Source organism: Gopherus flavomarginatus, chromosome 1, assembly GCF_025201925.1.
Source record: "Gopherus flavomarginatus isolate rGopFla2 chromosome 1, rGopFla2.mat.asm, whole genome shotgun sequence".
Lineage (NCBI taxonomy): Eukaryota > Metazoa > Chordata > Testudines > Testudinidae > Gopherus > Gopherus flavomarginatus.
In genome coordinates, this window is record NC_066617.1 from 291,013,477 (window position 1) to 291,157,655 (window position 144,179).

At 43.5% G+C, this 144,179-nt stretch overlaps 1 non-coding gene across 1 annotated transcript; it reads right to left on the minus strand.

Moving 5' to 3' along the window:
- Positions 1-87,011: 87,011 nt before the first annotated feature.
- TRNAN-AUU (transfer RNA asparagine (anticodon AUU)) lies at positions 87,012-87,099 on the minus strand. The gene has a single exon. It is a non-coding gene; the product is annotated as a tRNA-Asn (tRNA).
- Positions 87,100-144,179: the final 57,080 nt, after the last annotated feature.

The following is a 144,179-nucleotide window of genomic DNA, read 5'->3' on the forward strand; positions in this document are numbered from 1 at the left end:
GAAAATGTACTTCTTGAATTTCCTTGCAAGAGGAGTAATACTGAAATACAGGCCAAGCGTACATTATATTTCTTATTGGTACTGAATACGCAGGAGCAAATCCTTCTCTTGAAGCTAAGAGAATTCATTTGGATTTCTATCTGCTAGACCCCCTGTTCAGTTCATTTCTAATATTTCCTTTAAGATGATGTTTCATTTACTTCCAAATTTTTACTCTTGTATTGTCTTAAATTTTTATTAACTTTGATTTGGTAAAATTTCTGTTGAGACTTTTAAATTGGATTACCCCTTGCTGCAGCATCTGTTATTCTTTGTATTTTGCCAAATTAGCTGGAGCATAGAGCAATAGCATTACAAAAGTCAGAGCCATTTTATTGTTTGTTCTCATTTCAGTTGATTGCAAGCCTCGTAAAATCTTCTAAGGCATTTTTAGGGCCACATTTTCCAACACTGCCATAACAAATCCATATATTATAGCTATGCCATACAAGAGACAGTTGGACCAAGCACTTTTATCTTCAGCTCTAAATAAACAGGATTCTACCACAAGCCAATGAAGAACTCTTTTAGCTTATATTAATAGTAGGTCTAATGTATTCTCTGTGAGCTGGCCACAAATGCCAAAGTCACACTCACTCCCACGTCTACAGAAAGCCAACATGTTACAACGTCTGAAAGATCATGACACCCTGTTTGATCAGGACCTTCTATAACAGCACAATAACATTGGAACAACAGAACTGTCAACCCTCAATAATGAAATTCATACATGCAGGAGATTTCTGGGCGTCTATCCCACAAATCTGGAAATCCTAGAAGTTCTCTGAACGAACTTCCAAGGAAAAATGCAAAAAATATCTGTGTACCCTTCACAACTTTGGGTGGCTTTCAAATACCACAGTGACAAATGCCAAGATAGTGCATTTGTGTATTCAAAAATGGATTTGTGAACACAAAATTCCTTGAGAATCCAGAATTTACAAGGATAATACTAGAGACTGGTCCTGAAGCAAGCTGAAAACTTGGTTATTAATACAAATGACACACTTACACCAAAAGTTAGAGCATCTTTGACTTCCTTTATTCAGTCCACAGCCATATCAGTGCTTCTCTAATATGGTTTCTGAAAAGGATCAGGAGATCCTAATTTTCCAAAGATAAGAAGAATGTTTTTTTCATTTTCCTTCAACTCAAATGAAGCATCTGGTTTTCAGCAAAGTTCCAATGTTTACCTGACTTTCCACAAGCCACTGTGAGCATGTGCCTGCTTCATCTGTGGCCAGAACCCCAGATCTTCTTGGCTCCCAATTCTTTGCTGTAACCATTTCTAGATAAAGCCTTAATCGATAAAAGTTGTACGATTCCTGTTTTCACTACAGCCTTTGTCATATGAATAGATAAATGCTGTATCATTTTCTATTATTTTCATATTAATTGCAAGGTCAACTTGAGTAGGTTAGCAAGTGAAGGCCCAGAGTAACACTTCCTTTATTGGGATGCAGCCACTATAGACTTTTCTTCTCCATCTCCCCTCTTATTATAGCTTCCCTGCATTTGATGACCTGCAGTCACAGGGTGAAATTCACCCTGTGCAGAGGCTCAGCACAAGGCTTGTGCACTACGTAAGTCTCCACCAGAGAATTTAAATGATGAAAATGCGTTGTGGCATGTCTCTGCACAGGCAGCAAATTTCACCTTCAATACATAGCATACAGGCAAAGAATAGGTGTTTAACATATAAATTATTAAGATTTCACTGCATGACAAACACAGTAACAAGACAGCATAGTGCCTATTATGGCTTGTGGAAAATAAAAAAACCTTTAGAACTGTAAAAAAACCCAACCTATACTTCTGCATTTTCACTGTCTTGCCATTGTGTTTTATGGTAATATGTAATGATTCAGGCCTCAGTCCAGCAGTGTACTTAAGCACATGTCTATCATAGAATCATGGGACTGGAAGGGACCTCAAGAGGTCATCTCATCCAGTCTCCTGCACTCATGGCAGGACTAAGTATTATCTAGACCATCCCGAACAGGTGTTTATCTAATATGCTCTTAAAAATATTGAGTGGTTGAGAGTCTGCAATGCTCAGTGGTTTGAACATTGGCCTACTAAACCCAGGGTTATAAGTTCAATCCTTGAGGGGGCCACTTAGACAGCTGGGGCAAAAATCAGTACTTGGTCCTGCCTAGTGAAGGCAAGGGGCTGGACTTGATGACCTTTTGAGGTCCCTTCCAGGTCTAGGAGATAGGTATATCTCCAATTTATTTTTATTTATTTTTTTAACCTTCCTAGGCAATTTATTCCATTGCTTAACTACCCTGATAGTTAGGAAGTTTTTCCTAATGTCCAACTTAAACCTCCCTTGCTGCAATTTAAGCCCATTGCTTCTTGTCCTATCCTCAGAGGTTAAGAACAATTTTTCTCCCTCTTTCTTGTAACAACCTTTTGAGTACTTGAAAACTGTTATCATGTCCCCTCTCAGTTTTCTCTTCTCCAGACTACACAAACCCTCATAGGTCATGTTTTCTAGATCTTCAAATCATTTTTGTTGCTCTTCTCTGGACTTTCTCCATTTTTCCATGTCTTTCCTGAAATGTGGCATTCAGAACTGAACATAATACTCCAGCTGAGGCCTAATAAGCATGGAGTAGAACAGAAACATTACTTCTTGTGTCTTGCTTACAACACTCCTGCTAATACATCCCAGAATGATGTTTGCTTTTTTTGCAGTTACATGTTGACTCATATTTAGCTTCTGATGCACTATGACCCCCAGATGTCTTTCTGAAGTACTTCTTCTTAGACATTCATTTCCCATTTTGTATGTGTGCAGCTGAATGTTCCTTCCTAAGTGATGTACTTTACATTTGTCCTTATTTAATTTAATCTTATTTACTTTAGACCATTTCTCCAGTTTTTCCAGATCATTATGAATTTTAATACTATCCTCCAAAGGACTTGCAACCCCTCCCAGCTTGGTATTGTCTGCAAACTTTATAAGTGTACTCTCCATACCATTATCTAAATCATTGATGAAGATATTGAACAGAACCGAACCCAGAACTGATCCCAGTGGGATCCCATTTGATATGCCCTTCCAGCTGGACTGTGAACCACTAATAATACTTTCTGGGAACAGTTTTCCAAACAATTATACACCCATCTTATAGTAACTCCATCTAGGTTGTATTTCCCTAGTTTGTTCATGAGAAAATCATACAAGACAGTATTAAAAAAACCTTCAAAATATACCACATCTACTGCTTCCTCCCATCCACAAGGCTTATTACCCTCTCAAAGAAAGCTATTAAGTTGATTTGACACAATCTGCTCTTGACAAACCCATACTGGCTGTTACTTATTACCTTATTATCCTCTAAGTGTTTGCAAATTGATTGCTTAATTATTTACTTCATTATCTTTCCAGGTATTGAAATTAAACTGACTGGTCTGTAATTCCCCAGGTTGTCCTTCTTTGCTTTTTTTATAGATGGGCACTATATTTGCCTTTTTCAGTACTGTGGAATCTCTCCATGACTTTTTGAAGATAATCGCTAGTGGCTCAGATACCTTCTCAGTCAGCTCCCTGAGTATTGTAGGATGTATTTCATCAGGCCTGGGTGATTTGAAGACATCTAACTTGTTTTAAGTAATTTTTAACTTGTTCTTTGTTAAGTGTATGAGTAGTCCCACTGAAAATAATGGGATGACTCATGTGCTTACAGTAAGACACATGCCTAAGTGCTGTTCTGAATGAGGGACATAGACAGGGCACAGTACTGAATCAAATTACAAACTTCTAAAAGGCATTTATTATTACTGTAACATCACTCAATGAGAGTTTTGTCTGAGTAAGACTTCAGGATTTGCCCCATAATAGATAACAGTTTGATTAGAAATTGCTTAACTGACAGAGGGCCCACCACACTGTAACTCAGCAGTCCTGACACACTCATTACCCCCCAACACACTGTTTTCCCCATATATATATAAAAAGTCATGTAAGATATCATATGTAAACTGGTGACAATGATCCAGAAAAGCATTGCATGATGTATGTATGAGTTGTGTACAAAGAGCTATAGATGTGTGCTAGAATTATGTTCTTAAAATGTATTTGGGAGTCAATGTATAAACCAAGTCTGCCTGTGACAGAATCTACTTGCTTCCTGTGAGTGCCCCTGCTGGCCGGATGCGTGCCTGCACTCTCTGCTTTGTGCTGCTTAGGGTGACCCCTGTTGGCATTTAACTTTTCTCAAGCAGGTTTTCAATGACTCAGTTCTCTGGCCAAATCTCACACAATCTGTGTGTGGAAAACAAAACAGACCCCTTCCGGATACAAGTCCAACAAGGCCTATCTCAGAGTCCTCAGTACAGTCTCTTTTTCTGTAGCCCCATCCCTGTGCTCAATCCTCAATCTGTCCAACAGAGGATATCACAGTACCCTCGTTGGCAGTGTTTTCACTCGCAACCCTCCATCGGCTCAGGTTCTCAATCAGTCCCACAGGATTTATCACAGTACCCTGGTTCAAATGGACTCTATGCACCTTCTGGTCTCTCTCTCTCTCTGTCAAGTGGTCCCTACTCTGGAATGGAGCAGGGCTTCCTCCTTTTCCTTTTCCTGGTAGAAAATCCCACTGGCTGCAGCTCTCCAACTGGGCCATGAGTTCAGTTCAGTTCCCTTCCAGGAGTATTACAAAGTCTAAAAATGCTGATCTCATTGAAGTCCACAGCCCACTCCCTGATTAATCTCCCCTTCTTCAGGGCTTTTGGCCCCTGCACCTGGTGAGGGAGGAACCAGGCCCACCCACTACTCCACATCCCAGCCCAGGGACTCTATAAATAACAGATACATGCTGCATCCCTTTCAACTTTCTGCTACTGTTCCCTGGGCCACTTCCGTGGAGCCCCTTCACCTTTATCTCAGGGCTGAAGTCTTTCTTGCATTCCCTTAGCCAGCCAGAAGCACCTTCTTTGTTCCCCCAGTCCCTGCCAGAAATTATTCTGCCTAGGTACTGCAACCAGCCACAAGCATTACCCTCACTCCCCTGGCTCCATCCAGCAACTGATTCCGCTCTGTCCAGCAGCACCTTTTATGAGAGCCTGCTGGATTCTGATTGATTGCTTTCTGCAGCCTCTCTCTAACTGGCCGCTTCCCCCATAGCCACTCTAGGGAGGCTGAAGGACTCAGTTCCATTGTTCCTTTTCAGGGCCAGGGTGGGGTAGGATCATGAGGCCTCCAGCAGGAGGCCTTTGAACCTACTACTTCCCATCACAGTGTCCTAAACAAAAGAATGTGGATTTTCCAGTTTGACCAGCTTGATTACAGACAAAAGACAATGAAAGTAATTTATATATAAGGTAAATAAAGCAATCAAGTAAACAAGCAACAGAGGAAACAACTAAGTGAGCTTGAGAGTCCGAGTCAGCAGCCAGGAAGTCTTCTTGACTCTTGTGAAGAACACAATGGACTTTGGAAATGTAAGGGAGAGCAAAAAAGACAGTCTAGTTATCCATAGCAACAACATACTCTGAGCTTTTGACAGTTGGATCCTCTTGTCCTGAACGGCAGGAGCTGCTGATAACTTGCTGTAATTGAGAAACTGTTTTAAGCAAAGAAATAACTTGCAAGAATAAAGTTTTAGTCAGTAGAAAGTATGTTTTCTTTTCTTTTGGTTGTAACCATACCTGTCTCTTTTTCTCTTGCTTAGTATCACTTAAATCTCTGTTCTTTATTAATAAATGTTTTCCTATAAATCATCTCAGTGTTATTGTATTGAACTAAAGTGTGAGGCTTCAGCTAACTTAAAAGTCTGGTATGTATACTGTCTCTTTGGCGGTAGTGTACGTCAATCATTTTTGTGAGAGTTCAGTGAGAGGGACTGGACACTACAGAAAGAAATCTCTGGGGAACATCAAGAACTGAGGTTCACTGATTGTTAGCTGCAAGGCAAAGTAAAGACTGATGCAGCCTCAAGGGATTTGATGGTGAGATAGACAGAGTGGTGTGACAGGGAACTGACACAATTTAATCTCCAGTAAAGGTCATTCTTGCTAAGGCAGAGGGATAACAGAGAGGGTTACAATTCTAGGTGTTCCTAGCAGAATGTCACATCATCTCTCTCTGAATCTTGGTCTGAAAAATGAATTAAATCTTTTCTGTATAGTTTGCTTAAAATTTTCTCTCATTCTTTTTCATTTCTCTATAATCTGGATAGGTATTCAAGTGCCAAAATATATTGTTCTTACAGCATTTCTGGCTCATTGTTGCAGATCTAAGAAGTCTGGATAAGAATTATATAAGTATCGAAATGTTAAGATGTTTATCCAAATAAAAACACATCTCAGAACCTCCTGGGGTTCATCCATCTCCAGTTTGGATATTATGTTCCTTTGTGACAAAAGCCCTAACAAGAAACTAGTCTAAAGGAATCAGTTTTGGAAAGAATGATTTTATAATGAGAACAGAAAATGGTGAGTAAAGTAGTTAACCCATCCTTAATATAGAGACAAATTATGATTGTCTCCACAAAGGTGTTATGGGTGAAAGGGGAGGGCACAGGCACTCCATTGCACTCTGGTGCAGGAGGCAACCGTAACTTCTCAGCCATTGCTCCAAACACAGTAGAAGTCTCCTTACATTCAGTTCCTTGAGCTCTTCAGTCCAGTTCACTTCACTAATTCCCTCAGTTTCTTAAAGTTTGCCTTTTTTTAAATTAAGGACCCTAGTTGCAGACTTATTTTTGTTTATCCTTCCATTTAGTTTAAACTTATTACACTCATGATCAAACAAACCAAGTCTGCCTCTACAACCAGTTGTTCTATGAAGTTCTTGTTTTCATCAATACTAAATCTAAAATGGCATGATCTTTGTTGGCTCAGTGACTATTTGGTGTCACATCTAGGAATATGTGGGCCTTACCATTATTAGTAGCACTTGTCCTTCAATCTATATCTGGAAAATTAAAGTCTCCCATAATGACATATTAAATATTAATCAGGTCTCTATCCATATCCAGATTGGATCTGGGGAGTTTGTAGCAGTCCCAGGTTCTCAATCAGGGATCTGAGGCCCCCTGGGTGGGCTGTGAGCAGGTTTCAGGAGAGCCACCAAACAGGCCAGCATTAGACTCACTGAGGCTCGGGAGAAAGCCGAAGCCACATGGGGTTGAAGCCCGGGCCCTGAGCCCTAACACCCAAGGCTGAAGCCGGAGCCGGAGCAATGTAGCTTTGCAGGATAGGGTTACCAGGTAGCAACTGTGAAAAAACGGGACAGTGGGTGAGTGTACTAGGCACCCATATAAGAAAAAGTCCCCAAAAACGGGACTGTCCCTTTAAAAATGGGACATCTGGTCACACTATTGCGGGGGCTCCTGTAGCATGAGGCCCCAGGCAATTGCCCTGCTTGCTACCCCCTAATGCCAGCGCTGGCTTTTTATATGCAGAAAACCCATTATTATGACACAGTTAGCCTGTGGAGTTTTTACAGCATGTTGTGGGGGGAGGCGCCTCAGAAAGAAAAAGGTTGAGAACCCCTGTCCTAGTGAATCCTCTGTTACTTTTCTTCCCCAAAGTGATTTTGACCCAAACAGATTGTAAAGAAATTAGAAGTGATGGAATGGATAAAACAGTCTGCCTCAGCATTAATATACAATGCTATTTCACGACCTTTGCCTTTATTTCTGTCTTTCCTGAACAGCACATATGCTTCAATACCTGTACTCCAGTCGTGACTACTATTCCACATGTTTCTGGCATACCTATAATATCTGGTTTAATTTCCCACACTAGTATTTCTAGTTCCTCAATTTTGTTACCCAGGCACCTTGGATTTTTGTTCAGACACCTTAGCTGTTTCTGCTTGACTTCACCCAGATTCCTCACCTGATTAGGTACAATCATTGTATTGCCTGTATCACCTACCTGATTGTTATTGTCAGTAGTACTAGCACTATCTTTCTTGTTGTTGCCCATTCTCCTACTCTCTGTTGATCCTTTCTCCAATTCTGTATCCTCTTTTACTTGATTTTCCTCCAACTCGGTATTAGAATCAGGCATAGTGATTTCATAAGCATCTCCTGTCTCCAAATTCCTAGCTTAAAGCTCTTGTAAACAGTTGTGCCTACCTCTATCCCAGAAGTTTATTTTCCTCCCTACTTAGGAGTCCATCCCATGAGAACAGTCCTCTGTCAATGAATGCCTCCCAGTGGTCATACATCCCCAAACCCTCCTTATAGCACCAGTGTCTGAGCCATTTGTTGATCATCACAATCTGTCTCACCTTTGCTCTCCGCCTCTTCGGACAGGTAGAATCCCACTGAAGATCACCTGAGCCTCCATTTCTTTAAGCATCTTCCCCAGCCTGATGTAATCTTCCTTGACGCATCCCAGCAAGAATCTAGCAATATCATTTGTTCCCATATGAAGGACGATCAGTGCATTCTTTCTCACTCCCATTAGGATCCTCTTCAGCATCAGGTCCACATTCTGAATCTTAGCTCCCAGCAAATAGAACATCCTTCTGGTCTCCGGATCAGTTCTGGTGACAGGCCTGTCTATTCTTCTTAGCAGAGAGACCCCAATCACGTAGACTTGTATCTTGCTGGTGTTGGTGCAATTCTCCAGCTTTCCAACTTCTGTTCTTTCTGGCTGCAAATCTTTTTGTCTTCTGTTCTCATTTGCAATCTTCTGTGAGTCATCCTCTGTCCTCTTTTGGCTCTGAACTCTGGCTATCTGCATTATCTCGTCCCCTCTTCTTGTAAGACTAGCCACTCTTCTCTTCTTTCTTGGTCTCCCATTGTCTATTACTGCCTGCCTCTTCCCTTCATTTTCCAACTCAGTGAACCTGTTCTTCAACTCTATTTCTCCTTCACTAACCAGTCTTTTCCTCTGCCTTGTTCTCATAGTCACATGCTTCCACTAGCTACTTGCGTCATCCAGAAGTTTGCCCTCACAGTTCTCTGGTCCAGCATGCATCTGCAAGTCTTAAGATTTTCCTTTAGTCTCCTTTTTACTTCTCTCCATATCCACTCAAATCCCCTTCGGAACTCAACCATAGTTTCTAGTTGCATCTCCAAACTTGGACCATCTCTTCCATCAGATCTATCAGGCAGCGCTTACACAAATGAAATATCTTTCAGGTATCCTCTCCATAATATTGTACATCAAACAGTTTCCACATCCAGTCAATTGCATTGTCTTTTCCACTCCTTGGGTTACTGCTACCTCTGTAGATGTCCTAGCCTTCCCTCCTAAGCTCTTCTCAGGAAGGAAAAAAAAACACCACACACACACCGCAAAATACACAAACAATCCCCTCCCCCCAAAAAAACCCACCACACACTCTCCTGCAAACTCTCCTTATAAATTCCAACCCAAACATCCCTGTTTTCAGCTCTGTTTGCTGGCTCCTATGCTGCTGCTCCTGTGTAGCTGTAATCCTATGGTCCTCTTCATTTTCTTTGCTTTGAGGGATAAAACTGATTAAAAAAATCAATTTGTACTAGTCTAGGGCCATCATGCAATATAAGCATTAAAATGATTAACTTCAAGGGAAACAAAAAGTCATACTGTAGGCCCTGCTTTTCAGAAATGATGAGTACCTACAGCTCACATTGACGCCAAGCAATCAGCATTTATAAAAACACAGGCTCACTGTGTTCTGAACGTGTTCCAGTGGTATCTCGAAATTACAGCATTTCTTAGTACAGCAAATGGCTGTATGATTGTGCTAGTCAGCCTTAAAATGAGCAATTCAACAATGAAAAATGACTAAAATAGCATAATGGTGCTCCATGTTTATAACAGAGACAAGGTTGGTGAGATCATATTTTTTATTGGACCAACTTCTGTTGTTGAGAAAGACAAACTTTTGAACTTACACAGCAAAGAGTCCTGTGGTACCTTATAGACTAACAGACATTTTGGAGCATGAGCTTTCGTGGGTGAATACCCACTTCATCGGATGCTGCATCTGACAAAGTGGGTATTCACCCACGAAAGCTCATGCTCCAAAACGTCTTGTTAGTCTATAAGGTGCCACAGGACTCTTTGCTGCTTTTACAGATCCAGACTAACACAGCTCCCCCTCTGATATTGAACTTACACAGAGCTCTTCTTCAGGTCTGGGAAATGTACTTAGGCCTTGGCTACACCGGAGATTACAGCGCTGCAACTTTGTCGCTCAGGGGTGTGAAAAAACACACCCCTGAGCACAGCAAGTTACAGCACTGTAAAGCGCTAGTGTAAACAGTGCTATAACTTGTTTAGTGTAAGCTAATCCCCATGGGGAGGTGGAGTACCTGCAGCACTGGAACAGCTCTCTCCCAGCGTTGGCACTGTGACCACACTCGCACTTCAAAGCGCTGCCGCGGGAGCACTCCCATGGCAGCGCTTTGAAGTTGCAAGTGTAGCCACACCATCAGAGTTTCACAGCTGAATACAAGATGAAACAGATTGTTTAGCATAAGTACTTAACACATATTTCAAGGGATCATTCAAAGTGAAATGGCCTGTTAACACCTCTCCAGTAACTGGGGGTAAAGGCAGCTGTGGGGGGTTGTTGTTGTAATAAGCCAGAAATCCAGTCTCTCTATTCAGTCCATGATTTTTAGTGTCTAGCAAAGTTATGAATTTAAGATTATTTTTTGAAAATGTTGTGTAGGTTTCTTTTGAGAATGAGGATTGATAAGTCAGATACAGAGTGATTGCATTGTGAAACCTATTCACTGTCATAAACAGATAGCTAAGGGTTAACGTCTCTTTCACCTGGAAATAAATATCTGAAGCACCTGACCAGAGGACCAATCAGGAAACAGGATTTTTTTCAACTCTGGGTGGAGGGAAGTTTGTGTGAGGGTCCTTTGTTCTTGGTCTTCTGCCTGTCCCTCTCAGCTATGAGAAGGATTTTTCTATTTCCTGCTTTCTAATCTTCTGTTTCCAAGTTGTGAGTACAAAGTTGGTTTGTTGTTTTGTATTTACATGTCTATAGTTGCTGGAGTGCTTTGAATTGTATTTTTTTGAATAAGGCTGTTTATTCAATATTCTTTTAAGCAAATGACCCTGTATTTGTCACCTTGATACAGAGAGACCATTTTTATGTATTTTTCTTTCTTTTAAAGACCTGTTGGAGTTTTTCTTTAGTGGGGAACTCCAGGGAATTGAGTCTGCAGTTCACCAGGGAATTGGTGTGAGGAAGAAGTCAGGGGGAAATCTGTGTGTGTTAGATTTACTAGCCTGACTTTGCATTCCCTCTGGGTGAAGAGGGAAGTGCTTGTGTTTCCAGGCTGGAAACGGGGGAGGGTGGAATCCCTCTGATTAGATTCACAGAAGTTGCTTCTGTGTATCTCTCCAGGAACACCTGGAGGGGGGAAGGGAAAAGGTTTATTTCCCTTTGTTGTGAGACTCAAGGGATTTGGGTCTTGGGGTCCCCAGGGAAGGTTTTTGTGGGGACCAGAGTGCCCCAAAACACTCTAATTTTTTGGGTGGTGGCAGCTTTACCAGGTCCAAGCTGGTAACTAAGCTTGGAGGTTTTCATGCTAACCCCCATATTTTGGATGCTAAGGTCCAAATCTGGGACTAAGTTATGACATTCACACACTGATGATCTAGTGTTTTTGTCTTTTATCATTTTCCTGTGTGAGTTCATTTAAGAGCACAGTGACTGTCTGGTTTCACCCACATAGTTGCTAGTTGCTGTTGGGGCATTTAGTGCACAGGATGAACTACACACATGTCATGACAGGTATAAGTAGGATCCTATGGATCTTAAAAGGCATGTTGTGGGGGATGTTGATCATTGTAGCAGTGGAGATATGTCTGTAGGTTTTGCATCTGTTGTTCTGGCAGGGTCCGGTACTGCTTAGAGTTGGTGTGTCCTGGTCTGTGCGGAGCTTGCTTCTGATGATGAGCTTGGAGAGGTTGGAGGGTTATTTGAAGGCCAGAAGAGGGGTTCGGGAAATATTTCTTTCAGGATGGGGTCCTCACTGAATATGGATTGTAGTTGTTTGATGATACCCCTTGTGGGTTCCGTGTTTATTATTTATCAGTGACTCCATATCAAATATGCTTTCTTTATAAACAAAGTCATGCTTTTTCTTACTGCCAGGCATGCAAACTCAATTTATGAAGACACTCTTATTGTAGCTTGGGATACCACTGGTTTCAGTGGGCTTTAGATCAGGCCTTTTCATACGAAGTTGGATGTGTGTTTCAAGAGGGAGATTATGCATGCTAAATATTGCTAGCAGCACACAGTGAGCCCTCTGGCTTGAATATATTTTAAAAAAATTGTTTATGTGCAGCATACTATGCATGACAGATAGATGTAGATGAAGAATGGTCCAATGGTTAGACTACAGTCCTGAGACTCAGGAGACCCATATTCAAAGCTCTGCTCCACTTTGGGCTAGTCACTTTGTTACCCAGGGTTTTCAGAACCACAGCAGTGATAACTTAACTATTTCACTCCAGGCGGTGTCAGGAATAAATCAGTGGAAACACAGCAATTCCGAATGATAAAAGATTAATGCACGTAAGTATGTTCTCTCTAAAACTGCAGTTTAACATAAGAACATAAGAACGGCCATAATGGGTCAGACCAAAGGTCCATCAAGCTCAGTATCCTGTTCTCTGGCAGTGGCCAATGGCAGGTGCCCCAAAGGGAATGAACAGGCAGGTTATCATCAAGTGATCCATGCCCTGTCACCCAGTCCCAGCTTCTGGTAAACAGAAGCTATGGACACCATTCCTGCCCATCCTGGCTAATAGCCATTGTTGGACCTATCTTACATGAATTTATATAGTGCCCTTTTGAACTCCATTATAGTATTGGCCTTCACAACACACTTTGGCAAGGAGTTCCAGAGTTTGACAGTGTGTTGCGTGAAAAAATACTTCCTTGTGTTTGTTTTAAACCTGCTACCTATTAATTTCATTTGGTGGACTCTTATTCTTGTATTATGAGGAGTAAATAACACTTCCTTAATTACTTCTCTATACCACTCGTGATTTTATAGACCTCTATCATATCCCTCCTTAGTCGCCTCTTTTCCAAACTGAAAAGTCCCAGTCTTATTAATCTCTCCTCATACAGAAGCCGTACTATACCCCTAATAATTTTTGTTGCCCTTTTCTGAACCTTTTCAAATTCCAAAATGTCTTTTTTGAGATGGGGAAACCACATCTGCACACGGTATTCAAGATGTGGGCATACCATGGATTTATATAGAGGCAATATGATATTTTCTGTCTTATTATCTATCCCTTTCTTGATGATTCCCAACTTTGTATTCACTTTTTTGACTGCTGCTGCACATTCAGTGGATGATTTCAGAGAACTATCCACAATGACTCCAAGATCTCTTTCTTGAGTGGTAACAGGTAAATTAGACCCCATCATTGTATATGTATAGTTAGGATTATGTTTCCCAATGTGCATTACTTTGAATTTATCAACATTAAATTTCATCTGCCATTTTGTTGCCCAGTCACTCAGTTTTGTGAGATCCTTTTGTAGCTCTTCGCAGTCTGCATGGGACTTAACTATCTTGAGTAGTTTTGTATCATCTGCAAATTTTGCCACCTCACTGTTTACCCTCTTTTTCAGATCGTTTATAAATATGTTAAATAGGACTGGGCCCAGTGCAGATCTCTGGGGGACATCATTATTTACCTCTCTCCATTCTGAAAACGGACCATTTATTCTGACCCTTTGTTTCCTATCTTTTAACCAGTATCAGTCCATGAGAGAACCTTCCTTCTTATCCCATGGCTGCTTATTTTGCTTAAGAGCTTTTGGTGAGGGACCTTGTCAAAGGCATTCTGAAAATCTAAATATATTATATCTACTGGATCTCCTTTGTCCGCATGCTTGTTGAACCCCTCCAGGGCCAATTCTAGGTTTTTTGCCGCCCCAAGCAAAAAAAATTTTGGCTGCTCCGTCCCATGTCAGTAACCTAGTCCCAGATTTGGACCTTAGCATCCAAAATATGGGGGTTAGCATGAAAAACCTCCAAGCTTAGTTACCAGCTTGGACCTGGTACTGCTGCCACCACCCAAAAAATTAGAGTGTTTTGGGGCACTCTGGTCCCCACAAAAACCTTCCCTGGGGACCCCAAGACCCAAATCCCTTGAGTCTCACAACAAAGGGAAATACCTCTTTTCCCTTCCCCCATCCAGGTGCTCCTGGAGAGATACACAGAAGCAACCTCTGTGAATCTAAGCAGAGGGAGTCCACCCTCTCTAATTCCAGTCCTGGAAACAAAAGCACTTCCTCTTCACCCAGAGGGAATGCAAAGTCAGGCTAGTAAATCTAACACACACAGATATCCCTCTGACTTCTTCCTCCCACCAATTCCCTGGTGAGTACAGACTCAATTTTCCTGAAGTTCCTCACTAAAGAAAAACTCCAACAGGTCTTAAAAGAAAGCTTTATATAAAAAGAAAGAAAAATACATACAAATGGTCTCTCTGTATTAAGGTGACAAATACAGGGTCAATTGCTTAAAAGAAATATTGAATAAACAGCCTTATTCAAAAAGAATACAATTCAAAGCACTCCAGCAACTACAGACATGTAAATACAAAACAACAAACCATTTTGTACTCACAACTTGGAAACAGAAGATTAGAAAGCAGGAAATAGAAAAATCCTTCTCTAGCTGAGAGAGATTCAGGCAGAAGACAAAGAACTCAGACACAAACTTCCCTCCACCCAGAGTTGAAAAAAATCCTGTTTCCTGATTGGTCCTCTGGTCAGGTGCTTCAGGTTACTTTTTTTTTCAGGTGAAAGAGACATTAACCCTTAGCTATCTGTTTATGACACGCATGCTTGTTGAAGCCCTCCAGGGCCAATTCTAGTTTTTTTGCCACCCCAAAGAAAAAAAATTTTGGCTGCCCCATCCCAGCCCTGGGCTCCTCGCCACACCCCCCTGCTGCCCCCAGCCCTGGGCTCTCCCCCCGCACCCACATCCCCTGCCACCCCTGCTCTGGACTCCTCCCTTGCCCCTCACCATTGCCCCCAACACACACCTCCTGCCACCCCAGCCCTGGGCTCTTCCCTGCCCCACCTGCACCCTCCTTCCACCGCAGCCTTGGGTCACTGGTAACTCACTCTCAGGGCAGGTCATTCAGCAGAAATTTTAGATGTGCACAGAACACAGACAGGATTGGTTCCCATATAGTTACAGAACTGCAGGGGAGCACAGTAGCATGTATGCAGCAGTGTGTCTGGTGCTGTGCGGAGCCAGACACACTGGTCTGAGTGGCACGGTAAGGAGGCTGGGGGCTTGGAGAATGAGTAGAGGGTTCCAGGGAGGGCAGTCAAGGGGCAGGGAGAAGGGGAGTTTAGATGGGTCAGAGGTTCGGGGGGGCAGTCGGGGGACAGGCAGCAGTTGGATGGGCATGGGAGTCCCAGGGGTTTGTCAGGGGACACGTAGGGGGTGGGGTCCTAGGAGGGAAGTTGGGGGGGTCTCAGGAGGAGGCAGTTGGGGACAAGGAGAAGGGAGCATTAGATAGGGGGTGCGGTCCTGGGGGGCAGTTAGGGGCAGGGGTCCCGGGAGGGGGTGATCAGGGGACAGGGAGTGGGCAGGTTGGATGGGTTGGGGTTTCTGTGGGGGGCAGTCGGAGGGAATGGATGGAGGCAGGGTGGGGCTACCCTCCCTCCTTGTGGAGTGTCCTGTTTTTTGAATGTTAAAATATAGTATCCCTACCCTTCACAGTAGCCTGCAGCATGAGGTCTCAGCAACCTCACTCCATCCCCCTCTTTCCTGTTGGTAGTGGCCAAGGGAATTCTGGGAAATGTAGTTTTTTCCCTGCTCCAGGATTGGCTCTATAGGCAGGGAGCTAACCAAGGAAAAGACGGTTACTCACCTTTGTAACTGTTGTTCTTCGAGATGTGTTGCTCATATCCATTCCAGTTAGGCGTGTGTGTGCCGCGTGCACGTTCGTCGGAGATTTTTACCCTAGCAACACTCGGTGGGCCGGCAGGGTGCCCCCTGGAGTGGCGCCGCTATGGTGCCGGATATATACCCCTGCCAACCCCTCCGCTCCTCAGTTCCTTCTTGCCGGCTACTCCGACAGTGGGGAAGGAGGGCGGGTGTGGAATGGATATGAGTAACACATCTCGAAGAACAACAGTTACAAAGGTGAGTGACCGTGTTTTCTTCTTCGAGTGCTTGCTCATATCCATTCCAGTTAGGTGATTCCCAAGCCTTACCTAGGCGGTGGGGTCGGAGCGAGACGTTGCGGAATGTATGACCGCTGAGCCAAAGACGGCATCGTCTCTAGACTACTCAACCAGTGCATAGTGGGATGCAAAAGTGTGGACGGAAGACCAGGTAGCTGCGCAACATGTTTCCTGAATGGGAACGTGGGCCAGGAAAACGGCAGATGAGGCTTGAGCCCGAGCAGAGTGAGCGGTGAGATGGCCAGTCAGAATGCGGGCCAAGTTGTAGCATGTCCGGATACAGGACGTCACCCAGGATGAAAGCCTCTGGGAAGAGATAGGCATGCCTTTCATGCACTCCGCGACCGCTACAAATAGCTGAGGAGAGTGTCTGAAAGGTTTGGTCCTCTGGATGTAAAAGGCGAGGGCCCGGCAGACATCCAGAGTATGTAGCTGTTGTTCCCGGCGCGATGCATGCGGCTTCGGGAAGAAGACTGGTAGAAAAACGTCTTGATTAATGTGGAAGGCAGAGACCACCTTGGGAAGGAAAGCCGGGTGCGGTCGCAGCTGTACCTTGTCCTTGTGGAATATCGTATACGGGGGATCTACCATCAAAGCACGAAGCTCCGATACTCGTCTGGCCAAGGTGATAGCGATGAGGAAGGCTGTCTTCCAGGATAGGTACAGCAGCGAGCATGTGGCTAACGGCTCAAAGGGAGGGCCCGCGAGCCTAGCTAATACAAGGTTGAGATCCCAGGTAGGGGAAGGGTGCTTAACCTGAGGGTAGAGCCGCTCCAAGCCCTTAAGGAATCTGGAAACTATAGGGTGAGAGAAGGTCGAACTGCCAGATTCCCCAGGATGGAAGGTGGAAATCGCGGCCAGATGCATCCTTATCGAAGAGAGCGCCAGGCCGTGCTCCTTGAGGTACCATAAGTAGTCCAAGATAATGGGGACCGATACGCCTTCGGGAGTAAAGTTATGCTGGGCGCACCAATGGGAGAAGCGCTTCCACTTGGCGAGATATGTCGCCCGTGTGGAAGGCTTTCTGCTTCCCAGTAGGACCTGTTGCACCGGGACGGAACAGAGCAATTCGGATTGGTTTAACCAGACAGCAGCCATGCTGTCAGGTGGAGGGACTGCAGGTCTGGGTGGTGAAGTCTGCCGAAGTCCTGTGTTATGAGGTCCAAGCAGAGTGGCAGAGGTATCGGGTCCGCTAGAGATAGGTCGAGCAGCATGGTGTACCAGTGCTGCCACGGCCATGTCAGAGCGATCAGGATTAGCTGGGCCCTGTCCCTGCGGAGGTTGAGCAGGACTCTGTGGACTAGGGGAAAGGGTGGAAAGGCATAAAGTAGACGACCTTCCCAGGGAATTAGGAACGTGTTCGAGAGGGAGCCTGGGGAGCGACCCTGCAGGGAGCAGAACACCTGGCATTTCCTGTTCTCTCGGGAGGCAAAGAGGTCTATCTGGGGAAAGCCCCACTTCTGGAATACTGAAAGGAGGATGTCTGGATGGATGGACCACTCGTGGGACAAGAAGGACCTGCTCAGGTGATCCACGAGAGAGTTCCGGACTCCCGGGAGAAAGGAGGCTACCAGGTCTATCGAGTGGGCTATGCAGAAGTCCCACAGTCGCATCGCCTCTTGACAAAGGGGGGAAGATCACGTCCCTCCCTGCCTGTTTATATAATACATAGCCGTTGTGTTGTCTGTGAATACTGCAACACAACGGCCCTGTAGGTGATGGTGGAAGGTCTGGCACGCCAGTCGGACCGCTCTCAGTTCGCGGACATTGATGTGAAGTGCCAGCTCCTGAAAGGACCAAAGGCCTTGGGTGCGAAGGTGCCCTAAGTGAGCGCCCCAGCTGAGAGAGGAAGCGTCTGTGGTCAGGGACACAGAGGGCTGCGACGGATGGAATGGACGACCGGCACTCACCAGGGAGGGCATCAGCAACCAGTCAAGGGAGCCCAGAACACTTGGTGGAACCGTGATTATCATGTCTATGGCATCCCTGCGTGGACGATAGACTGAAGCGAGCCAAGTCTGAAGAGGATGCATGCGCAGTCTCGCGTGCTTCGTAACGAAGATGCACGCAGCCATGTGACCGAGGAGGCCAAGGCAGGTGCGAACAGAGGTTGTTGGGAAGCTTTGTAGTCATTGTATAAGGGAGACTATAGCCTGAAACCGCGGTGGGGGCAAGCTGGCCATTGCAAGATTGGAGTCCAGCATGGCCCCTATGAATTCTATCCTCTGCGTAGGTAGCAGAATGGATTTGTCCAGATTGATTATCAGGCCTAGACGGGTGAATAGGGCCTTGATGACGTTTACATGAGCGGTGATATGAGCCTCGGAGGTCCCTCGAATAAGCCAGTCGTCGAGGTATGGGAAGACATGTATTCGACGACAGTGGAGGAAGGCGGCAACTACCGCCATACACTTCGTGAATACCTGAGAGGCCGAGGAGAGGCCAAAGGGAAGGACCACAAATTGGTAATGTTGATGATTCACCACAAAGCGTAGGTACCGTCTGTGCGTAGGGTAAATCGCGATGTGGAAATATGCGTCCCTCATGTCGAGAGCAGCGTACCAATCTCCGGGATCCAGGGAAAGGATGATGGTTCCCAGGGATACCATGCGGAACTTGAACTTTCTCATGAATTTGTTCAGTCCTCGCAGGTCCAGGATAGGCCGGAGGCCCCCTCTTTTCTTGGGAATTAGGAAATATCTGGAATAGAACCGCTTGCCCCTTAATTCCTCTGGAACCTCCTCTATAGCTCCCATCGCAAGGAGCCTCAAAACCTCCTGCAGAAGGAGTTGCTCGTGAGAGGGGTCCCTGAAGAGGGACGAGGAGGGAGGGTGGGAAGGTGGGGTTGAAACAAACTGAAGACGGTAGCCACACTCCACCGTGCGGAGGACCAAACGGTCCGAAGTTATCTGGGACCATGCAGGGAGGAATGCAGCAAGGCGGTTGGCGCACTGAAACGGATCCTGGGAGGTCATTGGTACAGTGCTCTTGGGCGCACCCTCAAAAGTTTGGCTTCGGTCCCGCCAGTGGCTTGGTGGGACCGGAATTGTTACCCCCCTGAGGTCCAGACTGTCATCTGCGAGAGGTACGACCTCGCCTTCTGGTGAAGTCTTGCCTTGGCCGAGGCGGGGGGTAGGGGCACTGAGGTTGCGACCGGAAAGATCATCTTTGAGTCTGCAGCGTATGCATTCCCAGTGAACGCATAATTACGCGATTGTCCTTCAGACTCTGTAGCCGAGGGTCCGTCTTCTGGGAGAAGAGGCCCTGGCCATCAAAGGGTAGGTCCTGTATAGTGTACTGGAGTTCAGGTGGCAGGCCTGACACTTGCAGCCACGATATACGCCGCATGGCAATTCCAGAAGCGACGGTTCTAGCTGCCGAATCAGCGGCATCCAGCGAGGCCTGGAGGGAGGTCCGCGCAACTTTCTTCCCTTCCTCCAGGAGAGCTGTGAATTCCTGGCGGGAGTCCTGCGGGACGAGCTCTGCAAACTTCCCTACTGCCTCCCAGGTGTTGTAGCTGTACCTACTCAGGAGGGCTTGCTGGTTCGCCACCCTGAGTTGGAGGCCTCCCGCGTAATAGATCTTTCTCCCCAACAAATCCATTCGCCTGGCCTCCCTTCATTTAAGAGCAGGGGCTTGCTGGCCATGGCGCTCCCGTTCATTGAAGGACTGTACAACCAATGAACAAGGAGGTGGGTGTATATACAGGTACTCGTACCCTTTGGAGGGTACCATGTATTTACGTTCAACCCCTCTGGCTGTGGGCGGTACAGATGCCGGGGATTGCCAGATGGTATCCGCTCTAGCCTGGATCGAGCAGATGAAGAGGAGGGCCACCTTGGTTGGGGCCTCCGCCGACAGTATACTGACAACCACGTCATCCACCTCAGGAACTTCCTCTACGGGCAAGTTGATATTGAGGGCAATGCGGCGCAGAAGGTCCTGGTGTGACCTGAGGTTGATTGGGGGTGGTCCAGATGTAGACGTCCCCGCCACCGCTTCATCCGGGGAAGAAGAGGATGAAACCCCGGGGACAAGCGGGTCGTGGATCGACTCCTGGTCTTGGGGGATGTCCTGAGGCTGCGATTCTTGTGGGTCTGGTACGTGGACTGGAGATTCCTCTGTACCTGCCGGGGGAGGTCTGCTCACTGTGGTCTCTGGCACCCGATGTTCAGAAGGGCCGGAGCGCGATGGTATATGCGGATCACCTTGGGTTTGGTGGTAGGCCCAAGGTGTCCAAAAGGGCCACTGATGAGGTCCCTGGTGGTTATCCGAATCCCCATATGATGCAATGTCTGCATGGGAGGAGATCGATGGATGACGAGACGGCCACGGGGGGGCGGAGACCGTTTGATGTGGGTCGCTGCGTCCACTTGAACCGTCCCTACGCAGTGCCAGAGAACGGTACCGAGAGTCATGACGGTGCCGGGAGTGGGACCGGGACCTGCAACCAGCGTGGTTCCGGGAGGCCGGCCGGTGCCTGGAATTGCCGTGCCGAGATCGGCTGCGAGAGGTACGGTGCCGCGAGTGGTGCTGAGATCTGGAGCGGTGCTGATAGTATCTGGACGGCGACCAGGACCTCGAACGGTGCCGCGAGTACGACTGGTACCTCGATGGTGAACGGTACCGGGACTCCGAGCGGCCGCGGGACCGGGATTGATGACGGGACCGGGAGTGCCTGTGGGACCTGGATCGGGACTGGCGGCGTTCAGTGGTACCGGGCGAAGAAGGTCTCATGAGGTCCAGCTCGCCTATTGACTGAAGAACCTGCACCGGCGGCGCCAGGGGTTGAGGCAGCTCAGGCTCCATCAATGCAATCAAGTCCCGTGCCATGGAGAACGTCTCCGGAGTGGAGGGCACGATAAGCTCAACCACGGCGCGTGCCGGGGAGCTGGTAAGCACCGGACTCAACGGCTCTTGCGAGGCCGGAATCAACGGTGTGGAGGACGTCGGTGCCACGGCAGTTGACGGTGCCGGGTGGTCCAACTTGGCTAAGCGCTCAGACTGCAGTGTAGATATAGCAGCCACAGGAGGCTTGTGCTTCTTGCTCCGTGGTGAGAGTGAACGGTGCCAGGTAGGAGCTTGGGCTGGTGATGGTTGATGTCGAGGAGCCTTCACTGTTGGCGTGCGCTCCGGTGCCGAAGAGGCACTTGTTCCCGGTGCCGCTGGCGGTGCCAAACGACTGGGGAGTCAATGCTGCCTCCATCAGAAGTTGTTTTAGGCGAATGTCCCGCTCTTTTTTAGTCCGGGGCTTGAACGCCTTACAGATGCGGCACTTGTCCGTAAGATGGGATTCACCCAAGCACTTAAGACAGGAGTCATGAGGGTCTCCTGTGGGCATCGGCCTATGACAGGCCGAGCACGGTCTGAAGCCTGGTGAACTGGGCATCGGCCCCGGTACCGGGCGAGGGGAAGGAGCTAACCCCTGATCCCTCTTAACTAACAACAATAACTACTACAGAACTAATAACTAAACACTAACTATACTTGAAGAAATCGAACTATATACAAAATTACAATAGAAACGAGCGAATCACTGGGGAGGTGGAGATCAGCTAAGCTGCGCTCCACTGTTCCAACGACCGACACGGATGGTAAGAAGGAACTGAGGAGCGGAGGGGCCGGCAGGGGTATATATCTGGCACCATAGCGGCGCCACTCCAGAGGGCACCCTGCCTGCCCACCAAGTGTTGCTAGGGTAAAAATCCCCGACAAACGTGCACGCGGCACGCGCACACCTAACTGGAATGGATATGAGCAAGCACTCGAAGAAGAACTACAGCTCCCAGGGCCCCCTGTTGGTTCTCAGCTTCCATTCTGGATCCCTGCTGCCCCTGCAAATGGGCTGCCCCAAGCATGTGCTTGCTTTGCTGGTGCCTAGAGCTGCCCCTGACCCCCTCAATGACTATTTCCCAACAAATTATGTTCATCTATGTGTCTGACAATTTTGTTCTTTACGATAGTTTCAACCAATTTGCCCTGTACTGAAGTGAGGCTTACTGGCCTGTAGTTGCTAGGGTCCTCTCTGGAGCCCTTTTTAAAATTGGTGTCACATTAGCTATCCTCCAGTCATTTGGTACAGAAGCTGATTTAAATGATAGGCTACAGATGACAGTTAGTCCTTCAGAACTCTTGGGTGAATACCATCAGGTCCTGGAGACTTATTACTGTTTAGTTTATCAGTTTGTTCCAAAACCTCCTCTAATGACATCTCAATTTGGGACATTTCCTCAGGTCTGTCACCCAAAAAGAATGAGGCTCAGGTTTGGGAAGACTCAACAGTGAAGACTGATGAAAAGAATTCATTTAATTTCTCCACAATAGCCTTAGCGTCTTTTGAGTGCTCCTTCAGCATCTCAATCGTCCAGTGGTCTCACGGGTTGTTTAGCAGGTTTTCTGTTTCTGATGTATCTAAAAAAAATGTGCTATTACTTTTAGAGTCTTTGGCTAGCTGTCCTTCAAATTCTTTTTTGGTCTTTCTAATTATATCTTTACACTTCTTTGCCAGAGTTTCTGCTCTTTTCTATTTTCCTCATTAGGATTTATCTTCCACTTCTTAAAGGATGCCTTTTTGCCTCTCACTGCTTATTTTACTCTGTTGTTTAACCACGGTGGCTCTTTTTTGGTTCTCTTACTATGTTTTTTAAATTGGGGTATACATTTAAGTTGAGCCTCTCTTATGGTGTCTTTAAAAAGTTTCCATGCAGCATGCAGGGATTTTACTTTTGGTACATCTTTGCACACAAGAAAGAAAGAAAGTGTAAGACTAGGTTAACAGCATCACCTGATGACATCTGCCAAAACAATATTTTTATTCCACTGCAAAACACCATAATAATTCTGCTTTTTACTAATTCTTCATATTAGATTCCTGCCAGTACATTGAGATGGATGGGAATTTTGCATGAGTTAGGTCTGGGTGAATTCTGTTCATTATTTTAATGTTTCAAAACTACTACATTTGATTTGTCATACTCATATTCATAGTTCATTAATTTGTTTTTCACTCCACTAAAGTGAAACCATATCATTTTTAAAATAAATATTTCCACTAAAACGTCTGATTAGGGTTTTATATAGTGCATTACATATCAGTGTTAACTTTTTAGATTAGGAAAAAAGAAAACAAAATTACTTAGAGTTAATATGTAAATATTTTCAGTAATATTGAATACATAAATGAAAACATTCATCTGGAGAAATCATGTAAAGTAAATAGGTTAGTGTCACAATCTTTTGTTTAGATTGATATAGGTTTAAACATATGCACAATACAATCTCTATTATTGTTCTTTGCTATGTATATATATAAAAATGTAATTCAACATTATTTAAATTAATGCTACAAATGTTTCAACATTTCTACCTGTAATTCCATTTCGCCTTCCCTCTCTATCTCCTCTCTAACCTTTCAGTTAATTCTATCCATGACCCCCAAAAAGTTCCCTACAGAACTAGTGGCCAACATTTTCAGACTTTGTGGATAAAGTTATGTATAAACACATACTTAACTTTAAGCACCTAAATAATCCCATCCCTGTTTAACAAAACACTTATGTACATATTTATTTTAGACATGCATTCAAGTCCCTTTGACTTTGAACACATACCCACATGCTTTGCTGATTAGCGATAGAATTACTCATGTGCTTAAAGTTAAGCATTTGCTTAAAACTTCGCTGAATCGGGGGCTCAATAGAAATGGCATGATTTTCAAAGGTGCTGAATAATCACACCTCCTCTTTGCTTTACTATATAGAGGCACAGCAGCTGCGTACGCAACTTGCATGCATTACTGACCATTTAGATATGTATGGTAACCAGCCAATAACAATAAACCATAAGGAAAGATGGTCCAGTTTTTAGTATACTAGACTATGATTTGAGAGACCAGAATTCAACTCCCTGTTCTGCTATGGGTTCCTGTGTGACCTTGTGCTAGTCTCTTGGTGACTCAGCTCCATGTCAGAGATATAGGGATAACAAAGATTGAGAGGCATTCAGGTACCGTGGTGATTTCTGAGGGAAATACTTGCTCATGACCTTATTGTAACCCACTGAGAGAGTTTATGAGAAATCAAAATCTCTTGACTGGTGTGAAATTATCCCATACGAGCTACAGAAATAATGATCCTAACGTGGCAGAGACATTATTAGGCTTCTCTTTGTTGGCAAAGGAAACTGGCATTACAAGTGAGGAAAAGCTGTAGAGCACTGCAGTATAGAAAAGTGAAAGCAAAGCTGAGTGACATCATCGTCAGGGACCCATTATATGCTTCATACTATGAGTGTGATGGATGTGAAATACACGAAATACGTCAGAACCACACAAGTACTTGTAAAATATCAGGACAGGTGCAGTATTCACTACAGATGTTGGAGCATCTTGATATTTCCTTTAGCCATTAAGGGCTTGATTTTCAAAATTAGGCAGGTACAAATATACACATAATTTGTGTGTGCAGTTACCACCACTGTCTTGTTAAGTGTCATTGTCTTCTGTATTGTTCAATTCCATGTTCAATTTACCATCCATTTATATCAACCCCATTGCAATGGTACCTTTGCAGAGCATCTGAGCCACAATGGGGCTGTGATCTCCTTAGGAGTGAGCAGGTGAGGCTGCAGGAACCAGAGTTCATTGCTGCTGAACTGAAGATGTGTACAGAGTCCCTGGCCTGATGGAAATGCTGAGGGAATTCACAGGTAAGTTAATGCTAAATCAGCAGGGGTTCTCTGGGTTTTCTTATCTGCAACCTCAAAATCACCTCATGTTCTTCCCATTCTTAAATCCACATACCACATTCTTCCGGGCTCTGCCTGTTAACGGTACTAAAAATGCTATAATACCTAGATAACAATAGTTATTACCTAGTCCTGCCTTGAATGCAGGGGCCTAGAATAAATGACCTCTTGAGTCCCCTTCCATCCTACATGTCTGTGATTCTATCATATAATTTGTGGCCCCAGCTGAGGGCAATTATACACTTTCTGGTGGGGGATTGGAAGCACCAAGGTGACAATCATTGGTTAATGAGGTAATTTGAGGAAGAATATAAGGGGAGGAAACAGGAAGCAAAGGGAAGATCAAGAGAAGCTCATGGTGAGCCTGGGCTGAGGAAAGCCTACTGTATTATAAGCCTGTATTGTGCAAATATTACAGTAGTATATAAGAGGGGAATAAATGCACACCTTTGGTGAAAGATAAACAGGCTTGTGTGTGTGTGTTTGGGATTGGGAAACCATCTGAACTGGCTAGGCAGTGAGGTTCACCAAGTAGCAAGGGAGGCATCCTGTGACAAGTCCCCATTACCAATAACTTCTCTGGCATGTTAGGACTGTGATGCAGGGAGCCTTAAATTCTATTATTTCTGTAGTTACTCTGGGGTAATTTCACACCTGTCATGAGATTTTACTTGATTTCTCATGGGAGCTCTCAATGGGTTACAATAAGGTCATGAGCAATTATTTCCCTTAGAACAAGGAATTAAACTAATTCTTTTTTCCAGAGTACAGCTGGAGTTTGAAAATTGATTCAGCTGATGTTATAGTCTCAATTTAGCTCCATACTTATTTAAAATGTATAATTCTTCTAGTAAGAAAACTAAAATCACTTTACCTCTGCATCTTCTTTCTTTTAGGCAAACAGTAACATCCTCCCTAGATTTAGCAAATTGATTTTGGGGCCCTTATCATAAAATTCCTTCATGTCAGCACATTAGTCTTCCGTGACTCTATGCTATAAATACAAAACATTGGATTAAGAATCAAACCTATTTAACGAGTGGTTGCACTTTTCACTCCAGAAGGGACCTGTTTGGCAGAAGAGATCCAGGACATGGAAGCCAGAGAAGAAGGCAGAGGTTGGTTCTGCATACAAAAGAGATTTTTAAAGTGATTTAGTGCCCAGGAAATGTGTAGGATTAACTGCCCCAGAGAGGGAAGAGCTCTCTTTAGACACAGAGCAGACAATATGAGTGAAGACTTCCATGCATTGTCTCATTGCTCTTCCTCAACTTTGTTTCCCAGTGAGATGCTAGGATACTACTGCCACAGGCATCTTGTTAGTGCTACCTGTAACCAGTGCTTTCAATAAAAAACATTTGATTCACTAATTTGGGGATTTTTTCCCTTGATGTATGGGACTGTAGGGAGTACAGCCATTCATGTGAGGCCTAAGAGTGCAGGGTGGTAGCTATCTACTCCTCCAAGTAAAAGATCAAGATGCATCATAACAGTTCAGAGCATCCTTCATTGTGATATTGGATCATGTTTGGAAGTGCACCATCCACAACCAGTTTGGCCCACATTCTGCCCTCAGTTACATTGCTATAAATGCTGAGTAACTGCACAACAATCAATGGTGTTTACAGCCGTGTAATTATGAGCAGAATTCTGGGCTCTTAAAGCCAAAGTTAACACCAAGTGGAAGGCAGAGTCTGAAGAATGGTGCATCTGAGGCAACAGAGTTCTAGCAACTTCTCTCCTATGCAATATGGGTGCCCAGTTAGAGTAAATCTGCATTGCTGACTACTAAGAAGACTCTCCTAACCCCACTTCCAAAAAAAGAGTTAGAACTGGTAAAACCCAGGGCTTAAAGTTGCTGTCCTCATTCATGCTTCCCAAGTTTTACTGGCCTCCACAGAAACCCTAGAACTGACCTTGCCACACCTTGATGCCTTCTACCAAGGATTCTCCCGCACTGCTTCCTGCAACTCCCATTGGCTGGGAACGGGGAACTGCAGCCACTGGGAGCTGCGGGCAGCCGTGCCTGTGGATGGTGAATGTAAACAAACTGCCTCGCGGACACCAGCAGATTACCTTGACAGACCACATGCGGCCCACAGGCTGCAGGTTGCCCACCACTGCTCTAAAATATATGATCCAGTGCAACCACAAGCTGTGGGACTCAGCAGAGTTCACATGATAATAAAGAAGAATCATTTTGTTCACTGCAGCAATTTCTGGGTGATGGTCTATGGCTTGTGCCAGACAGGAAGTCAGACTCAAGAATAATTATGGTTCCTCTGTGTCTTAAAAAAATCTACGAAATCAGACAATCTGGCAGCACGATTATTTTTGGCAAATACACGTTACAGTCTGGTGTTCCTAATTATGCTCTTTTTCAAAGAAATTCAAATAATCTAAAGGTATCTTCAAAAATTTAACATAAAGTGTTCAATTTGAACTACACTGAAATGGCAGACCTTAATTGTGAGGGAGCTCTGTTCACAGATTACTGACGGAAAGCAATATCAGCACAAATGGCCTAAGAGCTAAGCACATGAATGATGTAATGATTGTGGGAAGGGGAGGCTAAAGCTCAAAGCAGACTTTCTTTTTACAAAATAAGTGTGTAATCTTATATGCAAGAATTCCTAAAGGCTGTTAAATCTTAGGGCTCTGTTTCTTGCTGTTGATTACCATACTGCATGAGATCAAAAGGGCCTTTTCTTTTTTCTAATGTACAACACATGGTGAAACGTCTAGAACATGTGTTGTGTTTGGAACAGTCAGTTAACTGCTTTGTAATAAATGGTCTTCCAAAAAAGCCAAACCAGATGCTTCTGCAGCTGCTAATGTTAAACATATATACTTACAGCCACAAACCTCTATGCATGGTCTAGAGCCAAAAATTCCCCCTTCAAATGCAGTAACAAGGAGGTTACAATACTATGCAGTGTGAAAGACTGAAAAATTAAGGGCTAGATTCTGCCATCCTTAATTGCATTGCATAATCTTCAAGAATCTCCTCTGGGCCTCCTTCCTGAGTCCTACTTGAAAATTATGCAGGAAAAAGCATAGCAGAATTTTCCAGTATTCGTGCCTTCATCTTCATCTTCTTTTATTCGTGCCTTCATCTTCATCTTGTTTTATTTCCAACCCTTTCTTCCTGCCATCATCAGTGTCTCTGTGATTCACTTTCATCAGTGGGACCAGCTGTCCTGAAGGGAATCAAAAACTCTTTTTCAAAAAATGTTCACAAGAGCCACTTTGGGGGTTGCTTGTCTCCAGATAGTTGAGGACACCATACTTAGTCTCTGTAAATGAAAAGTTATGTCTAATATGAGTTCCAGTCATGCAAGAAATGAATATGCTCAGAGAAGATGTGAAGACTTCTCATGAAAGGGAGAGAGGAATCCAACACTGGGTGCATTTCCTGACAAGTATTATTAGAGGAAAGACTCAAGGTAGTGCACTTGATGGTAGAACACCTGGAAATGTCTTTGACCAAGAAGAGTGAGCTGAATTTATCTGCCTCTCCGACATCTCCCTATTTCTTCCCCATGACTTGTTTAGAAGTTTCTTTATCATTTCTCATTATTGCTTAACGACCATGTATGGAAGCGAACTGTTATTTTTAATACATCTTACATTTTTGCCATATCATGAGTTTTCATATGGTATGAAGGCATTTCACTGCCCTTCTTCTGATGCAGGAAAGACAGTCATATTTTAAACTGTTTTATTAGGTTTTTTTTAAAAAGAAAGATGTTTGAAAAATCAGTGGTCTCACTGCATTAAAAGCCTTTGTGGAACAGCTATAAAACTTTAGGCAACTGAATTAAAGTCTTTTCATTGCAAACATTCAATGCTGTCTTAAATAACCTGTCAAAATTCTTCCTATGAGCTCAGATTACTTACAAACATTGAATGTTTTTTTAATAAAGTCACCCAAGAACACCATAAATACCTAGCTCTATTTCCTTCAGTCACCGAAAGGTTTAATGAATGTGCAAGGTGCAGGCAAGCTGTAGTACTGCCATTATGCAGCCTAGAAGAATGTCATAAACCATTCCATCTAGCAGATTCTCAGGCAGCAGTCTCAGAGTCACATTATTTTAAAGGTAGGTAGACTTCTGTGTTCTGTTATTCCAGACTGAAAGAACAACCACAACAGAATACTAAGAAATCAGCAGGTGCCATAATTTACTCCTAGATCCCCACTACAAACATAAGGGCTTCATCCCATTCCTATTTAAATCAACAGGGGCTTTTCCATCAGTTTCAGTGGGAGAGGATTGGGTTTGTCTAAATCTAGAGTGACACATTTCTAATTGAGGCTATTGAATAAACTATCATCCTATGCAACTAGGTGTTTCATCAGCTAGCCAAGAATTTGCCTCTAGAAAGAAAAAGCATTGAACAAATCAATCCCACACCTGCTATAGCTTTAATATAAAGCACTATATGACGGAGTAATTTGATGCATTTGAATTATTTTTGTTACCTCTCTGAATTATCACCTTATAGAAATGTTGATTAATTGCTAAGCACTACGCAAATAGCTGAATCTTCTCCCCCAGAGAGCTACCACCTGTTAGATGAAGTGACAGAAGACATGAAAATGCTTTTCCATGGGGAGCCAATTGTCCTCTTTTGCCACCTAGCAACACACTCTCCTGCCTGCAGCAATTCTAGGTCTCTCATTTCCTGGGTCTATAACACTAAGTAATGAATAGTCTGAGTCTCAGTGCACCCACTGCACAGTTCAATGGTTTCTCTCCCTCTTGCCTGGCAATACTCAGTACAGATATATATATTTTTCTCTTGAAACTGAACATAATGCTTATGAAAGGCAACAGCATGAAAGTCCTGGAGACATCTGATCCTTTATTTATACAGACGTGCCTCCTTCTAGTCCCTTTAAGAGCTTGAATACTTGAGGTTCCTTCGGACCTATAAACTTTTGCAAATAGAAGGCATAGAGAAGCAAAACCTTCTCTCTCCTTATGAGCACAGCTGATTTTTTGGGTAGTATTCATCTCAGCACTGAAAGAGGATCCTGACAGGTTAGGGCAGGATGTCTAGTTCTCAGTATCATGCTTCTTACAAAACAGATGCTAGTTCATCACTGTCCACCGAGCCTGAACTTGTGTAGGGATATTAAAAAAAGGTTTATATTAAACATGGTTTATGTGAGAAATGATGTATTGATTTATTGTTAATTAATACTTTATAACTTAAGGTTTATGTTAGAAGTAAATTTGGGATGATTTATTGTTAGAAATAGCTGTATCTGTGTGAAGCCTGCTCAAAAGAGATACTTTGTATAAAACTTGTTAAACGTCAATTGACTCTAAGCTCCTGTTCTCTAAGTGAAACTTTGTAGTCGCTACTTTAATTTGTAATGGCTGCTGTAAACTGCTAAATTGGTCAATTGACTCAGTGCGCGTGCTGTCAATTGACTCTGTAAGCTGCTAAATCAGTTAATTGACTCAGCGCGCAAGCCGTCAATTGACCCTATGCCTCAGGCAAAACTGTATAATTACTACAAATAGAGACCCCCCACCTCTGTGAATTCATTTTTATCTAAAGACAGGGAGTGTCACACCCCAAAAGATAAAGAGTGTATGTGAATGAGTGCCTAGTTTGAATGATGAATGAATGGTTAGGGAGTTACCAGCCTGAAAAATTCAGTGTCGGCCGAAGAAGGTGTCAAGTGGAATCAACCAGATGACCCCCGGAGGGCGAACTGGAATCCACCCCAAGCACCTAACAAACATCTGACAGAATGGAGTCAGCCACCTGCTGATTGATCTAGCAACAGCAGAATGAAACAACTCCCATGAACTAACATAGGGAAAAATCCCTATAAAACTGGACTCTGAAGACTGAGGACTTTGAGTCTATGGTTCTGCTGCCAGCCTCCAGGAGCATCAGGTGCACCTGACTGGGACTCGGCTCCACTCTTGTGTACAGGGTACCTGGCCAGTATTCTGTCACAAGCAACTTTAGGCTGGTAACTATAATATCTATACAGAACTTGTATGAATGATTGTGTGAATGGAGATTTATATATATATATATATAAAGTAATCATAGGAATAAGTAGCCAAACAACGTTGTTTGCTGTTATCTTTTATTTTATTATGGTATTGACAATAAATGTGACAAATGTCTTGTCCCCTTTAATAAGATCCTGCTGGTTTTTACTGGTCTAATATAATTGGTATAACACTTGCCTAGGCATCTTCATGTGATAAAATTGTTACGTTGCCCCCCCCCCCAAGTCTTTATGGAAATATGCTTATGAATATAAATATGACATAACTGGAATATGTTTTATGCTACATATGCCATGTAACATATCTCTGTAAAGGTTATGATCTACTGAATCTATTCATCCTATTTGTATACATGTATCATTTTTGTATTTGAAGTTATGAATATTGACTGTGTATTGATTTGATTTTAAGTAGCCTTAGTAAGGAATTTGGGGAGGTTCTTTAGAAAGGAATTTGCAAGTTAAGTGCCCAATCAAGAAACACTTAACGGACAATGGATCTTAGCAGGCTCCAATCCACATAAGAAGTCTACTAGAGGACATTCAAGGTAGCACGTGAACCATGGCTTCTACCTGTAAGTTCTGAGTCATGCCCATGTGACTCCAAAACTCCATCTTGTAGCTGGGATTCTACATGGGGGAGGGAGGGGTGTCCACCCACAAGAGAAAGTCTATTTAAACCCCTGGGAGACCCCTCCATTTTGTCTTCAACTGGCTCAAGAGATAGCTTCTCCACCTCCAAAGGATACCTGAAAGAAACTGGAACAAAGGACAGTAACCACAGGAGTTGTGAGTGATTGCTGGACCCAGACTAGAAGGATACTAGTCTGTAAAAGGAAGCTTACTGGAACACCGCTGAAGGTGAGGTTTTATCTGCATTCAGTTTTCTTACTGTATTAGGCATAGACTTGCATGTTTTATTTTGTTTGGTAATTTACTGTGTTCTGTCTGTTACTACTTGGAGCCACTTAAATCCTACTTTCTTTTTTTTTTAATAAAATTACTTTTTACTTATTATTTAACCCAGAGTATGTATTAATACCTGGGGGCTTTATACAGGGTAAAATGAATTTATTTGGAGTTTGGACCCATTGAGATTTGGGCATCTGAGTGTTAGAGACAGAAACACTTCTTCAGCTGCTTTCAGTTAAGCTTGCATTTTGTGGGATGTGGTTCAGACCTGGGTCTGTGTTTGTGGCCAGCGTGTCTGGCACAACGAGGCAGGGTTCTGGAGTCCCAAGCTGGCAGGGAAAGCAGGGGCAGAAGTAGTCTTGACACATCAGTTGGCAGCCCCAAGGAGGTTTCTGTGATCCAACTCATCACAAAAATCATTCTCATTCCATAACACTGAAGCCTTAACAGGACTAATTTAAAAGCTATTCAGTGGTCCCAAATATTTGGTTCTGATAGACTACATTATCTCTTTCTTAAGGTGCTCTATTAACTATCTCTTTATGATAAAGCCGGTCAGCCGCGTATGTACTAAACATTTTCTGTAAAGGCACTTGTTTGATGGCATCCCTTCAGGTTGTTTTGCACATTCACCCACTGAATGAATTTTTTTCCTATATTACTTTATGGGCTACACTTCACTAATGACCTTGTTCATCTTTATGAATCATTGTCTAGGTCAAGCGGATTGAATAGTTCTTATGCACATATTGTTGTTCTGCTGAATTAGGTGACAGCACATGCATGCATATTATCAGTTCCCTTTCCTCACTCTCAGCTACAGAGTATTTGGTTTGAATGAGGATAACTGCCCAGTTTGTCCCTGCATTTCTCTTACTAAACAGTTTTCAGACTTCCTGCCTCTTGGTTGTGCTATTGTGTACCCATATGCCAATGACATTTGAATAGTCAGTGGGCCAGAGATGGAGTGAGTGTGAGACTACTGCTCATTGTTCAGAGCACTCACCTGAGATGTAAAAGACCCAATGTCAACCCCATGCCCCAATCAATATTTAATTATTTATACATACAGCTCTACCAAATTCTCAGTCCATTTTGGTCAATTTTACAATCGTAGGATTTTAAAAGTCTTTAATATCACTGTTTCAGATATTTAATTCTGAAATTTCACAAAGTTGCAGCTGTGGGGGTCTCAACCCAAAAAGGGTGTCAAGGTTCCTTCCCCACTCTGAACTTTAGGGTACGGATGTGGGGACCTGCATGGACACGTCTAAGCTTAATTACCAGCTTAGATCTGGTATTGCTGCCACCACTCATAAGCACTTTTCTTCCCTGGGTAGTCTTGAGATACTTCACCAATTTCCTGGTGAACACAGATCCAAACCCCTTGGATCCTAAAACAAGGAGAAATTAACCATCCCCCTTCCTTTCTCCCCCCAACTCCTGGTGGATCCAGATCCAACCCCCTGGGATCTAAAAACAAGGAAAAAATCAATCAGGTATTAAGAAAAAAGTCTTTTAATTAAAGAAAAGAAAGGTAAAAGAAAACCCTCTGGGAGAGATTAGCATACCAGCTACGCTCACAGACAACAGATTCCAAACAGAGGATGTTCCCCTGGGCAAAAACTTAGTTACCTAAAAAATACTCAAATACCCAATTTTGATAATTCCCTTAATGGAACCAAGACAAGTTACAAAGGAAATAAACATAAACCTATTTATCCCTTTCTAAAACTTACTACTCTGGTAAGAGGCTGTTTCCTTGATCTTTTTCACTCCGGCTGAAACTGAGACTTTAAACAAAGGAAAACTTCCCTCCTTCCTTTGAAACATCTTGTTCCCCAATTGGTTCCTCTGGTCAGGTGTCAGCTAGGCTAGGTGAACTTCTTAAACCTTTACAGGTAAAAGAGGCATTAACCCTTAACTATCTGTTTATGACAAAGGGGTTGTGTGAGGTGTTTGCAAGGCTACTGGAGGAGGGATGTGGTATTGCCACCCTTTCTTCTGTACTGCTGGGGGTGGCGGTGCTGCCTTCAAAGCTGTGCTCCCAGCCAGCAGTGACAGAGCTTCCTGCAGTCAGGGGCAGTTCTCAGAAGAGGGTCTGACTTGGCCCTGGGAGTGGCCGATGCAAGGGAATAGAAAGTCCTATTCCTCCCCAGCTGGGAGTAGCAGCTGGAGCCTGGTGCAAGGTAGGCACACCTGGCTGGGGTGTCCCCATCCCTGCCTCTCCCTGACTCCAGGCCCAGCACTTGGAAGTTAAAGGAGCCTTGGGCTGGCTGTGTGTGTGCGGGGGGGGGGGGGGGGGAGGGTGTCCATTGTGCCCTCCCCCCACCACAGTGCCCTGGACAGTTGTCCATGTTACCCACTCATAAGGCCAGCCCTACCCCCTGGAAAAAGTGATCCCTCCTCCAATACAATACCACCGTCACTTCTGTGCTGCTGCTGGCGGTGGTGCTGCCTTCAGAGCTGGGCGCCCGGCCAGGAGCTGCTGCTTTGTACTCTCTAGTCACCCAACTCTGAAAGCAGCACAGAAATAAGGGTGGCACTACCATGACCCCGCCCCCCTCCTCCCACAATAGCTAGATTTCACGGGGGATAGTAGTTTTCACGGTCCGTGATACAGTTTTCATGGCCATGAATTTGGTAGGACCCCATTTTTACAAAGTGGGACAGCTTCAATGGGAGAGATTGAGAGACTCTTTCCCTTGAATGCTCCATAGTCCAGTTCCTGAGAGGTGGAAGAGCCAGTTTCAAATCCCTGCTCCCTCTCAGGCAGAAGGGAGAATTGAGCCCAGGTAAAAGTTATAAGGAGGTATCCCTACACACACACACACATTTCTGTGACTGTAGCCCCAAGAATTTTGTTTACAGCCAAAACTATTAGTGGAATTTGTGTCCAATTTACAAATAGTTTTGGATTGATCCAAACTGCATTTTTTGATGAATACATTATCCAAAAATTTTCACCTGGCTCTACCTGCATTGCTACGTTTTGAAAAGGTACAGTCTGTACTCCGCTTAATGTGGTGCCATGGTGATGGGCAATTTCTCCTCATCTCTTTTCAGAAGCCCACTGCTATTGGTAGCCTGAGCCTCACAGTCCTTGAGCTTAGGGGAATACCAGGATTGCAGATGTGTGGGGTCCCTGTGCAAGAGAATGGAAGGGAAAGAGAGAAGAAGGAATCCTTATGTCCCCTTTCTCCCTCCCCCACCTGCACTTGCACAAGGCCAGAGAGAGTCAGGCCTGAATCCTTTAACTACTGCAGTTGATGAAGTTATTTAGTTAATCTACCACTGAGAGCTCATTTACTAGATTGTTCATCTTGTGCTGTCACTACCTCAATGGACTACTGAATTTTGTTTACTCAGGCCAAGTCCCAGAACCGCATGAATTACCTAGAGCTTTACAGGAAACAAAACTGATGTCAAAATACCTTCAAACTGGAATTCCTTTCTGATTGCAGTAAGTGCTCTTGTTTGCTGCGCTACAGGGCTGAGATTAGGAAAAATCTGTATGTGACTGTTTCAATGCCCTTTCTTTTTCCTCAGCAGCCACTGTTATCAGCAGGCTCTCTGTGTCCTGTGTGCAAAAACACAGACCACATATTCAATGTAGGGCCCAAACCCATTCCTTTCCTGAGATTTGCCTTTCGTACAAAGGAATGAAGAATAAGATGAAGTGTTCTTTCTAGGCTTGGCTGCTCAATACAACTCTCGGGCCCTCTCTGCTTCACTTCCAAGATTCATCCATCAGGGGAGTACTGCACAGAAACCAGATTCTGTGTTCAGACACTGGTGGCACAGTGGGGTCCTGGGCCATGTCTGGGGCTCCAGAGCACAACAGTAATATAAATAATAATTCTTCCCTTCTCAGTCCACGCCCCAACAGGAGGTCTATTCCTGAAGGTTTGATATTGCTGGCAGGTGTCTCTAGACAGACCTTCACCTCCTTCCTTCTCTTAAGAGTCCAGTGTAGCTTTTATTCACCCCATCGTACAATTGTAGCAAGATTCCTGTGCCGGAAAGTTGTCATCAAGTGTGAATTTCATATTGTCCCTTATACTGGTGAGAATTCTGAGCAGCATTTTCCCCTAGCAGCGCTCCACGCAGCAGGAGCACGCAATGTGAAAAAAATCATGGCTACGATTTTTCTTTTTTCCCATCAGCTTCCATCACTAGCAGTCTGTGGTTCACTAAGACCACTGGCATATAATATAAGAATTACTCATATAACAGGAGACAATGAGGTAGCTCCTGTAGCATGGAGTCCTTCCTGGTTAGTCACAGCCCACCTGCTGAATCCCTTAAGCTCATTTTGGAGCAGACTATTAAGCTTCCAAAGGATAGCGGGTGTCCAGAATAGAAATATTCCCCATCCCATGTATGTCATTATGATTCAAGTCCTGATCCAAAACCCACTGGAGGCAAGAAGAGTCTTTTCATTGACTTCAATGTGCTTGCATTAAGCTCTCAGTGTGTAGCACTCATACTGCTGAGCCAGAAGGTCAAAGAGTAAAATCCTTCACTAGAACTTGGGTTTAATACATAATGATGGCATATTAGAGTGCAGTATTAGCCCATGAAAGCTCAGGGAATGAGAAACTATGGGCCAAATTTAGCCCTGGAATAAGATGGCAGAATGCCATTGTAGTCAGTGTACTTATGCTTGCTTACAACTGATCTGAATTGGGCCCTACAGCTAGAAATCAAACGCAGATCTACACAGCTGTATAGAGTACTATCAATGGGCTGGTCTCCACATCCAGTCTCATGGTACAACACTGACTCAAATCAATAGCTGAGACTCCTGCTAATCACACTGACATCATAAAACGAAACAACTTTAGAACTACAGTTGCAGGTTTAGTTTTAGAAGATTGACTGCTATAAACTTGTCCTTTGAAAATGTAGTTAAAGTCATACAAATGGTGTTCTTCATCATATTACCCAGGAAACCTGTATGTTAAATGCACTGTGAAACATCTGTAAATTGAAGGTGCCATACCAGCAGAAACTCCTTTATAAGGACAAGCTTTGTGTACTTCTGAGTTCAAACCATCCATCCCAAACCCACAGATCAATCTGATTCTTAGTATTCAAATTATATGATTTAGCACTCGCACCAGAGTTTCAAAAAAAAAAAAAAAATCTGGGGAGATAGGGCCTGATCCAAAGCTCATTAAAGTCAATGGAAAGAGTCCTGTTGACTTCAGTAGGGCTTGGATCAGATCCATGGTGCTCAAGTATCATGCAGATGCCTGATGGCAAGCAGTGAATGTGCAATAATAGCTTTATTCTTTCCTGCTGCTCATACCTTCTTTGCAAATTCAGCCATTTCTGTTCATTTAATTACAAGGTCATTCCTGGCAGATGACATTTTGACATGGCCACTGCTTTCCTTTTATCATTTGCAAATTGAACAAGTCATTTCTTTTCACTAATCCAGTGAAGGTTATTCCTACAGGTGAATGAACCAATCGTTGAAGCAAGACATCTTTTTTTCTTAGGGTGTGATTATTCCCTTTTTATTTGATACGAACAAAAGGGTAGTGAAATCACCCCTGAAACATTTCTTATATATACATGGTCCAACGGGGGCCTCTATGTACCTCAGTGAATACAGCGGACATGTATGCCAAATAATTAATTTGCAGGGAGAAGTGACAGAGGCAAGACTAGAACCTCTTCCCAACATTCTCAGTCAAGTGACCCTGCAGCTAAAGCAAAGAAACAGATTTGTTAAGTAAATCCATTTGAAACTATTCTATAACCCACTGATTTCATCAGAGTTATACTAGGTAAGAATTTGGTCCACAGAATCCATGTTTCAGAGACAACATGATGCTGAATTGCTTTTCCCAATGAGGCAGATGATCCCAGCAAAAACCTCACATAACAAGACAAGATATCTAAAAGAGCTGTAGTCAGTGTAATTGGACAGTACCGTCTAAATGCATTAATGTATAAATAATTGTAATATTCTGAAATATAATATTTGGCTGCCATTAGACAAACAACTACTATTTCTGGGGTACAGTTCTAAAATATATATTTCTATCAGTTGGAGTTTTATATTTTGTATATCAGCCAAAATTTTTGACCTATGATTAGGAACTCACTGTAGCTATTACACTGTATTAAATCATAGTTATATTTATTTTTAAATGTAGCCATAAGGCCAGAGAATCAACATGGTCTGAATCAGATGATGAAGATAACTCTGTGATCTTAGTTTGACTTTGAAAATGGTTTTAAGAGTGTATATTTTTTTTCTTAAAATCTATAAAGAAAAAAGAAGTATGTAAAACAATTGCTCCTACGTATGGGGTGGAAGGGGTATAGGCTGCACTACATTGTGCCTATATAAACAGTAAATTTCAAGATCATGGCCCCTGTGTACTCAGAGGTAGACACTGGGCTCAGTACTTAGTGCAGTTAGGATGGAGAGGCAGGTGGCTCTAAGCCAGGGGCCGGCAACCTCTGGCACGCGGCTCACCAGGGTAAGCACCCTGGCGGGCTGGGCCAGTTTGTTTACCTGTCGTGTTGGCAAGTTCGGCCGATCGCAGCTCCCACTGGCCGCAGTTCAGGCCAGAGGTTGCCGACTCCTGTCCTACACTATTATTTTCACTTCCCTGTGATAGTCTTACTAGCAGACACCTTAGCAAAATAGGTGACTGTACATATCAAATCTATTCTTACTGGAAAATGGTATATGTGCCATAGTAATGTTTGAGAATGGGCTGCAGTTTGGGCATGCATTTAAATAGTTTGCAGGGAGGTACAGATTTAAGCATGCAATTACCCCATTACCTTCAATCCAACTGACTGGTGAAAAACAATGTCAAAATACTAAGGCACTTACTGAAAAATAGAATGCAGAGCCTGACACTGATCCATATATAGCACTGTTAAATTTCACAACGGCGCCAGTGAAGCATGCATTCTCACCTGCTGACATTTCAGTTTCGTAAAACTGAAAACAAGCCTGCCTGCACTGTTAGAAACTGATGTCAGAGTCACTGGGGACTTGCAGACAAACAAAGAGACAGATAAGGCAAAACTGAAAAAACATGGTATGACCTGGGGGTCCGGGTAGCTGCCACCACTTTATAAAAATGTCACTGTATGTCTCTATGATGGGAAACAATGGTCACAAACAGCAATGGTGCCCCAAGAGGTTGCCCTGTGGTCATTTGAAGTTGTCGTTCCAGATGGACACAGAGAAAGAGGTGACACCTGCTCCAATTCCCTGAAGGGAGGAAGAGATGGGTGAGTTGGCTGGCTTGCCCAAGAAGGTCTCAGACAGGCAATAGTCACAGCAGGTTGAGCCAACTGAGCCCCAGGACATGGGACAACCAGAACAAGTGGAACTGCTGCTTCTGGACAACAGTAGAACAGCTGAAGATCCAGAGGAATCCCTCAGGTTCAAGAAATGGTGCAGGGCCCCTCACAGACTAACTCAGCAATCTTTGTAAGTTTAGTTATGGGGTTTGTTATAAGTATTTGTACTTGTGTGTTAAATTAATGGTGGTTTTAAGTGTTATTGTTGTTATGTTTTGATTGGAAGGGAAGATGTGGTCCTGGAGACTGTGTCTTCAAGAGCTGAGTTTACCAGACACAGAGTCTGGGTGGGACACTGGGAAGCTATAATTATGCACAGCCATTAGGAACTAGACGCAGACCAAACCAGAACCCTTGAAAACTCCTTAAGCACTCAGGGTGCAATCCACAAAGTTTCTTAGGTGTCCAAGTCCCATTTTTAACCCCCACTGCAATCCACAAAACTCATGCTTGGTTGTAGACACCTACTCTCATTTTGCGCCTGTGTTTTTGCATCTTGGCTTGTGGACTGCTGCCTCGCTCTAGGCACCCAAGTGCCAATCTTCCCACCTGAGCCCGTGCACTGCTGCCTTGATATGGGCATCTGGACTTCTTTTTCCACCGCAGTCTCAGAACAATTCACAAATTGGGCCACCTAAGTCATATGTGGGAGGCCCCATCCAGTAGGCATGCTCAGAGGCTGTCTACCAGCTAGGCCCTCTTAGGCGAGCTCACACAAAATGTCTGGTGGGGGGCAGAAGGAGGAGGGCTACACTTTAGCCAAGTGGATAGGATGTGGAAGATTGTCCCTCCCACCCCTGCCAGTTCAAGGCCCTTCTCCACCTGAGGAGAAGAAGGGATTTAATTGGGCTCTGCCACCTCTTAGGTGGGTGACCTAACCAGTAGGCTATAGAGCCATTCTTGTGCTCTCTGGCCCAATTAATATTTAATTATTCAGTTCTTTAATTAAAGTGGAACAAGTTCAGTAGGACAGATTGAAGAAGCGACACAAAAGAACAGTCATTAGCTGAGTGGTTAGGGCACTCACCTGTGAGGTAGCAGATCCCTGCTTAAATCCTTTTTCCCCCTCAGGAGAAGAGAGACTTGAACCAGGGGTCTCCTATGTCATTGGTAAGTACCCTAACTGCTGGGGTAAAGCTTATCAGGGAGAACGTCTCCCTTGCCATTTTGTTTTGGGCCCTGCATTTGACTTAGGTGACCAAATGCCTATCTTCCCCTGATCTGTGGATCACAAGCTGAGCTGGGTGCCTCCCTGCAACCTGGACTTAGGTGCCTATCTCTGTGAGGTGGGTGGGGCTTAGCACACATCCCTGTGGTCACCATCTCTCATTGGCTAGTGTAGTTGGCTCCCTGCATAGCATGCTGGCTTTGTGGACCACAGTTTAAGGCACCTCCCTTATTGTAGAAGAGCCACGATGCCTTAACTTAGGTTTTGTAGATCACAGTGTTGTTCCTGTGATTCTCTAGGCGCCTGAAAAGTTCGGCTCCATGACACTCAGCCTAAGTGATCAATGAACATCACACTTCCTCTTGCTGCTCCCTGGAAGATGCCCATTTTGCCTTTTTCCACACAGTCTTTAGGACACTGGTGCTGTCTTTTAAAAATTGTTATTGTTCATAATTTTAACCATTGCACACTCCTGGATTCTGCCATAATTGATGTTTGTGTGTCAGGGAAAAACATCCAGGAAAGGGCTAAGGGCTACTTGCCGGTCATGATTCAGTAGGGGAATCCAAGACACAGGTATGTTACCTTTCCTGGGGCTGAGAGAGGCCTGTGGAAAAGCCTCTGTAAACAGCAGCCTATGTTGGTCAGTGGAATTGCTATGTTTTTCTGATTGGCATGAGTTTTGTGTTCTAAACAATAAATTGTGCCCTGAGGCAGGGATTTGGATGTGGCACTGACTCCTGCCTGGGCTGGTGAGATAACCCATCAGATTACAGCCTGGCTACCCAGTGAGTCTCAAGATCATTCAGGTAACTAGGAATAACTGACCATACCCTAACCCAGGGACTACTGTGGCTCTACACTACCTGAGATTCAGGGGAGTACCTGAGTAGCCTGTTGTATTAGCTTTCCAGATGCTATGCACCATTGGAATAGCACAAAAGAATCACATTGTACCTGAGAATCAAATCCAGAACATCTGATTTTCTGCATCCACACACACACACAAACCTACATTTCTCACCCATGACTGGGTGGTACACAGACTGTTGACAGTATATTGTTTAATCAGCTTGCTTATACTGTGTGCTACAATTAAATGCTCTCTGAAACTATGAGGCAGTGAGCCAGTATCTGCTGGTCCATGTGAGTTCCATATGGATAACCAATCCTTAGCCCTGAAATATCCTTTTTAGATATACTCTGCCCTGTAAGAGGAAGGCAGGTTATCATTAACAAGAAAAAATAGCTAAGTACTTTTGTGCATAATGTCTCAAGCAAGCACACATTATCTTTCTTCATGCTCCCTTATGGGGGAAAATGCAATTACTAACTATGGAAGACAGGGAATATCAGTTCATAATTTTTCATAACCAAAACTAAAATGCTGGAGATAACAAAAGATCTGCTGTTTGCATCTGGTTCAGCCAGTGACACATGCACAAAAAATGTGGTGCAAAATCCCACTTCATCATACATCAGGAACTGGTAACAAGAAAGCAAATGATTATTTTTCTTCAGAGTGGAGCTTTGGATGTGATATTTTACACAGAAACCTTCTCTATCCAAACCTCTGGTTATTTTTAAACCAAATGTCAAAGTGTTGTACATTGCTATACAACCTGCTATATTTTTTTGGCCTCAAAACCATCTGCTTGTTGCAGAGATGTACTAAGAGCCCAGTCCAGAAATGACTACTGCTGGCATTAATATTTTTTAATTATGCAGCTAGCTCTGGGGTTTGCCTGCCTACAATTTAGGTAATCTGGTTATTTATATATCTCTACATAAACCCACCAAGCACTATTACATTTCTCTGGTATAAGTCACTCCTTAAGCCCCAGATGTTAGCTTTAACCTCAGCTGCTGTCTATTAAAAATACACTCTCTCCCATGTTTATTTAATGTGCAAAATATTAGGGTTAAAATATCAGATATATGAGAGAGGTCACATGCTTTCTATTTAATAAAAAAAAAATTATTCTTAACATTGAAAGGATCAGAATATACTCAGCTCCTGTGTGGAACTGCCAATTGGAAGAGGGCACTAGGGCACAGGTTCAATGGGAGTTTGGCATCTAAATACCTTTGAGGGTCTGATCCAAGGAGCCTCCCCTTCCTCCCATAAGCAATTCCACCAGGGGAACCACCACCTCTAGTCTCTATCCTCTGAGCCTCCTCAAACTTCTTAAGCTCTATTCCCCATCTTCCACCTGCCCCTGTTCAATCAGGCACCCAAACATCCCATCCCATCTGCCCAAGCCCATGAGACTGCAGGGTATGACTTTGGGGGAGTGGGAGTGGGATGGGAGAGAAAGGATGGGCAAGCCAGGCACTAGAGATGTTGAGTGAGTCAGTGCTGGGGTTTGTCTTTCCTGTGCTCTCCTCTGCATTTCAATGATGAGGTTCCCACTGTCCTAACACCCCCCTAACTTCTTCCACTCACCTCCCTCTCATCATTCCTGGAGTATGGGAATCCCTGGGTAGAATTCCCATTCTAGATCTTTTCCCACAGTGAAGGGATGGACTGCCTGGGCAGAGACATCCCCTCTCCTATATCTCTGTATCTGCACTGAAGGGATAAGCTGAGTTGCTTTCTGTCTTCCACTCTCTTGTATACCTGCTCACGAAGGTGAAATCTCTCCTGTTTGTGGGATGGGATTTGTGGGCTTCCTTCTCCTGAACTCAGGAATCAGCTTCCCCAGATGGGGGCCTTCCTCTTTCTCCCTATCTGGAAGATCAGACCCCTACAATCCCCCTCCCCCACAAAATTGTGTACTCTTATTTCCAATGTGGGATAATTCTGCAAGTGAGAGCAAAACAGAAATTATGTATTAGCCTAGCTTGCTAGAGTGTGTCAAAAGAGCCAATGCAAAGGCTGCAAGATAGCGAAGGGAGAATAACAAAACACTACTTTAATTCTGAGTTTACTATACAGCCAGGTTTGGTCAATCTGAATTGGTTTGCAAGCCCCATATTATTTAGAATAAAAAAGGCCTCTGGAGATTAATGGTTCACCAGTTTCACCTGTAAAGCTACCACTAAACCTCTATGATGAAGTTGCCATGTAAACAGATGAACCAAGCCTAGATTAACCAGACCTGACAGTAATGCTCTCATTAAAATAAAGGACTCAGTCATTACTTTTAAATTAACATTTCCCTCCTTCCGGCAAGATGATATTTTAAAAATTATTTACACAGTTTTTCTCAAAGGATCCACTATTATAGATGTACTCTGATTCAAGGTTTCTATGATCAATAAGAAAGTATAGTGAAAAACAGAGATTCTATCAAGGTCATGCTTTCTGCAGACAGGTTAAACCAGGGGTCAGCAACCTCTGGCATGCAGATTGCCAGGGTAAGCACCCTGGAGGGCTGGGCCAATTTGTTTATCTGCCGCATCGGCAGGTTTGGCCAACCGCAGCTCCCACTGGCCATGGTTCACCGTCCCAGGCCAATGCGGGAGGCGGGAAGCCGCGGCCAGCACATCCCTCGGCCCACGGCACTTCCCGCTGCCCCCATTGGCCTGGGACAGCAAACCACGGCCAGTGGAAGCGGTGGTCCGCCAAATCTGCCAACACGGCAGGTAAACAAACTGTCCCGGCCTGCCAGGGTACTTACGCTGACGAGCGGCGTGCCAGAGGTTGCCCACCTCTAGGTTAAACACTATCGCATAGCCATCAAACTAAATCATAATAGTGATGCAGCTTCATTTCTGATGTTGACTATAGAAAGCCTGCATCATTCATGTAGTCCCTGTGCTCCTCCTCCATGTTGAATGATGATGCCAATACAAGGTGTGAAAATCAAGTTTCATAGATTGTAAGGTCAGAAGGGACCTCCTGTATAACACAGGGCTTTTGAATTTCATCCAGTCACTCCTGTCTTGAGTCCAATAATGTGTATTTGACTAAAGTATATCAAGTTACAAGATCTGGCCTCAGAAAGATTTTTAGTAGTACTGTAAGTTCTCACTAGCAATAAAATGCTCGGTTTTTCCTAAGTCACCCACCCTGAATTGACAACGCCTGAATTTATTTGAAAAGTAGACAGGTTTAAGCATGGGGAGCAGAAACGGGGAGCAGAAATGGGGAGCAGGTAACACAGCACAGGAGACGTTAAGAAGCCACTCAAGGTCAAATAAAAGAAAGCAGGACTTATTTTAGGGAACATTTTTTTTAAAGCTATCAAGGATTTGAAAAATATAATATAAGCAAGATTATCTTTAAACAAGATTTCTGGCTCTTATCTTGATGTGTCTAAAAACCCTTTGGAAAAAAGAAAACTGCATAATAATGCAAGCAGTTTAGACCCCTGCTTTTGATTTGTTTGGGGGCTTTTTTAAAAACTTTGAGTAGAAATGAGGCAGAAACAATAAAAGTAGTTTCCGGGAGCAAATGTTAAAATGTCAATGAAGCCAGGTTATTTTTAGATGAAGGTATAAAAAAGTAATTACCTCAAACAATTCACTTGCAACCAGCTCAGTGAAGTAGGTGTAGAAGTAAACCCTGAAAGACCAACTGGCATAAAACTGGACATTATCCTTTTACACATTCATTTTTAGCCCCACAAGCTCAAGGAGACAGATAGTTGCCATAGCACCGAGATATGCATCACTGCATAAAAAGGGGCCTCTGCCTTTCCTGTACCTGCCAGTGTTTAGTGTTGCTATCATACCACCATATTTTGCCACTATGTGACAACTGCTGGGCCATTTATTGCAAAGGAAAACAGAGATGCTGCATATCTTGTTTGCGATGTAGCTCTAGCTTTGTTGGTCCCAGGATATTAGAGAAACAAGGTGGGTGAGGTGATATCTTTTATTGGACCAACTTCTGTTCAAATCTTGTATTTAGCAGTGACACTTTGAGTTAGTTTCCCAGACCTGAAGAAGAGCTCTGTGTAGCTTGAAAGCTTGTCTTCCTTCATCCACCTTGTCTCACTAATGCTGCATATCTGACATCCAACAACTTTCAAACAGATCGTAGAAGAGTAATTTCATAAAAGATCATATGAATCCATCAGCCTAACAAATACAGCCCATTTTTTACTGAGCAAAATAGTCTTAGGGCATGTCTACATTTTCCTGCAGTTCACACCAACAGGGAGCGAACAGCAGTATGCACAGAGATGCTGAACCAGGGTCAGCAACCTTTGACACACGGCCTATCAAGGTAATCCACTGGCGGGCCAAGAGACATTTTGTTTACATTGATCGTCCGCAGGCACAGCCCTCCGCAGCTCCCAGCGGCTGCAGTTCGCCGTTCTCGGCCAATCGGAGCTGCAAGAATCGGCAGCCAGCACATCCCTGTGGCCCATGCCGTTTCCCACAGCTCCCATCGTAACTGGGATATAACTGCCACTGATCAGATCAGAGGGCCTGATCCAAAGCCCACTGAAATGAATGGAAAAATCCTACTGTCTTCAGTATGATTTGGATCAGGCCTGAAATAATAAGAGTCTGGCTTCATATGAATCACACATCATTGATTCATAGATTCCAAGGCCAGAAGGATCATTGTGATCACCTAGTCTGACCTCCTGTATATGATGCTGGTTTGTGAGCTGCTATACTAGAACCCAAGCCCCTTACTCACATGAATAGTCCAAATGACTCTGCATAAGGTTTTGCAAAACTGATCCCTTTAATACCTAGTGTTTACAATACATTCAGCAGCCCTGTGATATATAGGCAAATATTAAGGATGAATGGCAAAGCATTTATAAGTATAAAAATTAAATATTAAATATAATTTGAAGTCATTAAGAGGATATGTGCAATCTTCAAATCTACATATATATTAAAACTAAATATTGGAAAGTCAGTCCTTCCTTGACTTGCCTGCCAAGACCTGCGTTTGGGGTTTTCCATTTCCACTGAAACAGCTGATAAAATACGCCCCCACCCCCTAAAAAGATAGGATATGGCTACCTCTGACCATGTTGGTCCCATAATTTAGAATCAGTATTCTGAACAGTTGTAGAAGCAACAGCACCCAAAACAAAGGTCTGGGCAGGGGCTAAGTAGACTACAAACTGATATGTAAATATTTAGGTTTGAAATGTATTTGCAATTTTCAAACCGAACAGGTTCCTATTTCATGCATCTGCCAAGATCTTTGTTCTGGGTCCTGAAACATCAACAAGAGATAACAACCATCATCTGAACTCTTACATTTATTTGTATAAAGCTTTGTAGTTTATCATTATATTTGAATCCCCCAAACGATAGCACTAGATAATCTGGAAAAAATAATTTCACATCTCTAGGTATTAAAAGATCCAGTCTCAATTTCCTACTCACAAGCAGCATTGTTTGGCCTAATCATGTGATTAAGGGATTTCAGGTTTGTAGATTATTTACATCAGCATTGTGCTGGGTTCATTCAACGAAACCACACTATACACAGTTTGTGGTGTCAACCACATTTATGATAGTAATTTTAGAGAATTTAAAACACTGTGTGACATCTGAGTTCAGGCATCAGAAGAAAGTTTATTTTAGATATAGATCTATATAGAGAGAGTATGGCCTGACCTATCTATATAGATTTAATTCATCAGCACTTCTTTAAAACTTAATATAATCATCTTTATGTATAACACAACAAGTAGAAAGTCATGCTCTCAATATAAATGTAATACTGAAGAGATTATTAACACTCAGCGCCAGAATGATTATTCTATCAGAGTCTCCTGTGGACTCTCATTTCATAAAGGAAACAATCCTAAGAATTATTGTCTTCTTTTCAGACTGGTACTTACTTGATTTATGAGAGCCCAGTGCATTAAAATAATTATTTCAGACAACCTAGTACTTTAGTTTCTGATTCCTGGGATTCAAATTTATTTCATGTACTAAAAAACCAAATCCATTACAGGTAAATGAATAGGCCATTTTAACAACTTAAACAATCTTGAAGAACATTCCCAAATCATGTGAACGTTTCATAGAATCATAGAAATGTAGGGCTGGAAGGTACCTTGAGAGTTTAGTTCACTCCACCCTCCACACTCATGCTGAGGCAGGACTAAATATACCTAGGGCTTCACACTGGGGTGTAAGCCTAACCTGCCACTGACTGTCTGCATGGATCCTGCTGATGTGCATTCACAGTTTGACATTAGCAGCATAGCAAGGCACTGGGAAAAGGAAGAGTCACCGGGAGTGAAACAAGCATGGGGGAGAGAAGATCTCATGCAAGAGGTGGAGCTGAGGAAGAGGAGTCTGTCCCCTGGGCATCTGCAAGCAGCCCAGAAACTATTGGGAAGTTACCTTGACATCTTTTCCACTGGGGATGACAACCTGTGGTACACAGGGTTGATACAGCCTCAGGTTAAGACTGGGATGCCAGACCTGTGACACTGTGGCTACAGAAGAACCCAATCCATCACCAAGGCAGTGAACAACTGCAACAGATGGTATAGACAGGTATCATCGATCCTCCATGAGCCCAGGGGCTGCACTTATAGTCTTGGAAAGGAAGAAAGGCCAAGTGACACGGACAGGTGTGGAATATAGATGACTGAATGATATTAAAATGAGAGATGTAGATTTCCTTCTTCAGACTAAACTTGCCTGCAAAGATCAGCTGGTTCTGTACCCTGGACCTGGCCTGTGGCTTCTGGCAAGTAGAGGTGAACCCTGATGACTGACAGAAGACAACATTCACCACCAAACAGGGTCTCTTTTGGGTTTAATGCGTTTGGACTCTGTAATGCTCCTGAAATGTTCCAAAGGTTGATGGATGTGATGTTGGCAGACCTGTAGGGTAGGTCCTGCCTGGTATATCTTCATGACATCATCCTTACTAAGCGGTCATTTGAGGAGCTCCTGTAGAAGTTGGGAGCTGTGCTTGAAAGGATCTGCCAAGCAAACAAAGGTGAAACCAGCAAAATGCAATTTTTTTTGTGCTGAAGTACATTACCATGCCATGTGCTCTAAAGGCATAGGGACAGACCCTGAAAAGGTGGAAACCGTCCAGTCTCAGCTGGTGCCATACACTGTCACTGAGTTGCACAGTTTCATTGGCTTGGAGAATCACTGGAAAATCACTGCTGATTTTGCCACAATTGCACAGTCACTGCACAAACTGGCAGAAATGGAGTGGACGTCTGAGTGGACTACCTCATGCCACAAGATGCCTTCTAGAAACAAAGCAGAAGTTCCTGTTCCCCACTAATATTGGCCAACCCCCAACTCCAGCTACCATTCATCCTAGACGGAAATGCCATTGTAGCTGTCTTTGGGGCTCTCTTGGTTCAACCATCTGGAGACAAGGAAAGAGTAGCTGCATGCACCAGCAGGACCCTGAACAAAGCTCACTGGAATTACTCCACTACTAAGGAGTGGTTGGCAGTGATGATTGTCATGCTGTCTAGAGTGGCTCACAAGTGAGAGAATACCAACCTCAGGTCAGACTGTTAAGAAGCAGGGCACAAACCCCAAACTGTGAGTTCTAGAGTTAAATTTCACCAACCAAGTAACAAGTGTAAACTCCCAGTAAAATATATGAACTCCTAAAGCACAGTAACAGTCTGACCATGGAGTCACAGTCCCCTTGGCATTCTGATCTGCCTTGCTACCCTGTAATGGGACATGACTCCCCTTCTGCCTTCTTCCTCGCAGAAGTTGTACAGACTCCAGTGGTTGTGCCTTCACAACCTTTATTTTCAGTTCCCTCCACCATTTCCACAACAATCCCTATGCAACAGTCTATTTATAGCACCACCATACTTTCTGGCCCTCACCCCAAGACCTGAGGGGAACAGACATCTCCCTCCATTGAGGCCTACATGTAATAGGGCTCAACTAGCCGTAGCCTCCCTCTCTCCACCTTGGAGCTTCCTTCCTGCCTCTTTATCAGCCTTGAGCTGGTGGGCTAATTGGTTCCTTATCCCATCCAGTGGGTCAGCCTGATTGTCTGATTATCCCAGTCAGCTTTCACAAGGGGAACTAATTAGCATGTGAGTGATCAGAGTCACTCTGAGTCTAAAAGCTCACCAATTCATGCCCTATACACTGTCACACACCCACGCAAGCTTGACTATGTGATGGATGGTCCCTTTACACTGAAAATCAAAACAATATTTAGGTTATTCCAAGTCCCAAAGGACCAGTCATTTACCCCAGGTTAATTGTACTGAAATCTCAAACCAAACACAATGCCTTAGCCAATCTTGTAATAAACTAACTAAAGATTTATTAACTAAGAAGAGAAAAAAGAGAGTTATTTAAAAGGTTAAAAAAGGAAATATACACACAAATGAATTACAGTCTTAGATTTAAAAAGGTAATACAAGTTTCTCTAACAAGCAGCTCTATACATCATTTAGGGCTGACCCAAGCCAAACAGATTGGGAATCTCTTGCTCATATGTAGGAATCTTTGCCCCTCAAAGTCCAGACAGCATAAAGAGAGCTAATTTCTCCTTGTCAGGGATTTTTTTCCCCCTCCTTCCTCAACCCAGAATCCAAGCTGATCCAGGGAGTTCATGCACAGGCCTCCTCCTCCTGGAGGGAGTGAGGAATGCAATCAACAAGGTTTCTGTCCTTTGATGCTACACCAGGGGTCAGCAACCTCTGGCATGCGGCTCGCCAGGATAAGAACCCTGGCGGGCCGGGCCAGTTTGTTTACCTGCCGCATAGGCAGGTTTGGCGGACTGCAGCTCCCACTGGCCACGGTTCACTGTCCCAGGTCAATGGGGGCGGCGGGAAGTGCCGTGGGCAAGGGATGTACTGGCCACAGTTTCCCTCCACCACCATTGGCCTGGGATGGCGAACCGCAGCCAGTGGGAGCCGTGATCGGCCGAACTTGCCGACGTGAGCAGGTAAACACACTGGCCCAGCCCGCCAGGGTGCTTACCCTGGTGAGCTATGTGCCAGAGGTTGCCGATCCCTGTGCTACACGATGCCTCCTTTGCCTTCAGCTGGCCATCTTGGGTTCAAGACAAGTGCTTTATCTTCATTAATACTTCTATTCCTGTTTGGTGAGTTAAACAATTACAGAAGTTTACAATGGAAACACTCAATATAACTTTATACCATGGGAAACAAATATTATAAGTAGGATTATATATGTAGCATCCTACAAGCATTCCATAAAGTCAAAACACTAACTGCATTTTTCTAACACTAGTGTGTATTTTAACACAAGCAAGCCAGACTGGTTTCCAACTACACATTTGTCAGTGTTCAGTGAGGCCCTGGATTCTGGCATCTAGTCTGCCAGTGGCACAGTGACCTTCACCAAACATTTTTGGTACTTCCTCCTGGGGGAAAAATTCCTGTTAAACATAGATCACAATTCACTCAGGTGGGTTCATAATTTCCATGAACATCAAGGACAATTGGCCTGGTGACTTGAACAACTGGGTCAGTTTCAATACCAGATAAGGAACTAGTACTAGCCAAGGAAACAGCAACTGCCTTATCTAGGAGACTGAACCAGCAAGGAAACCAGGATTGGGGAACAAAAAATTGCCAGCCTAACAGCAGCCCTGACCCCAGAAGCAAAGGTCACCAACAATAGTGCAGAGACTGTGATGAAAAATGAATAAGCCACAACTTTGAAGGGGACACAAGCCACAGACCCTAGTTTCCCAGCTGAGGCACTCAAAGGAAGAAAGAAGAGGCATAGGCAGACACAGGCATATGCCAATACAGAGAAGCCTGGCCTGATTTTACACCTAGAGCAAGGGCAACTGGTTAGGCACCCAAGGGCAGTGGAAAATACAGGCCATTACAGTGGAGAATAGAGGTCCCAAAGAGATCAGTCCCTGAGATTCTGAAGTCATTACATAGCGGCAAGACTGGGGGCACATTTAGGAATAGACAAGCTTACCCAGCGGGTTCAAAGTTGGTGTACTTCCCTGGATGGTGCAGGTCTGTTAAGAACTAGATAAAGTCTTTCTATACCTATGGGGCTCATAAAACAGCTCATACTACACCCAGAACACCTATGGCTACCAACCAGACAAGCTGTCCTCCGAAGACGGTGGTTATGGATATTTTGGGACCCCCTACCTGTCAGAGAGATAGTCGATACATCCTTATGAAAACATCTCCAAGTGAGCAGAAGCTCATACACTGCTTGATCAAGCAGCACAAACAGTTGCTAAGGTATTTACTGTGCACTTTGCCTGCCAGTACAGCACATCTTGCTCCTTGCATACTGACCAAGGGTGAAACTTTGAGTCACAGTTTTTCCAAAAGGCAGGGCTGGCTCTAGGTTTTTTGCCGCCCCAAGCAAAAAAATTTTCGGCTGCCCCCTGTCCCAGCCCTGGGCTCCTCGCCGTACCCCCTTACTGCCCCCAGCCCTGGGCTCTCCCCCGCACCCACATCCCTTGCCGCCTCGGCTCTGGACTCCTCCCTTTCCCCCCACCATTGCCCCCCCCCACACCTCCTGCCACCCCAGCTCTGGGCTCTTCCCTGCCCCACCTGCACCCACCTTCCGCCGCAGCCCTGGGTCACTGGTAACTCGCTCCCAGGGCGGGTCATTTAGCAGGAATTTTGGATGTGCACGGAACACAGACAGGATTGGTTCCCATATGGTTACAGAACTGCAGTAAAGTGGAACAATTTTCAACTTGTGTGATTGGAGGATATCTGGATACATGTTATAAGACTGTCCTCCATAAATGAGGAAAAGCTGAGGTGCCCTTATTATTCTTTTGTTCCACTCTTTCTTTCTATGGGGAATTTGACAATGCAGTATCACTGTCTTCCTTTTAAACAACCAACCAAAAAAAAAAGGGCAATGGCTGTTGAAAATAGCAATTCCAGTCCTAATAACCACTGGGAAGCATTTCTTGCTCAATTTTATCCTACTTTTTCTACAGCAAGTTACAGTGGATCAGTATATTTGATTTGGGAGAAATGAAGTAACAGCTGCCCAAACTGAGCTTGAGCACTCCTGAATTTTGAGGTGTTCAAATCAGGAAGGCAGATGCTGGAGGGGTGGGCTGTGACTCCGCAGGGGAGCACAGCAGCATGTATGCAGCAGTGTGTCTGGCGCTGTGCGGAGCCAGACACACTGGTCTCAGTGGCACGGTAAGGGGGCTGGGGAGTTGGAGAATGAGTACAGTGTTCCAGGGGGGGCAGTCAAGGGACAGGGAGCAGGGGGGTTGGATGGGGCAGAGTTTCGGGGGGCAGTCAGGGGACAGGCAGTGGTTGGATAGGCATGGGAGTCCCAGGGGTTTGTCAGGGGACAGGTAGGGGGTGGGGTGTGACGTTATTGATATAAACTGGGACCATATAGAACATGGTTTGCAACCAAGGTCCTATAGTGGCACCAAATCCTATGTAAAGGGGGTCATATAAGGTGTCTAAGACCAAGTTATGGGTTACTGGTTATGATTATGCTGACTGTATTATGTAGTTGAAGTTATAAGTATTGGCTGTATACTGTCTGTATTTCAAATAGGTGCTGCAGTTCTGGGAAACACCCCAGACAAGTTGGTGTTAGCTCTGCTTAGCCTGCTTGATGGTCCATTAAGGACCATCAGCTACACAACCGACCCATTGAGAGGAGGCAGATACGCCTTGTGACTCAGCAGGGTGTGCAGGGACTTGCCCATGTGACTCCAAACTCCATTTTGCTGTAATTTTCCACAGTAAGAACAAAGAAGTGTTCTTACACCTGGAAGTGCCTATATAAGGCTGATGCCTCATCTCCATTTTGTCTTCAATCCTGCTTCCTACCTCTGGAGGGACTTTGCTACAAGCTGAAGCTCTGCACAAGGGACTGATGACCCATCCCAGTGGGGGATGTTCTCCAGAGACTTGATTTGAACCTACAGTTTACTCCATCACTGCTACAAGCCTGAACTAAGAACTTTGCCATTACTGTATGTAATTGATTCCATTTAACCAGTTCTAGCTCTCATCTCTATCTTTTTCCTTTTATGAATAAATCTTTAGATTTTAGATTCTAAAGGATTGGCAACAGCGTGATTTGTGGGTAAGATCTGATGTGTATATTGACCTGGGTCTGGGGCTTGGTCCTTTGGGATCGAGAGAACCTTTTTCTTTTACTGGGGTGTTGGTTTTCATAACCATTCATCCCCAGGACAGGTGGCACTGGTGGTGATACTGGGAGACTGGTGTGTCTACGGAAATTGCTTGTGTGACTTGTGGTTAGCCAGTGGGGTGAAACCGAAGTCATTTTTGTCTGGCTGGTTTGGTTTGCCTTAGAGGTGGAAAAAACCCAACCTTGGGCTGTGACTGCCCTGTTTGAGCAATTGGTCCTGAATTGGCACTCTCAGTTGGGTCCTGCCAGAACCGCATCGTCACATGGGGTCCTAGGGGGGAAGTTGGGGGGGTCTCTGGAGGGGGCAGTTGGGGACAAGGAGAAGGGAGCATTAGATAGGGGGTGGGGTCCTGAGGGGCAGTTAGGGGCAGGGGTCCCGGGAGGGGGCTGTCAAGGTATTATTCCCACTTTGAACTTTAGGGTCCAAAAAGTGGGGACCTGCATGTACCCTTCTAAGCTTAATTCCTAGCTTAGATCTGATAGCGCTGCCACGAACCAAAAACATAGTGTTTTGGTACACTTCCTGTCCCCAAAGACCTTCCGTGGGGGACCCAAGAGCCAAACCCCTTGGGTCTTAAAACAAGGGAAAATAAACCATTCCCCCTCCTTTCCCCCTCCCAGACTTTACCTGAGAGATCACTGTGATCCAAACTCCTTGAATCTTAAAACAGAGAGGAATTAACCTTTCTCCCCCCTTTTTTCCTCCCACCACTCCCTGGTGAGTTCAGACCCAATCCCCCTGGGTCTTACACAAGGGGAAAAAAATCAGTCAGGTTCTTAAAAAGGAAAGCTTTTAATTAAAGAAAGAAAAAATAAAAAGTATCTCTGTAAAACTAGGATGGAAAATGCTTACAGGATCTAAGCTTATACATAGACTAGCAGGACTCCCTCCCCCTTAGCCTAAGATACAAGTTACAGCAAACAGAGGTAAAATACCCTCCCAGCAAAATACACATTTGCAAATTAAGAAAACAAACATAAAACTAATTCGTCTTTTCTAGCCAGTACTTACTATTCTGAACATGACAGACTGTTAGAAAGAATGGAGACAGATCTGGTTGCACGTCTGCTCCCTCTTAGCTCCAAGAACGAACAAAGAACAAAACAAACAGCACAAACAAAGACTTCCCTCCACCGAGATTTGAAAGTATCTTGTCCCCCGATTGGTCCTTTGGTCAGGTGTCAGCCAGGCTCACTGAGCTTCTTAACCCTTTACAGGTAAAAGAGACATTAACCGTTAACCATCTGTATTTGACAGGGGCAATCAGGAGACAAGGACCAGCAACACTTAGACGGGGGGCGGTCCTGGAGGGCAGTTAGGGGCAGGGGTCTTGGGAGGGGTTGATCAGGTGACAGAGAGCGGGCGGGTTGGATGGGTTGGGGTTTCTGTGGGGGGCAGTCGGAGGGAATGGATGGAGGCAGGGTGGGGCTACCCTCCCTCCCTGTGGAGTGTCCTATTTTTTGAATGTTAAAATATAGTATCCCTACCCTTCACAGTGCAGCTCTCCATTCACAGCAGCCTGCAGCATGAGGTCTCAGCAACCTCACTCCATCCCCCTCTTTCCTGTTGATAGTGGCCAAGGGAATGCTGGGAAATGTAGTTCTTTCCCTGCTCCAGGACTGGCTCTATAGGCAGGGAGCTAACCAAGGAACTACTGCTCCCAGGGCCCCCTGTTGGTTCTCAGCTCCCATGCTGGATCCCTGCTGCCCCTGCAAATGGGCTGCCCCAAGCACATGCTTGCTTTGCTGGTGCCTAGAGCCACCCCTGCCAATAGGTGTGTGGCCTGCTCAAAACAAATAAGACCTGAACTACACCTTGCCATGCACAGGTAGATGGGCTGGTAGAGCCTTTTAACGATACACAGACAGCTGTTGTCATCCTTTATAGGTGCCAATCAACATAACTATGACAGCTTGTTTCCCTGTGTCATGAATGCCTGCAAGAATAGTGTGCAGTCATCCACAGAACACACACTACATATGGTGATGTTTGGGTATGAGACTACTCTCCCAGTAGAATTGGCGGATGAGCAGATGTGAGAGAAGGATATGCTAATCCCACAGATTACCTAACGCAGTTGGCAGCATTCTCAGCACTCTCTGCCAAGCAGTAAAGCATTACCAGATAGGGCGATCCAGAAGGAACACTATGATTTAATAACATCTGCCCAGATATACCACAAAGGCAATCACAGAAAGAAGAATGGTTTGAGTACTAAATTGCAACAGAAGTACCAGTACCCATACAGTGGTCAATCAGATGTCAGAGGGGCACTGTGAACTATCCCCTCTTCTAGGAGGTGGAGGGGGAAACAGTTTTGTCCTACATTACAACAGGCTAAATCCCTACCTGGGTCCTGAGCAAAGCAAATAAGATCAGCTTGCCATAACAGGACCGGGGCAATGGTTGAGAAAACCCTAGTAGGTGAAGAAGTCAAGTCCCAAGGCATCAAAAAGGACCATGCCAGGCTGAGCATGAGCATGTGTCCTATCATGCAGGGCCAAACCCTGATATGACATATCTGAGTTGCAGTGCACCTGGCATCTTAGGGATCTGGAGTACCCCATTACTGAGCAGCCCCAATAATTACAATACCTTCCAACTTCTGCAATATATAAAAAGGAGTTCATATAGACCAGAGTCTTCTTTATTATACAGGCTGATATAGCCACTGGGCAGGTCTGCCTGTGAAACCTAGTGGATAGGACACAGGACTGGGCCTCAGGAAACCTGGGTTCCTTTCCTAGCTCTGCCACTTGCCAACTGGATGACCTTAGGAAAGTCATTTTCCTCCCTGTGACTTAGTTTCCCCACTTCTAAAATTGGGACCATTTGATGATTACCTGCTCTGTTCATTCCCTCTGAAGCATCTGGCATTGGCCACTGTCAGAAGACAGGATACTGGGCTAGATGGACCTTTGGTCTGACCCAATATGGCACTTCTTAAGTTTATGCTCTTGTGGGACAATGATACTGACCATAGTAAGGATCTCCTTTAAGATGTACTGGCAAAAAGTGATCTACAAGAGCTAGGTATTAATAATTGATCATCTTCCATCCTGCGCACTGAACGAGGCAGAGGTCCTACGGAAAAATTGAGAGAGCTCATGTAATTAAAGACTGTATTGTAACACACGTGCACAAGGAGGCCAAATTAAGATTGCACAGGCTATCCTACTTCCGGCATTTCCAAATTTTTGAGCGCTTGATTTTATAAATGTACTCATCTTCTTTTAACATAGATGTGTGCAATTAAGTTATACAGTGTAGTCAGCTGCAAAACCAAAAACTGAATGGCCAAATTACTATTTCCATGCAAAATTTACCTTCTGAATTCCCGACATTGTAAACTTCCCATGTTTGGAGGACAGGGAAGAAAATATTCCTTCTACTCATCCACCATCCAGGGCCCTGCTAATGGTCACAGTTTGAATGTAACAACCATTGCTAATATTACGCTAGCCTACCAGGTGGGGTAAAGTGAGGACTCTTAATACGTGAGGGCAACACCTCAACAGAGAGAACAGGTGCCAGCTTTTGGAACATACAGTCATATTTAAAGTAATACCTTTCTTTCTTCTGTTTACAGCATTTTACTCATTAGTTACTACTAGGCAGCATTGCTGGAGATGTGAAAAATCAGCTGCAAAGTATTTCAATAGTGGTAAGGGCACATGGCATATTATGTAAGAGAGAGAGATTTTAAAGTACATTCTGGGGACTCGGATTGCTTTGGCAAGGAAGATGTTTGTGCAGGAGTGAGATTTCTGCAGAAATATCTAAAAAGAACCAATTACCATAACTGAAGCCTCCCCCCAAAAAATTATCATGCATCAAAAATTATTAATTTTTTGACATTAACAGATAAAAGACAAGAACATGAGCCTAAACTTTCAAATTCCTGTTTGTAGGTAAAATGAGTGACATATTAGGCTTACATAATGGAAAGAGTCCACCTAGCATGACAAATTAGACTTACCTTATTGCATTCAGTTCCTTCCTCTTGCTTTCAAACACTGGATTTCACAGCAATCTTCCCTTGGACTGAACTGGACTGGGTGCAGATTCCTTTGAAGCCATTTAGTGACTTTCCTGGCATCAGCTATAGCGGGTGCTCTTTTTCCTTTAAGAAAAGTATTACCACTATGAACAGATAGTCTCTATACGTAGTGTGGAGACTGCTGTTAGTATCATTGTACTTTCCCACCACCTCACCTCAGGGCTGACTGCACTGCCCTGCAGCACTTCAAGCTTCTCCTGGTTTAGATTTAAGATTAATGTCATTGTAACAGGTAGACAATGCAATGCAAACAATAAATCACACTTTAAGTTTCCATAACTACATACCCTGAACCTATACAACCATATTACCATAGCATCCGAGCACCTCACAAACAACAATAAATTTAGCTTCCGAACTGCTGTGAGATAGATAAGTACTAGCTTACAGTGAGAGACACAAATAACTTATCCATGGCCACAGAGAGTCTGTATCAGGCTTCAGAACTGAACCTAGACCACCTCCTTCCACCTCCTTATCCATGGCCACAGAGAGTCTGTATCAGGCTTCAGAACTGAACCTAGACCACCTCTTTTCTACAATGGACTGTCATAGAACCATAGAAAAGTAGGGCTGGAAGGAATTCAGGTGGTCCTCGAGGCCTGCCACACCCCTTCACCCCCAGGAGGAGGCAGGATTAACTATACCTAGCACCTCATAAAATACACAAAAAAAAACAACCCCAAAGTCCTCCTGAAAACAACATGATGACCATAAAAACAGAATGTTCGTTTGTGTCTGTAATATGCACTGATCTACATTTCACAATGGAATAGAATAGACAGCTTATTAGCCTTAAGTCTGAATTTCTTGGCTACAGTGCATTTGTGTCACAATCTTATTACTGAACATAGGACTACGTGTACACAATATTTTTGCAAAGTTCGTTTATAACTATCCTCATTGAATCAATAGGAATATGTACAACTTCTAAAGCATTTTCATTTTCACAATACTTTACAAATACTAATTCTCCCAACTCCCCTATAGGGTGGGTATTTAAGCATTATTCTCCCCCATTTTACAGTTAGGGGGAGAGGGGATGAGTAATATTTCAGAAGAATAGAATACCCACAACTTCATTTGAAGTTAATGGGAGTTACAAGGTTTAGCACCACTGAAAATCAGATCATTAATCTCTGTGGGTCTGACACTGCACTGCACGGGAATTTTTACATGTACTTCAGTTGGAGCAGGGCCTCTGTGTCTGTATTGCAGTAGAGCCTAGAGTCCCAGTCTTGGACCAGGATCCCATTGTACTAGGTGCTGCTGAAGCACAGAAGAAGACAGTCCTGGTCTTGAAGAGTTTACCATATAAGCAGAGACAATGCTTAGAGTCTGACACACAGGAGTGTTGACCAGCTCAGTTTTATGACCTACATCACTGGAGTGTTGTGAAAATTAATTAATGCTTTGTAGAGGTAAAGCACTATGAAGGTGCTCCATGTTATTAATAAGTACCAGAGCATAGGCTGGAAGTTTGGAGATTTCAAAATGAATGTCAAAACGGAATTATAATATAAATGGGAAAAAGTGTTCCAGAGCCCCTGGACTCAAGAATCCTTTGGTGCCAGTAGGACTACAAGCAAAACCATCTGCTGAGTTCTGCAATGAACTCTTTATTTATGCTTGACAGATCTGAAAAAAAGGGGGAAACTGTAGGAGTTTGTAGATAGATATAAGGTAAGAGTGGCAGATGTTCATAGAGCTTTACTCCTGGGAATCTGATTGCTACATTGGTTATCCTTCTATAGGGACTGGAAACGGTTACTCATGGGGTTTGCATTAATTGTTAATGATGCATTCCTAAACCTGGTACATTCAGCAATCAGGTGTTAACAATGCATAAATATATGTTGTCATGAAACAATGTAGATCCAAATAGAACACCACTGCAGTAACTGAGATGGAACAAACGTCTGCTACATTTTCTGCAAAATAGGCTAAATGAAGAGTTTGTCAGAAAAGGTACATTAGTGATATATCTTTACATAACAAAATTTGAGGCCAGACCTCTGTGACCCTAACTGCATCCCTATGCAAGAGGGCAAGGAGCTCTCTGTTATATGATAAGTAAGTTTCAGCTGGCCTGACCAGTTCAGTGTACCACAATGCACTACTGTCATAACCTGTATCTAGAAGAGTGTCATGTAAGATATCAATAGAAAGCTGATAACATACTAATCATTAATATTATTGTGTGGTGTATGTATGGAGGACAAATTCAAAATTACAAACATACTGGAAATTATGTTATGAAATTGTTGTCTGCCAGGCAGGGTTAAAGTTACCCCACCCTAGACAAACAAAGGTGGTTCTTTCACCTTACTGGTACTTCCAATGGGAATTAAAAGACAATGGGAATGCACATTACATAGAAGGTAAACAAGACCAGCAAGCCAACAAGCAGGGGAGATAACCATTGAGCATCACGGCAGGGGAAGGAGATTGCAGAAAACAGATCAATTTGTATTTTAGCAAACACCAGCAGGGGAAGAAACCAACATGGAAATGCCTTCACCACCAGAATTCCATGTCGCCTTTCTCACTGCTTGAATGAACTTTACTTTGGAGGGCAAATTTCGGAAGACTCCATTTCAAAAGTTTACTGGACTATAAAGGAAAGGGACAAAGAACCCTAAGTTATCTTTAGGAAGACAAAGGATCCAAGCACTTTAGACTTTATAGGGGGAGAGTCTGGCCGTGAGGGTGGGCAGCCATCTTGCTGGAAAGTAAATAGGTAAGGAAACTACCTTGAACAAAGCCTGAAGCTTCTTGTGTTAAGTCTTAGCCACTACAAAGCGTTTTTCACTTTTATTTGCATGTATCAATTCCTTACAATTCTTTAGACTTGAACTTGCTTCAAATCTTATCTCCTTTTGCTAATAAACGTGTTTTACTTTTATTTTTAATGGTCCAGGAGAGGGTTGGACATAGCAGAGCCCATGGTATTGGGAAAATTTGGGACTGGTGGTCATGTTGGGGTCATCTTGCCAGGCCTAACCAAGGCTGGTGAAGGCCAGAATGGGGTAGTGGTGTAACAAGCAAGCGACTGGAATCAGAGCTGCTGAGTCAGAGCTGCTTCTTACACAGACACTCAGTGCATGCTTGTATGCTGGCTGGAAGCAGCCAGCCCAGGTAGCTATAGCAGCAGAGCATTTTGTGGCACTCAGGGCTGCAGAACAAAGCAGTGACAATAAGGCCTTACTGGTTTGGATTGCACCCCAGAACATAGACTCATAGACTCATAGACTCTAGGACTGGAAGGGACCTCGAGAGGTCATCAAGTCCAGTCCCCTGCCCTCATGGCAGGACCAAATACTGTCTAGACCATCCCTAATAGACATTTATCTAACCTACTCTTAAATATCTCCAGAGATGGAGATTCCACAACTTCCCTAGGCAATCTATTCCAGTGTTTAACTACCCTGACAGTTAGGAACTTTTTCCTAATGTCCAACCTAAATCTCCCTTGCTGCAGTTTAAGCCCATTGCTTCTTGTTCTATCATTGGAGGCTAAGGTGAACAAGTTTTCTCCCTCCTCCTGATGACACCCTTTTAGATACCTGAAAACTGCTATCACGTCCCCTCTCAGTCTTCTCTTTTCCAAACTAAACAAACCCAATTCCTTCAGCCTTCCTTCATAGGTCATGTTCTCAAGACCTTTAATCATTCTTGTTGCTCTTCTCTGGACCCTCTCCAATTTCTCCACATCTTTCTTGAAATGTGGTGCCCAGAACTGGACACAATACTCCAGCTGAGGCCTAACCAGCGCAGAGTAAAGCGGAAGAATGACTTCTCATGTCTTGTTTACAACACACCTGTTAATGCAACATGACAACCTCCATTGTGTTTAAACAGCAATTGCTGGAGTCCAGTTCCTGGGGACTCAATTCCCTCTTGTGAGTAAATGGTGCCCTTGTGTGGCAGCTAACAATAGAAGAAAGTTCCCATCTGTGGTCAGTTATCAGTTGTGAAAGCAAAATAGCAGAGCATTATACTCTTTACAATAGGGCTTGAATACATCCTGGTGGGACAAATCATACATAAACTTAGAACTATTGCTTTTTTAGTGCCAAAACCTGTCCTGCTGCACATTTCCAGTGTTTCCTCATTAGCATTTAATAGGCAGTAGGTAATGTAGTGATTATTTTCCCTCTTCCTACTCATGTCAGTTATCACATCTCTCCTTATTTCTCACCTCTCCTTATCATCTGTTTGTCTCATTGTTCCTCTAATTTTCTTCCCGTCATCTTCTTCATGATTTCCCCCCTTCCGGGCTCTGTTCTCTTCTGCCTTTCCTTGGTGCTCTCTTAATTGTTTCTCTCCCCTTCTCTAGCTTCTTCCCCAGTCTGGTTTCTGGTTTACTCCTCTTCCCTGCCTATTCCCGCACTCACCTCCTGCTATTCTGGTCTCTGGTGATGTCTTTATACTAGACTCTAGTATAAGAATGCTGCTCACACTGTGCTGAACTCTGCAGCCCCCTGCTGTTTATTCCTCTTCTAAGGTGCCTGGGCAAAGTAGAGTGCTGGAGTACAAATGCAGGCTGGTTCTTGTTTTGAACAAGATTCACTTATATATGGCAATAATTGCTCTATGTAGAAGTTTGCTTTGCCTTCAGCGAGTGCTGTTTACTGCCTAGAGTTTCCCATCACCAAAAATTAGACAGAAACTAGAGGAAATTAATGGAATTTAACATAATAACCTAAAAAAAATATGGCGAAGAACAATTTGTTTGTGCTCCCAGGGCCGGCACTTCCATTTAGGCGACCTAGGCGGTCACCTAGGATGCCAGGATTTGGGAGGGCGGCAGACTGCTCCGGTGGACCTCCCGCAGGCATGCCTGCAAACGGTCTGCTTGTCCCGCTGCTCCGGTGAAGCATCCGCAGGCACGCCTGCGGCAGGTCCACTGGAGCCGCAGGACCAGCAGACCGTCCGCAGGGACGCCTGTGGGAGGTCCACCGGAGCCGCGGGACCGGCGAGCTGGCCCTGCGCCTAGGGCGCCAAAAACCCTGGCACCACTCCTGTGTGCTCCATAAAATACTTGAATCATAGAACCATAAGGTTAGAAGGGACCACAAGGGTCATCTAGTCTAATCCCCTGCCAAAATGCAGGATTTGTTGTGTCTAAACCATCCAAGACAGATGACTATCCAGACTCTTTTTGAAATCCTCTAGTGAAGGAGAGTCCATGACTTCCCCAGTCAGTCTGTTCTTTTGTCCTACCGTTCTTACAGTTAGGAAGTTTTTCCTGAGATTTAATCTAAAACATCTATGCTGCAGTTTGAACCCGTTGCCTCTTGTCCTGCCCTCTGTAGCAAGAGAGAACAACGAGAGACTATATGGGGGGCATCAATTATAAGATTTAGGATGGCAATTAAAAATGCAGTAGCCTGAAACCACAATTACATAATAATGAAAAAAGTGAAGTATATTAGAAACCAGAGCAATTTACCCTTTCAAGGGATGTAGCTTAAGCATGGTCATTAGGAAAGGTAAAAGGTAGGCTAGATTAGTGTGAATGGCACTACGTGTTTTATGGGGTTGGCTGTGGAATAAAGGGACTTTCATCTGTAGGCTGTAAATTTGAATCAATTCCAGGTTAATGGTGATGGAAATGTGTTACCTTGGATGAAGGCTGCGTGACCAATGTGAAATGAGTTGATGATCTTAATCCAGGTCCTAGTGGCAAGTTGTCCATCACACAAAAAATCACTACCACTAATGACACTAACTGGCAACTGTGTTGGCAGAGAGTCTAAAGGACTGAATAAGTCAGGGACTGAACTCTCCCCTCATGATTAGAGAGGATTCCTCCAAAACAGAAGAATGGCAGGCTGCTGGAAAGATTTGTGAGAGAACTAGTACTTACTCTGAATATACGGAGGATTTAGGTGTCCAACATTGCCAAATCAGCACCAAAGAGCACTTAATAAACAAAACAACAACAAAACACATACCACTCACTAAAAACTGAAATGGAAGTGTAGAATGCAAATCTGTGCAGAATGCAAATCTGCACTAATGTAGAGGACAAGAATAGATATCCCAGGAGACATTTCCTACCGCATCTGGGTTGCAAAGGGATAGGAATTTCACCCTCCTTTACCTATAATAGTCAGTGGACTTAAAAAAATTAACTCTCACTTTCATTTTATTTAGCTTTACACCAGAGTTCATTTCCCACTGTGCTGGGTCATGGACTATTTAGTTCAGTTCATAATCTGACATTTTCATTCCCATACTAATTTTGCCAATTTTAGTCTGAAAGCTAACTTCCATCAAGCCTTCCAGTGAACCTATGCACTATGTTTATCCTTTGCTGCACAAGACTCTGAAAACCACCCCACCATCTGTGCACCAATGACTTTATGGTCCAAACAAATGGACAACACCAAAGCTACAGTGAGACACAAAAGGGATACTATGTTAGGGCCTGAGCCAGAGCACCTTGAGGTATGTTTACATGACATAATAAACCCCTGTGTGCATGACCTGCACTTGCAAACCTATTCTTTGAGCAGGCACACTGCATTGCTATGCACACCTTATACCCATGCCAGCACAGCTACACTGTGGTGTGAAGATATATGTCAGATGATGTGGCTCCTGGGAGCATACCGAGGGTACTTAGCACCCTTGATAGCTGTAGTCACTGTGGGGGTTGGTTCATGGTGTGCCATGGGTGTACTTATGTGTCTATCCTGTGACACTTGACCAAAAGTGCCCCTAGCCCACCAATACCATCCAGGTGAACCATTTTGGGTTTGCATGCTCCCAGCTACCAGAATCAGACCATTGATCCAGCATTGGTGGAAGACCTCTTCCTGCTGGCATTTTCACTGCTATTTCTGGATTTGGGCAGAGATTCTGTGGTGGACATTTTGGTGGCAGTATCTGTCCTATAGAAGGCAGCTCTTGGAGAGGGACACAGACATGTCATTCACGACTCAGTTGTTAAAGCTGATGCCTGCTGCCATTGCCACAGATTCCTCATGTGTAGACTAGCACTTCTGGAGCAGGGCCACAAGCACAGATTGGTGGGATCTACTCACATCATCCTGTGGACCTGGAATGACCAGCAGTGGATCCAGAACTTTCACATGAAGGAGCAGATTTTCCCTAACCTATGCAAGCAGCTTGCACTAACCCTCCAGTGTCAGCACACATGCTGGAGGGAAGCCGGACTGGTCCAGAAGTGGATCTCTATAACCCTTTGGAAGCTGACTACCTCAGACTGATATACATCTGTGGTAAACCAGTTTGATGTTGGCAAATCAACTGTGAGGGTTGTAGTGATGGAGGTTTGTGAGGCAATCAGGATTGTTGTTTACTCAAAGGTGGTGAGCATAAAGAATGTTCCAGAAAAGTAGACAGCTCTGAGAAAATTGGCTTCCCAAACTGCACAGGGGCTATCAGTAGGACTCCTGTACACATAATTTGTTCTCTATAATGAACAAATGAGTACATAAACTCTACCGTTATGCTGACCCTGGTCAACCACAGAAGCAGGTTCATGGACGCCAACATGGGATGTACTGGCTGGGTGCATGATGCCAGGATTTTTCAGAGATCAGGATTTTACCTTCATGGACAAGCAGGTACCTTGTCTCTCCAAATGACATTGTTATAAATGAAGTCTGTTTCCACTGTAATTCTAGGGGAACCCACATCACCTCTTCTGCCACAGCTTTTGAAAATATTCCCTGACTCCAGAGGGCCTGGAAGAAAGTTCAATTACATGTTCAGTAGCTGTAGTATGGTAGTGGAAAAAAGTTTGGCAGATTGAAGCCAAGATGTTTGGGTGTTGCCAAAGCTGTCTGCATTATGGTGGCCTGCTGTGTACTGCACAATGTCTGTGAGGCAAAAGAATATACTTTTTCACTAGAAGTGGACCCGAGAGACTGCTGAACTGCAGGAACATGCAACCAGAAAATGTTGCTATCATTTCTAGGGCAGGATACCACATGCAAGGAAAATCAGAGATCTCTACAGGGCCCGCATGATGGGTTTGCAGGAAGATATGGATAAGAAGAAAATGAAGTGGTATAATTATCCCACACTTTCTGGGGCCACAACAGCCGATGAATTAAATACAGCTTCTTCTTGTTTGCAAACAAGACACTGAGACTTATTTAAATAACAATTAAAGCACCCTATAGGAAGACCAGCTGCCAACAAGAAGCTAAATACAAAAAAAAATGCAGAACAAACAACGGAAGTGACAAAAGTGCAAAACTGCCAATCTACATATAGAGCAACCAATGCAAAACTGCCAATCTACATATAGAGCAACCACTACAGTCTATCTGATAACAAAACTGTATGTCCCCTGTATGCCTGTTCTTCTTGCCCCCTCTGGAACATTTTGCACATGTAAGTTCATGAGGGTGGACTATTGCCCTGGGTACATCTCACTGGTCTATGCACTGTTCCTTACTTGGATGATAGGCCAGCCAACCTCAGAATTATCCACTAGCTGCAGGACATGATAGTGTGGTCGGGACTCAGAGCATGGGTCTGAGATGGTAGCTGGAATTTCAGCTGGCAGTGGAGCAGTACTGGGGCCTGCACCCTGATGGCCATGAGAACAAGAAACCTCTCAAAAAGTTCCTTCCTCATGCTCTGTCCTCCTCCCCCTCAACTTCTGGTCATGCTCTAGGAACTGAGTAGCCATTCTCTCCTCATGCTGGGTTGCCTCCTTCTCCCTCTATAACCTCCTTTCTGGAACTCCAGCTGTTTGTCCACCTTGACCAAAATGCCCTGCAGCATGTCATCTCTGATTTTTTTCCTTCTCTTTTATAGGTTGAGTGGCCACTCCTCCAGTCTTCTGGTTCCTTGCTTCTGTCCAGCAGAAGTGGAAGGGCCTGTCAAAGAAAATGAAAGATCACATACTTTCATCATTTGGTTTCATGTTATTCATTCTTTATTCACTGACCTGTTCAGAAGCTGCAGAAAGCCATGGTCCAAGTCTAGACATATTATGGTAAGATTAACATAATAGAATCAATTACAATCATTTAAAAATCTCAAAAAACAAAATTCCCATTGTGTGTGGGGAAGGGAGGTTCCTAAGAAGCACCCTATTACTAGCTTTGGTTTTACCATGCTTTCAGGCAGTACAATCTCTGGAAAATATTAATCTGCTAGAGGTGACTGGGTGGAAGCAAGAATTCCAGGTCAGCAGAGGAGAGCCACTCATCTATGATGAAGAGATTTTTCAGCATCTGGTGACTGATCCACACATTTACCAATGGAGAGGACCCTTGAGTTACAGTGCTGGGCATAAGTATGCCCTGCCCCAGAATTTTACCAACTGTATAAAGTTCCTACTGTGTGATACATTTACATGCATCACCAGCAAGGGATGGATGAAAATTCTTGGCAAAAATCAATAAGATAGTAGTGTAGGATATAAGACTCATTACAGCCCACTTACAACCATCCTGCATTCCTGCACAAACCAGACAGGGGCCCATAAGACTAAACACATCCACCGCTGCCATTGGGACAGATAACTGAGGCATTTGGACCAATAAGTAAGGCAGACTGGGACACTTCAGCTGTGCCATGAAAGTGCCCCAGCATGGCTGAATTCTAAAAAGAGCTATCCATGCAGAGATCTGAATCTAAGCTTGATGCAGCTAATACCGAACCCCTCTTTCAAACAATAAGCATGTCACCTAGTAAAAAGTTAGTGCTAACTGCTTATTGTTTTTTTCCCATGTCTCTGAATTCATACTGGATCCCACCTGGTGTCAGCCAGGGGGTGGAGGAGGCAATCAAAAAGATGACATGGCCTCCATTCTCAACAGAAGCATACTACCACCCCATGCGTATAATAATTTTATCTGGCATAACCTGTAAGTCCCTCCCGTTCTTACTAAGAATAATATGTTGTGACCACCATTTCTTATGCCAGTCACCAATGCTTGTTGTGCTGGCTCATCTGTGGGCTGCTTCCCAGAGCTATCTCTAAACAGCCCCTCTGAGTATGGGTCCAAGATGCACTGTAGCTGGTCCAGCTGCATAGCCTGATCCAGGCCTGGTGACAGCAGTATGGTCTGTTTGGGGTCATGCTCCAGCAACTGCAGGTTCTCCTCTAATGCAGCCTCTGCCTCCAAGATTATAAGCATGTTATCCCCTCCCCAGAGATTGTATTGCAGATTGTATTGCAGCACTGTATGCTCTGTGCTTGGAGCAGTTCCGTGCACCTAATCAAATTCCTCATAGTAGGGCTAGGTAGCCAGGGAGCCCCTTGATGGATGGTTCCCATCCTTCATTTGGCAGTAGGTCGTCATGAGAAACTTGACTTGCTCCTGGTATTGACTACCAGTCCAGTGGATCCCCAATGCCACCAGCCTCTTTTATATATGTCTGCATAAACATGCTAGTTTCTTGTACTCTTTAAGTCGTGGATCTTGCTCTTCTCGTACCATATGTTGACCAGGATCTTGGTGTGTTCTTCTGGCCAGCTAGAATGGAGACAATCTTAGTTTTTAATAAGATAGGCTTAAGCGTGCTTAAAACTGAGCAATCTGTGTTGAAAAGAAGGGTTAAATGCTGAGCAGCTGTATTTGAACCAGGTGGTTGTTTTTGGTTCCTGGAAGTTGAGTGGGAAGTTTCCAGAGAGAAGAACTGGGACACATAGGCCCAGAGGACTATGGAACAGTATTGGTGGACTCTCCAAACTCAAGCCTGGCAACAATGGCTTCTGCTATGTCCTCACTTCAAAGTGAGCAGGCTTGGACCTGTGCCACAGCGGGTTGCAGGCTCAGACCCATACCCCTGGTTGAGCCAGCAGGCTTTTGCTCTGAGGGTTCTATCATATGATAGAGCACTTTGTGTGTGGACAGCAGAGGGGCTAGGATTAAATACGAGTCAGAAGCCAAAATTTACTATGCAATGTAGATGCAACCTTGAAGTCAATGAGTGTCTTTCAATTGATTCCCACGGGCTTTAGGACATTTTCCCTCCTGTTTCCTATGGGATTTTTAGTGAGGTAGGTTAGCACATTTCACTTTGCTGAAGTGGCAGGATGTGACTGCATGATCAATTCATGGATGCTGTTTTTATGGCTGACATCATTTGCGCTATACGTGTAAAGTGTAAACCCCACTTATTTTATTCTTGCTTGTTCTATTTTCTTTTGTACTGTACCTCAGGCCTCTGCCTAAGCATTCTGTAATGCTCAGGAACTGTTACATGCTGTTTGAGCATTCTGCATATTTTCCTGACCTTTCCCAGTCACAAGCAACAGCTGCATTATTGCATCCATGCTGACAGCTTCAGTCTGCCTTTTATAGCTGCTGTCATTTTGCCAACCCCTTTCCATAATTCTTCAAAGAAATGCCTCATTTTAAAACCAAATTACTACAGTTTAGTTCAAAGTTGGTTCTTTGAACTCATTTAAGATCTGGCATAACTTGGGTGTGGAGAGAGAAATGTGCAAGCAGGGATGGACTGAATTATTTCCCCAAATAATTATATTTATCTAGAAATATGGTAATATAGGTACCATGTCTGATAAGTGGTCAGATTTTACAGAGATACAGACCATTCAGAGTGTGTAACTAATTGCGTATTACAAGAATGGCTGGTAGCACTGTCCATAAGATTTCTGGACTCTTCCCATTATAAGACACTATTTGCAGTTGCTTCTTACAATTTCGCCAAACTTTAACCATTTGGGATGAAATTTTCTACGCCAGGTGTCTACCTCAGGCTGAAATTTTTTCTTCTTTGGAAAACTTCAGCCACAAGGGTTCAGCTGTTTCAGAGAACAAGGCTAGAGAAAAATAAATTGTCTTGCCCATGATAAAAAACATTCTGGTGTCCTTTTCTTTGAGAACCTCTAACACAGGCACGTTCATTTTGGCATATCCTAATTTTTGAGAGCTTGACTTTGTAACCTTAAAAAGGTTCTTTTAGAGTCTCTGTGTGTGCAATTTCCTAGATTTTTTTTAAAAAGCAGACTATATAGCAGATTTCATCCTGTGACGACATATTGATATCCATATGATTCTTCAGTAGGGTTGGAATGTTTAGATACACCACACAGACACCTTCCACTTGCGCCACTAGAGTAAATGATAGCAGTATAGATGTAATTATCTATGCAGACCAGTACAGGAGGACGGATGAGATGCTTTGTCAGTGGGTTTCACCCAATATTTGCTGACAACAGAGGAAGGATGATATGCAGGAGCCTTCGGTTCCATTCCAGATTGTAATTCTGGAGGGGAACATGCTCTAGTAGGCAGATTTTGGCCCATTCCTCTCACACCCCAAACATGACCCCTTCTGCCCCGTGACCTCAAATCCCTCACTGGATCAGACTTGTCTCTTCATCCCAGTCCTATTTGTCTCACCCAGCTAGTCCCAGTCTCCCCTCCTCAAGATGTTCATTTCAGTTTCAGTCTCCCTGCCCAGCCATTTCTTGTCTCTCCCTTTGGCTTCCCCACCACAGTCTGTCCTTCACCAGTCCCAATCTTTCTCCACATGCCTTGTCCTTGTCTTCTAACCCAGCCATTCCCAGTTTCCCCTGCATCCCTGTCATAACATTTTTTCCCAGATCTGGACCTTAGCGTCCAAAATATGGGTGTTAGCATGAAAACCTCCAAGCTTAGTTACCAGCTTGGACCTGATAACGCTGCCACCAGCCAGGGATTTATACAGTGCCTAGCTCACTGTGGTCTCCCCAAAACCTTCCCTGGGGGGACCCCAAGGCTCAAATTCCTTGAGTCTCACAACAAAGAGGAATAAACCATTTCCCTTCCCCCTCCTCCCCTCCAGGTGTTCCCTCCCTGAGTTCCTGGAGAGATATACAGAAGCAAGCTCCATGAATCTAAACAGAGGGACTCCACCCTCCCTGTTTCCAGTCCTGGAAACACAAGTACCGAGAGAGCTAATCTTTCTTCCCCCCTCACCCAGAGGGTATGCAAAGTCAGGCTTAGTAAATCTAACACAAAGAGATTTTCCCCCGACTTCTTCCTCCCACCAATTCCCTGGTAAGCTGCAGACTCAATTCCCTGGAGTCCCCACTAAAGAAAAACTCCAACAGGTCTTAAAAAGAAAGCTTTATAAAAAGAAAGAAAAATACATTAAAAATAGTCTCTGTATAAGGTGAAAATATACAGGGTCAATTGCTTAAGGAAAAAAAGTGAATAAACAGCCTTATCCAAAAAGAATACAATTCAAAACACTCCAGCAACTACACACATGTAAATACAAAAAAAAACCCAATATAAACCTATTGTCTTATTATCTTTGTACTTACAACTTGGAAACAGAAGATTAGAAAGCTGGAGATAGAGAAATCACTCTCAAAGCCGAGAGGGCACAGACACAAGACAAAGAACAAAGAACTCACACCCCAAAACTTCCCTCCACCCAGATTTGAAAAAGTCTTGTTTCCTGATTGGTCCTCTGGTCAGGTGTTTCAGGTTACTCCTTTCCAGGTGAAAGAGACATTAACCCTTAGCTATCTGTTTATGACACGCCCCCCAAATTGCAGACAGTGGGGAACCTCACTGGCGGCGATTTCTTCCTAGAACTTTAAAATAAACAGATTAATACAACACATGCACCTTTACATATACCACAAAGTATATAACTAACAGACTTCTACATTTTAAGAACACTTTTTAACTACTGGATTCTGGGAAACTCTCACGGGAGAGAGCATCAGCTACTTTGTTAGAAGCTCCTGAAATGTGCTGAATTTCAAAATCAAAATCTTGGAGAGCTAAACTCCAACGAAGAAGTTTCTTGTTGTTCCCCTTGGCAGTATGAAGCCACTTTAGTGCAGCATGGTCAGTTTGTAGCTGGAACCGCCGTCCCCAAACGTATGGGCGTAGCTTTTCCAGGGCATACACAATGGCGTAGCATTCCTTTTCACTGACTGACCAGTGGCTTTCTCTGTCAGACAGTTTCTTGCTGAGAAACACGACAGGATGGAAGTTGTGATCTGGTCCTTCCTGCATGAGAACTGCTCCTATACCACGCTCAGATGCATCTGTGGTTACTAGGAATGGTTTGTCAAAGTCCGGGGCCCTGAGTACAGGGTCAGACATGAGCGTTGCCTTAAGTTAGGGAAAGGCCTTTTGACACTCATCAGTCCACTTAACTGCATTCGGCTGGGTCTTTTTGGTCAGGTTGGTCAGTGGGGCAGCGATTTGGCTGTAGTGTGGTACAAATCGCCTGTAGTACCCGGCCAAGCCTAAGAAGGATTGAACCTGTTTCTTTGACTTTGGGATAGGCCACTTTTGGATAGCATCCACTTTGGCCTGTAGGGAGTTTATGGTTCCTCGACCCACCTGGTGTCCCAGGTAAGTTACTCTGTTTTGGTCTATTTCACACTTTTTGGCCTTAACAGTTAGTCCGGCCTGCCTGATGCACTCAAAGACCTTTTCCAGGTGTTCTAGGTGTTCAGGCCAGGAGTCAGAAAAAATGGCCACATCATCAAGGTAGGCAACTGCATATTCGCCCAGTCCTGCTACTAGACCATCTACCAGCCTCTGGAAGGTGGCGGGTGCATTTCGCAGCCCAAAAGGAAGGACATTAAATTCATACACCCCCGCATGGGTGACGAATGCTGACCTTTCCTTGGCAGGTTCATCTAGTGGTACTTGCCAGTACCCCTTGGTTAAGTCTATTGTAGAGATGAACTGGGCATGTCCCAACTTCTCCAATAGCTCATCGGTGCGTGGCATGGATAGTTGTCCGGACGAGTTACCGCATTTAGCTTACAGTAGTCCACGCAAAAGCGTATTTCCCCATCTGGTTTGGGTACCAGAACCACTGGAGATGCCCATGCACTGGTGGATGAGCGGATTATATCCATCTGTAGCATGTTCTTTATCTCCCGTTCTATAGCAGCTTGGGTGTGAGGAGACACCTGGTAGGGTGGTGTTCTAATTGGGTGAGCATTACCTGTGTAAATGGAGTGGTATGCCCTTTCAGTCCTTCCTTGGGTGGCTGAGAACAATGGGGCGAAGCTAGTGCACAGCTCCTTGATTTGTCGCCGCTGCAGACGTTCCAGGGTTGTGGAGAGGTTCACCTCTTCCATGCCACCGTCTTTTTTCCCGTCGTAGTAGACACCTTCAGGCCACTTAGCATCATCTCCCTGGACTGTAAACTGACAAACCTGTAAGTCTCTGGAATAGAAAGGCTTGAGAGAATTAACATGGTACACTTTGGGCTTTAGTGAGGAATTGGGAAATGCTATGAGTAGTTCACAGTTCCCAGGAGCTCTTGGATCGTGAATGGCCCTTCCCATGACGCTTCCATCTTATGGGCCTGTTGCGCCTTCAAGACCATAACCTGGTCTCCTACCTTGAAGGAACGTTCTCTGGTATGTTTGTCATACCAGGCCTTTTGCTCTTCCTGAGCATCCTTTAGGTTTTCTTTAGCAAGGGCTAAAGAGTGTCGGAGGGTGTTTTGTAGGTTGCTTACAAAGTCCAGAATGTTAGTTCCTGGAGAAGGCGTAAGCCCCTCCCATTGCTGCTTCACCAACTGTAATGGCCCCTTAACCTCGTGGCCATACACAAGTTCAAATGTGAAAACCCTAAACTGGGATGTGGTACAGCCCTGTAGGCAAACAGCAACTGCTGCAACACTAGGTCCCAATTATTGGAGTGTTCGTTGACAAATTTATGTATCATGGCCCCCAAAGTTCCATTAAACCTTTCCACCAGGCCATTGGTTTGATGGTGGTACGGGGTGGCAACCAAGTGGTTCACCCCATGAGTTTCCAACAGTTTTTGAATGGTCCCTGCCAGGAAATTAGATCCTGAATCTGTAAGGATGTCGGAGGGCCAACCTACCCTGGCAAAAATGTCTGTTAGGGCCTGACACACAGAGTTAGCCCTGGTGTTGCCTAGAACTACTGCTTCCAGCCATCGGGTAGCAAAGCCCACAAAAGTCAGTACGTACTGCTTTCCTCTGGGCGTCTTTTTTGGGAAAGGACCCAGAATATCCACAGCTACTCGCTGAAATGGGACCTCAATTATGGGGAGTGGCTGGAGAGGGGCCTTGACCTGGTCTTGGGGTTTTCCCACTCTTTGGCATACCTCACAAGACCGGACATACTTGGCAACGTCCTTGCCCATCCCCTCCCAGTGGAAGGACTTCCCCAACCGGTCCTTGGTTCTGTTCACCCCAGCATGGCCACTGGGACGATCATGGGCTAAGCTTAAGAGCTTCCCCCGGTACTTAGTTGGAACCACCAACTGTTTTTGCAGCTGCCATTCTTCCTGGTGTCCACCAGAAAGAATCTCCTTGTATAAAAGTCCTTGGTCTATAACAAACCGGGATCGGTGAGAAGAGCTGAGAGGCGGTGGGGTGCTCCGTGCCGCCACCCAAGCTTTCTGAAGGCTGTCATCTACTTCCTGCTCAGTCTGGAACTGTTCCCTTGAGGCTGGAGTCACCAGTTCTTCCTCAGACTGTGGACTTGGGCTTGGTCCCTCTGGAAGCGATGTAGGTGATGGGGTTGTTTCCGTTGCTGGTGAACTGCTCTCCGCTGGTGCACCTGAGGGTATTTCAGGCTCTGGCTGAGCCTTTTGGGTATGGCTGTCTGTTGCTTCTGCCAGTTCTGACTCGCTGGCGCCCTCTGGCGTTGAGTTTGAAGCTGTGGTTGCAATTGCTGGTGCTGGTTGCTGTTCCAGTTCCGGGCCTGGGACTGGAGGTGCTGTGGCTGTTTCAGTGGTTGGCATGGAATCCGGGTCCACTACCTCTGTCTGGGTCTCTGGTAACACAGAGAGGGCGTCTGTGGACGGCTCAGGAACAGGAATGGGTCTGGAAGCTTGCCTGGTTTGGCTGCGTGTAACTATTCCCACTCTTTTGGCCCGCTTCACCTGGTTGGCCAAGTCTTCCCCCAGTAGCATGGGGATGGAATAATTGTCATAGACTGCAAAAGTCCACATTCCTGACCAGCCTTTGTACTGGACAGGCAGTTCAGCTGTAGGCAAGTCTACAGCTTGAGACATGAAGGGGTAAATTGTCACTTGGGCCTTTGGGTTGATGAATTTGGGGTCTACGAAGGATTGGTGGATAGCTGACACTTGTGCCCCCGTGTCTGTCCATGCAGTAACCTTCTTGCCGCCCACTCTCAAATTTTGCCTTCGCTCCAAGGGTATTTGAGAGGCATCTGGGCCTGGGGATCTTTGGTGTGATGGTGGTGTAATGAACTGCACTCGGTGGAGGTTCTTTGGGCAGTTGGCCTTTATATGTCCCAGTTCATTACACTTAAAGCATCTTCCAGCTGACGGGTCACTGGGTCGAGGTGGGTTACTGGAGACTGGTGAGGTGGAAGAATAGGGTGTCTGTGGCTTTCCTTGGGTTGTAGGTGGAGTCTTTGGCTGCCCTCGGTTGTAAGGTTTATTGTCGGTGTGCTCTCTGGGGTATTTGTTCCCCTTGACAGTACCTTTCTTGCTTTCTGCCACTTCCATCCATCTGGCTCCAATCTCCCGCGCCTCGGTGAGATTTTTGGGTTTTCCATCTTGTATGTACCGTGTTATGTCCGCAGGAACACCATCCAAGAACTGTTCCATTTGTATGAGGAGGTGCAGTTCATCCAAGGATTTAACATTGTGTCCTGATATCCAGGCCTCATAATTCTTTCCAACGTAATAGGCGTGTTTGGGAAATGACACATCTGGTTTCCACTGTTGGGTTCTGAAACGCCGACGGGCATGATCCAGGGTTATCCCCATTCTGTATCTGGCCTTAGTTTGAAAAAATTTATAGTCGTTTATTTTCTCCTTAGGCATTTCAGCTGCCACCTCTGCTAAAAGTCCACTGAGCTGTACTGATCTTCAGAGATGCTGTACCCAAGAGAGGCTCTTTCAAAATTTTCCAAGAAGGCCTCGGTGTCATCACCTGCCTTGTAGGTGGGAAATTTCTTGGGATGTGGAACCATAATTGGCGAAGGGTTGTTAGGATTGGCTGGAGCATGTTGCTTCACCTTTTCTAATTCCAGGGCCTGCCGGTGGGTTTCCCTCAGGAGTTCCAACTCTCTCCTGTGGGTAGCCTCTTTTTCTCTTTCCCTTAGCTCCATCTCTTTTTGTTTTATTTCTAGTTCCTGTATTTTTTTTTCATATCTCGCTTGTGCTCTGCATCTTTGATTTGTTTCTGAGCCTCCATTTTTGTCTTGGAAGGCATGGTTCCTGTTTTCTTGTGTTGGGGTGCTCTCCGGTGTTTTTTGTCTGAACTGCTGGCTCTGTTGTCTCCTGGGGTCTGCCTAGCAATAGTGTCTTTTTCCCTTTCTTCCTCTAGCTAATCTTTTAAATGTAAAGTAAACCAGAAAAACCACTTTATTTGCATATGTATTGTGCTGGATACTTGACTCTCAATGGGAGTGCTATTGTCTCACAAAAGACCCTTAATAGTTCCTTAATGGTTCCTTGCTTAATATGCAAGCCAAAAACTGCAAGAGAGAGCAGAAAAAAAAATTCTCTCTGGTTCCTTTTAAAACCAAACCCTCTCTGCTTAAAAGCCCAGCAGAGAAAAAGAAAATAATATTTCTACTGGCTTCTGGATCCTTCTACCTATCCACACCGCTGTGCCACCATGTCATAACATTTTTTCCCAGATCTGGACCTTAGCGTCCAAAATATGAGTGTTAGCATGAAAACCTCCAAGCTTAGTTACCAGCTTGGACCTGATAACGCTGCCACCAGCCAGGGATTTATACAGTGCCAGCTCACTGTGGTCTCCCCAAAACCTTCCCTGGGGGGACCCCAAGACTTAGATTCCTTGAGTCTCACAACAAAGGGGAATAAACCATTTCCATTTCCCCTCCTCCACTCCAGGTGTTCTCTCCCTGAGTTCCTGGAGAGATATACAGAAGCAAGCTCCACGAATCTAAACAGAGGGACTCCACCCTCCCTGTTTCCAGTCCTGGAAACACAAGTACCAAGAGAGCTAATCTTTCTTCCCCCCTCACCCAGAGGGTATGCAAAGTCAGGCTTAGTAAATCTAACACAAAGAGATTTTCCCCCGACTTCTTCCTCCCACCAATTCCCTGGTAAGCTGCAGACTCAATTCCCTGGTGTCCCCACTAAAGAAAAACTCCAACAGGTCTTAAAAAGAAAGCTTTATAAAAAGAAAGAAAAATACATTAAAAATAGTCTCTGTATAAGGTGAAAATATACAGGGTCAATTGCTTAAGGAAAAAAAGTGAATAAACAGCCTTATCCAAAAAGAATACAATGCAAAACACTCCAGCAACTACACACATGTAAATACAAAAAAAACCCAATATAAACCTATTGTCTTATTATCTTTGTACTTACAACTTGGAAACAGAAGATTAGAAAGCTGGAGATAGAGAAATCACTCTCAAAGCCGAGAGGGCACAGACACAAGACAAAGAACAAAGAGCTCACACCCCAAAACTTCCCTCCACCCAGATTTGAAAAAGTCTTGTTTCCTGATTGGTCCTCTGGTCAGGTGTTTCAGGTTACTCCTTTCCAGGTGAAAGAGACATTAACCCTTAGCTATCTGTTTATGACAATCCCCCACCCCAATTCTTTGTCCCCAGTCTCCTGTCTGTGGTCTTTCTTGGATCACCCACCATGCCCACATTCCCCATCCCCACTGGCTCACAGTCCCAATTTTCCTCCTCCGGCTCCTTGTCCAATCTCAGTGTCCCTCCCCATCTAGCTTCTTGTGTCAGTCTCTTTGCTCAGCCAGGCCTTGTTCTCTTCTCCCTATGCCCTCCATTCCACCATCCTGACTCCTTATCAGATCTGTCTTTCCTCCCCACATCATTTCCCAGTCTCTTTGACCAGCCAATCCCAGTCTCCTCCCAACTTCTCATCCAGTCTCAGTCTCCTTCTTCACCCACTGGCTCCCAATTCCCACCTCCCATGTTTTTCCTGGCTCCCAGTCTCAATTTAGTTGTCCAGCCAGTCCCAGTATTGTTCTCTCAGGTAATGGTCCCAGTGTCCCCTCCAACTTTCCATTCCTCCACCCCTTGTCTCTTCCCCACCTTCAGGCTCCTTGTTCCAATCTTCTGCTTCTGGGCCCATGCCTCCTGGTCTGGCTCTTGTCCATTCTTCATTTGATTCAGGCAGCTTCCTCCTCCTTGCTGCCTGGGCCCAGCAGCAGGGAGCCTGGAGAGCGCAGTAGAGACAGGATCCTAGCTATCAGTTCTGATGCCTATACCTGGCATGGTTCAGAGCAGCCTGGAAAGTCCTGCTCAGCCCCATGTAGTCTCAGGCTGGACTAGGTACTGAGCATGTGTTAAGTGTGATTTTTCAAAGGTTTAGAATTTGGCCAAATTTGGGCAACTTCTTGGGGAGAAAAAGAAAAAGACATATTCCTAATACGAAGGCCACCCCTGCCAAACTTCAGGTCCTTTCTCCAAAACATGGGGGCACCAGAGCTTTTCAAAAGAGAAAGGTCACCAGAAGTTTATAACATAAGCAAAACAGTGTATTGTTTCCCTTGCCTCATTCTCAGAGAAGGCTGAACTGTTTTGACTGAAGTTAAAGACAGAAAGAAATCAGTCTGAGGCACACCTCCCCAGCATGGAAAATTTCAACCCAAACAATTAAAACATGGGAGAGGTATAAGAAACAAATAGAGGGGTCTTCTAATGGGAAGTGTCAGGCAACTTTAATAGGCTGTGCTACATGCCCCACCTATCATACTCAATTCTGTATAACTAGCTGACATATTCAAAATACAGATAATTTGATACAGTAATAAGAAGGTTAAAGATCAGGCATAATAAAGATCAAAACCACTAGACTTGCAAAAGCAACAAAGCCAAAAAAGAACCTGTGATCTGGTCATTTCTGGGCTCAGGACAAGCCACCACCAGGTTCCCAGTCAAGTGTAAGGAAACAAAAAGTCTTTTATTTAGCAGTCACTAATTCAGGTGTTACACCAATTGCTGCAGACTTACTCAACACCAGGAAATAAGGCACTGGTGAGATGGCAGACAATGGTCACACAACAGGCTTACCTTCCCTCCGGGTGGGGGTAGCAGGCAGCAGTCTCTCAAGCCACTGCCGGCCCCAGCAAGGGCTTCCTCAAAGAGCAGAGCTGGAGATTTACTTTCATCCCCCCAAATGAGCTGTGCTCCCCTCTTTAACCCCTCCCTCCAAGCATGGCACCTGCTGCAGGTGTTGCAGGGAGAGGCAGAGTGAGCTTACAGTAGCAACTTAAGTCTTTCTCAACTAGGATGGGGCTTGTATCCCCCACTACAGTGCCTGAAGTAGAAATTGACCTCCTCTCTATAAAGGCATAAGGGAAACAGATAAGCCACACTTTGAGGATGGTCTGAGAATTTGAAGATGACTGAGAAAACAAAACTAGAAATTGAGAGGGAAACATTGTTCCAGGCCCCGCTCATTGATTTGAGCATTTATTGGTGCCGACAGGAATAATGACAATGAAAATCATCTGCTGATCTCTACAATGAGCTCCTTATATATGCTTGAAAGGTTTGTGAAGAAATGGGACACTGTGTGTGAGTCTGTAGACAACTAAAGTAAGCATGGCAGATGTTCATGAGGCTTTACTCCTGGAAATCCAACTGTCATATTGGTTACCCTTCTATAGGGATTAGAAACAGTCTTCTGGGGATGTCATTGTCAATGCCATTGATGCATTTCTAAGCCTGATACTTTCATTAATCATGTGTTAATCAAGTATAAAATACATATTCTGAAACGAATAGGGTTCCAAAAAGGACACTGCTGAGATAATCAAATCAGAATACACGACTCACATATTAACAAAATGTTGACAGAGGATATATTCTTCCTCTAAGGAAAATTCCTTCATGTTGAAATATCAACTCCTTGAATCCAATTATTAAAAATGAATGTAATCCAGTTGGTGTATCACTTAGAGTACAGAAGATGATTACTCAGCTAATTATTTCTGCCTATGTAAAATCACCATGCAGTTTTGAAAAGAGGCTATGATTTTCTTAACTTCCTGTCATAAATGGTTGAGGAGCCTTGCTGTGTGCTGCTTCAGCCCAAAGATGGCTGCATTGCAGTAGTAAGTGCAGTTATTTCTAAGTATAGTATTCAAAGTTGTAATATGCTTCAAGATATTTTGGATGTATAAACAAAATGGTCACCATTCAAAAATCACCATTTACCGGTAGTCAACACACAGTGATATTTGGGATAATGCTATGTTTCCTTGTCCTTCCAATAGGAAATAATGGTAGTAACTTTGATGCCACTATCTGTAAGTTGATATTGACCTTTTCATGGTAACCATATGTCATAAACAGATAGCTAAGGGTTAATGTCTCTTTCACCTGAAGCACCTGACCAGAGGACCAATCAGGAAACCGGATTTTTTTTCAACTTTGGGTGGAGGGAACTGAGTTTTTTTTTGTCTTTGTTTCTGGCTGCCTGCTTGCTCTGAGCTTTGGAGAAGTAGTTCTACTTTCTAGTCTTCTGTTTCTAAGTGTAAGGACAAAGAGATCAGCTAGTAAGTTATATGGTTTCTTTTCTTTGGTATTTGCATGAATATAAGTGCTGGAGTGCTTTGATTTGTATTCTTTTTGAATAAGGCTGTTTATTCAATATTCTTTTAAGCAATTGACCCTGTGTTGTATCATCTAATACAGAGAGAACATTTGTACTTATTTTTCTTTCTTTTTATATAAAGCTTTCTTTTAAGACCTGTTGGAGTTTTTCTTTACTTCAGGGAAATTGAGTCTGTACGCACCAGGGAATTGGTGGGAGGAAGAAATCAAGGGGAGATTTGTGTGTTGGATCGCTAGCCTGATTTTGCATTCCCTCTGGGGGAATAGGAAAGTACTTTTTGTTTTCAGGATTGGGAACAGAGAGGGGGAGTCTCTCTGTGTAGTTTCACAGAGCTTGTGTCTGTGTATCTCTCCAGGAGCACCTGGAGGGGGGAAGGGAAAAAGGATTATTTCCCTTTGTTGTGAGACTCAAGGGATTTGGGTCTTGGGGTCCCCAGGAAAGGTTTTTCAGGGGGACCAGAGTGCCCCAAAACACTCTAATTTTTTGGGTGGTGGCAGCAGGTACCAGGTCCAAGCTGGTAACTAAGCTTGGAGGTTTTCATGCTAACCCCCATATTTTGGACGCTAAGGTCCAAATCTGGGACTAAGGTTATTACATGGTGTGCAGCTGGTGGGACTAGAATCCAGAAGCCAGTAGGAATATTATATTTTTCTTTTCTCTGCTAAGGGCTTTTTAGCAGAGAGAAACAGTTGGTTTTAAAAGGGAACCAGAGAGAATTTTTTTTTTTTTGCTCTCTCTCGCAGTTTGTGGCTTGCATGTTAAGGGTCTTTTGTCATGCAATAGCCCTCCCATTAGGAGGCAAGTACCGGCACTTATATGCATGTGAATAAAGTGGTTTTTCTGGTTTCCCTTCATTGAACATTAGCTAGAGAGAGAAAAGGAAAATTAGCTAAAGGCACTGTTGCTAGGCAGACTTCAGGAGGCAACAGAGAACCTGCAGTGCAGAAGATAAACACCGGAGGGCACCCCAACACAAGAAAACAGGAATCATGACTTCTAAGGCAAAAATTGATGCCGAAGAGCAAATCAAAGAAGCTGAACACAGGTGACAACTGGAAATAAAACAAAAAGAGATGGAGATGAAAGAAAGAGAAGAACAGATCAAAGAGGCAGCCTTCCAAAGAGAACAGGCAGCCCAAGAGGCAGCACACAAAAGAAAACTAGAAGAAGAAGAGGTGGCCCACCGCCGAGAAATGGAAAAGCACCAAAAAGAAATGGAAAAAACAACAAAAAGAAATGGAAAAACAACAAAAAGAGAATGAAGAGAAGGAAAAACAGAGAAAACATGAACTGGAGTTGGCAAAAGCTGGGCTGCATGTGCCAGCCAACCCTAACAACCCGGCGCCCATTATTGCTCCACAGCACAGGAAATTTCCCACCTACAAGGCAGGTGATGACACCGAGGCCTTCTTGGAAAATTTTGAAAGAGCCTGTCTTGGGTACAGCATTCCCGAAGACCAGTACATGGTAGAATTGAGGTCACAGCTCAGTGGACCTTTAGCAGAGGTGGCAGCTGAAATGCCTAAGCACCAAATGAATGACTATAAACTTTTTCTAACCAAGGCCAGATACAGGATGGGGATAACCCCAGATCATGCCCGTCGGCGCTTCAGAACCCAAAAGTGGAAACCAGAGGAGTCATTTCCCAAACACGCCTACTACATTGCAAAAAACTATGAGGCCTGGCTAACAGGAAACAACATTCAAACCTTGGAAGAACTGAACCTCCTCATACAAATGGAGCAGTTCTTGGATGGTGTTCCTGAAGACATCACGCGGTACATACAAGATGGAAACCCCAAGAATATCGCTGAGGCGGGGGAGATTGGAGCCAAATGGATGGAACTGGCAGAAAGCAAGAAAGCTACTGTCAAGGGGAACGATTACCCCAGGGGGCACACAGACCATAAACCCTACCACCGAGGACAGCCAAAGACCCCACATACCACCCAAGTAAAGCCACAGATACCCTACCCTTCAACCTCACCAGTCTCCAGTAACTCACCTCGGCCCAGTGACCCATCAGATGGAAGATGCTTTAAGTGTAATGAACTGGGACATATCAAGGCCAAGTGTCCCAAGAACACCATGCGAGTGCAATTCATTACACCACCATCACACCAAAGATCCCCAGGCCCGGATGCCTCTCAAATACCCTTGGAGCGAAGGGAAAATTTGAGAGTGGGCGGAAAGAAGGTTACTGCGTGGAGAGACACGGGGGCACAAGTGTCAGCTATCCACCAATCCTTCGTTGACCCCAAATTCATCAACCCAAAGGCCAAAGTTACAATTTACCCCTTCATGTCACAAGCTGTAGACTTGCCTACAGCTCAACTGCCTGTCCAGTACAAAGGCTGGTCAGGAATGTGGACTTTTGCAGTCTATGACAATTATCCTATCCCCATGCTACTGGGGGAAGACTTGGCCAACCAGGTGAGGCGGGCCAAGAGAGTGGGAATGGTTACACGTAGCCAAACCAGGCAAGCTTCCAGACCCATTCCTGTTCCTGAACCGTCCACAGAGGCCCCGTCTGTGTTACCAGAGACCCAGACAGAGGTAGAGGACCCGGATTCCATGCCTACCACTGAAACAGCCACAGCATCTCCAGTCCCAGGCCCGGAACTGGAACAGCAACCAGCACCAGCAAGTGCAACCCCATCTTCAAACTCAACGCCAGAGGGCGCCAGCGAGCCAAAACTGGCAGAAGCACAAGACAGCCATACCCAAAAGGCTCAGCCAGAGCCTGAAATACCCTCAGGTGCACCAGCGGAGAGCGATACACCAGCAACGGAAACAACCCCATCACCTACATCGCTTCCAGAGGGACCAAGCCCAAGTCCACAGTCTGAGGAAGAACTGGTGACCCCAGCCTCAAGGGAGCAGTTCCAGACTCAACAGGAAGCGGATGACAGCCTTCAGAAAGCGTGGGCGGCGGCACGGAGCACCCCACCGCCTCTCAGCTCTTCTAATCGATCCCGGTTTGTTATAGACCAAGGACTTTTGTACAAGGAAATTCTTTCTGGTGGACACCGGGAAGAATGGCAGCCGCAAAAACAGTTGGTGGTTCCAACTAAGTACCGGGGGAAGCTCTTAAGCTTAGCCCATGATCATCCCAGTGGCCATGCTGGGGTGAACAGAACCAAGGACCGGTTGGGGAAGTCCTTCCACTGGGAGGGGATGGGCAAGGACGTTGCCAAGTATGTCCGGTCTTGTGAGGTATGCCAAAGAGTGGGAAAGCCTCAAGACCAGGTCAAGGCCCCTCTCCAGCCACTCCCCATAATTGAGGTCCCATTTCAGCGAGTAGCTGTGGATATTCTGGGCCCTTTCCCAAAAAAGACGCCCAGAGGAAAGCAGTACGTACTAACTTTAGTGGACTTTGCTACCCGATGGCCAGAAGCAGTAGCTCTAGGCAACACCAGGGCTAACACTGTGTGCCTGGCCCTAACAGACATCTTTGCCAGGGTAGGTTGGCCCTCTGACATCCTTACAGATTCAGGGTCTAATTTCCTGGCAGGGACCATGGAAAAACTGTGGGAAACTCATGGGGTGAATCACTTGGTTGCCACCCCGTACCACCATCAAACCAATGGCCTGGTGGAAAGGTTCAATGGAACTTTGGGGGCCATGATACGAAAATTCATCAACGAATTCTCCAATAATTGGGACCTAGTGTTGCAGCAGTTGCTGTTTGCCTACAGGGCTGTACCACATCCCAGTTTAGGGTTTTCACCATTTGAACTTGTGTATGGTCACGAGGTTAAGGGGCCATTACAGTTGGTGAAGCAGCAATGGGAGGGGTTTACGCCTTCTCCAGGAACTAACATTCTGGACTTTGTAAGCAACCTACAAAGCACCCTCCGACACTCTTTAGCCCTTGCTAAAGAGAACCTACAGGATGCTCAAGAAGAGCAAAAGGCCTGGTATGACAGACATGCCAGAAATCGGTCCTTCAAGGTAGGAGACCAGGTTATGGTCTTGAAGGCGCAACAGGCCCATAAGATGGAAGCCTCATGGGAAGGGCCCTTCACGGTCCAAGAGCGCCTGGGAGCTGTAAACTACCTCATAGCATTTCCCAATTCCTCACTAAAGCCTAAAGTGTACCATGTTAATTCTCTCAAGCCTTTCTATTCCAGAGACTTACAGGTTTGTCAGTTTACAGTCCAGGGAGATGATGCTGAGTGGCCTGACGGTGTCTACTACGACGGGAAAAAAGACGGTGGCGTGGAAGAGGTCAACCTCTCAACCACCCTGGAACGTCTGCAGCGGCAACAAATCAAGGAGATGTGCACTAGCTTCGCCCCACTGTTCTCAGCCACCCCAGGACGGACTGAACGGGCATACCACTCCATTGATACAGGTAATGCTCACCCAATCAGAACCCCACCCTACCGAGTGTCTCCTCATGCCCAAGCCGCTATAGAACGGGAGATCCAGAACATGCTACAGATGGGTATAATCCGCTCATCTACCAGTGCATGGGCATCTCCAGTGGTTCTGGTACCCAAACCAGATGGGGAAATACGCTTTTGCGTGGACTACCGTAAGCTAAATGCTGTAACTCGTCCGGACAACTATCCAATGCCACGTACCGATGAGCTATTGGAGAAGTTGGGACGTGCCCAGTTCATCTCTACAATAGACTTAACCAAGGGGTACTGGCAAGTACCGCTAGATGAACCTGCCAAGGAGAGGTCAGCATTCGTCACCCATGCGGGGGTGTATGAATTCAATGTCCTTCCTTTCGGCCTTCGTAATGCACCCGCCACCTTCCAAAGGCTGGTAGATGGTCTACTAGCTGGACTGGGAGAATTTGCAGTTGCCTACCTCGATGATGTGGCCATTTTTTCTGACTCCTGGCCCGAACACCTACTACACCTGGAAAAGGTCTTTGAGCGCATCAGGCAGGCAGAACTAACTGTTAAGGCCAAAAAGTGTCAAATAGGCCAAAACAGAGTGACTTACCTGGGGCACCAGGTGGGTCGAGGAACCATAAACCCCCTACAGGCCAAGGTGGATGCTATCCAAAAGTGGCCTGTCCCACGGTCCAAGAAGCAGGTCCAATCCTTCTTAGGCTTGGCCGGATACTACAGGCGATTTGTACCCCACTACAGCCAAATCGCTGCCCCACTGACCGACCTGACCAAAAAGACCCAGCCAAATGCAGTTAAGTGGACTGATGAGTGTCCAAAGGCCTTTACCCAACTTAAGGCAACGCTCATGTCGGACCCTGTGCTCAGGGCCCCGAATTTTGACAAGCCATTCCTAGTAACCACAGATGCATCTGAGCGTGGTATAGGAGCAGTGCTCATGCAGGAAGCAACAGATCACAACTTCCATCCTGTCGTGTTTCTCAGCAAGAAACTGTCTGAGAGGGAAAGTCACTGGTCAGTCAGTGAAAAGGAATGCTATGCCATTGTGTACGCCCTGGAAAAGCTACGCCCATATGTTTGGGGACGGCGGTTCCAACTACAAACTGACCATGCTGCACTAAAGTGGCTTCATACTGCCAAGGGGAACAACAAGAAACTTCTTCGTTGGAGTTTAGCTCTCCAAGATTTTGATTTTGAAATTCAACACATCACAGGAGCTTCTAATAAAGTTGCTGATGCACTCTCCCGTGAGAGTTTCCCAGAATTCAGTAGTTAAAAAGTGTTCTTAAAATGTAGAAGTCTGTTAGTTATATACTTAGGAGTATATGTAAAGGTGTATGTGTTGTATTAATCTGTTTATTTTCAAGTTCTAGAAGGAAATCGCCGCCAGTGAGCTTCCCCACTGTCTGCAATTTGGGGGGCGTGTCATAAACAGATAGCTAAGGGTTAATGTCTCTTTCACCTGAAGCACCTGACCAGAGGACCAATCAGGAAACCGGATTTTTTTTCAACTTTGGGTGGAGGGAACTGAGTTTTTTTTTTGTCTTTGTTTCTGGCTGCCTGCTTGCTCTGAGCTTTGGAGAAGTAGTTCTACTTTCTAGTCTTCTGTTTCTAAGTGTAAGGACAAAGAGATCAGCTAGTAAGTTATATGGTTTCTTTTCTTTGGTATTTGCATGAATATAAGTGCTGGAGTGCTTTGATTTGTATTCTTTTTGAATAAGGCTGTTTATTCAATATTCTTTTAAGCAATTGACCCTGTGTTGTATCATCTAATACAGAGAGAACATTTGTACTTATTTTTCTTTCTTTTTATATAAAGCTTTCTTTTAAGACCTGTTGGAGTTTTTCTTTACTTCAGGGAAATTGAGTCTGTACGCACCAGGGAATTGGTGGGAGGAAGAAATCAAGGAGAGATTTGTGTGTTGGATCGCTAGCCTGATTTTGCATTCCCTCTGGGGGAATAGGAAAGTACTTTTGTTTTCAGGATTGGGAACAGAGAGGGGGAGTCTCTCTGTGTAGTTTCACAGAGCTTGTGTCTGTGTATCTCTCCAGGAGCACCTGGAGGGGGGAAGGGAAAAAGGATTATTTCCCTTTGTTGTGAGACTCAAGGGATTTGGGTCTTGGGGTCCCCAGGAAAGGTTTTCAGGGGGACCAGAGTGCCCCAAAACACTCTAATTTTTTGGGTGGTGGCAGCAGGTACCAGGTCCAAGCTGGTAACTAAGCTTGGAGGTTTTCATGCTAACCCCCATATTTTGGACGCTAAGGTCCAAATCTGGGACTAAGGTTATTACACCATAGTACTTTATTACTATAAGGGAAACAAAAAAAGAACTATCAGGAATGGATCAGTGCTTAAAAAAACTTATGAACTCCTTTGAATCAGCTCTGAATATAAGAAACTAAATTGGAGCATTACTGGTTTTACATCATAGAATCATAGACTATTAGGGTTGGAAGGGACCTCAGGAGGTCATCTAGTCCAACCTCCTGCTCCAAGCAGGACCAATCCCCAGATTTTCACCCCTGTTCCCTTAATGGCCCCCTCAGGGATTGAACTCACAACCCTGGGTTTAGTAGGCCAATGCTCAAACCCCTGAGCTATCCCTCCCCCCAAAACTAAATGCATCCAGTGAGGATGGGATTTGAACCCATGCATACAGAGCACAATGGATTAATAGTCCATCACCTTAACCACTGGGCCACCTCATCTGAGCACCACCTCCTTGCAAAACCACCCAAGAAGAGCCCTGTACTCTGGTATCTCATCATTATATGGTCTAGATGCAGACTGAGGAAGTAGTGTTTACATCCAGGTCTGGATTAATGGTAGGTTATAGCTGAGTGCCAAATCAGAGCTATGGTTTGGATTCACTGGAGCTGAAATCCCATAAGCTGCTGTCCTGGGAATTAAGATCAAAATGGCAGAAGTATCATTGTATTATCTGATTTCTCTGAAAGAGTGACTGCCATTATGGCATTTTGGCAAAATCAGAACCAGGAATAAGTTTATCTGTCTGATTTTGAACTCAGTCTAAGATCTGACTCTAATTGTAACAGGGTAAAAGCCAGGAAATGTTTAAGGGCTGCCTGCATGTAACACTGCAGGAGACTGAAGGGAAGGGTGTGTCCTCCATCCAGCTATGAGAGAGGCAAGGGGAAAATCTCTGTGGAATTGAGTCTGCATGGATTAGGGGAATTGCTTTGGCATTATGTTACTCACAAGTATTATGTTATGAACAATAAATTGTGCCCCAAAGCAAGGGCCTGAAACTGACTTTGGTGAGTCATTGGCTCTTTCCTGGGCTGGTGAGATAGCCTGCCAGCTTACACTGATATTCAAATCCACCCCAGCTCCTGAAACTGAAAGAGCTCAACTTCAATTTTTTCAGTAAGTGAGAAGCTAAAATACATACCCACAAAGGTACCTTAATCTCATTGAGAAATTAAACTCTGAACAGGTGACTGAAATAAGGAAAGAAACCCCAGGGGAATTAGCAATAGCAGCAATACCAAAATCTGTACGACTGAAATAGTTCTGAAGGCCCAGATGCAAACAGAACTTTTTGGAGCAGATCCTCAGCTTGTGTAAATTGCGATAGCTCCTTTAACTGCACCAGCTGAGCTTCGGCCCCATTGGACTTGCAACAGTATGTTTGATCAGGCAGCCCAACTGATATACCTCTTCTCTACTACAGAGAAAAATCACCCAGTTAGGACTTTGGGGTTGTGGGACATGGATCTATTTACCTGTCCATATCACAGTCTGCTGTTTTATCTCCTACAACAAGTACATCTACAATGCTAAATTGATTCTGCTGGTACTTTAATTGTTCAGTATCTCTTTCCAGTAAAAGCACAGGAGAATTATTTAGCTAAACTGTGAGTGACACTGTTATGTTAATTCCTGCTGCAAAGCTTCTAAACATCTCCTTTCAAGAGATAATGGTGTATCTCAGAGATTAAAGAGTCAACCTACCCAAGTTCAGGCAATGGATCTCTGATGGCAGAAGAACCTTTCATTTCTCAATACAGCCAAATGGAGAAATGATCAGGAGAGCACTCAAAGAGCTGAGGCTTAGCTTCCTTTGAGCAGAGATTGGGGGTTTCTGAAATCTGTTAACCAAAATAATCAAAATCCTGTCACTTGGCTGAACTAAACTGTGTATATTTCACCACACTTTTCCTCTACAAGTTCCTTTCAAGTGTACTCAATATTCAATAAGAGGCTATGCACATCTGTGGTTACAAAAAATAAGTTTAATTGCTGAGGGGATTTTTTCCCCACTAACATTCCAACCCATCTGTATGTTACGATTGCTGAAGCATATTCTGTTTCTGTCTACTTCAACTTTTTCAAGTGATATTCATTAATCCCATCTATGGCATCTCTAACATGTGGGAAATCTGCCTAGAGTAATTACAAAGTATTTCCTTTGCACTTAGTTCTGATATAAGAGCTTGGGAAGATAATGAAGGCTGATTGTAGTGTTATTCCATTGAGGACATGAATGATGCTGTTCAAATAACAGCTGGCTTGTTACACAAAAAAATGACAGATCAGAATAATAAGGCAAACTTCTCTTTAACAGTGCATTCTGATTTGAAGGACTCAGATCACTTCCTTAAATCCTGGAAACACAGGGAAAAAAATAAGAAAGAAGAATGCCAAATACAGTGTGATAAGTGTGTGTGCGCATGTGCATTTGTGTATGTATACCATATATACCCGCCCTCAAGGAATTCCCCACCTCCTTCAGAATATATACGAGATAGACTAAAAGTAAGAAGAGCATTTTAGACTTGAAATACCTCTTTGGGGAAGTAAAATATGATTTAAAGGTATTTCTGAATCTTAACTGATTTAAAATGAGCATTTGGGAATGTGATATGATATACGTTAGGGACATGCATTATAACTGAATCTAATGTATTAAGGGTGTTGCATTTTATAATACTGCTATGCACTTATCTATTGCTTGAAAGATTCTGGTATGTTTCAGAAAAAGTCTGATGAAATCTTCAATGTCCACATAAAGCACAGAAAACCTCATTTTTTAATAATTTCATTTGAAAGCTCACCTGCAGTAAAACAGAATAGAGCTCAGTTCTCACCTTGAGAAGTTGAAAGGCTGGCTTGATCTTATCCTTAGGTTTGAAGATATGGTCCAAGAGAGTCTTTCAAACTTTATGCTTAGACCTCTAAGCCATATTCCTCTGGTGATAAGGAACAGATAATATATTATGCAGTCACTGACTGGAGCAGCCATTGCTAGATAGAATTTGGAACAAGCGCAATAATCAACCTGAGTGAAGTTACACCTCTGTATAAGGCTCCAAATAGTTATATCCTGGAATGATCCAAGGAAAAACTCATCAGCCATGAACTATTGTATGATGTAAGTGATCTGAAGTCATATGGTGAATACAATTAACACAGTTTAAGGAACAAAAGTAGCCATGGGAGTAAATGGGGTCAGAACTGACTGAAGAGACAAACAGTGACAGTGTACGTGTTTCAGTTTTGGAGCAAGCAATGTGAGCCCTTGGAAAGGCACCTTTCAAAATTAGTTGACTTCCATTTGACATTCCTGAATCCCAAGAAATAATTTGGGGACACAGAAACCAATAAGAAAGACATTTGTAATCCTGTGGGAGCCAGAACAGAACATTTGTTATGCAGGTATGAAATAATGATTGATAAGAGCATAGTATTAGCTAAATCCAATGGTTATGGCAATAACACAGAAAATGAAAAAATCCTGTAAAATGGGATAATAAAGTAGTTTAAATTGAGAGTATGCACAGTCTGCATGAAAGGCCTGCTTCAGGAAATGTCAGAATGAAAATGTTATTTGATTCAGTTAAATGTTTATTATTATTCCTAAATGAAAAAATAGTGATCTTAGTTGCTATAACAACAAAATACTATCTTTTATTTCTGTATAACTCATCTGCAAATATAGTGCTCTGACATGGAACCAAAACCAAAACCCAGGAGAACAATCAACTTTAATTTAATGCATTTATAATACAAAAGGAATATTTTCTGACCAATTGGTTTTGTTAGATTTTAAAACTGCTGAAAAGGATATTTAATGCTAATATTGATGTCTAAGGAAGTCTGCTTTACTTAGACCAAACAACCCAGAGTTTAAAATGTCTCTGAGGGCCAAATTTTCAATTAATTGGCTAATTGTTCATGTGGAATTTTGCCCATGCACTAATTTGCATATACAATTCAATGCACACTGCCATTTAATCAGACAAATTAAAGTGTTCACAGGGGTGTGTGAAAAAGTGCATGTGTCTTGAGGGACATTTTGAACTCTGGGTTGCACTAGGTGAAAGCAGCCTTTTCTTGGAAATTATTGTCTTGTAAGAGATTCTGCCACCCTTACTTGCTAAATTCCAAAGACAATTAAATGAAAGGGACTAATTGCAGAATAATGTATTTCTGAAAGGCTCAGATCCTACAAAGACATGTACTTAACTTTACATAGGCGAATAATCTCATTGACTTCAGTGTCACTTCTCAAGTGTGTAAAATTAATCACATGTGAAAATTTTCACAGATCAGGCCTAACATAAGTGTAGCATTTTTTAACTAATGAACTGCATATGCATTTAGCAAATCAGCATTCCATTTGAATTGACGTCAGAAGAACATTAGGTTTTGATGGCTAAACAAAATGCTTCATCTGTAAAGAGCAGACTTCTTCCAACTGTTATAACACTATTAAAGCAAAATGATTAAATTTCTCTTATATTGCTTACCTCTTGTAAGGTGAGGATCTCAATCTTTACTGCCTGTGTCAAAATTTACATCATTTCTTAGCAAGCTGGTGGCTCTAAACAAGAGATAAAGAAAGGATAATTTTAACTGAAAACTCTGTGTTGGAACTACTCTCATTGAAATCTATGGACGTTTTCCAGGCTTAAATGGGACATATGTGATGCACTTCGCCAGATGAGAAGTGCTTCTCATTTTCAGATGCCAGTACCTGCAATAAGGTCTTTTTTTTTCCTGTCTTTTTTTCCCCCAGTGATTTCATAATGATAGAACTTGTGCATATTATTTCCCATGCATCATGTTAAATTTCAGAACTAAATGCTTTTAGTGGATAATTACTTCATGATCAAGAGAATTAAAGAAACGGGAATTTCTGGGTTTTTAGTTTTTGACAAGAGGTATTCGGTCTTTGACAGAGGTGAACGTGGGCTGGTACAGGCCAGCACGGCAGGCTGGTAAAAAGTAGCTGCTGGTACGGGCCCGTACACAGCTGATGTTAAAGCGCTGCCACAGCTGTGATGCTTCCTGGGAGTGTCCAGGGTTGAGATGCATCTCACTACCACCTGCTCTTACCATGAGGGAGTCTTGTCTGTGTCTGACAGGGGTCAGCTCCTTCACAGGCAGCAAAAATGCTTCCATCTCAGACTATGCAGGCTCTGTTTTCTGTCATACAGCTTAGCAGAAGGCAAACACCATCCCCCAAGTTCTCTGAACTTCTCCCTAGAATGTCCAGCTCCTGTTCCACTGGACACTCAGAGAATTCACAGATTCACTACTCCCAAAGGAATAGGACACAACCACTTACCAGTTTCACCTCAGGACACAGCTCTGATTAACACACAACATTTGGATTTATTTATAGAGAAAGCAAGTATAAATTTATTTAACAAAGAACAGAGTGAAATAATAGCTTAAGAAGGATATGGAAACAAAGGTTACATATAAAAGAAAATCATAACATGCAGTCCAGAGCCTAAACATAACTAACAAAATGTCCTCTGTCTAATAAACTGCCTACCCAAATCCTTCTCACATTTTCAACCAACATGACTGAGAGCCTCCTTCCATGGGACCAAGTCCAGTGGCAGCTTATATCCCCAGATGAAGGATGCCAGGGCATCTCTCTGCACCCCTAGATATATTGGACCAGTCCTTTATTCTTCACCTGTGAAGAGTGTTCCCTCCCCAGAGTTCACTTCCTCCTGTAAAATTCTCCTCTTGAAGTCCGCACAATCTCCTCATTAGCATTTGACTCAGTATGCAAATCAACTGCTATTGTAAGACTCACAATACACAATGGTCAGCTTGAGAGATAGTGTCTCCCACCTCCTGTCTGATGGAAGCTGTCTTAAGGCACACTACCTCTGGGTCACCTACCTTTAACTACAGGGCTTTAATAACATAGTTTCCAATATACATACATATCTTCCTACATATTATCCCACATATATTTAGCAAAGATTATGATGCTCAGTGTGATACAGGCTTTCAGTAGAGACTTTATATGACACTTTGGGGTAAACTACTATGTAAATTCCAGATCCAGGAGATCCCTGTAATCACCTCTTTGCCCTTGGCTACTTATCAGCAAGAGGTCCATGGGTCACAGACATCTCCCCTCAGAGGGCTTCTGGCTCTGTATCACAAGTGGAGATTAACACACTGGCTTTTGTGAATCCCATTATTAGGCACCTATCTCTCCCAGGGATTGTAGAGGGAGCCTAAGTGCCTAACTCAGGCTTTGTGGATTCCACTAGGTGACAGGGTGCCTATGAGTTAGGCATTACAATACCTAAGTCCCTCTGTGGACCAGGCTTGGGTTTGTTTGAAAATTGTGACTCTAGTGCTCATGAAAGTCTGAGAAGAACAGCAATTGGAATGATAACTGCACAGATGAGTTATACTCTACAGCAGGGGTGGGCAAACTATGGCCTGCGGGTCAGATCTGGCCCCTCAGGGCTTTGGATCCAGCCCACGGGATTGCCCCCCGTGGCACTGTGGGCTCCGCACCACTCTCTGAAGCGGCCGGTACCACGTCTCTGCAGCCCTGGGCGGGGAGGTGGGGCACAGGGCTCAGTGCATTGCCCTTGCACCGTCCCCCTCCTGCAGCTCCCGTTGGCCAGGAATGGGGAACCTGCCCTAAGCCCCCTGCCTGCACCTCGCACCCCTCCTGCTCCCCAACTCCCTGTCCTGAGCCCCCTCATACACTCCACACCCTCCTCTGCCCCAATCCCTTGCCCTGAGTCCCTTTCTGCACACTGCACCTCCTCCTACACCCCACACTCCCTCCAACACCCCAACCCCCTGCCACAGCCCTGCATACAGGGGCAGCTCCAGGCCCCAGCATGCCAAGCATGTGTTTGGAGCAGTAAGCCGTGGGGGTCACTGCCGGTGCCGTGAGGGCAGCAGGCAGGCTGCCTTCGGCAGTTTGCCTGCGGAGGGTCCACTGGTCCCGCGGCTTCGGAGAACCTCCCACAGGCACATCAAAGTTGCGGGACCAGCGGATCCTCCGCAGGCAAACCGCAGGAGGCAGCCTGCCTGCCGTGCTTGGGGCAGCAAAATCCCTAGAGCTGCCCCTGCCTGCATACTATTTCCCCACCCAGATGTGGCCCTCGGCCCAAAAAGTTTGCCAGTCCATGCTCTACAGGATAAAATCCAGCACACATTTTAAATGTCTTGATAATTCCTCGTGGAATTGCCACTAATAATGCACCCATGCCAAACATATGCTAGTTACTGTTATGTCACAGCATAGCATCATGTATTCTATACATGCATGAACATATGTCTTTATAATACACACACATTCTTTATAGATATGCACACATTTCATATAAATACATATGAGTAAAAGTAGAGAGAGATACAGATTCTGAAACCACAGCAGGACATGCCAGAAGGTTTGATCAAAGGGATGTGTCAATAACTCATTCAAAACTTGGGATAAATCAAGGATATGGAATGTCAAACATAAATCAAGACAACTGAAACCAGTGGGAGCCATGGGAACTCAGCGTCTTTGAAAATCAGGCTTAAGATTCTCAAATTCAGCACCCAAAAATAGAGGTATTCACTGCCAGGGAACACCATTGAGAACGTTCCTTCCCCGAATCAGACTAGTCAGGACTTTAAATTGCTGCTTTGGCGTCCTGGGATTCATATTGAATAAGATTGCTTTTTACTCTTCTGAGCTCTCAGCTATAACTTACATTACACACCACTCATCACTGTCAGAAGCTGCTGCAGTATCAGCATCTTGTAGATGAAAATGAGAAGAAATAAAAGGAAATAATAAGATTTTTTTCTTAACTGTACTATTGACTTCTTATTTCTAATACATTCTCCCTTCCCAACCTACTTGAAGTAAATCAGAAAGCCACAGAAGCTTGATAAGGCTTGGTGCCACAGATGCTCCAAGTGAAGAACCAGAAAAGACTCCAGGTATGGAACAGCTGCAGAATTATCTTTTGGGCAAGTGAGAATTCAGGCCTATGTGTATGTACAGTACCTACCACAACCTGACTTGATTGAGACTTCTAAGCGTGACTGTTGCAGACAAGTTAAATAAATAAATAAAACAATATCATCATCAACAATAACCATAATAATAATCATGGTGGTACTGCAGAAATAGCAAGTTTCTCTAAGGGAAAAAATGGTACCTGCTTTCAAGCCACCAGCTAACAATACAAGAATCCCCAAGCTACTATTAAAGTCCTTAAAAGTACAGTAGCAATTTTCCATTAAACTAACATAAACCTCAGATAAAGTGTAAATTTTCTAAGGACAACAAATCCTGGGACAAAACTAAACATAACTTAAGTATTCATTATATGTTATAGAAAGACAAAGTGGATGAGGTAATATCTTTTATTGGACCAATTTCTGTTAGTGAAAGAAACAAGCTTTTGAAGTACACAAAGCTCTTCATATCAGATATGTTACAGGGAAGTTGTTCTTACAGCTACAGATAATCTAAGTATCCTGTAGAGCCAATCTCAGATAAGAGCATTATTCACCAGAGTTCTAAATCCTCTGCAATTCTATTTTAACCCTATGTATGTTACCCAGAGATGAAAGTAAGCTGGTACGGTATGGTACGGCATACAGGCAAGAGCCAGTACGCCATGCCAGACTGCATCTGCTTCTGTGGCAGGGATTTAAAGGGCTTGTGTCGGGAGCCCTTTAAATCACCCCCGCAGCTCCAGCGGCCGGGCTGGAGCCAGCGGAAGCCCGGAGAAGCTCTTTAAATTCCGGCCCTGAGCCGGGTAGTGGGGAACTCATAGGAGCCCTTTAAATCCCAGCCCCGGCCTTCGCCCACAGCTCCGGCAGCTAGGCCCAGAGGAGCCCTTTAAATCCCACCCGCAGCTTTGGCAAGTGGGCTGGGGTCAGCATTTAAAGGGCCCGGAGCTCCACGGTGGCTGGAGCCTCGGGCCCTTTAGTTCGCCCTGGGAGCTACCAGCCACCTCTGCAGCTGGGAACACCCTGGGTGATTTAAAGACCCTGGAACTCCCAGCCACAGCTTGTGCCCCAGGGCCTTTAAATCTTGAGGCCCCGCTAGTTGTAAAGTCTTTCACTGAAGTATTACAGTACCTGAGACCGTTACAGGAAGAAACTGATCATTCTAGTTAACTCTGGAAAAAAAGAATGTTTATCTAGTAAAAAGTTGGGATTTATGAAGGACATAACAGATGGAGCTGGGAGGGAAAAATCAGAAATGTTTTCAGATATTCTAATATGGGGCTAGGAGGAACAAGCAAATCCTTATAATAGAATATCAGGATTGGAAGGGACCTCAGGAGGCCAGCTAGTCCAACCCCCTGCTCAAAGCAGGACCAATCCCAAAACACATTTTTGCCCCAGATCCCTAAAAATGGCCACCTCAAGGAATGAGCTCACAATACTGGGTTTAGCAAGCCAATGCTCAAACCACTGAGCTATCCCCTGCCCCCTAGTCTTTTCCTAATGAAGATTATTTAACCAAATTTGAGCTTCTGATGTGAGCAAGGAATCATTATTTATATAGTGCAAATCTGTGCCAGGGATTTTGCATAAAAATATGTAAACAAGATCTCTGCCTCAGAGAGGGTAATAATCTAAAGATAAAGGGGGATGAGATATGCTGAGAAAAAGCTCCCACAGACTGAAGAGATAAAGTTAAGCCTGTGTCTTGTTTGTTCCACAACTTTTGTTTAGAATAGCTTTTTACTTTAGATTTTCCAACATTTATTTTTGCTTCATTGTGAGGATGACTTGTGCACAAGTCTTTAGAAGGAATTATATTTTGAAGAGGGATATGCAAGAGGAAAGAATAGAGGTGGGGGGGAAAGGATCAAGGAGGAGGACATCTGGGTTTTAAGCTTTGAGAATGGACAAGTACAAGTGCTGCTAAACCATTTTAATTTTGAAAAAAGTTTTATCTGACTGACTTAGTCAATACTCTGTGTGTGCGTCCATTCATTTTGCTTGAGGTTTGCTCTGGATCTCTAATGAAATGTGGGCTGTGCTCATTTTATATAGGTTACAATATAGCTGACAAGTAAAGCATGAGCTCATCATCAGTGGAACAATTATCTACTATAAATGTGTCCATGCTACAATTCCAACAGAGAAAAGAAATTTGACATCTCCAGTGTAAAAATAAAATTAAAATATAATACTAAAGGTGATCAATGATTAAATCCCACTAAAGGCAGATTAATGAGGGCAGTGTTAAGAGGCAAGTTGATGGCCCATTAAAGAACAGAATAGGCCATAGAAGAATCATCCTTGCCTTCCTGTGGACACATTAGCCAGAATATGGGCAATGGCTACTCCCATGAGTCATCAAGCCATGTAAGGACATGAGCCATGTAAGGACATGTGATTTGCTCATGTTACCCTGGACTCCATCTTGCACCTGTAATTTTCCACAAACGAAGACTGAGAGCATCCCCTCCACATGAGTGAAGGTATAAAAGACCCTGGAAGCATCTCCATTTTGCATCTTTCTTGCTCTGATCTCTGGACTATGGACTTACACTAAAAAGAACACTCCAATCACTGGATTGAGGACCTTCCAATCTTTTAGAAGTTAACAGAGACTTTACAAGCCAGCAATTTATTCCATCACTGCTTCAAAAGTGACACAAGAACTCTGCTATGATTGCATGTATTTGATTTCTTTGACCATTTTAACTCTCTCCTCTTTCTCTTCTCTTATAAATAAACCTTTAGATATTTGATACTAGTGGATTGGCAACAATGTGAGTACTGGGTAAGGTCTGAGTTATATATTGACCTGGCTATCTGGCTGATCTCTTGGGATTATAAGGACCTTTTGTTTGATGAAATAGGTTTTAAATAACCACTCATCATAAAGTCTACAGTATGGATGATGATGTAAGTGCTGGAATACCAAAGGAGACTGCATTTCTGACTTCTTGTTAACCAGTGTGGAGAGACAGAAATTTACTTTTGTTACTGTCTGGGTACATCTGATGGAACAATAACCACCAGTTTGGGATGAGTCTGCCATATTTCTCAGCTAATTGGAGGTGCTGGATGTTTCCCCCAATTGGAAGCTTCTGGAGGAGGGCTCTCGGCCAGCTAGTACCTCACTGATTGCCTTCTCTGGATACTCAGGTGAGCTGCTGGGTGGCTGTCATGTACTGGTCCAGGTTTGAGGCCCACAATCCTTCACAGTGAGGTCAGAGGCTCCCTGTGAATGGGAGCATGGAGTTATAGCAGGGGCAGCTGGGAGGTGGCATTGCGGTAGTTCCTAAGGCAGTTCCTCAGCAAATAGTGCCTGGTATCCTACTCTCCTCAGTAGCTTGTGCTCAGATGTCCTGGTGCCCTCTGCTTTCCTCAACCCCATCCTGATGTCAGTTTTGGTCCCATGGTGTTAATAGAAATGCTGGGGTAATGGATGCAGGTAATGCCATTGTAATATTTCATTATGCAGCCTGCCAACCTGTATCTAAAGCAACTTCCATAAAAGATTTATGAAAATGAAGGCTGGGATTTTCAAAAGTGTCTAAGTAAGTTAGGCACATAACTTCCATTAAGACAATGGGAGCCAGCAACCTGACTCACTTGGGTACTCACTCTCTCATTTCCTGGCCAGCTCTAGCTTTTGAATACATTACAGAAATGAGTAATATGTGTTATAGAGGACATTAAGCACATCAGTAGATGGTATAGATGTTTAGAAACAACTAGTTGGACTCTATGACAATTGATGCCAGTTGATTAGCTATCTGTTAAATCATCTATTAATTACTTATTAACTCCCTATAAAACTTATTTATAAAGGGAACCTTAACATAAAGACTGACCATTATTACATTCATGACTGATAGCAGGATAGGGCTCTCACAGAGTATTACCCTCCTCATCCCCAACTACACTAAAGTCCAACACACACTTATTTTTTAGGTTTAAATAGTTTTCATGGTAGCTCTGATTCTTGCTGCTGCTGCCACTGTCTTGCCTTTTTATAGTCATGCATCATTTCTAGGGCTTACACTTCAGCTAAGTGCCATGGCTACAGCATATTGTTGCCATGCTTGACAGTATGTACTGTAAATAAGCCTATCTAAATAAGACAAACATATTTGATACTGAATGTACTTGTTGCTATTGTTTTTGTAACATCTGAAATCAAATTATCAAAGTAGCATTTTGAGGTGGGGGGTTGCAAAAAAGAAAAGAAACAGCATCCGAAATCAAAATAAAATTAAAGGCTACATACATATCAAGTTGATAAGAGGAAAAGAGAGTCATAGCAGTTTTTTTCTTTCCCCAGTGATTATTCCATCAGAGATCATTTCTGTTTACTCTGTTCTTTTCTGTGAAACATTTGAAAACAGAGCTTCCTGAATGTGGCTAATGCACTTCACATATGAGCCATTACTGTGATGTTTCCATCATACTTCATCATGATCTGGAGAAAGCTGTCTTCTTTCACTGACACAAGTCTCATGGCGAGATGCTGTTAGTCAGTTGTGGCTTAAATGGCACTTAATTTATTTATGTATCTGGACAGCTGAATGATTTAAGAGGGAGTTATACTTACACCAAGTCTGGGGCATAATCAGTTAAACAGAAGGTTTACAAAAACAGATTAGAAACAGATTTTCAAAACTGATTTGGACTTAGTAGATCTGACACTGCTTTTATTATAAAGCAAAGGTTCCAGACTAGTAAATGAGAACTTTAGCAGCAATGTCCAGTATTAAGCATAGGTTACAGATCAGACACTAGATTAAGGTCTCTTCTGAATAGTTGCTAGCTCAAATTAGGGGAAGCAATGCAGAAGGTAAATAGCTGCAATAAAAACAGCATTATTTTATGGACTTTTTAACATTTGTTTTAGTTCTGTTTTGAAGATAGTATTCATATTATTTCATTTTAAAACAGTACAACATGATCTCATCCTGTGGTAAAGCATGTCTTCCTGAAACAGTTTTTAAGATTTATTTAACAACTTTGTAGAGCTGTGAATGTACAAAGTGCTCTAACGCAGAGAATAAGCTGGAGAGAACCACTGTCCGGAGATTTTGGAAAGTAGCTTTGCACCTAACTAATATATTATATTATGATCTAACTGTCTATTTGGTAGGAATACTGTAGTGTGAAGAGCAAATACATCAGACCAGATCCTAGCTGATGTAAATTTGTGATGCTCCGCTGAAGTCAATGGAGCTATGCCAATTTATACCAGCTAGTGATTAGGCCCATAGGACTCAGTTACTCCTTTAACATGGCAGAGGTGCGCTGGAGATTTGAGATGAGGTGCCCCATTCCAGCCATGAATACGTAAATCCATTATGGTTTTGTAAGACATAACATGTCTACTGGGTGCTAGGGAGAGCACACTGGGCTGAAGGACCTGATATACCTCTCTGACAGGAGCTTCCCCAACATGGATGTCAGCTGTCACACCACAACACTGCAGACTTGGCTGGACTAGAGGCTCCTCTTGTATCAGCCATCCAAATAAGAGCTGTCCCCTGCCTAATGTGGCGAGAGTAGGACTCACTGCATTCTCTGCCTTATAGCTGTCTTCCCTCCCTGTGCACTTGCACTGGAATGGGTAGATTTTGTAAGTAGACTTCTGCAAGCATTCCTGCGGGTATTTAATATTGCTTGTATTGCCTGTAATAATTCGACCATATACATTGCTACAGCAGAATCTATTCAATATCTATTTCATTTGTCTGGAGTAATTAGATAGAAATTAACATTGTTCTTTAACTTCTATTTGTTTGTACCATATATCCTATGTTAATGGCAAATCCCAAAGAAATGGTAAGGGCTGTTGTGCCCCCAGATGCAATGTAAAAATGCTGATGCAATGAAAAATGAGAGAGAAAACAAGCCAATATATAATTAAAACTAAAAGTTTTACTTTATTTCAGCAGGTGACAGCATAGTCAGACTGACATTTCAACCCCAAAAGTGAGGGGGTGTGGAGTTTCCATACGCTGACTGCAGGCTAATTTGCACTTCTTAAAAGAAATTAATATTCTGATCCTGTCTGCACTTTGTTTTCTTTGATTTTGGCTGTGCAGCTTCTCTTCTTTGAACAGTTAAAATACTGCAGATTCTTCCTTCTTTTCATTGTCTCAGCAAATTTCAGAAGGTTTTATATTAAAGTCACTGCCTTAGGGTCATCATATTGCCCATCCCAAAGGAAGAATAGTGCATATCAACTGAAAATCTAATTGAACATGATGAAGCAGAAATCATTGTCCTTGTGAGTTGAAGAGTGGCATTTTTCACAAACAAGCCTACTTTATCGTTATGGCTAAGAATTCAAATAATTGTAATTTATAATCTTTTATTTATAGAGTATTTATTCTGATACTCACTGAGTAGAACTCAAAAGGAATAAAGTTCTACAACTCTGTCTAACCCTAGTGCTTTTTAAAACAAAATCGCCACACGGTGTGTGGGCTAACTCACTTCAGTCTCAATTAGATTATATTTACCATAAGTAAAACTGGGCCTTTTTTGCACAACAAAAGTTGGTGCAGAGATTTAGATTTCTTCTCACCTCTAACTCTAAATTTTGATGCTTTTTTCCCCATTTGATGTTTATGTAAAATATATGCTTTTGTTCCTCCAGAAGTTATATGCTTGATGCAGGAATTACTGGGTGAAAATCTATGGCGTGTGTTATGCAGGAGGTCAGACTAGATGATTATAATGATCCCTGCTGGCCTTAAAATGTATGAATCATTTACTTACAGGGTACAGGAAATGCTCTCAATAAAATAAGAACCAATTCAAACTTTTAAGTAAAATTCAAGACAAACTCAAATTGAAGTCTGAAAACATTTTTTCATTTTCATAGTCTCTGCACTTCCTTATTCCAGCAAGAATCAAAACCAAAGTTGTGAGTCAGTTATAAGAAATATTGTTCTATTCTCACTGTATTTGCAGAACAAATGAAAGCAGGAGATACCAGAAACCTCACAAGAAAGCTCATTCTTATGAGATTTCCAGCGCAGTTGGCTTCCGATAGGCATCTGAATTTGTGTGCGCTTATCCTGACTGAAAAGCCAAACTGAATCTCCTGATACTTTGAGGTTTGGACATCACTAGTTTGACTCAGACCATTAACATTACTTAATGCATAGGATTTTGCAGATGAACAGTTATTACATTTGCTAAAACTATGATGACCAGCTCTGTTTCCATCTCTCTGTTTGGATGTTTTTATTACTCATTACTTCCCCTTTCTCCTTTGGAAATATCCACTATAAAGGGAGTATACTGTGCAATAGATTATCCTCTTGTTAAATTTATGAGAATTGTTTTCAGCCCTTGTGAAATTGAAAATTCTGTCTCAACTGCGGCTTCCCACATCTATCGACATAATCAGAGATGTGCTGTTTTAATGATCTGTTGGTATTCTAAAAATGAGAACAATGACCTTTGTGATAATTAGTTGGTACAGAGAGCCTACTGAGAAGGAAAGTGTAGAATTTAATGGGAGATTAGATTATATATTCTACTCATAACAGAGGAGGTAATGTCTAATGTTAATTATGGGACAAATAAACACTGCTACTATAATTCCTAAGGCTTCTTAACTCCTTCATTCTAATTGGGATATTCATGTGTTTCTGTTCTATTTAATTGTTATCCAGAGGAACAGAATGTTAGGGAATGTCCAATGTCATATGCACCTGACATCATGTGATCTCATTTATCAATGATTCATTGCATGCTATTTTGTATTGAGGTTTGTGTTCTCTCCTTGTCTAATTATTTCATTTTCCAAAATAAAGGACTTTTGCAAATTGTCAACTTTTTATTTTTAGAAACCGTAGAGGGTTAAAGCATTTTCCTACTCATAGTGAAAAAACTTTCATAAATATGCAAATAGTACCTTTTCAGTATGCAAAGAGTGCCTTTTCAGATCCTGCAGCAGCGTATCTAAATCAATCCTAACAATAAAAATCTCAGTACATTTTAAAATAAGCACATTTTTCATATACTTCCTTAGTCTCACCATCTCACAACCCCTGTCTTTGAATGATAATGCCCTGACTCCAGCTACTGTTCTAGTCCATACTACTGCTGTCTTGACCCTCTGACATGGTGATTACTATCCACTGGAGGGGTCAATCTTCAACATATAACAGACAGTTTACTCAGCCAAGGTAGCTGACTTAAGCCCTGATTATACAACTGGCTCTATGCAGGGATAGTCTTGCACCTGCATGGAGCCCCATTGATTCCAGTGCATTTCCAGATCGCCATAGGAGTTCACTTGTGTGGACCCAGTTGCAGACCAAGCCTATAAGAGCAAAACAAGCAAGATTTTCCTTAAAGGTAGGGATGAAAAGTTAAATTTACCTCTGTGCAGGGGACCCTATGCACCACTTAAATCCTATGTAAGATGTCGATAGATCTTTTCTGGGCCTCTGTACACGAGGGTGAATTTCATCTGAAGTGAGTACTGAAGAATGGAAAGGGCCTGATCCAAAACCCATTGACATCAATGGAAAGCTTTCCTTTGATTTCAGTGGACTTCAGGGGCAGCTTAACTGGGGGATGAATGGGGCAAGTGCTCCCACAGTGGAAGTAGTGGAGGGATGAGATCTGAGGAATGGCTTCAGCACACAAAATTGGGCCAGCTGCCAGTAGGACTCCCTGGCCCACCCTTCCAGTCACTGTGGGCTCTAGGGAGGGGCACAAGCATGTGTACCAGACATCAGGGTGGGGTCGGGGAAAGAAGAGGGCACCAGGACATCTGAGCACAAGCTACTGAGGAGAGTGGGGAAGCACAGGACACCAGACACTAGTTGCTGAGGAACTGCCTTAGGAGCTACCGCAATGCCACTTCCCAGCTGCGCCCTCTCCACTAGCTCCTATTGCTCCCTCTGCTATAACTCCATACCCCTATTCAAAGGGAGCCTCTGACCTCACTGTGAAGGATTGTGGGCCTCAAACCTGGACCAGTAGGTCCCTAGGCAGTATTCAGGCCATGACAGCCACCCAGCAGCTCACCTGAGTATCCAGAGAAGGCAATCAGTGATGTACTAGCTGGCCGAGGACCCTCTTCCAGAAGCTCCCAATTGGGGGAAACATCCAGCACCCCCAATTGGCTGAGAAATATGGCAGACTCATCCCAAACTGGTGGTTAATCTTCCATAAGATATACTCAGACAATAACAAAAATAAATTTCTGTCACTCCACACTGGTTAACAAAAAGTCAGAAAGTGTCCAGCACTTATATCATTACCCATACAGTAGACTTTATGATGAGTGGTTATTTAAAACCAATTTCATCAGACAAAAGGTCCTTCTAATCCCAAGAGATCAGCCAGATAGCCAGGTCAGTATATAATTCAGACCTTACCCAATATTCACATTGTTGCCAATCCTCTAGTATCTAATTTCTCTTATAAATAAACCTTTAGATAAGGAAGAGGAGAGAGTCAAAATAGTCAAGGAAATCAAATACATACTGTCATAGCAGAGTTCTTGTGTCACGTTTGAAGCAGTGATGGAATAAATTGCTGGCTTGTAAAGTCTCTGGTAACTTCCAAAAGATTGGAAGGTCCTCAATCCATCGATTGCAATGTTCTTTTTAGTGTAAGTCTATAGTCCAGAGATCAAAGCAAGAAAGATGCAAAATGGAGATGCTTCCAGGGTCTTTTATACCTTCACTCGTGCGGAGGGGACGCTCTCAGTCTTAGTTTGTGAAAAATTACAGGCACAAGATGAAGTCTAGGGTAACATGAGCAAGTCACATGTCTTTACATGGCTTGATGACTCATGGGAGTAGCCATTATCCATATTCTGGCTAATGTGTCCACAAGAAGGAAAGGATGATCCTTCTATGACCTATTTTGTTCTTTAATGGGCCATCAACTTGAACAGTTAATTCACAATGTGCAGGCCAGACTGGATGTAAATTATCTTGTGGATGTTACCCCAGGAACAAGCGCATTTGAAATACTGGTACATAGTCACTATTCATAACTTTAGATACAAAGGTTATAAATGCATACAAACAGGATAATCATATTTGATAGATTGTAACTTGATACCTTACATGACATACTTGGTATAAGATTTGCTGCAATTGTCTAACAGTGGCAATATTAAGATATAAATGGTCATATTTCAATTATACAGCATCACGGCAGACCAGTTACATCAATTTCGACGGGGCTTGCAGGACGAGGCTACGGACGAACCGGCCTGAGTAGAGGCCTCGATGGGCCTGAAAGCCTTCTTAGACCTTGTCTTCCATATTGACAATCATCTACATGAGCAACAGGAAGAAAGAAGAAAGGCATTGCTACAATGTCACACACACAATCAGATTCTGCCTGTCCAATTGTCCTAACCTGTTACCCAGGGTTTTCAGAACCCAAAAAAGTGGTAACTTAACTGTTTCTTTCCAGGTGATTTCAGGAATAAATCAATGGGATCACAGCAATTTCCATCTGATAAATGACTGATACAATCAAGCGTGCTCTTATCTAAAGCTACTATTTCTTAGATATTAAGCGCACACACACATCCAAGATATAGTTATCCCTGGTTTTGAGTAACCACCAGCCAGACTTCCAGGGGCCCTCTTTCCATCCAGCTGATGGGGAATTTAGATGTCAGCTCCTTTCCTTGAGAAAATCTTCCTCAGACTGCTCCAATGTATTTACTTTTAGCTAATCTTTTATTGCTAACTCTAACAAAGCACATAACCTAGAATGACTCCCAGAGTGTCAGCATAATAACCTCTACTGAGTCACCAATTCTCCTAATTTCAACAAACTACTCATTATCTCAAAACATTTCTAGTATTTATAGCCATAACAACACTATTTCACTTTTCACTCACTCTCTTCAATAACTTTCTAGTCCATCCTCTCATTCTAATTAACAAACTGCAAGTATGCAGCTGTCTGACCTTGTCTCACAAAGTCCTAAAATTATTCCTAACTATATGATGTTTGGTTTTCAGCTAGCAGTGGCTGAACATACAAAATGGCTGCCTGCTGTACTATCAAGTTCTGGGGTACATGCAGGAATGTCAAATTCCAGGGCAACAAACCCACTAGTGAATCACCCCTGAAGAGAGAGAGCGCCAGTGATGCCTTAACTTGTGTTACTACTATGGCGACCTAGGCCATGTTATCTCCAATTGCCCCATGAGGAATCCAGTCTGAAGAAATCCGGGAATAGAACCGGCCCAGGCTTGGTGAAGGGGGGCTAGCCTGGGCATTCTGACTGAGTATCCCCCAGAAATCTCAAATGAGGTCCTGATAGGGACACATGCTGGGTTCCATTGACCAGCACCACACCTACAAGTCCCAGTCAAGTTATGAATCATCCCCAATCACTCTCTCTGCAGCTGTCTCTTCTTGACTCAGGTGCAGCAGACAATTTTATCAATGCAAAGGCTACCCAGACACTACAGAATCCCCTGTGGCCCAAGCCTGTTCCAAATCTGGTAGAGGTCCCTCTTATCATTTGGGTCAATGGCCACAGAAACTGTCCCTCTCAAAGTTATGATCCACGTAAACACCCTACAGTTCAGTGCCTTCCATTCCCCTCTGATCCTGGGTATCTCATGTCTGGCCCTGGCGAGGCTGCTCCAACATGGCCTCTATTTTAAACTAGAAAAAATATCTCTTTGATCATCCTCCATAGAATTCCTAGGGCTCTTGCTATCTCCTGCTGGTATCAACATGGACTGGGACAAGGTATAGGCGACAATATTTCTTGGGGTTCGCAAACTTCTATCCATGGTTCATCCTGAAGTTCTTGTATGATCATCTCTCTCACTGCCCTGTTCCACAAAAACACTCAGTTCCTTTGGTCTCTTGAGACCCAACAGGCCTTCAAACAATTACAACGTGCACTGACCACCGCTCCCATATTGGTCCACCCTGACACTACACAAGCCTTCATCCTTGAGACAGATGCTTCCAATTTAGTGATTGGAGAGGTACTATGCCAAAGGCATGGTCCTCAACAACTGGTACATCTATAGGCCTTCTATTCCAGGAAACTCACATCAGCAGAGCAGAACTACAACATTTTAGACAAAGAACTCTTAGCTATTAAGACCACCTTTGAAGAGTGGCACCACTATTTAGAAGGGGCCCACTATCCTGTCCAGGTGTACACTAACTGTCATAAACAGAGAGTTAAGGGTTAATGCCTCTTTTACCTGTAAAGGTTTAAGAAGTTCACCTAGCCTAGCTGACACCTGACCAGAGGAACCAATGGGGGAACAAGATGTTTCAAAAGGAAAGAGGGAAGTTTTCCTTTGTTTAGAGTTTCAGTTTCAGTCAGAGTGAAATAGATCAAGGAACCAGCCTCTTATCAGAGTAGTAAGTTTTAGAAAGGGATAAATAGGTTTATGTTTATTTTCTTTGTAACTTGTCTTGGTACCATTAAGGGAATTATCAAATTTGGGTATTCTTGTGTGTATTAAGATTTTTGCCCAGGGGAACATCCTCTGTGTTTGGAATCTGTTGTCTGTGAGAGTAGCTGGTATGCTAATCTCTCCCAGAGGGTTTTCTTATACCTTTCTTTTCTTTAATTAAAAGCCTTTTACTTAATACCTAATTGATTTTTTCCTTGTTTTAAGATCCATGGGAGTTGGATCTGGATCCACCAGGAGTTGGTGGGAGAAAGAAAGGGGGATGGTTAATTTCTCCTTGTTTTAAGATCCAAGGGGTTTGGATCTGTGTTCACCAGGAAATTGGTGAAGTCCCTCAAAACTACCCAGGGAAAAAAGTAGTGCTTGGGGGGTGGTGGCAGCGATACAAGATCTAAGCTGGTAATTAAGCTTAAAAGTGTCCATGCAGGTCCCCACATCTGTACCCTATAGTTCAGAGTGGGGAAGGAAACTTGACATGGTGAGCAGCATTGAGGGATTTTTTAAGGAACCAAAAGCCAGATTTTTTTTTCCTCCTTTGAGATGCTGGGGAAGCAGTGAAGGAGAGATACCCTGAAGGCAAACAGATAAGAGGTTCTAACAGAGGGCTTTTTGTTAGAAGGGAAGCTCCAGCTGTGATCACTGGAAGGTCATTAACATATTGCCAAGGCAAATAACAAAAACCTGTTTTACTTGTTTTTTTTTTCTAAAGAGTCACATCACAGTAGCCAAAGATTCCAAGCTGTTTCCTCTCTCCCCACTCAGATAGCTAAGGTAGACCGGGGGTGGGGGCGCGGGCAGAAATGTCAGGCAAAGGAAAAAAAACCATACAACAGCAGCTGGAATTAGCCAAACTCCAAGCTGAGGAGAGCCAAAAGGAACATGACAGACAGATGGCCAGGACTGAGGCTGCCACAAAAGAGCTATGGAGGAGAAACAAAAAGAGATGGAGGCGAGAGAAAAAGAGATGGAGGGGAGAGAAAAAGAGATGGAGGAGAGGGAAAGAGAGAGAAAGCATGAACTGGAATTAGCAAGGGCAAAGCAGAATGTACCAGCCAACCCTAACAACCCTTCTTCAGGTACTGTTTCCCATCTCGAAAATTCCCCACCTACAAGGCAGGTGATGATACTGAGGCCTTCTTAGAAAATTTCGAAAGGGCCTGCCTTGGGTACCACATCTCTGCAGACCAGCACATGGTAGAGCTGAGGCCACAGTTCAGTGGACCCTTAGAAGAGGTGGCGGCTGAAATGCCTAAGGAACACATGAATGATTATAAACTTTTTCAAACCAAGGCCAGAATCAGAATGGGGCTAACACCTGAGCATGCCCATTGGCAGTTCCGAGTCCTAAGGTGGAAACCAGATGTGTCATTTACCGAACACGCCTACTACATTGGAAAGAATTGGGATGCCTGGATATCAGGAGCAAATGCTGAATCTCTGGAAGCTCTGTCCTTCTTAATGCAAATGGAGCAGTTCTTAGAGTGTGTTCTTGAGGAAATAGAAAGGTACATCCTAGATGGGAAGCCCAAAACTGTAACTGAGGTGAGGGAGATTGGAGCCAAATGGGTGGAAGTGGCAGAAAAGAAAAAAACTACTAGCAATTGGAGCGAATATCAGAGGGGGCAAACCAAAACCAAACTTTATCACCGGGGGCAACCCAAGGCCCCACCTACACCCAAGGAAAGCCCCAGACACCTTATTGTCCCACCTCACCAGTCTCCAGCAACCCACCTCGGCCCAGTGACCAGTCAGATGGGCGATGTTTTAAATGTAATGAATTGGGACATATAAAGGCCCACTGCCCCAAGAACCCCAACCGATTACAGTTCATTACACCACAATCACACCAAAGATCCCCAGGCCCAGATGCCTCTCAAATACCCTTGGAGTGAAGGGAAACCTTGAGAGTGGGTGGAAAGAAGGTTATCGCGTGGAGAGACTCCGGGGCACAAGTGTCAGCTATCCACCAGTCCTTAGTGAACCCCAAATTCATCAACCCAGAGGCCCAAGTGACAATTCACCCATTCACGTCAAAATCTGTAGACTTGCCTACAGCTGAACTGCCTGTCCAGTACAAGGGCTGGTCAGGAATGTGGACTTTTGCAGTCTATGACAATTATCCCATCCCCATGCTACTAGGGGAAGACTTGGCCAACCATCTGAAGCTATCCAAGAGGGTGAGAATGGTCACACGCAGCCAGGCCAAGCAAGCTTCCACACCCATCCCTGTTCCTGAGCCATCCACCAGGGCCCTATCTGTGTTACCAGAGACCCAGACAGAGGAGGTGGAACCGGATCCCCTGCCAAAGACTGCAACAGCCATAGTGAATCCAGTCCCAGAACCGGAACTGGCAAAGCAACCAGCACTAGAACCGTTGCCAGCACTGACTCCAGCACTTGCAAACCCATCTACAACTCCAACTGCAGAGGGCACCAGCGGGCCTGACCTGGCAGAAGCAGCAGACAACCCTACCCAAGATGCTCAGCCAGAGCCTGAAATATCACATAGTGCACCAGCGGAGAGCTGATCACAATCAACGAAAACAACCCCATCACGTACATCGCTTCCAGAGGGACCAAGCCCAAATCCACAGTCTAAGGAGGAACTGATGTCTCCAGCCTCAAGGGAACAGTTCCAGGCTGAGCAGGAAGCAGATGACAGCCTTCAGAAAGCTTGGATGGCAGCACAGAGCACCCCACCGCCTCTCAGCTCTTCTAACCGATCCCGGTTTGTTGTAGAACGAGGACTTTTATACAAGGATACTCTTTCAGGTGGACACCAGGAAGACTGGCATCCTTAAGGACAGTTGGTAGTTCCAACTAAGTACCAGGTAAAGCTCTTAAGCTTAGCCCACGATCATCCCAGTGGCCATTCTGGGGTGAACAGAACCAAAGACCGGTTCGGGAAGTCCTTCCATTGGGAGGGAATGGGCAAGGACGTTGCTAATTATGTCCAGTCTTGTGAGGTGTGCCAACGAGTGGGAAAGCCCCAAGACCAGGTCAAAGCCCCTCTCCAGCCACTCCCCATAATTGAGGTCCCATTTCAGCGAGTAGCTGTGGATATTCTGGGTCCTTTCCCAAAGAAGACCCCCAGAGGAAAGCAGTACATACTGACTTTCATGGATTTTGCTACCCGATGGCCAGAAGCAGTAGCTCTAAGCAACACCAGGGCTAAAAGTGTGTGCCAGGCATTAGCAGACATTTTTGCCAGGGTAGGTTGGCCCTCCGACATCCTTACAGATTCAGGAACTAATTTCCTGGCAGGGACAACGAAAAACCTATGGGAAGCTCATGGGGTGAATCACTTGGTTGCCACTCCTTACCACCATAAACCAATGGCCTGGTGGAGAGGTTTAATGGAACTTTGGGGGCCATGGTACGTAAATTCATAAATGAACACTCCAGTGATTGAGATCTAGTGTTGCAGCAGTTGCTTTTTGCCTACAGGGTTGTAAAACATCTCAGTTTAGGGTTTTCACCATTTGAACTTGTGTATGGTCGCGAGGTTAAGGGGCCATTGCAGTTGGTGAAGCAGCAATGGGAGGGGTTTACGCCTTCTCCAAGAACTAACATTCTAGACTTTGTAAGCAACCTACAAAGCACCCTCCGACACTCTTTAGCCCTTGCTAAAGAAAACCTAAAAGACGCTCAGAAAGAGCAAAAGGCCTGGTATGATAAACATACCAGAGAGCGTTCCTTCAAAGTAGGGGACCAGGTTATGGTCTTAAAGGCGCTACAAACCCATAAGATGGAAGCGTCATGGAAAGGGCCATTCACGGTCCAAGAGTGCCTGGGAGCTGTCAACTATCTCATAGCATTCCCCACCTCAACCCTAAAGCCTAAAGTGTACCATGTTAATTCTCTAAAGCCCTTTTATTCCAGAGAATTAAAGGTTTGTCAGTTTACAGCCCAGGGAGAAGACGACGCTGAGTGGCCTGAAGGTGTCTACTATGAAGGAAAAAGTGACGGTGGGGTGCAAGAGGTGAACCTCTTCACAACCCTGGGACATCTGCAGTGGCAACAGTTCAAGGAGCTGTGCACTAGCTTCGCACCAATGTTCTCAGCCACCCCAGGACGGACTGAATAGGCATACCACTCCATTAAAACAGGTAATGTTCACTCAATTAGAACCACACCCTACCTGGTGTCTCCTTATGCCCAAGCTGCTATAGAACGGGAGATCCAAAACATGCTATGGATGGATATAATCTGTCCCTCTAACATTGCATGAGCATCTCCAGTGGTTCTAGTTCCCAAACCAGATGGGGAAATACACTTTGAGTGGACTACCATAAGCTAAATGCTGTAACTCGTCCCGACAACTATCCAATGCCACGCACCAATGAGTTATTGGAAAAATTGGGATGTGCCCAGTTCATCTCTACATTAGACTTAATCAAGGGGTACTGGCAAGTACTGCTAGATGAATCTGTCAAGGAAAGGTCAGCCTTCATCACCCATGCAGGGGTGTATGAATTTAATGTGCTTCCTTTCGGCCTGCGAAATGCACCCGCCACCTTCCAAAGACTTGTAGATGGTCTCCTAGCAGGATTGGGAGAATCTGCAGTTGCCTACCTTGATGATGTGGCCATTTTTTCCGATTCATGGGCAGAACATCTGGAGCACCTGGAAAAAGTCTTTGAGTGCATCAGACAGGAGGGCTAACTGTTAAGGCTAAAAAGTGTCAGATAGGCCAAAACAGAGTGAATTACCTGGGGCACCAGATGGGTCAAGGAACTATAAATCCCCTACAGGCCAAGGTAGATGCTATCCAAACATGCCTGTCCCAAAGAAACAGGTCCAATCCTTCTTAGGCTTGGCCGGATATTACAGGCGATTTGTACCACACTACAGCCAGATCGCTGCCCCACTGACAGACCTGACCAGAAAGACAAATCCAAATGCAGTTAAGTGGACTGATGAGTGTCAGAAGGCCTTTAACCAGCTTAAGGCGACAGTCATGTCTGAGCCTGTGCTAAGGGCCCCAGACTTTGACAAACCATTCCTAGTAACCACAGATGCATCTGAGCGTGGTGTAGGAGCAGTTTTAATGCAGGAAGGACTGGATCAAGAATTCCATCCTGTGGTGTTTCTCAGCAAGAAACTGTCTGAGAGGGAAAGTCACTGGTCAATCAGTGAAAAAGAATGCTACGCCACTGTGTATGCCCTGGAAAAGCTACGCCCATACGTTTGGGGACAGCGTTTCCAGCTACAAACCAACCATGCTGCACTAAAGTGGCTTCATACTGCCAAGGGAAACAACAAAAAAACTTCTTCGTTGGAGTTTAGCTCTCCAAGATTTTGATTTTGAAATTCAACACATTTCAGGAGCTTCTAACAAAGTAGCTGATGCACTCTCACGTGAAAGTTTCCCAGAGTTAACTGGTTAAAATTTTCCTTAAAATGTGAAAAATCTTGTAGTTTTACATAATTAGTAGTATATGTAAAGGTGCATGTGTTTTATTAATCTGTTTATTCTAAAGTTCTAGGAAGAAATCACCGCCAGTGTGGTTCCACACTGTCTGAGATATGGGGGGCGTGTCATAAACAGATAGTTAAGGGTTAATGCCTTTTTTACCTATAAAGGGTTAAGAAGTTCACCTAGCCTAACTGACACCTGACCAGAGGAACCAATGGGGAACAAGATGTTTCAAAAGGAAGGAGGGAAGTTTTCCTTTGTTTAGAGTTTCAGTTTCAGTCAGCGTGAAAAAGATCAAGGAACCAGCCTCTTATCAGAGTAGTAAGTTTTAGAAAGGGATAAATAGGTTTATGTTTATTTTCTTTGTAACTTGTCTTGGTACCATTAAGGGAATTATCAAATTTGGGTATTCTTGTGTGTATTAAGATTTTTGCCCAGGGGAACATCCTCTGTGTTTGGAATCTGTTGTCTGTGAGAGTAGCTGGTATGCTAATCTCTCCCAGAGGGCTTTCTTATACCTTTCTTTTCTTTAATTAAAAGCCTTTTTCTTAATACCTGATTGATTTTTTCCTTGTTTTAAGATCCAAGGGAGTAGGATCTGGATCCACCAGGAGTTGGTGGGAGAAAGGAAGGGGGGATGGTTAATTTCTCCTTGTTTTAAGATCCAAGGGGTTTGGATCTGTGTTCACCAGGGAATTGGTGAAAAGTCTCTCAAGGCTACCCAGGGAAGAAAAGTTGTGCTTGGGGGTGGTGGCAGTGATACCAGATCTAAGCTGGTAATTATGCTTAGAAGTGTCCATGCAGGTCCCCATATCTGTACCCTAAAGTTCAGAGTGGGGAAGGAATCTTGACACTAACCATAAGAATTTTGAATATCTGCATAAGCACAAGGCTTCAACAAATGACAACTTCAGGAGACCTTATTCTTTTCACACTTTATTTTTGTAATATTCTATCATCCAAGAACCAGAAACAGCAATGCTGATGTTTTATCCCAGAAGGGTGAGTAGTACACTGAGCTAAAGGACACAAACCTAAAATCCTCCTGAATTCTCTAGCCTCATAACTTTCTGGGTACAGCTCCCTGCCAAGATTTGCTCACCCACATAAAGTCAGCCTCAGCCCCATGGGATCCCTCCTGTCAAACTAGAAACAATTTGTAGGGAACCCCATGAGGTCCAAGACAGGATAACTTATGTAAAAGGGCATATATATGTTCCCCCGGGTCTCTGGATATGTCTACACTACCTGCCAGATCAGCGGGCAGCGGTCGATCCAGCGGGGATCGATTTATCTAGTTGAGATGTGATAAATCGACTCCCAAGTGCTCTCCCATTGATTCCTGTACTCCACCACCACAAGAGGCACAGATAGAGTCGATGGGAGAGTGGCAGCAGTCAACTCACTGTGGTGAAGACACCACGGTAAGTTGATATAAGTACGTCGGCTTCAGCTATGTTATTCACGTAGCTGAAGTTGCGTAACTGAGATTGATTCCCCTCTAGTGTAGACCAGGCCTCTGAGGACTACAACCCTACAGGTATGCCATGACTCCCCCTTGGCAGGACATTTTGGTTGCTTTAAAACTCAGCACCTTGTCTCTTATATTTTCTGGTGGTCAAACATATGGGCCACAGTGCAAGCCTACGTGGCCTTTTGAAATGTATGTGCCTGCTCCCAATAAGGCTCTGGCTCTTTGACAGTCATTGCCTTAGACTTTGTAGTAGAACTACTCAAGTCCAATAAGTCCATGACCACCCTGACAGTCGTGGACCAACTCACAAAGTTGGCACACTTCATTCCCTGCACTGACTTACCCTTCTTCCAGAAAACTACTTAGCTCTGGATAGACCAAGCTGTCTGCCTGGCCTCCCAGAGCCCATCATCTCTGACCATGGTGCACAATTTGTCTCCCACTTCTGATGAGAAGCTTTCTGGGTTTTGGGCATATGATCCTGCCTCTCCTCCACCTATCACCCTCAGACTAACGGTCAAGCAGAGAGACCCATCCAGATACTGGAACAGTATCTTTGATGTTACATCAACTTCCATCAGAACGTCTGGTCCTTGTGTACAATAAGGCAGAACACACATTTATGAGGCAAAGTCTCATTTTTTTCAAATTATGGGTTCCACCTCCCAGTTCTACCCAGAGTTATGCTCAACTTTCCACAATCCAGAAGCTCTGGACTGGATACAACAGATATGCCAAACCCAAGATATCCTAAAAATTCACCTGAAGGAGGTCAAGAAGAGCTACAAATAATATGCGGATGTCCAATGATGAAAGGGTCCCATCCTGGTGGTAGGACTGTAGGTATGGCTCTCCACAAAAAACCTACACATGAATAGGCCATCTTGTAAATTAGACTATCCGTTTCTTGGTTCCTACTGAATTCTTCAGCAAATTAGTCCTGTCACCTTTGAACTCGACATGCCCCATTATCTCAAAATACACCTAGTTTTCCACATATCACTCCTAAACCCCCTTCTGGACCAATTCCCTCACTGCTCCCAATCACCACCATCATGACCACTGCTACACGTTCAAGACCAAGATGAGTGCATCATCTGTGAGATACTTGATGCCAAAATCAGATAGGATAAACTCTGGTGTTTTGAGGGCACACTAGAGGAAAGGGACGGTGATGTGAGGGATTGCAGGCCTCAAAACTTGATCCATGGGTCTCCAGGCAGTACTCAGGCCACAACCGCCAACCATCTTCCTGACTGTGGGAAACATCCAGCACCTCCCACTAGCTCAGGAGCACCATATAAACTAGGAGTAGCTTACTTGACTCCTGAAGCCCTGCATTCCTGCATGCTCCAGGTTCCTGTCCTCCTATCCCAGACTCATGTCTAATCCCAGTTCCTGCTGGCCTGCCTTACTCCAGGTCTCTGTTCCTCTGTCTTATCCCATTGCTGTGTCTGGCTCTGACCTCTGGCTTGGCACCTGATGATGTCTTTGGTTCTGCCTCCTATTCTGACCACTAGGCCTGACCACCTATGCCCCAGTCATTACACCTAGGCTTTGGATCAAGCCCAAAGAGACAAGGTGCGTGACAGTTGTCTCTTGGGGTATGTCTACACAGCAACTAGACACCCATGGCTGACTTGTGCCAGCTGTCTCATGTTTGTGGGGCTTGGGCTGCAGGCTGTTTCATTGGTATGTAGACTACCAGGCTCAGCCTGGCGCTTGGGCTCTAGGATCCTATAAGGAGAGAGGTCTCAGAGCTTGGACTTCAGCCTGAGCCTAGAAGTCTATACAGCACTGAAACAGCCACTTAGCCCAAGCCCTGCAAGCCCAAGTTAGCTAGCATGGGCCAGCCTCAGGTTTTCCTTTGCTGTGTAGACATACCCTGGGTGAAGGGAGCATGGCCATGCATGTGGGGGTAGCTGGGTTCTACGGAAAGAATCATGTGGCGAGTTGTTAGGCAAGGGAGGTTTTTTTGGTTAAGTAGCAATATATTTGTTTCTTATATGAACTGTCTAAAATAGTGTTCTGTTCAGGCAGGTGGAGAGAGAGAGACAATATTCTGAGCTGGTTTGGACTTTTTCAAAACATGCTATCTGTAGTTAGTTTAAAGTTCATTTTTGTGCATGGTTTCTCTTGGCCATTTCAAATGACATTGGGATTAAACTGGGTTGCAAAGCCTGCTTATATCTTCAACAGCTGCAGCACAACCCTTATGTCTGATGCCATCAATACAGGCAAATTTCACCTCTGGTCTTTACTCCACAGGCCCTGTTCAAGAAAAATGCTGTAGGCAGGAGAAGAAAGGGGCTCTTTTACCCTATTGCATGGTATCATGGGGAAAATAACTCTCTTCTCTCACTGGGACCTTTTGAAACTTTCTATGCTCTTAACCTTGTCTGTATTAGGGCTTCATTCTGCCCCAGACCCAACCTCATTCTTTTATCTCTAACCATGCCTCCTTAAAGAAAACCTTGACTCAGGCTCTCCAGTGAAACTGACCCCTAGAAAGATTGGCTCTGAATCACAGAACTCCATGGATGGCTCATAAATGAAAAGGCGGAAGATAAAAGAGGAGGATTGCTGGCTGACTGTGAAGAGCAAGAGTGAAAAAGAGAAAATTCTAGCTTTGCTCAGCTACATTCCCACAAGGAAAATCTTCATCAGAGCCCTGTATGCCCTAATGAAAAAGTCCTTGATACTCCTGTATTGCTATTGACCTCCACACCAAAGGTAGGAAGTGACAACACACCCCACAGGGAGCTGGCATGGCAATGGGCTAGAGGCAGGGGTGCCGGAACAAGGGGAGCCAGGGGGCCATGGACCCATCACTTTTTACGAGTCGTAAGAGTAAGTGACTGGAGGGAGGGGATGGAGAGGAGTGACCAGGGGGCAGGGTCTTGGGGGAATGGGTGGCGCGAGGCCAGGAGTTCGGAGGGAACGAGCTGCACAGGGGCAGGGCCTCAGGGAAAGGGGTGACATGGGAGAATGGGGCCACGGTTCAATACTATCCTATCTCTTCTCTCCCTTCTGTGTTTCTCTGTTTTGTCTAAAACAGGAAAGTGACTATGGTTCCCAGTTCATAATTGAACAATAGAAGTAACCCGTTCTTCACCACCAAAAAGGACTATTTGACTCACTAAGTCTAACTATCTGACTCAACAAATGTTTGCTCTCTCCAAAAGGGAACTTTGATAAGTTTTGATTCATTGTTTATTTTTTATAATGAATCCAGCAGGCTCAGATCTCTTTATACCTAACTCTGAATCTTGTTTAACACCATTTAATGGTGGGTTATGTTACTGGGTTGTGCTAACACCTGTAGCCCATATATTAATATAACATGACATAACAAACTCTCCATCCCTGAGTTCTAATCACTAGAGAACTCTGCTTCTCTCAATATCTAGCAGAATATCCTTTAAATCATTTATTTTATGCCAACATCAAAATACAATGGAAATTACTAACTCAAAAAATACTGAGTCTGATTTATACAGAAACATGCAATGGAATTCAAAGTTATAGCCTTAGTTCATCTTGTTTTGCTTACCATGGGCGTTACAGAAATGTCTGGATACTGTAAACCCATACTCATTTACAGACCTTACTTGACTGCAGTGGGTAAGGACTATTAATTATCATGAGCCAGGTTTGCAGGATCAGGCACTATGCTACAACCATAGCGATGCTTAGGTACAACTGGATGAGTCTGAGATTGAGGGCTTAGTTCAGTGGAGGAGTTGAGAATGATTTCTCATTGAGAATGAGTCCTTTCCAGGCTCAGGGTCAGAGTTTGTCAACTTATATTATGTATCAGAGGGGTAGCCGTGTTAGTCTGGATCTGTAAAAGCAGCAAAGCATCTGAAGAAGTGGGTATTCACCCACGAAAGCTCATGCTCCAAAACGTCTGTTAGTCTATAAGGTGCCACAGGATTCTTTGCAACTTATATTATGAATTCCTTTGTTGTGTCAGTTTAAACTGGATTTTTCCATATATTTTATATTCTTTAATTTCCTTTAGCATCACATGTGGCTATCTGGTAAGTTCCCATCAATCTTTGATGGGAAAATGTCCAGTTGTTTTCCTTGTTCTATGAACTGTGATTTAAGCAGAACTAGTGTGTCACTCACTAATACTGAACTTATTTCAAAGTTTACAAATCATGTTGGATGGTAATTAACACTACAAATCATGAGGGGTGGTAATTCCTTCAGAGATGCAGCTACTAGTTTAACTGTAACTACAGTATCTAATGGCTCCTCAAAACCTTTATTAACACATCTCAGACATGTTTTTCTTTATTTAAAAAAAACAAAGATATTTTAATTCCTTTGCCAGTTTTGACATGTTTTTGTCTGATCTTGGGTACTAAGAAGCAAAATAATTCCTAGTGTTCTTGCTGTGGCACATAGAATATTGTATGCTTATTTCACCTTTAATGTCTGGAGCTTTCTGGGCAGGCAGAGTTAAGAAAGATTCATCAGCAGGCACTAGTTGCAGCTGAGTTTGAAACCTTAAACTAGAGTGTCCTGGTTGCAATTTATAACAAAGATCCACTCACCATATTGCTTTGAATCATTTTTGTTATTTTGAATTCTTCTCATTGTTCTTATCAAATTAAAGTCATCACAGTTCATTAAAAAGGCATGACTGGCTTACTTGGATCTGAAAATATACTCTTCCTGCTTGACTGCATAGATAAATGACACATATAGCAATGATTACAGGAATATTCTAGGCTTTTTTCTCAAAGGGAAGCAAAACTGCCTCTTGTCTAGTAAAATTATGTGATATGTTCCTTTTTGTAGTACACAGGTGCAAAAGAGTTAGCATGCTCAAATCTTCAAAAGTGAACTGATTAAAATAATACACATCATGCCGTGAGAAGAAAAAATATTTGTAATACATCATCATAGGTGTGACAAGACACACCCATTGAAGAGATCAAAAACTGCAGCTACTGTGTCGGAGATGACATGGAGCATCACACAACTACATGCAGTGCACAATCTACAGAAAGGGGCCATGCTATGTAATGCATATGTGATGGGTCATCTCTGCTTTTGGCTGCCCAGGTTGAGACACCTGACGTCATTTAAGTTCTGTGCAACTTTACTCATTAATCGTTCTACTGACACACGCAGAGTATGGCTTTTGTGATCACTGCATTCATACAGGGACTAAAGAATTCTAAGATTCATATATTTTCACTCAACCTAAGGCTTGCAGCTACCATGTATGTCTGCTTTCAAGAGTTATAGCAGATCTCTCATTTGGCATTCCAGAGCTCTGTCTCTACCCTAACCATGCCCTCTATTTCTGCACATATCTGTTTGCATTTTCTGCCTCATACATATTTGATAATTCTTTACATAATTATTCTTTGCACTCTCTCTGGGCTTCTGGTTACAACTGTCATATTAAGAATAAGTCAGTAACACAGACAATTTTCTAAAGATGTAGATTCTATTATGATAGAAAATAAAAGTAGAAACTTGGAGCTAACCTAGAGCTGGGAAAATAATTGATTTTTAACTTCAGCCAGCAAACCAAAAAAGTCAGAAAAATTAGCTGTGTTGGTTCCAAAAACATTTGGAATTTGTCAGCAAATTGGACATATATATTTTGGACCAGCAAACTGTGTGCCCTCATCTTATAATCCTTAGCCTAGTGGTTAGGCACCTGCCTGGGGTTGGAAGAGACAGGTTTGAATCCCCATTCTAGAGCAGGCACTCAAACTCAAGTCTCCTTTTCCTAACTGAGCATCTGAACCACCAAGCTATAGGCTTGTTCTAGAGTAGGCTGCTTTTAGTCTCTCCCATTGAAACTGTTCTACTTTGTACAAAAACTTAAACAGGCATCAGACCAAAGAGACAGCATGTGAGAATGACTCTATAACTTGAGGAGTAAGGCAGTCACCTGGGAGCTAGGAAATGTGGGTTTAAAGCCCTCTGCTGAAACAGGTGGAGAGAAGATTTGAATCTACATCTCCTAGTCCCAAAAAATTTCATAGTCCCAAAAAATTTCATGTTGACCAAAATTACTTTTTTTGGGGGGGTGGGATGGGAGAGAGGGGGAAATAAAATATTAATTGGGAAAATTTCACCTAGCTCTAGCCAAATCTACAAAGAGAACTTAGACTCATTATTGGAATGCCTCACTTAGGATCCTGCCATCTAGTATAATCCATACCTCCAAAGTGGGCAACCACACTCTCTATATAATGCATGCAGATAGTTAAGTGCCCAGGAATGGGATTCACAAATACCAGCAAGTTGATCGGGGAGCCACCTAAGATAGACAACAAGAGCTGCCAAGGAGAGGGCTAGGGCCTAAGCCCTGCCCTGCAAAGACACTTAATCATTGAGCCAGAGAGCATGAAAATGGCCCAGTGGTTACGGCACTCATCTGAGCTGGAGGACAGGCAGGTTCCAGTCCTTACTCCAATAACTATTTTATATGAAGTGGAACAGCCTCAACAGGAGAGACTGAAAAAAACGCAATCTCAGAAAACCCCATGGCTTAGTGGTTAGGTGACACCCCTTACAGGTGAGAAACCTGGATTCAAGTCCATACTCCAAATCAGGCAGAGCAGGGATCTGAACCCACATTGTAGTTGTGTGCTCTAAACGCTGGGGGGCCTACAAAAGTGGGGATGCCACTTTATCCTCTCTTCTGCATGGGCCAAATCCAGGAGGCCTGTGAACACATCCATTGGGTTGGGCCCTGCTGGTGAGATAGGTGGGAGAGACCCTACTTCATGAATCCAGTTGGGGATTAGGAATGAGCTAGGCCCTGGGCATCAGGATTTAGGTGGCTGTCTGTGTAGCCAGACAAGCAGGCACCATGAGCACTTGATTGGTGGAAACTTAGGTGCTTAGGGAATTTAGATACCTACAGGGTTAGGCAGCAGCTGAGCAAGGGTTTTGAGTGAGCATCTAAAGTTTGGACTTATGCACCTAACATGGCAGATAGCTCCACAAAGGTTAGGAACCTACCTCTTAGTGAAAGCAAGTGTTAAAGACAGAGGCAGTGCTAGCCCATGGGGGACCCTAAGAAAGAATATTCCCCCACCCCCAGCACATAATAAAAAATGGAATAGGGGGCTTCCTTGTGCTGCTCTAGGCCCTAAGCAATTGCTCAGTCTGCTTATGCCTCGCGTCGGCTCTGGTTGAAGAATGGTCAAATCCAAAAGAAACACACTGTCAGACCCAGTCCTAAACAGGAACATGATCAGTCCATTTAAAAGATAAACTGCATTAATTTTAATTAAAAGAAAAAATGCAGAAGAATGTTAAAGTCCATAATCAGTAAGAGAAGAAGTGTGGATCTTCAAAAGTCTTCTGCGCTCACACTTGGGACTGGATTTTTAAGAGAGCTCAATTTGCCATTCAGGCACCTCAGTGAAGCGGCCAGATTCTCAAAAGTCAGCACTCATCAATTCTCATTGTTCTGAAAGGTTCCCTAAGTGGGAGCTGAGTTCTTTTGAAAATCTAGCTCTAAAAATGACAAATATATTTATTTTTAAAGCAAATGATCTTTCCACCTCCCACTCTCGAAAATGCATGATTCTACTGGGGGTTCTTCAAGCTCTATTCTTCAATCAATTACTAAGAAGTAAGTGGGAGTTAATCCATCTACAAAGACAAGCTGTGTGTTTGAGAGAAGTGTTTTCAATTATCTCATATTGCCGCCCCTCACATTACAATTTTTTTGGAAGTAAGGTTAATCTTTAGGTTGCACATGCGACCTTTACTTCTCTTCCCCAGATGATAGGTCTCCTAAAATCAACCGCAGAGCTGTTTTATGCCATAAAGCACACTGTTTCTCTCCCCCCTACCCCCACCTCCCTGGAGAAGAAAAGGAAGAGGCTAGTAAACCGGGACATACTGTAGAAACTAATAAATCCCACCGTCACCCTTCTCTACAGCTGATCTTAAGAGTGAACCTATCAGCAAGGGAAGATCAAAACCAGCTTTGGGATGTGGCTGATTTAAACTTCTTGTCAGGGGAATTTAATCTTTTAACATTGATTTTTTTTAAAAAAAAGGGTGGGAGGAGGAGGTAAAGGAGGGTACAGAAATTAGGAACAGATGGAAAGCAGCCTGGGGAAAAAAAATCAGCGGCAGTGCAAAGTGATCCCATGGGAAGTAAGGTTTTCTGAGGGTGCAGGGCCAGGTGGATAATGGCAATGAGAGCGAGAGGAGGAACAATATGTGACTGGAGATAAAGTGATCAGGTGGTGGCCAACAGAAGAGACCAGCAGGCAGGAGTTATTTATAGAGGAGCCTAAGCGGCATCTAGAAAGGCAAGCAGACTGATGTGGGAACTGCCTGGAGTAGTGGGGCTGCCAGCAAGGAGAAACTGTGTAGAGGTCAGGGAAGGAGATCAGGAAAGGTAGCCAGGAAGAGAAGCAGAAGAAATCAAAATGTATCATATCAATGTGATGGGAGTGCAACAATTCTTCCCAGCAACATAGCAGACCCAGGATGGATTAGAGATGGGGTGCAGGCTTGCTGGAAGGTAGTTTTCTGCATGCCCTTTCAAGTACTGGAGCAATGCTTGCAGTTGGTTTCCTGCATTCTCTTATATGATTCTGGGCAATGTTAACACCTATAGAACATGTAGATTTGTAATGCTGAGCCTCCAGTTCTCATTAATTTTGTTTTATTAGAATCATAGAAGATGAGGGTTGGAAGAGACTTCAGGAGGTCATCTAGTCCAACCCCCTGCTCAAAGCAGGACCAACACCAACTAAATCATCCCAGCCAGGGCTTTGTCAAGCTGGGCCTTAAAAACCTCTAAGGTTGGAGATTCCATCACCACCCTAGGTAACCCATTCCAGTGCTTCACCACCCTCCTAGTGAAATAGTGTTTCCTAATATCCAATCTAGACCTCCCCCACTGCAACTTAAGACTATTGCTCCTTGTTCTGTCATCCGCCACCACTGAGAACAGTCGAGCTCTATCTTCTTTGGAACCCCCTTTCAGGTAACTGAAGGCTGCTATCAAATCCCCCCTTTCTCTTCTCTTCTGCAGATTAAACAAGCCCAGTTCTCTCAGCCTCTCCTCATAAGTCCTGTGCCCCAGCTCCCTAATCATTTTCATTGCTCTCCGCTGGACTCTCCACTTTGTCCACATCCTTTCTGTAGTGGGAGGCCCAAAACTGGACACAATACTCCAGATGTGGCCTCACCAGTGCCGAATAGAGGGGAATAATCACTTCCCTCGATCTGCTGGCAATGCTCTTACTAATGCAGGCCAATACGCCATTAGCTTTCTTGGCAACAAGGACTCACTACTGACTTATATCCAGCTTCTCATCCACTGTAATCCCCAGGTCCTTTTCTGCAGAACTGCTGCTTAGCCAGTCGGTCCCCAGCCTGTAGTGGTGCATGGGATTCTTCCATCCTAAATGCAGGACTCTGCACTTGTCCTGGTTGAACCTCATTAGATTTCTTTTGGCCCAATCCTCCAATTTGTCTAGGTCCCTCTGGACCCTATCCCTACCCTCCAGCGTATCTACCACTCCTCCCAGTTTAGTGTCATCTGCGAACTTGCTGAGGGTGCAATCCATCCCATCATCCAGATCATTAATGAAGATGTTGAATAAAGAGATTCTATATTCCTCAAATAGAGCTAGAAGCAGGGCAAGAATTACTTAGTAATTCCAGTATTTTGATTGTAAGTCAATACATGCCTTTTGAAGCAAGGACCAAAATGTATACCTCTGTGCAAAGAAAAGAAGGATGGTCCACTAGTTAAGATGCTAATTTGGGGCTTGTCAAACATGGCTTTAAGTCCCTGTTTTGCATAGATTTCCTGTGTGACCATGGGCAAATCACTTAAGTCAACTGTGCCTCAGTTCCCCATCTTTAAATTGAGGATGACAGTACTTTCCTCTCTCACGGGGTGTTGTGAGGATAAATTCACTGAAGATACTGAGATGCTCAGATACTACCGTAATAGGGCTACATACGTTTAAAGTCACTACAACACTAGATATATAGATAAATAATAATAACAACAAAGAAAGGAGATTGTTATTTTAACTTGGTAATATCACAACTGAGTAGTTAGAAATATTCTATATTCCCTAGCTATGGATTCAAAACCAAGTGAAATCTGTATTTTTATTTTGTCACAGAAAAAACTGAGCTTTTGCAAAAGACAAAACACAGCCATCCATACCCAGTTCTATTATTTGTTCATCCTAAAATATCTATACCCAAAATATTCCAAAAAGATGAAGAGAAAGACCGCTCTCCAAGGAGCTTGCCTATAGCTAGATGAAGAGCTAAAGACTGCAGCAATCTGCTGTTGAAATTGCATTGCATAACACTGAAAATGTCTTTCATTAATGTAGGGATTTATTGTTAGGAAGTAAAATGCAGAGTCATAACTATGACACACATTTTTGAGTGGATGAAAATAAACTAATATACCTCATAATTAGCTTAAAGAGACAGACTACAATTTGGACCTTTCAAGTGACATCCTCCCGCAAGTCTGAATTTGACCTATAGTATTCATAGCAACTTTCCTTGCCTAAACACACTCATACATGTATTTGTTCTCCTGATTCTTTCTTTCTGCAATTCATTCCTGCTCTACTTTCAGACAGTAGCAAGTCCCTTCAATTCAGATGTGACCTGTATGCTAAAGAATACAGGGAAATAAAATGAACTGCATTCGTGAGCCATCTAATCACTTCTCCCTCTTGTTAGGAAAGAATGATGTTCTTAAGCTGTTGGCATTAGAATAAAGCAACACAATTTCAGTAAGTGCTGATTACCTAAGCAAAAGGATTGAAACAAGACTTGTGGTCTCAATAAATAAAACCAGGGGAGAAAGCCTACAACAGGCCGGTTTTGCATGCAAAGGCTAGCATTTATTCCAATGGGATTCAATTTCCCAACTCTTCTAGTGAAAAGCAAATGATCCCTATTATTTATATGTCTTACATCTGGAAGCTTTTATCCAGGCTCTACCATATGGGGTGTTTCTAGTTTGGCAGGAAGCAAGAGCTTGTGGGCTTGATATCTCTGAATATGTACCTCAGCTGTGCACATAAGAGTCAACTGCATGTGCAGTTAGAAGGCCAAGTATAATTGTGGGGAAACTACATTTACAATAGGTGACATTTGTTACCTATTGCAATATTAGTTAGCAAATATTAAATTGCTTATGCACTAAACAACAGGACTAAACCAACTTGATGAGTCTGGGTTTTAGCTTTCTATTAGTCCACTATTCAAAAGAAACAGCATAGCCTTTTCTATGCCTCTAGTCAGTAAACATATGGCCTCCTTCACCTTTCTCTGCAATAAGGACAGACTCCGTTGGGTCAGATTGTCAGCTGGTATATAACTCTGTTGACATCAAGGAAGCTATAACAGTTTGCCTCAGATGAGGATCTGACTTATTGTCATTTGAGAACAGCAGGAAGGAACTTGCTCAGATACATAGTAAAAAAATAAGAATCAAATTGTCTTAATATCGATTAGCGAGAAGGCAGCAAATAAAGTGGGTTAAAATTTAATGTGCTTGTGTAACACTGACTAACCCCAGTCATCAGGGGGCACGATTGAACCTGGAGTCTAGTGTATGAGCCTCTACTGCATGAGCTAAAAGCTATGTGGCTGTTAGCTAAGGCTGCAGAGCAGACTTCTCTCTCTCTCCCTCTCCCTCTCTCTCTCTCCCTGCACTGGATGGGACAGAACACCACACTCAGAAGGTGTGTGGGTTACACTTAAACATATGATCTTTTACAAGACCTGCTAATACTGTAAACTTATGTGAAAAAAATGTTTAAAAATATAAAATGATCTGACTGTATCCACCATAGCTATCTTCTGGATTGTTTTGTTACCTGTCAGAGGACCTTTTAGTGAGTATGACCTCTCTCAAGCCAATGTGCACATGCAGCTGGCAGCCAAGTTGTAGAGCCTATACTCTTTGATGTGAACTGACAAATGTCTGATGTCACAAATTTACAAAACATCTCAGCATATATTTAAGCACAAAAATTGTGTGTTACAATGTATAAGAGATAGTATGAAATTTGGATGATGCTCATTTTATCTGCTTTGGACTGAAGTAATATGTTAATAACAGTCCCAAATAAACAATCAACTGTCAGAGAGGCCACAAAACAAAATATTAAATTGTTTACAAAACATTATAGAACAATATATATGTCCCTGATAAATATAGTTGTAGCACAAACACCTTGTTTATGTCTGATTCACTAGCACGTGCGTATTCAGATAGGCACTACAACTTATACTGAGATAGAAATGCAAATATCCCACGATCCCAGAAAATATGAAAAGGGAGACAAATCTTCCAGTATAAATCACAGCTATCTCCTAGGTTGTCATTTGTATGAGAAATAGTGAGAGAGAAGAGAAAAGTTATTTTTCACTGCTTAATAAGACCATGGAGGTCAAAGATTATTTTAACTCTTTGTAGAGAGAGACAAGAATTTCAGAGTGATATTATCTACTACAGCTGGAAGCATGGGAAATAAACAAGAGGAACTAGACTTTCTCATTTATGAAAAGAAATTTGATAAAATTGGTATTACTGAAACCTGGTGGGATAAGTCATATGATTGGAATGTTAGAATCACTGGATACACCTTATTCGAAAGGGTAGGGGAATGAAGTCCTAGCAATGATATAGCTCTAATACTAGATAAGGATGGTAAAATTGTCAACCATGATGCAGAAAAGGGAAAAATATTCAACAAATATTTCTGTTCTGTATTTGAAAAGAAGCAGGCTAATATAATTAAATCTCACAGTGATCATGAAATACTTTCTATTCTGTCAGAAACTAGAGAGGATTTTAAACAGCAACTATTACAGTTAAATATTTTTAAATCTGCAGGACCAGATAGCTTGCACCCAAGAGAATTCAAATTGGGTGAGGACCTTTCCCAATCTAGGTCAGTTAGCCTGACATCAATCCTGGGAACAAACATGGAAAGGCTGATATGGGATGCACTCAGTAAAGAATTAAAGGCTGATAGCATATTAATACCAGTCAAGGCAGTTGTAAGGAAAATAGGAGTTGGTCTACACAAAGTTTTACTGGAATAACTATCAGTTAGGGGTGTGGTTTTTTAATGACAAAGTTATGCTGGTAGAAAGCCATAGCATAGGCATAATCATAATGGCATAAAGGTGCCTTATACAGGCCTTGCTTATATTAATTCTCAATGGGAATAAGTGCAACCATTATATGTACTTTTAATACTGGTAGAACTGTGTCCACAGAAGGGAATTTTCACCATGGTAGCACAGTGAAAGTGGCAACACTTTTAAGTTATTGTTTTTTATGAGATCACAAGTTTGACTGATAAAGGTAATTGTGTCGACACAATATTCTTCAGCTTCTGTAAGACTTAGTCCTGTGTGACATTCAGATACACAATTAATGTAGCCCTTATTAAATTGATTAAAAATTGGTTTACTGGTAGATCTCAAAAAGATGTCATTGTAAATGGGATCTGGTCTAGGCTCAATGCTATTCAATATATTTATCAGTGATCTGGATGAAAATATAACATTATTACTGGTAAAAATTGCAGATAACACAAAAATTAGTGGAGTGGTAATAATGTTCCAAATACGTCAGTTATACAGGCCAACCTGGTAAGGTGAGTTCATTTGAACAAAATGCATTTTAAGACATCCAAATGAAAGGTCATATATCTAGGAACAAAGAATCCTAGGCCACACTTACAAAACGGGGGAAGGGAGGACTGATCCGGAATGCTGTGACTATGGCTACGTCTTCACTACCTGCTGTACCGGCAGGTAGCAATCGATTTCTCGGGGATCGATATATTGCGTCTCATCTAGACGTGATATATCGATCCCCGAATGCACTCCTGTCAACTCTGGAACTCCACCGGAACGAGCGGCGGTAGCCGAGTCGACAGAGGGAGCCGCGGACGTCGATCCCGCGCCTTGAGAACATTAGGTAATTCAATCTAAGATACTTCGACTTCAGCTACATTATTCACGTAGCTCCCCTCCTCTAGTGTAGACCAGCCCATTGAGAAGAATTAAGGAGTCATGGTAGCTAGCCAGCTGAACATGAGCTTCCAGTGTGATGTTGTAGCTAAGTGGGCAAACTACAGCCCGTGGGCCAAATCCAGCCTGCAGGATTGCCCCCCGTGGTGCTGCGAGCCCCGCGCCGCTCCCTTAAGTAGCTGGCAGCACATCCCTTCAGGACAGAGGGGAAGGGGGAGCAGGTAGAGGGCTCCCACGTTGCCTTACTTCAAGGTACCACCCCTCACAGCTCTCATTGGCTGAGAACAGGGAACCACGGCCAGTGAGAACTTCACGGAAGGTACCTGGAGAAGTAGCAGCAGAATCCTGTGCCCACCCCCACTTTCCCAGGGGCCGTGGTTCCGGCTGCTTCCTGGAGTTGCGCGGCATGGGGCCAGGAGACTGCCCTGGCCTGATGCATGCCACTGCCCCCCAAGAGCCGCTCTAGGTAAGCGGCACCGGGCCGGAGCTCACACTCCACACTCCTCCTGCACTCCCTGGCCCTGAGCCACCTGCTGCATCCTGCACACCTCCTGCACCTTAACTCCCTGCCCTGAGCCCCCTGCCACACCCCACACTCCTCCTGCACTCCCTGCCCTGAACCACCTGCTGCATCCTGCACCTCGACCCCTGCTGCACCCCTCACTTCTCTTGCACCCCACACACCAACTCCCTGCCCTGAGCCCCCTGCTGCATCCTGCACACCTCCTGCACCTTAACTCCCTGCCCTGAGCCCCCTGCCACACCCCACACTCCTCCTGCACTCCCTGCCCTGAACCACCTGCTGCATCCTGCACCTCGACCCCTGCTGCACCCCTCACTTCTCTTGCACCCCACACACCAACTCCCTGCCCTGAGCCCCCTGCTGCACCCTGCACACCTCTGGCACCTTAACTCCCTGCCCTGAGCCCCTGCCACACCCTGCACCCCTCCTGCACCCCCTGGTGACAGGGGAGGGGCAACGTTGGGGTGAGGACTTTGGGGAAGGGGGTGGAAAAGGGCAGGGAATGGGTGGGAAGAGGTGGGGCAGGGGCGGGGCTTCATGTAAGGGGCGGGGCCTGGGGCAGTGAGGATGGGGTGTCAGCGATGTGGCCCTTGGGCCAATGCACTAGACCTCATGTGGCCCTTGTGGCGGTTTGAGACCTACATGGGGAAGAGAATTCTGACAGCAGATGGCACTATAATGTATCAGAAAAGGGTATAACATAATCCAGTGTTTGGAAACTGAGGCGAAACAAATTCAGAAGAGAAATAAAGGGCAAATTATTAACAATGAAGAGAACTAACCATCAGAACAACTTATGTAGGGATGTGTTGGATTCTCCATCATTTGAAGTCTGTAAATCTTTCTAGCTCAGACAGAAGTTATGGGCTTTATGCAAAGTTTATTTGGTGAGGTTCTTCATCTTGTGTTATGTGGGAGATCAGCTGCACATTTCTGAAAACATTAATACTTTGGTCCTGAAAAATTATATTAGAAATATTGTTGATAGCCCAGCACAGTGTTCACCCTGAGTCATTTTAAATGGAGAAAGGGAATCAAGACTTTATAGGGGAACCCTAGGATATTCTCCATGAATTTAAATTTAAACATAAACCTTAATATTTACTGTATTTGTTGAATGCCAAGTACAAGAATATGATGCTTCAGGAACATTTTTTTAAATGAGCCCCACCTGTTGAATCACTCCTGAAACAATGAATTAGCAGTATCTAGAGAACAGGCATTTCCTTCAGAAGCAGGGAATTATCCCCACCTTCCTTTCTGTTTAGTGGCAGAACTGTAACAAGTAGTTGCCAGGATCTTCTGTGAGCCCACACCATCACATTCACTGATTTGAGAGGCACTACAAAATATACTTGCACCAATGAGGAAATCAATGGAGGCTCAGAAAGAAAAAACGTTTTACATATAAAATAATATAATCATTGCTAGTTTTATCTCAGCTAATTGCAAAAGAGCTTTCCTCAGTTACTAATTATCTTCTTAGGCTTTTTTTTTTCAAAATGCTAATAGAAGCTGAGCACGTAATACTAATGAGAGAAAAAGTAGAAAGGGACTTCTATCTAGCTCATCCAGATGCCCTTATATATACCAATAAGTAAATGTGTGTAAATGCAGAAAAAAATCTATTTCCTCCAGAATTTTTGGAAATCTGATAGACTGCAGACACAACTGGGAGAAGTGTTTATCTGCTTTGAATGTGCCAAATAACAAGTGCAAACAAACATAATTATTTGCAATTGCAACAGACATTTCAGATTTTCTTCTGAAAACATCTTTGGTTCCTTTTCATGTGTAATTTTGTGCCTCCATCTGTAAACTTCAAATGCACTGTACACATCTAGCCCAGTGGTCCCTCCCCCTTTTCCTACATACTAGTGGCCTGATTCTGCACCATTGTACCATTGATTTCAGTGGGTACAGGATCAAACCCTATTGACCTAATCCAAATCTCGGTGACCTTGGATCAAACCCGTTGAGTCTATTAATTGTTACTAAGTATTTCACTAGAATAACTGAAAATGAAGAGATACTATTTACAGATATTTTAAAAGGAAGAACATAGCTTACCTCCATGAGAGTATATTAATAATCCTATATGTGTCTCTTCATATTATATATAATATGGGATGATAATATTTTATTGGCTCAAGTTTGGGGTGACTACAATAATCATGAGTCCCATCACCGCTGACACATTATGATGAACTTCCCACACAAGTAGCCACAAAATTTATAGCACTCCACAGCCTACCTGTTTTGTTGTTTATTCCACGTTTCATTTTTCTCTACTTATTGTTCTGACTCCATTCCTCACCCCCTTTGAATTATATTAATTGCTATGGAAACAATACAGTCATCAGCCCCCAACTCTATGTTTATGTGAGGACTCAGTCAGTTCCCTTGCAACCTGAAAAAGACCTATGGTGCTGTGGGTGGAAGTCAGGTGTGTGAGCATGGGGCCCTAAACTCTATGGTGGTTGTCACTGATATGGGCAAATTTGGTGCTATCTAGAACAACAGTCTGCTAGTTAAAGAATGAGACTGGGAGTCACACCTCCTGGATTATATTCCCAATTCTGTCACTGACTCATTGGAGCAGGAATTTACTAAATCCTGTTGAAGTTAATGGAAACCTTTCCATTGATTGCCATGGGTTTTGGATCAAAGTTTTAATCTCTATTATGTCTTCTCATATGTAAATGTGAATAATACTACCTACTTCACAGAAACACTGAGAATTGATTTATGGTTGTAAAACATGTTTAGCTCCTGAGCTGAAATGTCTTGTGTTGTTATCTGTTCTGCAGTAGTGCCTATAAGCTTTGACCGACATTTAAATCTCATTTTGCTGGGCACTGTAAAGATTGACTTGACAGAATTTATTTTTTAAAAATTATTTCAATGGATAATAATGATGTTTATTTTAAGCATTTTTTCTATATCAATTTAAATTTTCACGGTTTTAGAACACTATAAATATTAAGCATTTTTAAAAATTATTTAAATGTTCACAGACCTGGAAAATTATGGGGGACTCAAACAATGGTGAGGGGGGTGAGACAGTAATTACTTAATGACAGTAGATGCTGAGATTCAAAATGTTAAAGCTTTTAACCTGTTAAAATGCAAGTTGTTGGGATCCCATGTCAATATAGGCAAAGTAAATATCCAACTTGAATAAGTTCTCAGGCAGCATTTTGCTTACTTTGCCTGCCTGTAAATGTTGATTGTCTTTGACGGAAATACTTTCTCATCACTTTGTGTGCGTACGGTGTGTACCGACATTTACCAATAAAAATCCCTCCAAGCCGATGTATAGAGTGAGAGACAGTCTGTGCCTCTGTCATAAACAGGTAGCTAAGGGTTAATGTCTCTTACACCTGGAAAGGAGTAACCTGAAACACCTGACCAGAGGACCAATCAGGAAACAAGACTTTTTCAAATCTGGGTGGAGGGAAGTTTGTGTCTGAGTTCTTTGTTCTAGTGTTCTGCCTGTACTCTCTCTCGGCTATGAGAGGATTTCTGTCTCCTGTTTTCTAATCTTCTGTTTCCAAGTTGTAAGTACAAAGATAGGTTTGTTTTTTTTTTGTATTACATGTGTGTAGTTGCTGGAGAGTTTTGAATTGTATTCTTTTTGAATAAGGCTGTTTATTCAATATTTCTTTAAAGCAATTGACTCTGTATTTGTCACCTTAATACAGAGAGACCATTTTTATGTATTTTTCTTTCTTTTTACATAAAGCTTTCTTTTAAGACCTGTTGGAGTTTTTCTTTAGTGGGGAACACCAGGGAATTGAGTCTGTAGCTCACCAGAGAATTGGTGGGAGGAAGGAGTCAGGGGGGAAAATCTGTGTGTGTTAGATTTACTAGCCTGACTTTGCATTCCCTCTGGGTGAAGGAGGGGGCGGGGGGGGGGGTAAGCTTGGCTCTCTCTCGGTGCTTGTGTTTTCCAGGACTGGAAATAGAGAGGGTGGAATCCCTCTGTTTAGATTCACAGAGCTTGCTTCTGGGTATCTCTCCAGGAACCCAGGGAGGGAACACCTGGAAGGGAGAAGGGAATGGAAATGGTTTATTCCCCTTTGTTGTGAGACTCAAGGAATTTGGGTCTTGGGGTCCCCAGGGAAGGTTTTTGGGGGGACCAGAGTGCCCCAAAACACTCTAATTTTTTGGGTGGTGGCAGCTTTACCAGGTCCAAGCTGGTAACTAAACTTGGAGGTTTTCATGCTAACTCCCATATTTTGGACGCTAAGGTCCAAATCTGGGAATAGGTTATGACAGCCTCAATGAGATTAAAATCAATAAAGACAGGCAAACAGTGAGAAAGGAAGTATCAATATCTCCATATAACATATAGGGGAAATGAGGCACACAGGTGAAGGCACACAAGGTCTCACAGGAACTTGGAATGGAACTCAGCTCTCTGAAGTCACAGTTGCGAACCAAAAGTCCATCATTGCTCCCTGAGATGATATAAAAGTGTAAAATAGTATTATTGTTATTGTGGCATATTAGGCAGCATCTCATTTTGCTGTAGATTACTATTATTAATTGTGTTTCTTATGGTAGTGCCTAGGGAGCAACCAAGATAGAGGCCTCATTGTGCTAGACACTGAACAGACATGGAATAATATGCAATCCTTCCCTCAAGAGTTTACAGCTCTAACTAAGCAAGACAGACACAGCGTGGGGAAGAGGTCTAACATGCAGGCAGAGTGAAAAATGTGATAGCATCAAACTTCATAGAAGTCCCACAGTTTTTCTTTTCTTCCTTTTTTTTTAAATTAAATCAGTGGGTTTAGATAGGAGGAGATAAGCTAAATGGAAGGACAAGGAAAGGGACAATGGACATATGGGGAGGGGCAAGGGAGACAGGGCTGGGAAGGAAGGAGGTGTGTATAAGGGGCAGGTATGAAGTGAAGCTGAAGTGAAGAGGCTTGAGGAAGGTGGTAGGTGAGGGTTTGGCACCAGCCCCCCATTCCTAAGAGGTCATTTTCTTTGTATAGTACAAAACATATAGGGTTAATAGATAAAGTATGCACCACTAAGCCAGAAATTCCAGGTAAAATTAAAAGACTGCAACACAAAACAAAGGAAAGGGAAATACCAGAATCATTAAAGATTATGTAAACTCTATAAAAATAGCATATGCATATAAATAATTTTGACATTTAAATGTCAAACTCATTTTGTGACAACAGTAACTGTCAAGTGTAGATGCACCAACCTTTCGGTTCATCTTTAACATATCAATTAAATACGTAATTTTAATTTTTGTTTTTCATATTTCAGGACTTTTTGCTTTCTTTTATAGGACTTGTCATTTGTGTTTAACAAAGGCACATTATTAGCAGGACTAAGGTGTTTTTAATGAAAATTATACTCATTGTGTGAACACACATTTTTTATTTTATTTATTTACTTGTTTGTTTACTTATTTATCAGGGGTACTAGAAGCCCTGATCACGATAAGGGCCCCATTGTACTGGGAACTGTACAGTCACATTGTAAGACACTTGTTGCCCCATACATTACAGCCAGAGGCACCATTCCTGCAATGAGATCTGCTGGCATAAGATCTCTGCTCATGCTGAGTTCCATGGCAGTCAAAGGACTGCCACACAGATGCTGGAGTCTGTGAAAACAGATCTAATTGCTAGATCAGGGCTTAACATGACAAGTATGGTCAACATCTAGAGAGTTTTAAATGCACACACATCCAGAACCTTTGTTATTTTGATGGAATAAAGGTACATTAACTGTGAGCCTATTTACCCATAATTATTAGGCTAATTTCTTGTAGGTTTCACAGAAGACAATGTAAACTTTTGAAGTATGGTGATAAAAATATGAAAAATAATAATATTAAAGGCAAAAAACTCACAACTATATTATAATGTTAAGCTTGTATAGTTAAAGAAATTTCAACTTGAAAATCATATTTTTCAAAGCCATTATTAGCTTCTGTTGTTACTGGTAGCACCTTAGGAACCTATCAGTGAAATTTGTTTTCTAAATGGATTTAAAATTCTCCAGTTTCACAGCTTATTTTCATATATTAATTCCTCTGTCAAGCCAGAAGGACTGTTCAGACATCCTGATACTTGTTGCTCACATGTACCAGCATGAAAACATCATCAGCCTCTTACATCATTGCGGAAGTGGCATGTCCTCTTCCCATGCCATTTACAGGGGAGAATGAGAAGAAATCAGCTGCTCTGAGTTAAATGTGTAAAGTGAGAAATGTTGTTTCATATATCATTGTAAAATAGCATTCAAGGAGAAGAGGACCCCATCCATGCAATATCATACCATGGATTCAGTTGGGCCTGCAGTAGCGCCTCCTATCAACCATCAAGGAAGTTTTGAGGGCATCCAACTGGCTCCTTTTCTTCTGTCTTCACCCCATAATGGAGGGGTGCTCTAAGCTCAGCTGCCCTACTCTTCCCCATAACTATATCCTCTTGTATTTCTGGGAAAATCCTGAAAGTGACAACAGCACAGCCTTGAGGGTTATGCTCCCCAGGCTACCCTGCTTATACGATGATGTTTATAAGGGTATGTCTACACTGCAGCTGGGAGTATGCCTAACTCTGCTCAAGCTAGCGTAATAAAAATAGCTGTGTAGATATTCTGGCATGGGCTAGCTACCTGAGCTCACATCCACGGAGTCAGGGGGTGGGGAGAGGGCATGCTGCTGCCCATGTCGCAGCATCCACACAGGTATTTTTAGCTTGCCAGATCAAGCAGAAGTAGCACATGTCTGTCTACCCTGGTTAGGAGGCTCACTTACAGCTACAGTGTAGAAATACCCCAAGGGTCCACAGAACATCTGACTGAGACATTAACCTGCCACAAATACACATCACAGACCAAACGAAAAATATAGACAGAAAGACTATTCATGGGAACTCTAAATGTACATTACATAAAATAGTACCTTTACATTGGTGGAGTTCCTTTAAGCAATCAAAAATCAGGAGGTCTCAACTTTTTAAAGGGGAATAATTCAGTATATCTTTTTACTGACAAACCATTTTGCATACTTGGGAAAACTTGTTTTGTCACCAAAGAACTCAAAAATGACTGAATGCTTTTTACTCAGACTTTACACACACAAATTCATGGTGACTAAGTCGTGAAAATTTCTTCTTGAAAGAGTAAAAGATTTGAGACATTAACTTAGGAACATCTAACACCAAGAGCTTAGAAACTGTTTTGCAACTGCAATACTAGTGTTCACTACCATTCATACTGTAACCAAAATACTTAAGAGCTCACATGGTTTCTAGGGACTGATTCCAAGCTTACTGAAGTCACACCATTATTGAATTAGGCTCTGATCCTGGAATTGGGTCTGCCCACCCAGATCTAATTGGAGGAATAGGGCCTTTTTTAAGAGATTTGCTCAGCTGGTCCCATATCCTCCTGGACAATCACTAAGTTCATATTTCAAAGGCCTAGTGAGAATACAGTGTGAAATTATTTTTTCAATACTCAGTTCCTTGCATATTTTGTTCCTGGTCCTGCAAACCCTTTATTATGCATGTTGTCCTGAGTTTTTTGTGTAGCTCCATTGACATCACAAAGCCAGACAAAACAGTGTGACCACTCTTGAAAGTTTTTGTCTATGTCCCCTTCCTTTGGATTTCATTTCCATTTAGGGTTACACATTAAGAGTCTTACAGTTTATAAAACTCAGTCCTATTTACAAAGTTGTGTTTGTAATTAGTTTAAATTGCTATCAAACAACACTCTGTGGCCCTTGTATGAAGGGTGCTATAAAAATAAAATGAATGACTGAATGAAATGTTGGATGATGGATGGCTAAAATGCATTTTAATATACTCTCATAAACTGTATGTTGGACCAACTACAAAATTCTGATTTCATGGTGTGGATGAAAAGCTTTTCCATTATGCAAAGTGACACATTACCATGTGTTATGAGATATCCGACAAATATTAAAGGTCATTATTATGCCATAATTTTATTCCTGGATTTCAAATAGTGCCACCTTATATCTGTTTCATCAAGCGCAGTAGAATGGGTGACAAATTTTACCCCTCTTTTTGCTTACTCATTTGACATCCCAGGTGCAATGACTACAAAAACACAGCACTTAGAGGAACAGAATTTGAACTCTGATTCTTTGGACCAACATGTACTGTCTTAAACAAAAAATCAAAACCTGATAAAAAAGCAAAAGAGTTTAGTATTAGCCGCTTAGATTGCGATTTCTGAAAGACTAATAATATATACTGTATGTTGTTCTCAAATATGCTCATTGTTGAAGCTGCAGAACATTAAAAAAAAGCAAATTACAGATGGCATTTTACAAGGTCAAATGAAAACCTAGAAGCTTTGAAGCAGAAAGCTTAGCCATTTGGGGAGAATAAATTTTATAAAACTTTCCAGGAGAGTGTCATATGACAATGGTACAGAATCATAATGAGGATTCTTTTTATCTAACTATAAACAAAGAGCTTTACTAGAAATAAGGAAAACAGCCCTCTCTCTTTTTCTCTGCCTCAGAGCTTTTGCCTAGAACTTTCCCCACATCTGCCCTGCCCAGCTTCCTGGTAGATATATAAGCATTACATATCTTTTATCTAAAACATTCATCATCACTAGCACCTCAAATTATGATGTACAAATCGGACCCAATGCCTAACATGGTAAACAGTCAGACAGTCTCCCACAAAACAGTAGAGATCCTTAAAATCTTTTCGGTTTATTTGTAAATAAGCAACACTACCTCTGTATTCCAGGTAACATGAAGGGACTATTCATTCGTTGTCAGGATTTAGTTGCAACCACTGCATGGTACTCCCACAGCTTTGAGAGTTACATTGAGTGACTCACTGCAAAACTGAATCTATGTTCCAGCCAGGAACAACTGAAGGAAACAATTGCTATTTCTGGTGCTTCCTTTATCCTGAAGTAGCACAAGAGGGAGCTCCATGTATAGAAAAGAAAGGTGTGTTATAGAAATTTGCCTGTTTTAAAGGCATTTACAGCATTTGTCATCCCGAGTATTGACCCATGATAACTTCAGTCCCTGTATAATGCTATTTCCTTTCTCCCATCCTTTGTCTATCCTAGCTCATAGTACAAAAACATACTGATGTATAAACAGGTTGAGATCTTGATCAGTAAAAGGAGCCATCAGGTTCATGTCCACATTCAGAGCCAGCTAACTCTCAGCAGCTGTCATTTTAACTGCATGGCTGAAAACCTTACCTTGATCAGGAACTCTGCCGTTGGCCACTAGGTGGATTGCAATGCAGTCTGCTGTGACTGGGTATTCCCTCTTGTCTAGACTAGTATCTCTGCTCAGTCTCTTAATAGTTTACCAGGCTTTATGATTGGAATGCAGGAAGTTTAATTGGAAACTGTTTCTTTCCATCACTCTTGCCAGGATTGAGCTAAGGTGAAAATGGTTTCTAGTTTTCTCAAAAAAAGTGATGCCCAAAGTCTTGAACCCAGGCCAGAGAATCCCTAAACAGCCACTGAATCCTGGCCTCCACCCCATGTCTGCTGAAATGTGATAGCTAGTAGGACTATAGTCTCAGCCAAGGCACCACCCATGGGAGCCCTGACTAGAGGATCGCCCAGTTCTTCTGATTGGTCCAACCATGCTATTTAAGCCAGAAGATGATTTGTCTGAGCAACAAGATGATTTCCTGTTGTGCCTGCCTCCTACACCCAACCTTGTTCATGATTCCTGCTCCTCTCCTGGCTCACCCCTGTCTTTGTGCCTATTCCCACCATGCTCCTGCTTCATGCTTGATCCTTGCCTTTCTTCCAGTTCCTGTCTTTACACCTCATCTGCAATCATCAGTGACCAGTCCTGGCTCCACCTCCAGCCTCTAATTTCTGACCGTGACTCTGGCTTGACTACTGGCTCTGGTAATTGGTAGTTGGCTCTGGTGCTGATCTGTAGCTTCATTCCCTAACCTGGAGGCCTGCTCCACCCTCTAGACCTGATTTCTGCTCTGACTTCTAGGCCAGACCATCCTGGTCCAAAACAAAAAACTCCTGTTTAGTCTTGGTGGATTTAAATTCCTGATATAGTCTGGTTGCATCAGATGACCATCCAGGAACGAATTGCTGACAAAATTCCTAAGACCATAGATTTCTTTGCAGCAACAAAGAACTTTATCATCAAAAACTTGGTGTAAGCTTGTTGTGAGCTGCTGTCAGATCACTATGGATTGCCAGAGTCTCTCTCTGTGGCAGGGAAAGGCTCCAACAGCAGGGAGCTATCCGAGCCTTTCCCCACTGCCTTTCCCCTGCCAGAGCCTTTCCCCACTGCCAAAGTCTTTTCTTGTGGTGGGGAAAGCCTCTGGCAGTCGGGAGGCAGTGGGACACTACATTGCTAAAAATAGCAGTGTAGACAGGGAAGCATGGCTTTGGTGAATAGAGATCTGTGTGAGGTGTGTACTTACATATATACCCTCACCTTCAGACGTGTCTTTACTCTACTTTTCTAAGCTGTGCCTTACTGACTACACTGCTGTTTATACCCATGCTAGATGAGCTATACATGTATGTACACTATATGCCACCAAAAGAACCATGCAGTATAGGTGTATTGCAGTGGCTGTCAAACTTTATTACTGGTGACCCCTTTCACATAGCAAGTCTCTGAGTGTGACCCCCCCCTTATAAATTAAAAACACTTTTTTATATATTTAACACCATTATAAATGCTGGAGGCAAAGCAGGGTTTGGGGTGGAGGCTGACTGCTCATGACCCCCCATGTAATAACCTCGTGACTCCCAGAGGGGTCCCAACCCCCAATTTGAGAACACCTGGTGTATCATAAGGGTCCTGAAAAGATGGGTAAGACAGGAGTTGGCCAGTTGGCAGATGGAGTCAGGTCCTTCACTTATATAGCTTGCCATTCAATAACATCATTTGGACCTAATGATGAAACTGGAGTTGCTGCAATACCTTCCCTGACCTAGGCTGCTATCCTGTACTGCCTATGATGGAGGTGACACACAGTAGCAAAGCCAGGAATTGATAGTTGAGTATCAGAAGTAGAATTGTGTTTCCTGAAGCACGTGACGTGTGCTTCATTTTCTATAGCCAACTGGCAGAGGATATCCCTTTTTGGCTGCTGCAATTCGCTCAATATTGAGGTGCAGCACAGTGGCACCAATTGGGGAAAGGAGGCAAATGCTGCCCTCAAATGCTTTTGCACTTGCTCAAAATTCCAGAAAAAGAATATTATCCAGTTACTAATAACTTAATTGTGCATCAAAGAGTCCTGTGGCACCTTATAGACTAACAGACGTATTGGAGCATGAGCTTTTGTGGGTGAATACCCACTTCGTCGGACGCATTCACCCACAAAAGCTCATGCTCCGATACATCTGTTAGTCTATAAGGTGCCACAGGACTCTTTGCTGCTTTTACAGATCCAGACTAACACGGTTACCCCTCTGGTACTTAATTGTCCATAATCATTGATACACAATTAAGTGGTTCGTGTTGGTTTTGTGACAAATAGAAAAAGGGTGATTTTTACCAGAAGTTAATAGTATTTCTGAAGAATTTAAAAAAATTTAACAGAAATTTCTTGTTAAATTCTGAGGGCAACAGATTAAAATGTCATTTGATGTTAAATCCTTTATAGTCCCCTTCTTTTCTGTACAGAAGGCAAAAAGTTTTTTCCATTTTTATTGATGACCACAAACTGATTCTACCAAGACACTTGAAAATGAGGAGATTTTTCAGTTTTTGACCATTTCCACTTCTTTGCAGGGGGTTCTGCAGAAAGCACATGCCACAAACACTTGATTGTCTCACAGACTGAATTGTCTGATTCTAGCCACAACAAAAAAACACCCAACAAGCTAGTGCTTCAAATATTTCAAGAACTAGACTGACAAAAATTAACGAGAATAGCAGTCATGTGAAGTCTCTTCCGTGAGCAACAAATATGATTTATCTGAAGGAGCAGGAAATAAAGGAAAAATTATTCAGTTCCTTGCGACTTTATTGGATACAAAGTGGGGCAATGGTATGGTCAGTACTTGTCTCGCAAATATTAGAATGATCTCATTCAAGTTTTTGGTGAGCAGATACAGAAAATGATAATATTTGAGATTCAAGAAGCAAAGGTTTTTGCTGTTTTAGCTGATGAGACTAAATACATTTCTAAGAAGGACCAACTTGCTCTAGTTATTTGATACTTTCATGAATGCTTTATAAAAGAGCTATTGCTACCTACACCATTCAAACACTTGATGCTGATTCTTTGGCAAACTATCCAGTATGAGACTTGACTGGTGGTCTTCTGTGGGACAGTGCTATAATGGTGCAAGCATCATGAACCAGAGGGCTAACAGAGATAACAGCAATACAATAAATAGATTCATAGATTACAAGGCCAGAAGGGACCACTGCGAGCATCTAGTCTGACCTCCTATGTGACACCAGGCCATAGAACTGCCCCAGAATGACTCCTAGAATATATCTTTTAGAAAACATCCCATCTTGATTCTAAAATTGTGAGTAAAGGAGAATTCACCATGACCCAGGGCTAGTTGTTCCAATGGTTAATTACTCTTACTTTTAAAACTTTACTCCTTATTTCTAGTCTAAATTTGTCTAGGTTCAGTTTCCAGCCACTGGATTATTTAATACCTTTCTCTGCTAGACTGAAGAGCCCATTATTAAATATTTTATTTCTATGTAGGTACTTGTAGAGTATAATCAAGTCACCCCTTAACCTTCTCTTTGTTAACCTAAACTAAAAGGAACCTTATGCTGTGTACATTCACTGACATACCCACAAGCTAAATCTTGTTTTAGTCAACACTATCTCAGATATGCCCAAACTTTCTGAATTCTTTACAACTCTACAAATTTTGTATAGCTCGGTGGCCAAAAGCAATACCAGACACAAGTTATTTGTTCAAGCTCAAAAACAATTCCAAGCAGAAATTTATTCAGCTAGAGCGAATGACGTTTACTAAGTGGCTTTATTGTATCAAGCAATAAATAAGAAAAAATTGCATTAAGAAGCCATTCTTGCTGTACTAGAAGCAGTCAGTACATATCATTTGGAAGTTTCAGCTGAGGCAACTGCATTTAAAACTAAGCTAGAGTCTTCTTCTTTCATATTGTATATGCTTATCTTTGAAAGAATACCTGGTGTGACAAAAGAATTATCAGTGCAGCTTCAACAAAGTGCTTTACTATGTGCTACACACCTGATTAAAGGAACACAAAAAGAACTAGGCTCAACAAAATCTGAAGTTGGGTGGGAAAAATAGTTGAACATGAGAAAGAATTTACTGTTGGAGTTGGCAGCTAAATGAATTTTGGGACACCTGAATCTTGCCTAAATGTTCTGAAAGAATTCTGAAAGTTTCAAAATTCCTTGTTGACTATCTATCAAACAATACTATTAGAAAAAAGGAATATTGATTAAATGAGTCTCAATACTAGATTTCAAAGGACTTATTTTTGCTGTTCTTTACCATTTTATTTCTGCATTCGACAAGCATTTTATGGACAATCAGCAGTTGTTGGACTCTATGGAAGCATTTGAAAAATATTCCTCAAACTTCATGGATTTCAAGAAATTGGAAGATTTTTTCACAATTTTACAGCTTCCACATTGACAAAGTACTTTGGAGATCACAACTCTCTGAGGCAAAATAATGCATGGCATCAATTAAGAGGAAGAAAAAGAGTAGAGATTTTTTTTTATCTATAAAGCAAGCTTCAGACATTGTCAGATGAATATTCAGAAGTCTTGAAACTGCTCCAGATCTCCTTCACACTGCTTGTCACTACAGCTTCAAACAAACATTTCTTCTGTGTAGTGAAAAGAGTCAAAACTTACATCTTATCGATGTGTAGAGGTGAGAGGCTGAGCCATTTGATACTAATGGCTGGGGCACAGTCAAAATCCTTCAATCTCAAGAATTTAGTTGATGACATCAGTAGATTGCATGTTCACTGCTGCCCTCTATTTGATTGAACTATATATTGTACATAATTGAAGTACTATGTAGAAATAAATAAAAAATTGTCCATCCCCCCCCCCCCCCTTGAAATATCCGAATTAGCTCCACTGGTGCAGAACCTTCTGAGTCAACTCCACTAAGGTTTGTAATGCTGGCCCGACTAGAGGCCCCTTTGGACCATGACTCCTTCTGGGCTATATTTGCCTTTTATGATAAGAATTTGAGTTCTGATTTCGCATTTTGTCTACTATAGCTTCACTTTTTGCTACCAACAGGGGCACCACATGAAGGCAGTAGAATGGCTCCTCCTGAATTATTACTAAGCAAACTTTCTAAATCCACTGACTTCTGGAGGTGTTCGCCTTATCCTGTGAAGTGTATCCCCTTCCCATTTTGGGTTGTGAGCGCATCTGCTTAGATAATGACCGTGTAAGGATTTGTGGACTAGAACCTGGGTCTGCAGAGCCAGGGATGGCAGATATTCCCACATCCGGGGAGCATGATGGAGATTAGGTGCCACAGGAAGTACCGCCCAAAGAATCCAGAGTGACAGTACTCTGTGGCCTTCTGATTAGTTATGTGCAGTATATACTGGGAAGTGACTCCAGAAGTCACCGGGGCAACACAGAGACTTCTGGCCTGCTGCGATGCCAGACCACACCTTCCTTGTCTTCTCATCTCCAGTCTCTGACTCCAGCCTAACTTTGACCTTGGCTCTTGCCTCCTGATTCCAGCCTTGTACTACCTCAGATCTCCAGTCTCTGATCCTGGCTGGACTCTGACCCTGACTCTTGATTATTGGTCCTGGCTCTGGAAATTCCTCCAGTCTCTGCTCCCTGACTACCATCTTGTGGCTGTCCTTGACATGTGGACACCAGCCTAGTTGTGACGACTGGGCCAGGAAGCCTATGCCCCAGTCTATTACAGATTGTTTTCTTAGTGCCATGTAATTCTTTTCACCTGAAAGGTTCCTAAAAGCACTGTGAGGGTGGAATATGGCAAGTGTTTTAACAGCACATGCCAACACTACATAACTGTTTAAGAGAAAGCAAAAAAGACTATCACATATTACTGGAAATACACTGGGAATTGGAGGTAGGCTAAATTATCCCAATTGTATTTTGGTGAGGAGTCTAGAATTAACAACTTTACTCTTGAGAAAAGTGCCATGGGATTTTTAATGAACAAAACCAGTCAGCACCTCCATTTTATATCTAACCCAAAAGGAATTTATATAGGAGAAAAATGATGACAAGAACCATTAGTTGATTCTTGACTCAGAGGAAAAAGTGCCTGTACTGAATCAACCTTTTCCTGTGGCAACTATCGAGTCCACCAGGGACTGGCAGATTGGGAACTAGAGAGAGCATTTCTGACTGCAGCTTACCCCAGGAAGTCACTACTTGCTGGAGCCTGCTGTTTGTGAGTAATTTAATGGAACCACTGTAGCTTGCCAATAGGGAGTGGGATCTGGGGGAGGGAAGGAGAGGAACTGGATTGTGGGGTTGGCAATACTGCTTTTCCGCCATCAGGGTCAGAAACCCCAGCTCAGGAGGTGGGGGAGGGAAGGAAGACAGGGGAACCACAGCTGTTGATAGGTCTGAAAAGGTAGAAGCAGAAGGAGTATGAGTATGGGCATGTGA